This window comes from Copadichromis virginalis, linkage group LG3, assembly GCF_057382275.1.
Source record: "Copadichromis virginalis isolate Kocher_CV1m ecotype Utaka linkage group LG3, C_Virginalis_male_GT1.1, whole genome shotgun sequence".
Classification (NCBI taxonomy): Eukaryota; Metazoa; Chordata; class Actinopteri; order Cichliformes; family Cichlidae; genus Copadichromis; species Copadichromis virginalis.
The window spans coordinates 40141326-40285504 of NC_140620.1; the positions used below are offsets into that span (position 1 = coordinate 40141326).

The following is a 144179-nucleotide window of genomic DNA, read 5'->3' on the forward strand; positions in this document are numbered from 1 at the left end:
CCAGCCGAGAGATATAATCTCTCCAGCGTGTCCTGGGTCTGCCCCGGGGCCTCCTCCCGGTGGGACATGCCTGGAACACCTCACCCAGGAGGCGCCCGGGGGGCATCCTTGTCAGATGCCCGAACCACCTCAGCTGGCTCCTTTCGATGTGGAGCAGCAGCTGCTCTACTCTGAGCCCCTCCCGGATGGCCGAACTTCTCACCCTATCTCTAAGGGAGAGGCCAGCCACCCTTCGGAGGAAGCTCATTTCTGCCGCTTGTATCCGCGATCTCGTTCTTTCGGTCACTACCCACAGCTCGTGGCCATAGGTGAGGGTAGGGACGTAGATCGACCGGTAAATTGAGAGCTTCGCTTTTACACTCAGCTCCCTTTTCACCACGACGGACCGGTGCAGCGTCCGCATTACTGCAGCTGCAGCCCCAATCCGTCTGTCGATCTCCGGCTCCCTTCTCCCATCACTCGCGAACAAGACCCCGAGATACTTGAACTCCTCAACTTGGGGCAGGAACTCATCCCCGACCCGGAGTGGGCACTCCACCCTTTTCCGGCTGAGAACCATGGCCTCAGATTTGGAGGTGCTGATCCTCATTCCTGCTGCTTCACACTCAGCTGCGAACCGTTCCAGTGCGAGCTGGAGGCCCTCACCCGATGAAGCCAACAGAACCACATCATCCGCAAAAATCAGAGATGAGATTCTGAGGCCACCAAAGTGAAAGCCCTCCGCCACTTGGCTGCGCCTAGAAATCCTGTCCATAAAAATTATGAACAGAACCGGAGACAAAGGGCAGCCCTGGCGGAGCCCATCACCCACCGGGAATGAGTCCGACTTATTGCCGGCAATGCGAACCAAGCTCTTGCAACGGTTGTATAGGGATCGAATGGCCCGTAGCAAAGGCCCCATACTCCCGCAACACCTCCCACAATGCCTTCTCCAAGTCCACAAAACACATGTAGACTGGTTGGGCAAACTCCCATGCACCCTCAAGTATCCTCGAGAGGATAAAGAGCTGGTCCAGTGTTCCGCGACCAGGACGAAAACCGCATTGTTCCTCCTGTATCCGAGGTAACTCTCCTTTCCAGCACCCTGGCATAGACTTTCCCAGGGAGGCTGAGGAGTGTGATCCCCCTGTAGTTGGAACATACCCTCCGGTCCCCCTTCTTAAAGATGGGGACCACCACCCTGGTCTGCCAGTCCACAGGTACTGCCCCTGATCTCCACGCAACATTGCAGAGGCGTGTCAACCAGGACAGCCCTACAACGTCCAGAGCCTTCAGGAACTCGGGGCAGACCTCATCAACACCAGGGGCTCTGCCACCAAGGAGTTGTCTAACTGCCTCAGTGACCTCGCCCCCGGAAATTGGCGGGTCATTCCCCTCATCCCCAGACTCTGCTTCCTCCTCGGAAGACGTGTCAGTGGGATTAAGGAGGTCCTCGAAGTATTCCTTCCACCGCCTGACAATTTTCTCAGTCGACGTCAGCAGCGCTCCGCCAGCACTATACACAGTGCAGGTAGAGCACCGCTTTCCCCTCCTGAGACGCCTGACGGTTTGCCAGAATCTCTTCGAGGCAGTCCGAAAGTCTTTTTCCATGGCCTCTCCGAACTCCGAGTTTTTGCTTCAGCCACTGCCCGAGCCGCATTCCGCTTGGCCTGTCGATACCTGTCGGCTGCCTCCGGAGTCCCACAGGCTAACCAAGCCTGATAGGACTCCTTCTTCAGCCTGGTGGCTCCCTTCACCTCTGGTGTCCACCATTTGGTTCGGGGATTACCACCACGGCAGGCACCAACCACCTTGCGGCCGCAGCTCAATGCAGCAGCTTCGGCAATGGAGATGCTGAACATGGTCCATTCGGACTCAATGTCCCCAGTCTCCCTCGGAATGCTGTTGAAGCTCTGCTGGAGGTTTGCGTTAAAGATCTCGCGGACTGGGGCCTCTGCTAGACGTTCCCAGCACACCCTCACTACGCGTTTAGGTGCATCAGGTCTGTCCAGCGTCCTCCCCCGCCACCTGATCCAACTCACCACCAGGTGGTGATCAGTTGACAGCTCAGCCCCTCTCTTTACGCGAGTGTCCAGAACATATGGTCGCAGGTCTGGTGATACGATTACAAAATCGATCATCGACCTACAGCCTAGAGCGTCCTGGTGCCACGTGCACTTATGGACACTCTTATGTTCGAACAGGGTTTTCGTTATGGCCAAACTGTGATTAGCACAGAAGTCCAATAACAAAGCACCGCTCGGGTTCAGATCAGGGAGGCCGTTCCTCCCAATCACGCCCCTCCAGGTCTCGCTGTCGTTACCCACGTGAGCATTGAAGTCTCCCAGCAGGACAACAGAGTCTCCAGGTGGAGCACCTTCCAGCACCCCCCCCCCCCCAGGGACTCTAAGAAGGCTGGGTACTCAGAACTGCCACTTGGCGCATAGGGGTAACCCTATCCCGGGCAGGGTAAACTGTTCCCTCGATATTCTTTTCATAAGGGTCTTCTGAATCGCTCCCTCACCCAGGACCAATTTGCCATGGGAGACCCTACCAGGGGGCAAAAGCCCCCAGACAACATAGCCCCTGGGATCCCTGGGACACACAAACCCCTCCACCACGATAAGGTAGCGATTCAAGGAGGAGCATTAAAAACTTATAACTTCTTATTTCATATTGCAACCTTCACATGCTCTATCCAAAGCAAATTCTCTGCTAATTATATTCAGAATTCACTCAAATACCAGCATGGCCTCTTGACCTGTCCCTCGTGCACTTTCCTGCTCATTGTGTTAGATGTTTAGCTACTCCTCGTGTTCCTTTAAGAATAATGATACTTGTAATCAGAGTTGGCAAAAGTACAGACATTTTTTACTTAAGTAGAAGTACACATACTACTGTTAAAAAATGAATTCAGTAAAAACTGAAGTAGTGATACAACTTCTTTACTAAAGTAAAAGTAAAAAGGGCAGGCCCTAAAATGTACTCAAAGTAAGAAAGTAAGCAGCACGGTGGTTAGCACTGTTGCCGCACAGGAAGAAGGTCCTGAGTTCAATTCTACCATCAGGCCGGGGTCTTTCTGTGTGGAGTTTGTTCTCCCCGTGTTTGCGTGGGTTCCCTCCGGATACTCTGGCTTCCTCCCACCGTCCAAAGACATGCAACTTGTGGGGATAGGTTAATTGGATAATCCAAATTGCCACTAGGTGTGAATGTGAGTGTGAATGGTTGTGTGTACCCCGCCTCTCACCCTATGACAGCTGGGATAGGCTCCAGTGCAACCCTGAAAAGGATAAGCGGAAGTGAATGGATGGATGGTGCCAACAACCCAAAAAACCCTCAAACATGCATCTTTATGTAACAATGCAAAACTGAACACCAAATCAGTATAATCAGCAATACACAGCACTGCTAAATGACAATGAAAATTTTTCTTTCCACATTTAGCCCAAATTACTTGCATGTTCTTCATATTGATTTATCCTTTTAAGTATGTAACATATTTTAAAATGATGCAAATTTGTATAACTCTTGAGATTATCTTGAAGAAACTTCCATATTCTTATACCCTTAACTGTCAGACACATTTGCCTTTGTGTGGTCTTAGCAAACTGATGCTTAAAGTCAAACTTTGTTCTACCGTCCCCACTTCCTGAACACAATACAAACAAACTTTGTAATTTAAGAGGTAATGTATTGTTTCTTGCCTTGAACATGAATAATAATTGGAATTTCACTAAGTCTTCAAATTTCAACAATTTTGATTTTATAAACAGATTATTTGTATGTTCTCTATATTTAACATTATGAACCTTTCGTACCACTTTCTTCTGTAACAAGTATAGAGGATTTATATAAGTCGCATATGTATTCCCCAAACACTTCAGCACAATAACTGAGATAGGGGAAAATTAGTGAGAAATATAAAATATGCATTGCCTTATGATCTAATATATCTCTGACATTACCCAAAATATAAATATTTTTAACCATCTTTTTTCTAACATGTTCAATATGAGATTTTCATTTTAATTTATCATCCAATACTACCCCCCAAAAATGGAGTTCAGTAACTCTCTCAATCACAACTCCATCAATGGACAGAGTTACTTCATCCTCTTTTACCCGATTTCCAAAAATCATAAATTTTGTTATTGTCAAGTTCAAAGATAATTTGTTTACATCAAACCAATTTTTTAGTTTTTCCATTTCAGAAACCATTAATTCAGCCAATTCTTTCAATTTATCCCCAGCACAATAAAAATTTGTATCATCTGAAAACAAAATGAAATTTAACATTTTGGACACATCACAAATATCATTTATATATCAATTAAAAAGTTTTGGTCCCAAAACAGAACCTTGAGGAACCCCACATTCAATTTTCAGTCTTTCAGAGGAATTGTCTAAATAATGCACATACTGGGACCTATATTTTAGATAACTACTTAACCAGTTTAATGCAATTCCTCTCACCCTATAAGTATTAAGCTTAGAAATCAAAATAGAATGTTGCAGCATATCAAAAGCTTTTTTTTAAGTCAATAAATACCCTTATTGTATATTTATTATTGTCTGTTGCACATGAAATGCGGTCAATAGTAATCATCAATGCTAATGCCGTTGATCTGTTTTTCCGAAATCCATATTGATTTTCACTTAGTAATTGATGTTTTTCAATAAAGCTGTCAAGTCTTTCCACAAAAAGTTTTCAAGTACTTTAGAAAACTGCGACAAAAGTGACACTGGCCTATAGTTATTAAAACTATGTTTATCTCCCTTTTTATACAGAGGTATCACTTTTGCCACTTTCATTCTATCAGGAAATACGCCAGTATGGAATGAAAGATTGAAAATATAACAAAAAGGAGTAATTATACAGTCCAGTGTCTTTTTAACTATAACCATATCTAAACCATCGCAATCAGTAGATGTCTTATTTTTAGTCTTTTTTAAAATTGCTGCAATTTCTTTTTCAGTGATATCAGCTAAAAATATAGACTTAACCACTCTGCTTTCACCTTTCCAATCATCCTTTTGTTTCTAGCTTATCATGTTTTCTAACTAGGTTTGCCAAATTAGGTCCAATATTTACAAAAAAGGAATTGAATTAATTTACCACTTCATTCATGTCCTTTATAATCTTATTTTCCTTATAAAAATACTTAGGCAAATCTAAGGAAACGTTCTTATTGCCTAATATCTCTCTGAAAATATTCCAAATACCATTTATATTATTTTTCTTTTCTTGAAACAATTGTTATAGTATTCTTTCTTGGCCTTCCTTAATATTAATACTAGCCTATTTTTATAGACTTTATATTTCATTTCAGCGGTCTTTGTTCTGAGTTTTATATAATCACTATTTAGTTTGTTCTTCTTTTTGCATGCGTTTACTAGCCACTTAGTTATCCATGGTTTAAAATTAGTTTTCTTTGTCTTAAACTTAAGCAGTACCAGTGGACAATGTTTTCCATACAAGGCCAAATAAGTATTTAAAAACGCATCATATGCGACATTAACATCATTTACATAACCTTCCTTCCAATCCTCTTCTATGAAATCATGTCTAAATTTATTTATTGCATGCTCATTTCATATCCTTATACATCTATCTAATTGCTCTTCCTCCTCCTCCTTACGATTTCTCATATTGCAATCTAAGGTAAAAAAAAAAAAACAGATAAATGATCACTTACATCATTTATGATGAGGCCACTTTTAATATTATTCCCTAAACTATTAATAAAAATACGGTCAATTAATGTTGCTAATGTATCTGTTATTCTACTCGGCTTTGAAATCAGAGGGTATAATCCATTTCCAAGTAATAATTCTAAAAATTCTGATGCCATCTTGTGATTAGTCTCTTTTAGAAAATCAATATTTTAATCCCCACACAAACAGAAAGTCTTATTTCCCTTAACCCTACTTAATAAATCTTTCACTACATCTATAAATTTTTCTGTCAGTGTTCCAGGCGTTCTATATATACACGTAAAAATTATATTACTTCTTCTTTCCATTTCTAGTTCTACTGTAACAGACTCCATTAAGTTGTCAATAACCATAGACATATCTTTAAGTTGGTTACACTTCAGATCACAGTTAACAAAAATGCCACCCCTCCTGCCTTCTTATTAGATCTATTTATGTAATATAACCCATACCCATCAATATAAAAATCACAACAACTTTTCTCATATTGCCATGTTGCAGATAAAGCAATTACTTTAAACTTGCCTCTCAAACTACAAAAAAATAATTAATCGGAGCAAAATTTTTATAGAGACTTCTACAATTAAAAGGAATTAAAGAAAATATATTACTTATATCAACATTATATCTAAATTGCTCCTCCGTATAATATTCACATGTCTCATTAATTGTGTTAAGCACATTCCCTTCTGGATCAATATTGGCTTCAAAGATTTGTAATCTAAATCATCACTCATTATAAACGAGTATTCTTTAAATGACTATTATTCTCACAAACAAAAACAAAAAACAACAACAACAAAAACAATAGCAGTCGTGCATTTATCTACCAACATATAGAGAAAATCCAGTGATCTTATCACAGTCACATGTCCAAATTACAACCTCACTCTGGTCCTCTTCCATACAGTCGGCTCCAGTAGTATTATCTCTTATATATATCCAATTTCTCGAGATCCTTAATCATGATAACCTTGCTTCTTCTGGTGTTCCATTAAGCTTTATTATCACTTTACAGTTTCTCATCCAAGTTGCTTGGATTTCGTTTTCCTTCCGTAATATGTGAGCTTGTCTGACGATGTCTGCATTCTGTTTTGCTAGATGTTCATTCCAGTATACTCTGCTTCCTCTCAGTTGTCTGGACTGCCTCAGTAAGTCAGTTTTGTGTTTTCGATTTACAAATCTCACTACTATCCCTGGAGGTGCTTTAGCATTCTTTCTGGGAAGAAAGAATGCATGCTGCAATGTTGTTACAGTGCAGGGGCAGGTTTTTGCTCGCAAAAAACTCCACTATTTGCCGCTCCAGTGTTTTCAGCTCTTGTACCAGGTCTCATCACCACCAGTTTTTAAACCGATCCCAGTCTCAATGACTCTCGCATAACTCCTATGTTTGGTTTCCAGACCAGTAATGATCGCTTCCATTTCAACAGAATAAGCCACCGAGCTAAAAAAGTGGTAAAGGCTAGGGCCTATTTAAGGGGGCCAGGTAAGTTTAAGTTGGGGGGAATGCCAAAAATATACCCGGACAGTGTACCATATTGGTCCAGTATGTTAAAAAGCACCGGGAATGAGTTTAGAAGGTCAGAAATGTACAAGAGCAAGTTGTCTGCATAAGTTGTCTGGGAGAGTTTGTGGGTTACGCCGAACGTTGTAATGCCTTTAAATCTGTCCTCGGAATGCAGCCATATTGCAAGATGCTCGATAGCATTAGCGAATAAGAGTGATGTGAGAGCGCACCCTTGCCTAGTGCCCCTCTTAAGTGGAAAAGGTGAAGACAAGTTGTTGTTAGTACGAATACAGGTGGATGGCGAGGAATATAGTAATTTAACCCAGAGAATAAAGTCAACTCCCAAGCCAAACCTATCCATCACCTTATAGAGGAAGCTCCACTCGACACGGTTGAAAGCTTTCTCTGCGTCGAGAGATACCACAACCTCTGGAATTGAATTGCACAATGTATGGATAATATTCAAAAGCCGTCTTGAATTGTCATATGAGTGCCTGCCGGCCATGAAACCCATCTGACTGGAGGAGATGATTTGTGGCAGGACACGTTGTAGCCTGAGTGCGAGAATTTTAGAAAGTATTTTAAAATCAATATTTAAAAGAGAAATTGGTCTGTAACTGCTGCACAATAGGGGATCCTTGTCTTTTTTCAAGATTAAGCAGATAGTAGCTTCGGACAAAGTCTTGGGTAATTGACATTTTGAAAAGGCTTCATTATACATATCTTTCAATAATGGTGCCATAAGATCAGAATTGGCTTCATAGTATTCTGCCGAGTAGCCATCAGGGCCCGGCGATTTACCTGTATTTAAGGATTTAATGGCTTCTTGTACCTCTGCTACAGTAATTGGTCCCCGTAATTGTCACGGTCCTGGGTCTCCTGACTCAGCGTTTTTAGTTCTTTGTGATGTTTGTATTATCGTACTTGTGTGAGTTATTCTATGGTTTCTAGTTTTGATCCCTTGCCCTTCATGTCTCTCTGTGTCCCCTCTGTTCTGTGTAATTGTGTGTCTTTGCATGTTTGCGTTTCTTGTTTTCTGTCACCCTGCATTGTGCATTATGTTCTCATGGTTGGTCTTTCGTCACTCCCTCTAGTCTAGTCTCTTGTGTTCCAATCTGAGTATTTCCCTCTGTGTATTTTGGTTCTTAGACCTCTGCCTTATGGTTTATGTCTCTGTTTCTTAGTTGCTGTCTCCACTGTGTCAAGTTCGCGTCTCTGTGTGAAACTTCCTGTTTTACTTTGAAGGTCCGTGTCTTATGTGAATGCGTCCTGCTTTGCTTGTCTCGTCAGTCCTGATTTCTCCCAGCTGTGCCCTCCTTCTGTATCTCATTCCCCTCGTTACTTCCCAGTGTATTTAAACCCTGTGTTTCTCTGAGTCAGTGTCGCGTCGTCCCTCATTCTGTGTGGATCTCCCTGTGAGTTTAGTTTGTGAGTTTCCAGTTTAGTTTGCGTTGTATGTCTTTCTCCTGCCAGCGAATAAAGCTGAGTTCTTTGTGTTTAAACCTTGTGCCTGAGTCCTGCATTTTGGGTCCAACTCCTGCCTGCCGCACAGCGATTCATGACAGTAATCCCTTCGTCAGATCTCTATCTATTCTTGGAAAATGTACACTCAACAAAAATATAAACGCAACACCTTTGTTACTGCTCCCATTCCCCATGGGATGGACGTAGAGACCTAAAATTCATTCCAGATACACAATATAACCATCCCTCCCAAACAGTGGTCACAAATCAGTCCAAATGTGTGGTAGTGGGCACATCTGCTATATTGAGATAATCCATCCCACCTCACAGGTGTGCCACATCAGGATGCTGATCTGACATCATGAGTAGTGCACAGGTGTACCTCAGACTGCCCACAACAAAAGGCCACCCTGGAATGTGCAGCTTTGTCTCACAGCAAAATGCCACAGATGCCACAAGCAATGAGGGAGCGTGCAATTGGCATGCTGACAGCAGGAATGTCAACCAGATCTGTCGCCCGTGCATTGAATGTTCATTTCTCAACCATAAGCCGTCTCCACAGGCGTTTCAGAGAATATGGCAGCACATCCAACCGGCCTCACAACCGCAGACCTCGTGTAACCACACCAGCCGAGGACCTCCACATCCAGCAGGTTCACCTCCAAGATCGTCTGAGACCAGCCACCCAGACAGCTGCTGGAACAATTGGTTTGCACAACCAAACAATTTCTGCACAAACTGTCAGAAACCGTCTCAGGGACGCTCAACTGCATGCCTGTCGTCCTCATCGGGGTCTTGACCTGACTCCAGCTCGTCGCCGTAACAGACTTGTGTGGGCAAATGCTCACATTCGATGGCGTCTGGCACGTTGGAGAGGTGTGCGCTTCACGGATGAATCATGGTTCACATTGTTCAGGGCAGATGGCAGCTGAGAATGTCCCAGTTCTTGCATGGCCAGCATACTCACCGGACATGTCACCCATTGAGCATGTTCGGGATGTGCTTGACCGGCGTATACGACAGCGTGTACCAGTTCCCACGAATATCCAACAACCTCGCACAGCCATTGAAGTGGAGTGGACCAACATTCCACAGGCCACAATTGACAATCTGATAGACTCCATGCGACGATATGTTGCACTGCATGAGGCAAATGGTGGTCACACCAGATACTGACCGGTTCTGGGTCCCCAGACCCCCAATAGCGCAAAAAACTGCACATTCCAGGGTGGCCTTTTGTTATGGGCAGTCTGAGGTACACCTGTGCACTACTCATGATGTCAGATCAGCATCCTGATGTGGCACACCTGTGAGGTGGGATGGATTATCCCAATATAGCAGATGTGCCCACTACCACACATTTGGACTGATTTGTGACCACTGTTTGGGAGGGATGGTTATATTGTGTATCTGGAATGAATTTTAGGTCTCTACGTCCATCCCATGGGGAATGGGAGCAGTAACAAAGGTGTTGCGTTTATATTTTTGTTGAGTGTATATTTTGGAGAGTTTCATCTGATAGAGGAGGAGAGCTTGAAGTGTACAGATTAGAATAGAAACAAACAAATGCTTAATTAATTCCCTCTGGGTCCGATATTATGTCGCCAGCCTTAAACTTTGGAATCAGTTTGGAAGTTGCTTCGGCACAGGCTTGATAGGCCAGAAGTTTCCCTGCCTTATCACCGGATTCAAAAAAGCGTTGCTTTGTCTTAATTAATTGAACCATAGCTGTTGCGGTGCTGGTTAAATTGAGACTGGGTTGAAGTTTCACACATTCCGGTTAGAGGTTAGGATCTGGGTTTGATGCATATCTGCCATATAGATCTTTGATCTTATTCAATCAACTGGCCCTGTAAGATAGTTCTTTCCTCTTTAAATTTAAAACAAAGCCCATAAGCTGGCCTCTCATGGAGGCTTTCAACATTTCCCATAGTACACCTCTCGACACTTCAGTGGAATTATTCAATTTAAGGAAAAGTGAGAACTGTGATCTCAAAAATTTTGTATAGTCAACCCTTATCAACAGGCCAGAGTTAAATCTCCTATGTTTAATGGATCAAGATGGGGTCGCTAATACATGTATATGTATGGTGGGGATGAGAAAAAAGGAAAATGCCTTAGTAGTAGGATTCGCATGTCGCCATGGATCCACAATCCCCAGCTGAGTTTTGAAAAATTCTAGGATTTTAGCAGATTTACTCAAGGAACAGGCCTTAGCTGATTATCTATCCAGCAGAGTGTCCTGAACCAAGTTAAAGTCACCTCCAATAATAAGATGATAGTTTTCCAAATTTGGGAGTGAAGAGAAAAGTTTAGCTATAAAAGAGCACTCGTCCCAATTCGGCCCGTACACGCTAGCCAGTATTACAAGTGAGCCCTGCAAGTTTCCTGACACAAATGTGAAACGGCCATCTGGATCAGCAATAACTTTATGTTGCTCACAAAGAATATTATTACGAATAAGTATGGCTGTCCCTCTAGCCTTGTTAAATTTGGAATGATATCTATTGCCGATCCAGTTTCTCTTGAGTCGTCTCACTTCTTTGTTGCAGAGATGAATCTCTTGAAGAAAGAACACATCTCCTTTTAGCTGCTGTAAATGTGCCATAACTTTGTTAATTTTGGTTGCATTCCCCACACCCCTCACATTCCAGGCGACAATTCTAAGAACATTGATTGTGTTCAACATACCTTACTGTATTCAAACAGGTCTTTGATTTGACAAGTTGACAGTGGCGGAGGGAAGACTGGTGTCTGTACTTGAGGTAATAGACTGTGAACAGGAACGAAAGAAAAAAAGACACACCAAAAAAATAAAAAATACAGGACAATACATACGTACACATCGAATGACATAAACTGGACCTGGAAACCCCTGAAAACAAAACTTGCAAGTGTCCATTGTACAGCAGGGTGTAAACATTCCCCTGCGAAGACTTCGCCATCACAACTCTATCAAATGGCTTCCCTGCGGCGGCTAAGGTCTCACTATGAAAATATACCTTGTCATTTAGGCTGCACGATTAATCGTTAGAAAATTGCGATCTCGATTCATACTTATGTGCGATCTCATTTCCAAATGACGAGTTAAAAAAAAAAAAGAAAAAAGACGACGACGATTGTACCGCATTTTGATCCGGGACGTAATCTGCATGAAAACAAGTGCTCACTCTTCCTGCTCAACAAATGACAAGGGCGGAGCCTTATACCACGTGATACAGAAGCTGTGCTGTGTGGTGCTAAAACTCCTGCAGGCACAAAGAAATTACGGAGGCTATTACTTATCACCTGACCAAAGATATGGCTCCCATCAACACTGTGCAAAATGAGGGATTTAGGAAAATGATCAACACCCTAGACAAACGCTACACAGTGCCGTCCCGCAACTATTTTTCTATTGTTGCACTACCTGCTCTATACACGCAGTGTCGAGCAACGGTAGAGACGGAATTTCAAGCAGTACAACATTTTGCGGCAACCACAAAACGTGAGACATTTGTTGTTTTTATGTTTATTTATTGTTTTTATGTTCAGTTTCAACTGTTACGAAGTTGATGTGCAGTTAATAAGTGCAATAAATATTTATATTGGAAAAGAAAATCGTGAGAGAATCGTGATCTCAATTCTAAGCCAAAAAATCGTGATTCTCATTTTATGCAAAATCGTGCAGCCCTACTTGTCATTATTCTGCTCTAAAAATTGAGGAACTAGGATGTATCTTACTATACAAAAACACAGAAGAAAAACACAAAAAAAAGTCAGGCAGAGGTATTGTTGTCCTCCACTCATACATGGCAGGAATCAAACTGTGGGAGAGGTAATAATAATAAATGAATGTGTTTGTATAAAGTAAAACAGTATATACATATATGTGTACGTAGCAGACTAATGAACATGCCAAAGTGGCATTAGAACACACTGTAAACCCTAAAGTACAATGAGCTCAAAAGTTTTCTAATCATAGAAATCAAAAGTAGCAACCAAGTCAAAACACCTTAAAACTTGTAAGCAGATTCAACTTGTACTTAAGTTATCTTCATTAAAATAGAAAGTTATGAGTAAAATAAAACCTTCGTTTCAAAGTTATTGAGTTAAGAGACTTGATGACGTCATGGCGTACGTTCGTGAACCTGAACTACATACTCTGAAAAGTTTTCAAGATGGTGGAGGTCTGAAGGGAAGCGAAGTGAAGAAAAGTAAAGCCAGAACATATGTAAGTAAAATGAAAGTCAATGTTTTTTGTTTGTTTTATTCTTTGAGCTGCTGTCGATTGTTACCAGAGGAATGTTGCGTCCGTGTTGAGTTATTTTGGTTGAAAAACTGAAGTTTTTTGTCGACAAGTCGGCGCACATTTTGGAGCTAACTGCTCACTATTTTAATGCAAGCCTAAATTGAGACTAAAATGCCAGTGGCAGCCACATACCAGTTGTTGGGAATTATTATTGCCAGTGGTCTACTTATTTTCACCATAAGCTTTGTGATATGGTAATGGTTACGTTTTGTCAAAATATGTTTTACTTATTAACCTAATAACCACCGCTGTGTAAATATGGGCTAAGCTAGCTGTCTCGTGGTAACGTGATTTGCGGTTTTTCTTTTCGTCCGAACAGCTTGAAGTGGGATTGGAGCATTAAAGTCAATTATCGCCAAGCTCCGATGTAAATTTGTGTTATTGTATTTTAATATTGTTGTACACTGAAGAAGACAAAATACAGGTCGGCAAAATTATATATGAATCCCTCCCAGGCCAAGTAAACATTTACCTACGTTGAGCACATTTGGCTTGAATGCATAAAAAATACACACAAAAAAAAATTGTTCGCACTATTTTAATGTGATGTTTTGCAAAAGCTGTTTTTCATTCTGAATTAGGCCCTGGTTTAGAGAAAAATCTATTGTTGTAGTTTGCTTAATACTAAAAACGGTATTTGGCCGATGGTTGATTTATTGTTCATACTGTGTAGCTGGTAAAATATTTAAAAATCACTGTTTTATGTCCACTTTTTTCCTTATCAAACCATATGTTGTAAACACGTTATAGGCACAAGTTTAAAAAGCTGTAAACATGTAGGGTGACATTACCAATAAAAACTTAAAAAATTTCATAAACACATTTACCCGGCCTCGGATAAAGCGGATGAAGATGGAGATGGATGAACTTAAATGTTTTATAAAAATGCCTTTTCTTAGTTTTATAACAGCATCAGGCTGATACATTTTTTAATGTTGTTTCCAAAATTATTTTCAAAAGAGAAAGCCAAAGAAAAGGCTGACGCACTATATTGTTTAAAATTTTCACTGTACAAGTTGTACAATAAGCACTAAAAACATGTTCAAATGCATAAGTAGGGATGGGTATCGAAAACCGGTTCTTGTTGAGAACCGGTTCCCACTGTTTCAATTCCTTGGAATCGTTTGCCACTTTTATAAACGATTCCCTTATCGATTCCAGTCACCCCGAATGACGTCATCACGTTGAGTAGCGTCTTTTACCCAGTAGGAAACACGGCGCCTGAGCGGCACAAACGCTCAAAAGTTTGGTTACACTTTATGAGAAAGGATGACAACAGGGCAACGTGCAATACTTGCAAAGCAGAGATTTCATCAAAGGGAGGAAACACTACGAACATGCAAAAGCATTTGCTCAAAAAACACGCGATTGCGTTCAACGAATGTCGTGTTTTTGATCCGCTCTGGACTAGCGAAGCTCAACCCAACAGCAGCGGTAGCGTTTCCACGTCCTCTCCCGTTAATACTGCAGGTAACTAATCAATTAGCATTGCACATTATGTTAGCGCGATTTACCTTATTACAAAACTTGCTATTACTGTGCGTTGCATTTAGATAACCATGATGAGAGAGACAGAGTCTGGCTCAGATGCTGGCAGTTCTCGCTGCAGTCTACCGGTAGCGTCTCCTTTCAGGCCAGGATAGACGAATGTCACCAAGCAGTGTCTAAGTTTGTGGTCAAAGGCTTGCACCCATTTGCCACAGCAGATGCCCCCGATTTCACTTTGGTAAGTGAATGTGTTTAATTGTAGGCAGGGACATTACTGGATATTCTTGTGTAATTGCTACAGAATAATTTATGTTAAACTTTGTTATTGCTACAGGAGAATATTTATTTTATTATTTTACATATACATTTTTTTTCCTGGGGACCCTGTGACACCCCATTGAAGAGCCGTAGGCTGTGGATCTCTTAAGATCTCACTGTTGGGTTTGTAAGGCCATGTTACTCCTAAATTTCTATCTTGTTCAAAGAGAAGATATAAAACACAGTTCTAAGCTAATCGACTTTAGTGTTCTCCTTTTTTAAAAAAAAGAATCGATAAGAGAATCGATAAGGAATCGAATCGTTAAACAGAATCGAAAATGGAATCGGAATCGTTAAAGGCTTATCAATACCCATCCCTATGCATAAGCATGTAAAGTTTTGTGCAGGTGGTTATAAATAAACGTGCAATTGCAATTTTCTTTACAGAAAGACCCTGTCTTTTAAGGGTTAGACTTAGCTTGCGGTTTAATAGGTCCATTTAGAGTTTATATAATATTTAAGTTGGTAAAGTAATGACATAAAGTTCAAATAAAATAAAATATGCAAGTTTAGTGACATTAAACTTTGTAAGTTACTTAAATACTAAGTTATAGGTTGGAGGTAGTTAAATTCTTTGATTTTATTCAGGTCATATTTTTTAAGTTACAGTGAACTTATAGTTTTTAAGTAAGTTAACTTAAAAATTATTATGTAATCAGTTTCCTCATAAATTTTGAGTTCACTGAACTTATTTGGGTTTACAGTGCAATAGTATAAACAGGGGTATTGTAAAGTTAGAGTGTTTCTACTGGTCATCTTGGCAGATTATGACACCAGACAAACAATACCACCAATATAAGTCCCTACTTTGTGAAGGGTAGTGAGAAAAGTATTAAGTAGTTGTGATAAAAGTAGGATTGAAGGTGGATTTCAGTCAATGAGTCTAAGCCGATGATTTCTCTGAGTTAAATCATCAGCTAAAATTCATAGTAATCTCTGCTGCATTTGATGTAACCTAACTATCCATAAAACCACAGCCACTGTGCACCAGTGGCTGTGGTGCACACTGTTCTTTACTTTAAACCCGTCACAGTGTAGCAAACTAACCTGTTCATCCTGCAATAACCTGCAGAGGGTTTTTCATGGCACTTATAACACAGTTAGTCTACCTAGGTTTTTTTCTGCAGCATTTTTCACAATATAAAAAAAAACATAATGTCACATGTACAGACCCAATATCTGATTAAAAACATGAGGACTTGAATGTAAGTTTTAAATGCACAGTCCTTATTTTTCAATCTGCCGAAGTACCGTGACCACAACTTACAGACACCTGCAGTTGTCATCTCTTTTTATGCAACATCCTCTGGTGATTAATACATGAACAGTATCGGCTTACATGTGTTACTGTTTAGGCTGAAAGCGGTTTGAGGTTTGAAGGCTCACGGTGAAGAAATATTAACTGGACCCAAATGTGTTAAAGCAAAATTAATGAGTCTGTTTTGAAAATGTAGTTTTCTCTGGTCCCCTCACAATTGGACCAGGGGCGACATATTTAGCCACATGTTCTCCTTAAATTGCTCCAGTGTGTCTTAGTGTTGTCCATTTTGGATTGAACAGCTCTCATTTCTAGAAATCTGGCCAAATTTATTAACCCCCCCCCCCCCCCAAAAAAAAATGTGACTCTCCAGAGTTGGGATCAGGAAGCAGAACTACAGTCTTATATGCCTCTCTGCAGCTTCTCTCCTCTCATTATCACCCCAAAACTCCATCCCCCCAAAATGGAGATGAAATATAATGACAAGACTAGGACCTGGAGAGGTAGGGACACAAGGAGAAGGACACAAAGGGAACCTAATAGACAACAAAATGTAAACTGCAAAGACATGAAAAACTCAAAATGCAGAAATAACTAAACTCAAGGCTAAACTGTACAAAAGTCACATAAAACCACTAAAAACTGAAAATGCTGGGTCACAAGACACAGCACCCTGACATTAGGCAAGCTGACAAAAAGTCAGAGCTCTGTTGAGTCAACCATTCTTTTAATGTTAACTAGCAATGACTTAGTGAATTTCTTCAAAAATAAAATTTTAAACATTAGAGAAAAAACTCATAATCATCTCACAGATGTAAAATTGTGTACAGCTACTTTCAGTACCATTGATACTTATTTAGTCTTTTTTTCCAATTGATCTTTCTGAGTTAACTTCAGTAATTACTTCCTCCAGAGCAAGTTCTCACAAGAGAGCAGCTTGGTTGCTGGTAAACAGAGTTTGCATTGCACGTCAGATTTTGCCCATCCCTTTGTTCTTTAAATGTAAAGTGGTGTCGAAATTTCTGAGTAAGAATTCCAGCCCGTGCACTGCTGACTTTGTTACAACAATACAATTAGTGATGCGAAAATTGGATGATGTCACTACAGAAACTAATACAGTCCACATGGTTTTTACTGCCCTATGCATCGCCAAGAAAACGGTCCTCATGAACTGGAAAAAATAAAAATAATCTTAATTCTAGCCAATATAGAAACCATCTAATAGATCACATTAGTCTCGAGACAGCCTTTGCCACCACATTAGATCAATCCCTCTGGGCTCCTTTGATCGGCTCCATCACCTAGCGGGGGTGGGGGGTCGTGGTTTGGTCCCACCTTCGCCATTGTGGTTGATGTGGAGGTAGGGACAGGCTTAGGGCGTCTGGAGAATCCCTAGGGACGTTATCCCTGGAGGGCTTAACCCAGGGGTTGTGGTCATAACCTGGTTAGTGGCTCTGGTTGCTCTTAGAGGGTGTTCTCCTTGTGGCTGCGTGCAGCAGGGCTGGGGGAGGGTCTGTGCTGGCGGACGTAGGTTACTGGCCTGGTAGTCTGGCTGCCCCTGAGTGGATCCGGGGCAGGCGTGGGGGCTTGGGGTTCAGGGGTGCTTGCCTCCGTGCTAGGGCTCTGGCTGGGCCTTGGGGGCTTAGGTCCTTGTTGGTGTGTCACTGAGGTTGTGGGCAGGTGGGTGCACGGGGGCTCAGCCCTGGCGCAGGGGTCCTCTGGCGCATTGGCCTAACTAGGGGGCTCTTCAACTGACAGGGAGTTTGTTCCATCCTTGCAGGAGTCCACTCTGCATGCAGGTGGGGGAGAGTGTTGTGCTGGCTCCAGGTCCATTGTGTAACTAAAGCCACCAACATTAACAGTACATTTACATTAGAGCCACTTATCTAATTTCATGTTGTTGTTTTTTTTTTGTTTGTTTTTTTTTGGGGGGGGGGGGGGGGGGGGGAGTCCTAGAATTACCAAAATTAGAGAGGGGATAAGCATAATATAACACGAACCTGAAACTAGAAACTTGAAAACCTGAAAATGCGAGGTGACGGAGAGTAGAATTCCAAAGGAGTCACAGAGGAACGCGGGGGATGAGTCACAGAGGAAACAAATTTGTTCACAACTTGCTCTGTTGCTTAATCTCTTCCCCTCACTCAGGATTTTCCTTCTCACTGTGGTCAAACTGATTGGCTGTCATTGATAAATTAATGACATAAATTAAAGGTAAAATACACCAAAAACAAAATAAAAATTGTAATTAAATTATAACTGCTTACACTCATTTATGAATAATTCCCAAATATGCAAAATATAATCAGATAATTTTAACCTGGGTTACTTTCTTAAATTAAGCCATGCTTCCAATAAATTAATTGAACTGTGCATGTATGTAATTAATTGTAAATACACAAAAGTAAATATTTTAAAAAAATCATGCTGATGAAAAGAGTAGGCTATGTCAGAGTATTTTATGTACAGTGAGTCAGTCAGGATTGACAGAACTGTTAAGTTTAAATGTAACTTCCCACAAAGCACTATATCTGATGGTAATTGAACCTTTTGTCACTCATGTTTTTATTGTATTTTCTTGAACATTAACAGTGTCAAACAGGCCTGTTGTGACTCTGTATCCAAACTGGACTGAGCTATACAGCGGAGAGACAAGCACTGTCAGATGTGAGATCCATGGAGGAGACATTGAGTGGGATTTTGAGTGGGAAACAAACAGCACCATAAAACCTCCAAATCAAAGTGAATACAGGATTATTTCTGCTTCATCATATAACAGTGGAAACTATCGCTGTAAGGGCAGAATGAAAAGTACACAGAATAAAACAACAGAGTGGAGTGATTCAGTCACACTGACAGTTTCTGACAGTAAGTCATATTTCCTTTGTTGTTTGAACTGTTTGTAAAATGTGTTTCTATACATATAGACTGTCTTGATTAGGGATGGGTACCGGTATCCGGTGCCATGATGGCACCGGTTCTGACATAAACGGTAGTAACCAGACCGAAAAGCAGCGCACATTTCGGTGCTTTATTTTGGTGCTTTTTTTCTCGTTTTTTTGGATTCTAGCCAATCATTTTACGTTTCTGAGGATAGTAGGCGGGCCCAGGTACGTACGTTCTTTTAGAGTAGAGCTACAGATTAAAAATGCCCAAGGCGAAGCGGTCAAAAGTCTGGCTGTACTTCACAGCAAAATATGCAAACTCAGCAGCCTGCAACAAGTGCTTTAAGCTGATACTGTGATACTGTCAAAGGAGGTAACACCTCAAATCCGATGAAACACCTGGTGACGCATAGCGTTTTTTTTTTTTTTTTTAAAGCTGAGAAATGCGCCGTATTTGATAGCTTGCTGCGTGACCTCACACCGAGCACATCTACTGCGGGTGTGGTGCCTGTTATCTGACCCGGAGTTAGCAACATCCCCCAAGAACCCGAAGAGGAGAGTCCTGGCCCCTAGCCCTGCCAGTGTAGCAGAAATGATGACGGCAGCAGCAGCCGTTCTTCTCTGCGTGAATAGCTTAATGTTGTTCGTGTGTAATTTACGTTGAGTAGGCTAACCACGTTATTACATTAATGCACGTAAGGTGAACTAGCAAACATGATCATAGCTACATGCGGCTGTCTTCTTGTTTGATGGCAGATACTCCCTTCACCCTGGCCAAAAAGGCTAAAATGACCAAAGAAAACGTGGGGAACAGTTAAACATGAGAGGTTTTTGGACAAAGTTTGTGTTTTTTTCCATTGTTTAAGCACTGCTTCCAGCCAAGAGTGTTACCATATATGCCCCATAGCTGCAGAAAAGGCTAACATTGTTATCTTTTCACAAAAAAACTGCTGAACATGAGAGGTTTTTTGGACCAATTTTGTGTTCTCCATTCTTTAAGCACCAGTTTGAGCACCGTTTAAGCACCGGCACCGTTTCAAAAGTACCGGTTTGGCACCGGTATCGGATAAAACCTAAACGATACCCATCCCTAGTCTTGATGCATGTTCAATCATCCAGGTAAGTAAATCCCAAATGGCTGATTCTGTTCATCTCAATATAGCCTGCTGTTGAAGAAAAATCTGATAGTGATCCTGTATATGTTATGAGTATTGAAACAGTTGAGACACATTTTTTCTGAACACCGCGTCTCTGTGGCTCTTAAACCCCAAAACACACTGCGCCAAAAATTGGTCCATCCCAAGGACCGGTTCCCCCAACACAAACAGAGTAATGTAGTGTACACTGTTCTGTGCTAGGAGTATTGCCAGGATTGAGAGATCAGGTAAACCAAACAACCTCTTGCAAAACAGATGGCACAACACAGAAGAGCGAACTTGTCAGGCCAGGATTCTGTATCTCTCTATCCATCCAAAGTCTATTTACACCCACAGGCCAGTGGACAGTCCTTCAATGATGAGGATGTACACATCCTGGACAGGGAGGAATGCTGGTTTGAGCGGGGATTCAAGGAGGCCACTTATGTAAAAAGGAAAAGACCATCTCTGAATCAAGGAGGGGGCCGAAGGGTACATCTTTCACCATCTTACAATGCTGTGATTGCAGCCATTCCCCAACTCTGTGAATTACTACTACTCATGGCAATGGATCTGTCATGGTTGGCTGTGTGGCAGGCAGGCAGGAGTGGTGGACCCAAAATGCAGGACTCTTAGGAAACGAGGTTTAAACTGAAAATGCAGCTTTATTGCTGGAACAAAACTTCAACATAAAATAAAACTCACAAAAGCAAACAAAACTCTAAATTGAGATGCAGGAGGACTGGAAATCATGAACACACAGCAAGTTGAGGGTGACCAGACGTTAACGACGCGACACTGACACAAAGACACACTGGGCTTAAATACACTGAGGGAGTCATCAAGGAATTAGAGACAGAAGGGGGACACAGCTGGGAGAAATAAGACCTAACGAGACAGGGAGAGCAAAGCCGGAACACTGACATCAGACAGGAACAAGAACCTTCAAAGTAAAACAGGAAACAAAACACACTTTACTAAGACACGGACTAGACAGAGAGAGACAGACTTGACACTGACAAAGCCTACTAAATAATAATCATAATCAAAACAGTATCACTGATTAATCAAATCATAAATCATAATCTAGAAAAACACCAAAGCATGAAAAACAGAAAGCTGGGTCAACATGACCCTGAACCGTGACAGGATCAATGGTCTTTGATCAATAGGCTTTGATTAGTGGTTGCTGATGAAGAATATGAAAGAAATTGGAGTTAATTTAAGAAGGAAACAACCAAAAGACAAGGAGCAAAAGTCCAGGAAAACCGACAAACTAAACCAAATCTATCATGAGTCCCTAAAAAGTTCAGGGGGCCGACCGTGCGGACGGCAATGGCGGCGACGGGCAAACAGTTCCGGGCGACGGCGTGGGTGACGCTGAAGCTGGACCAGGCGACGGCGTGGGTGAAGCTGAAGCTGGACCAGGCGACGGCGTGGGTGAAGCTGAAGCTGGACCAGGCGACGGCGTGGGTGAAGCTGAAGCTGGACCAGGCGAGGATGAAGACTCTGAGGCTGCAGCTGGCGAGGATGAAGACTCGGAGGCTGCAGCTGGCGGCGGCGTGGAAGCCGGAGACGGAGGCGCTGCAGCAGGTGGCGGCGTGGACGAAACTGCGGATGCGGCTGCTGCTGCAGGCGTGGATGAGGCTGCTGGTTGAACAGCTGGTGGCTGGACGGGCTCCTCGGGCCCCCCAGCTGACGAGGAAGGTTGCTGGACGGGCTCCTCGGGCCCTCCAGCTGGCGAAGCAGGAGGCTGGACGGGCTCCTCGGGCCCTCCAGCGAAAACAGTCTCAGTGGGCACCGGAGCCCCTGGCAGAGACAGAACAGAACCAGCAGGTGCGGAGACCCCTGGCAGAGACAGAACAGAACCAGCAGGGACAGAGCAGGACCAGCAGGCGCACGGGCCTCTGGCAGGGACAGAGCAGGACCAGCAGGCGCACGGGCCTCTGGCAGGGACAGAGCAGGACCAGCAGGCGCACGGGCCTCTGGCAGCGTTGATGCTGACTGGGGCTGAGCAACACATAGGTTAGGCTCAGGAGGCAACAGTTGGGTGCAGTCCTCGGCTGACTCCTTAGCCTCCAGGGGTCCAGAGTTAACTGCGGGTTGAATCTCGGACTCTGGGGAGGCCCTGGAGGTAGTAAATGTCTCTAATCGGGCCAGATTTTGAGGAACGAAAACGGTCCTGTTGGGGATGTTTTTCTGCTTAACACGAGTGAGAAAAGATGGCTGCTCAGCAGGAGACTGGGTTGAGAAAGGCTGAAGTGACAGTTGTGGTGAGAACGAAATTAGTGAAGGAGCAGATGATTGAGCTATAGGTAACGGAGTAGATAACTGGGCAGCTGACTGAGCTGAGGGCAGCTGAACAGCTAGCTGGGCTGCTGAAAGAGCTAACGGTTGAAGAGGTGTTTGTAGTGAGCGTGATGCAGGGGGTGGTATAGGCTCCCCTGAGCCTCTAGGGCTCGGTTTAACTAGCTGAACGAGTTCAGAAGAAACAGTTCTGCTTAGGCTTCTCTGCTCTAAGAGAACAGGGCAGAAACAGCCCGTTAAGTCTCCCTCCCCATTCTTGGATTGCGAACCCACAGCGTCATTCATAGATTCAGCAGTACATGTCAAAACTGAATTCAAACTGTCCGGGGTTAACTCTGTATCGACAGAAAAGTTCTTAGTTGGCTCCAACAGAGGGTGCACAATCAGAGTTTTGCCCATACATTCTGATTCTTCAGCGGAAAAAGCATCAACATAATTAGTCAGGGAGTCTTTTCTTTCTACAGGGCCGGGGTGAATGTCCATGGAACAAACCGCCTTCACCTCACTACTCTTAGCCGTGAGAAGAAAACAGTTCCCATTACTATTCACAGGTGAAGCAATAGGGTTACAGTCAACATCACTCACCATTGCCTGCTGTTCTGACGAGTGATTGGGCTCCGGTTGTAGTGAGGAATGACGGCGGTGGCGCCGCTTCCTCCTGGCGGCAGGGGCTGAGGCGACAGGAGAAACTGGTGACGATGGAGAAAAGACGTCCTCGTCCTGCGACCACATCGCCGCCAAGCAGGAGGCAGGTGAATTAAGCCCTGAGCGGCAAGAAGTGGAGCTCTGTGGCCGCGGTGTGGAAACGCCTCTCCCCCGTGGCAATTGCTGCTGTGCGGCGGGCGACTCCGCGGAGAGCTCCTTATGTTGCGGCCGCTGCCGCTGTGACGGCTTCGGCGAAGAATACTGGGCGCGGGCAAAGGCTGCAAGCTCCCGAGCTTGTAGCACCTCCTGGGCTTCATGCAGCTGGTCCATGAAGCCCATGAATCCCTTTAGTGTGCGCAAATGAGGATTCCCCTCCAGGATCGCTTCGATTGGGTTAATCCCAACTGCCATAGTCTTAGCGTCCTTAGTGTGGGAAACCCGCTCGATCAGGCGGTGGATGCGGGAGAGGTCATGCTCCCGGGATGAATCCGCTGGGTCCAGGAAATAGTCGCGTCGTTCTGTCATGGTTGGCTGTGTGGCAGGCAGGCAGGAGTGGTGGACCCAAAAATGCGGGACTCTTAGGAAACGAGGTTTAAACTGAAAATGCAGCTTTATTGCTGGAACAAAACTTCAACATAAAATAAAACTCACAAAAGCAAACAAAACTCTAAACTGAGATGCAGGAGGACTGGAAATCATGAACACACAGCAAGTAGAGGATGACCAGACATTAACAACGCGACACTGACACAAAGACACACTGGGCTTAAATACACTGAGGGAGTCATCAAGGAATTAGAGACAGAAGGGGGACACAGCTGGGAGAAATAAGACCTAATGAGATAGGGAGAGCAAAGCCGGAACACTGACATCAGACAGGAACAAGAACCTTCAAAGTAAAACAGGAAACAAAACACACTTTACTAAGACACGGACTAGACAGAGAGAGACAGACTTGACACTGACAAAGCCTACTAAATAATAATCATAATCAAAACAGTATCACTGATTAATCAAATCATAAATCATAATCTAGAAAAACACCAAAGCATGAAAAACAGAAAGCTGGGTCAACATGACCCTGATCCGTGACAGGATCAATGGTCTTTGATCAATAGGCTTTGATTAGTGGTTGCTGATGAAGAATATGAAAGAAATTGGAGTTAATTTAAGAAGGATTTTTTCCCCCTCTCTCCCGCTTTCTCTCGCCTCATTTTATTCTATTTACTTATCTTTTCTCCTTGTTATTATGTGAAGTGGTATAATGCTGATTGTAAATTTGTTGTTTGGTCTGCTTTAGGACCTGGAGATAAATGTTAGTTTGTTCCTTGGTTTATGGTGCCCACTTGTAATTTAAGTTGGATCGCAGATAGGGGGCAGGGTTTAATAAGAATATTTTCTTCTTCCTGCTCCTTTTCATGCATGGTTGCAGTGCTATACTGAGAGAAAGCATGGTTTGTTTGTATGAAAGAACAAAACTGTTGAAACTGTTGAACCAAGTGTGAAATAAATAAATGAAATGCAATTTAATGAAATGACAATTTGCATATTAACGATCAAGGAACTGACCTCACAGCCCATTGTTTATTCAGTGGGCTAGTTTCGTTCATTGTGCAAATGTACTGTTTATAAGGTTGGTGAAACCTACAGTCAGCTGAGACTGAAGAAATCAATTGGATGAGTGATGAAATATTTCTCTTTGTATAAACTGAGCTCACTGCTCAGAGACTGTGCTACATGTTCACTGAGAGAAAATCTTTGTTGAACAGATGAACCCCGTCCTGTCCTCACTGTGTCTCCATCATGGCTGAGGCCTGGAACCTCAGGAACTCTGAACTGTGAGGTTGAACATCCATCTGCAGGATGGAGATTCTTCTGGTATAAAGCTGTTCCTGATCTACCAGGGAAATCCTACAGTTATGAGCCTCTACTTGATGGCAGTGGGACTGCACAGGACTCCTACATCATTCATGGACAGACAACAGGATATATGTGCAGAGCTGGAAGAGGAGACCCAGAGTATAACACTCATCTCAGTCAGCTAAAGTTTGTCTGGTCTGCAGGTCAGTTTGTTTCTCTCTGTCCTTTCATCAAGATCATGTTATGTTTCACCAAGACTTAGACCATTAAAATCCAATTTCCATGATGATCATTAACGTCATTGTACAGGGTGGACCATTTATATGGATACACCGTAATAAAATGGGAATGGTTGGTGATATTAAAGTCCTGTTTGTGGCACATTAGTATATGTGAGGGGGCGAACTCCTCAAGATGGGTGATGACCATGGTGGCCATTTAGAAGTCAGCATTCTTGGATACAACTTTTGGTTTTTCAATAGGAAGAGAGCCATGTGACACATCAAACTTATTGGTAATGTCACAAGAAAAACAATGGTGTGCTTGGTTTCAACGTAGTTTGCCCCCTCACATATACTAATGTGCCACAAACAGGACTTTAATATTACCAACCATTCCCATTTTATTACAGTGTATCCATATAAATGGCCCACCCTTTACATTAAAACTCCCCCAAATGAAGGAGTGAACTGTACATTTTCTTTTCTCTCTGTGATCAAAACAAAGTGAATTTCCTTGTTTCCTTGTAGTATTCCTTATTTTATCACATTCTATTTAATGTGATAACAAAAAACAACAACAGATATATATGAGATTTTAAATGATTTCTCTTTGAATACTTTTAATTTGATATAACTCATGTTATGTTTTGTACTAATTATTTTTACTTAGTGCACAGACAGGATTTACACAGTTAAGACTCTTTGTTTGGTGCTCAGGCAGGTGTTCAGATAAAAAAGTCAAATATAGTTAATAAAGAAACAAAGATGTCAGCAGGCAGGTTAACGGCTCTGACAAATACAAGAGAAACACTGACTACAGATGGACGCTAGAAGAAGACGTCACAAATAACATCTGCTGTTATTGTTCATTTAAAATATACTTCAAAGGTTTTTAGTTTTAGTCCTGCTGCTGCAAAATATCTCACTGTAGAAGGAATCTATGAAACAGACAATATCACAGAATTATGGCAGAAACATTACAGCAAATTACTGAAGTGTGTTTACAGTGGCTTTCTGAGATTAACAGAAGACAAAAAAGACTGAAAGAAAGTACAGTGGAACCCCGACTTACGAAATTAATTTGTTCCCGTGGGTCTTTCGTAAGTTGAAAAGTCGAACCACCCATCGCTGAACGATAGGCTATAGGCTAATTGCTAACTAGAACAACAATATGGCGTTCAAGTGAAACAGGGAAGCACAATTACGAAAGCCAAGGGGTTGTCACATGATTCGGAAGGCATTGTAGGCTCAGCCAATCAGAGCCAGCGGATTTCGTTACACGGGCACTTTGCCGTAACACGGGCAGAAATATTGCCGTTCAGTGCCTTTGTAACTTGAATCTTTCGTTAAATGGGGTATTCGTAAGTCGGGGTTCCACTGTATTTTATCTCCAGGATGTGGTACATTTGCTGTGTACTTATGTACATGCTTCTATGTGTGTCTGCGTGTTTATGTGTGCTACTGTAGTCTTTCTAAAAGTGTGGTACGCGTACCACTAGTGGTACATGGGCTTTCTCTGGTGGTACGTGGGTAATCTACAGTTTTTTTAAAAGATTAATAATATACCATTGTGGAGGTATGCAAAGACGGCACGAGAGTTCCTGAGGATCTTCTGGGAGCCGGCGTCAACCAGAAAACGTGTCCCTGAGCGTGAGACCTCTATAAAGAGTAGCCTTTCCTTATCAGCGGTCCGTAGTGGCCGCGACCGCTGGCAGGCTTCTTTCCCTTAAAGCTGCAAAGGCGGCACAGCGCTGTCACGTATTTCCATGGTGCCACCATGCCGCAATCCCAGCCACCATCAATAAGTTGGAGGCACCTGGGAGAATTGGTGGGGGCGCGGGAGATGTCGTTGGTGAGTCGGAAACTATCGCCTGGATGCCAGACCTCCTGGTAGCCAAGAGAATGTAATCCACTTCTTCTGCAAGCGTTCACGTGAGTGAAGAGGAATCCACTGTCATCCATTCCTATCAAGGAAAGTGTACTCTCCTTGAGCTCGACAGCAGTCACCCAGGTCAGAGAGAGAGAGATGTTTCTCAGCCGCTCTGCATTGGAGAGGGAGTAGCGCCGCAGCAGCAGGGCCTTGAAAGCGGTTTCCCTTGGATGGGGGAATCCCAGAGGAGGGTCATCACACGGCGTGTGGACAGTGGATCCAGCAAGGCCACCACATGATGGTATTTCGTGTCGTCGGCCAAAATGCCACAGCTCTGCTATCACTTCCAGCATTAATGAAGACAGAAAATTAAACAGCAGTGGTATTTGTAGGGTTACTGAAATTAGGCTAGCTGGTATATAATAATGTGCTTGGCTAGCTACACAGCTATGTTAGCATAATATAAAAACAGTGAAGCTGGAGGATGAATGCTAACTTTTTTTCCACTTAATGAGGGTTCCCGATGGTTAGGAACAAATGTAACTGCATGGCAGGATGATGTTAACGGACCAAACTTGAGTCAGGACAAAAACTGCAATATAAGATTAATCATTAACACACTGCTGCATGGGCTGGGCTGTAGTTACATTGTAAGGTTTTAAAAACTGAGGCTGACAGTGATCACTGACTTTTTTAGGGGCTTGTTCAGACATATATTTTATGAAGTGGTACTCATTGTGAAAAGTTTGAGAACCACTGTGCTAGTGAATGAATGTGCATGTGTGTCTGTGAGAAAAGCGAGCATATCAGCATTCTGCTGTTTGACCTGTGCTTTAATGAAGTTTGTGTGCTACTAAAACAGATGTTAATGGCTCAGAGTTTTACTGGCCGACGTACATTTTAATTGGCCTGTGGAAATGCAGAGCTTATATTTTTAAATTTGTAAAAATATAAATACAGTTAATGTAATATTTTATATTATTTAACTTTAAATCTGAAAAATAATGTTATGAAAGGCCTTGAAATAAACATGGTCTGCGACACCCCCTGCCACCATGTAGACACACCATTTGTTGCAGGTATCACTGTTGCAGAAAGTGGGAAAGATGTCGGTCAGCCTTCAGCAAGCTGACTGATTTAAATGGGAAATGAAATGGTTCTTATATCATGCTTTTCTACTCTTTCTGAGCACTCAAAGCGCTTTACACAACTTGCACATTCACTCAAGCACTTTTTTCTATGCTGTTTCTAGGTGTTTCCTATCTAACAGTTACACACTTGAATGTTAGATACGAAAATGTTGCTGTTGCTCACGTTGCTGACTGAGTGTTACAGAGTCATCAACCATTGAAGCAAATACTTCGCATTAATGATTTTTATAATTGAGTCATTCAAATTATTCCATTAATCGTTTGCTGCCTTGGTTCAAAGTAATGACTCAAAGGGCATTATGTCGCAAGAGGTGCACCAAGCCATACATGAGCTGCTACAATAAAGTGGGTTAAATCCCATTTTTCCTGAACACCTTACATATGTCAGTATTCGGCTCCTTTGCTTTCCATTTATTTTGCGTTTTTTGTGATTCATGGCTTGTTTTCAGGCTCAGTGTTGTCTGTTCTGTCAGTAATAACAGTGATCAGGGTTAAAGCTGGTAAAGTCCTGATAAATATTTTACCTTAAGAAAAGGAAAGAATTCTGCTGAAATAATAAACATGTTTATTAACTCCACTAATAACCAGCTTGGCTTTAAATCTAAACATGGCACCAATTTGTGTTTAGATTGAAGGAAACTGTAAATAAATATGAAGGGAATAACTCATAAGTATTTGTTAGTGCTGTCAAAATTAAAGCATTAACGCAAATTAATCTGCCATCGGCAACGCAATAAAGAAAGTTCTTTTGAGATTTAGAGATACCAGCTGAAACCAGGAATCCAGCCTTCTTTGAGTCCTGGGTGAGCTTGCTTGAGGGTGCTCTACCTAGGGACTGTTGTCCTACTGGGAGACTTCAACGATTTTTTAATCGTATCATCAAATCTGCGGCCATATATTCTGGAAGAGAGGGGCTGAGCTGTAAACTGATCACCACATGGTGGGGAGTTGGATCAGATGGCGGTGCGCTGGGAACACCTGGCAGAGGTCCCAGTCTGTGAGATCTTCAACTCACATCTCCAGAAGAGCTTCAACAGTGTTCCAAAGGAGACTGGGGACATTGAGTCTGGATTGCCAAAGCCGGCTCACTGAGCTGCGTCCGCAAAGTGGTTGGTGCCTGTCGTGGTGGTAACCTGGCTGAAGAAGCAGTCCTATTGAGCTTGGTTAGCCTGTGGGACTTTGTCGGTACCAATCAGCTGCCTCCAGGCCAAGTGAAACATGGCTTGGGCAATGAGTGAAGCAAAAGCTTGAGTGTGGGAGGAGTTCAGAGGGGCCATGAAAAATGACTTTTGGATTACCTCGTAGAGATTCTGGCAAACAGTCAGGTGACTCAGGAGGGGAAAGCGATTGCTCTGCCTGCACTGTGTATAGTGTGGGTGTAGTGCTGCTGACTTTGACTGGGAATATTGTTGGGCCATGGAATGAAAACTTTGAGGACCTCCTTAATCCCAAAAAGAAAGAGAAAGCAGAGTCTTTGGACATTTTAGGGCAGTGTTGTTTGACACACCTCTACAATGCAATTAATATAGGTTAAAAAGCTTATCTTGTAACCGGAAGGTTGCTGGTTAAATCCCCTGCTCTGTCTGTCTTGGTTGTTGTGTCCTTGGGCAAGACACTTCACCTACCACCTACTGGTGTTGGCCAGAGAGACCGATGGCGCAATATGGCAGCCTCGCTTCTGTCAGTCTGCCCCAGGGCAGCTGTGGCTACAACTATAGCTGCCTCCACCAGTGTATGAATGTGAGAGTGAATGAATAGTGGAATTGTAAAGCGCTTTGAGGGTCTTGAAAAGCGCTATATAAAATGCAATCCATTATTATTATTATTATTAATGTTTCGTGGAAATCAGGGACGGTACCTCTGGATTGACAGATCAGGGTGGTGGTTCCCATCTTTAAGAAGAAGAACTGGAGGGTGTTCCAACTATAGGGGGATCACACTCAGCTTCCCTGGCTTTTGTCCTGGCCATGGAACAGTGGACCAGCTCTTTATACTCTTGAAGATACTTGAGGGTGCATGGGAGTTTGCCCAACCACTCTACCTGAGGTTTGTGGACTTGGAGAAGGCATTCAACTAGAGTTGGATGTCTCGAGACCGGTCTTGGTTTATTATGCAGATGGCGCCGGTGAGGTCGGCTGCCGTCACGACCGCTCCGACCACTTTTTCTTTGTCTTTGCTTTTTAAGTTAGTTTTCAGCGTTTCTAAATCGGCAAAATCATCACCATTGGGTACATTAGGTATGACAGTGACACTCTTGTTTCTATTGGTATACAATGTACTCACAATTCGAAGTTTTTAACTCCGGATCCGAGCTGGCCGAGTGAGATCTTGAGGGAGAACAAAGGGAAGCGGCGGCCTAGAGGGAAGCGAGCCGGCGTCAGGAACAGGCTGAGAGCTCGTGCACACCGCACACCTCTGCCTAGCATCCTGCTCGCCAACGTCCAGTCACTGGAGAACAAGCTTGACGACCTCAGGGCCAGGATAAAGTTCCAGAGAGACATTCGGGACTGCAATCTCCTCTGCTTCACCGAGACATGGCTGAACCCAGCGGTGCCGGACCACGCCATCCAGCCGGCCGAGTTCTTCTCGGTTCACCGCATGGACAGGACACGGGACTCGGGGAAGTCAAGGGGAGGCGGCGTGTGTTTAATGGTGAACAACAACTGGTGCAACAGTGCGAACGTTGTTCCTCTCACACGCTCCTGCACACCAAATCTGGAACTACTGTCCATCATGTGTCGTCCCTTTTATCTACCTCGGGAATTTACATCGGTCATTATAAGTGCCGTTTATATTCCACCACAAGCGGACACGGTCACCGCCTTATGCGAGCTGCATGAGGCACTCACACAGCACCAGACACAACACCGGGACGCAGCGCCGAACTTTTATCAACACATCACCTGCCCCACCAGAGGTGAAGGGACACTGGACCACTGCTACACTACGGTCAAGGACGGCTACAAGGCACAATCCCGCCCTCCGTTTGGCAAATCTGATCACGCCGCCATCTTCCTCATGCCAAAATACAAACAAAGGCTGAAACAGGAAGTTCCGGTTCAGAGGAAGGTCGCGCGCTGGACGGATCAATCAGTGGCCGCGTTACAGGACGCACTCGATGACGCAGACTGGGGCATGTTCAGAAACAGCTCCGATGATGATGTCAACGTGTTTACGGAAGCGGTTGTGGGATTCATCGGGAAACTAGCGGATGATACCGTGGAGACAAAGACTATCACAACGTTTCCCAACCAGAAGCCGTGGGTGGATAAAACCATCCGCGACGCTCTGAGATCCCGCACCGCTGCCTACAACACGGGACTCACGATGGGGGACATGGACCCGTACAAAGCCGCGTCATATAACGTGTGGAGGGCGGTAAAAGAGGCGAAGCAGCGCTATGGGAGGAAACTAGAGTCACAACTCCAACAGAGTGACTCTAGGAGCCTGTGGTGGGGACTAAGGACAATAACGGACTATAAAGCACCAACAACCGGTATGACGAACGCGGCCGTGACTCTGGCAGACGAGCTGAACACTTTCTATGCTCGCTTCGAGGCTGCAGCTAAGGACTCCAACGATGCTAGTGCTAGCGGCGCTAACGGCTGCAGACAGGAAGATACTGCCAGCACCGGAAACGTGCTCGTCATCTCCGAGCATGAAGTAAGGAGAGCCTTCAAGAGAGTGAACACCAGGAAAGCAGCAGGACCAGACGGCATCCCAGGTCGTATCCTAAGAGACTGCGCATACCAGCTAGCTCCTGTGTTCACGGAGATATTCAACATCTCTTTATCTCAGTCGGTGATCCCCACATGCTTCAAAGAGTCCATTATTGTTCCTGTCCCGAAGAAACCCCACCCTGCTTCTCTCAATGACTATCGCCCTGTAGCCCTCACCTCAGTAGTGATGAAGTGCTTTGAACGCCTGGTCAGAGACTTCATCATTTCTTCACTACCAGACACACTGGACCCACTACAGTTCGCTTACCGTCCAAATCGTTCCACAGACGATGCCATCTCTCATCTCCTCCACACATCACTCACTCACTTGGACATTAGAAGGGGGAATTATGTTAAAATGCTCTTCATAGACTACAGCTCTGCATTTAACACCATAATTCCCTCCACACTCACCACCAAGCTGGAGCATCTGGGACTCAGCTCATCTATGTGTCAGTGGATCTCCAACTTCCTAACTGGCAGACCACAGGCAGTAAGGATGGGCGGACATGTCTCAGCCTCCACCACTCTCAGCACTGGAGCCCCCCAGGGGTGTGTTCTGAGCCCCCTGCTGTACTCTCTGTACACATATGACTGCGTGGCCACTACCAGCTCCACCACCATCATCAAGTTTGCTGACAACACCGTCGTGGTGGGCCTGATCTCTGATAACAACGAGACGGCCTACCTGAAGGAGATTAGGAATCTGGAGAACTGGTGCCAGAGGAACAACCTCCTTCTAAATGTCAGTAAGACAAAGGAGCTGATAGTGGACTTCAGCACTAAGCAGGAGAGGAACTACCAGACCCCCGTCATCAACGAGTGCCCAGTGGAGAGAGTGGACAGCTTCAAATACCTCGGAGTTCACATCACGCAGGACCTGTCATGGTCCTGTCACATCAACACTGTGGTGAAAAAGGCCCGACAGCGTCTCTACCACCTCAGACGCTTGAGAGACTTCCAACTGCCCTCCAAGGTGCTCAGGAACTTTTACTCGTGCACCATAGAGAGCATCCTGGCGGGAAACATCTTAACCTGGTTCGGGAACAGCACCATGCAGGACAGACGAGCTCTACAGAGGGTTGTGCGATCAGCTGAGCGCACCATCCACTCCGAGCTCCCTGACCTGCACTCAATCTACAGCAGGCGGTGCTGGACCAAGGCCAGGAAGATCGTGAAGGACCTCAGCCATCCCAACAACAGACTGTTCTCTCTGTTGAGGTCAGGAAAGCGATTCCGCTCCCTGAAGACCAACACAGAGAGACTGAGGAGGAGCTTCTTCCCGCAGGCGATACGGTCTCTCAATCACAATCACACCACCACACAGTACTGACCCACACATATAGTTCTTACACACACACTGGACATTCTGGACTTTGGTTTCACTTCATCACTTAAATCACTGCTGCTGTTATTGTGTATATATTTATTTATACTTCTTGTGTATTTTGTTCATACATTCTTATATAGTTCTATATTGTGTATTTTGTTGTACAGTTATTTTATTTTCAATTTAATTTATATATTTTATCTTATTCTTTCCCAGTGTGTTGTACAGTTATTTCATTTTTAACCTTAATTTATATTTTATTCCTTCCTAGTTAAATTTACCCTTTTTAATTTTTCATATTTATTTCCTATCTTATTCATAGCCTTTTCCTTTTTTGTTTTCTTTAGGTCACGAGCAGTTGTCCAAGCATTTCACTACATATCGTACTGTGTATGACTGTGTACGTGACAAATAAAATTTGAATTTGAATTTGAATTTGAGACCAGTCTCGAGACCACTTTTACGTGGTCTTGGTCTCGTCTTGGTCTCGACGGACTTTTGTCTTGGTCTCGGTCTTGGTCTCGACGGACTTTTGTCTTGGTCTTGTCTTGGTCTCGACGGACTTTTGTCTTGGTCTCGGTCTTGGTCTCGCTGTTTCGGTCTTGCGTTCTCAAATCGACATAGTGTTCGGAAGATTTGGAGTCAACCATCAGCGGAGCGGGGGGGGGGGGGGGGGGGTGGCTTACTGGGCTTAAGCCCGGGTCATTTTTTCAGAAGCATGGGGTCTTTTGGAGTGTAATTTTTTAGTTAGATGCCTGACTGACAACTGTATAAAACAAAAACAACACACGAAGCACAGAGCGCATCGTCGTAAATTCCCCCTAATTTTGGTATGATCCGAGCTCAGGCACTGGACGAGTGAGCACAGCACCCATGTGAGCGAGGGGGGAGAAGCTGCTGCCTGCGAGTTTGCTGCAGACAGAGGAGAGCTTAAGTTTGACCAGGTACCAAAGCAAATCATTCGTACTGAACTAATAATGTAAATATGACGGTGTATCACAAAAGATTGATATCAAACTGATCACTTGGTTGCGTTACTTGCTCTTCGAGTGAATCAACAAATGGATAAATAAAAAGCCGAACAGCAATGCTGATTTTTTAGAGAGTCTTAGCTTACGTACATTTCATATTTTCAGTTGTTACCCTCCACGACTAAACAAACTCTCTAAATCGGTTTCAATTGTGTACTGATGTACACAACAATGGACATAAGGAGCTTCTTTCAAAGAAAAAAACTCAGGTAGATGTTATTTTATATATTATGCTTTGGATGTTGTTTAGTATATTTCTATGCAAAACAAGAGGAATTTCAATACACAGCAGTATATTCACAGTTGAAACCAGATATTTACATACACTTTATGGAGAAAACATAAAAACTGTTTTTTACTGTTAAACATCAATTTAGAGTAAACTTTTGTTTTAGATAAATAAATGTTGAAATATCTTTTGAATTAGTTAAATGTCAGAATAAAAAGAGGGAGCTGTCTACTTTAATCACTTTCATCAAATTTAGGAGTACATATACACTAAGTTTATTGTTAATTAATAAGAAAACTCCAGACGATTTCATTCTGAGCTGAAGAAGCTTCTGATAGGTTAGTAGAGTCCATGTGAGTAAATTGGTGGCACACCTGTGGATGCATATAAGGCAAAACACAGAGCCTGTTTCTGTGACATGGGAAAATCAAGAGATGTCAATCAAAACACCAGGAAAAGAATTGTGGAGCTCCATAAGTGTGGCTCAATTTTGAATACAATTTGGTGCCATTTGCAATTAAGAAACACAGATAGTTTCTCTCTTTACTCTTAAAGTTAACAAATATGTTTTTTATATTTATCAATCTAAAAAAATAAACATTTAGTCTGATTTGATGTTACAATTAAAAAAGTGTTTGTGTTTTGATCTGAAGAGTAAATATCTGGTTTCAACTGTATATTTGATGATGTTGGTGTTTGGCTTGATTGTCATCACAAAGAGGGAGAGAGAGGAGCAGAGAGGGAGAGAGAGAATGACGACAGAACAGAGATGGAACAAGAGCAGGTGAGACACACATGTTAGTCAAATGGTTGTTTGCCAAAACTCATCAGAACATGTACCTAGTACCTAGTGTTTCTCTTTAGATACCATTTGTTACTTTTCAAATTCTATATTTATTAAGTTATGCAGGCTTGTTTGCACAACAAGGCTAAATAATTATATAAACTTTTCTCAATCTAAATATTGTACTTAATAAGTGTAGTGCAGGTCTATGATGATTTTTTTAGTGCTACTATCATCTAGTTCTGATTCTGGTTCTGTCTTGGTTAAGTTCTCAGTAGTCCTGATTTTGAACTGTTGTAGTCCTGTTTTAATTCCGGATCAGTTCTGGGTCTGGTTGAATTGGGGTTTAGTCCCTGTGTCTTGATACAGGCCCGACTTTGTTCTGCCTTGCTGCTTAATTAAAAAACTAGTTTAAGGTGTCCTGCATAGAATAGCATCTGGCTGCAGTTTAAAGACTTTTTTTGTCTTGGTCTCGTCTTGACTCGGTCTCGGTCTTGGGCTCGTCTCAACTTGTTCTTGGTCTTGGTCTTGTCTTGGTCTCGATACCCCCTGGTCTTGGTCTTGTCTTGGTCTTGGATTAGGCGGTCTTGACTACAAGTCTACATTCAACGGTGTCATTCGGAGTGTCCTGTAGGAGGTGCCTCTGGAGATTGGGCTGTCTGGCCCATTGCTACGGCCCATTCGATCCTTCTTCGATTCATCTGTTTTTTTTGTAAAAAATAAGGATTTGTTTATATATTTTATTCTTTTTATGTTTAATATTTGATTTATGTGATTTTCTTTTTTTCCCCTTTTAATTCTGGACCCGTGAGTCTAATATAAGATACCTTTATTATTAGTCCCGCGAGTGGGAAATTTCATGTTAAGGCTGCCGACCATTGCCTGGCCAGCGCCATCTTACCCTTCCCGCCATACATACATTACACAAAAACATCACATGGGGAAGACAGGTCAGAGAGGTATAACAATGGAAAATGCACAACATGAGGAAAGACAAGGAGAAAAAAATAACTCCCCCCAGACTGAGCTCCAACAGGGAGATCAGTTTGAGAACAGAAAAAAACACCTCTGCACATAGCACATGAAAAAACTCTTAATACACCAAACAAACACATGACAAGCAACAGGGATGGGTAAAGGGTGAGAGACAGCCAGTGTAGACAGTGCATCCGGGCCTGCAGCCTGTGCGCTGGTCTCCTTGATCCACCGTCAGCATCGGAAGGGAATAAGCGTCGGAGGCGTTTGGAGGGAAAGGGGGGATGTCTGTGTGTGTGTGTGTGTGTGTCCAGAGTTCAGCTGAGACAGTGTCCTTCGCCCTGCCGGGCTAAGTAAACAGTCTTCCAGCCAACCCAGGTGGCCTTGCGTAGGACAGGAAGGACAGTGAAAGCACAGTCTGTTATCAGGGTGTTTTTGTTCAGCTCCAGCCATGAGACCACAGCTGGTGCCGAAGTGGTAGCTGCATGAAGTGATGGTGGTTTTTACTTTAGTGTGAACAACTCATATGAATTTCAAAGCTGTTCTAACAGTCCACACTGATCTCTCAATCTCCCGTTGGAGAGCCGTGAGCTTCTCCATGATGTTATCAAACTTACGCTCCGTGATGTTGTCATTCTTGTGCTCAAAGAGCAGATTCTGAGAACTCACGACAGCAGTGAGCTTCTCCAAGATGTAATCCAATTTGCCCTCAGAGGTCTTATTCTGAGTGTTCACGGCAGCCACAAGCTTCTCCAAGATCTTATGCTGCACTCAACGAGCCCATTTTGCGAACTCACGCCTCGTCCCATCATTTCAATCCCAGCGGGCAGCCTTGTGGGGGTTTGAACAGCCGGTTCCACTTTCTTAATTCTCTGATAAGCCATGGCCAAGCCAGCTCAGATCAGCAAGAACCCTGTTATCATGGTTCCGAATAGGTAGATATCTTCAGTGTCTTCGATCGACAGTCCCGCCAGGCACACGATCCTCCAGTTATGCCACCCGTCCATCGTGTATCCAGCAGGGAAAGTACCTCCAGGACACTCAGGCTCACCCGAGCCCAGACTTCTTGTTGAGAAAAGGGTGTCAATTGCATTCAGGGACCAGTTGATCAAATCCATAATTCCTCTTTTAGGTTTTAGAGAACAGACTGTGAGAGTGTTCCAGGGAAAGTAATACAAAAATCCACAAGACTAGACAAGGACACAAGAGGATAAGCAGGGAAGATAAGGGAGAGGAGGAGAGGAGAAACCTTCGTCAAGAGCCAAAAGAGATGATAAGGCTTATGTTCAAGCCAAAAAAACTGCAGTTTGACCAAATATACACTATCTCACTCATTGAATTAGTAGCTGATGTTGAGAAGAAAACAAACAACTATTTTCACTGTGATATTGTGAATCCTTTTTTTTTTTTTTTTTTTTTGCCTGTCCCGTTTGGCTCTTTTGCCATCAGAATTGTTGTCTAAAGGCAAAGAAAGATGCCCAACGGATATTGTGAATCCTAACATCTGTGAGCTTTGTCTTTTCACTGCATGTTGTTTCCAGATGTTCATTCAGCAGCGTCTCTCACAGTGAGTCCTGACAGAGTGCAACACTTCACCTCTGACTCTGTCTCACTGACCTGTGAGGGAAACTTCACTGAGTGGAGAGTGATAAAGTTCTCTGAGGACGGCCGACTGTACTCTGTCTGTAGGAGAATGACTGGATCCACATGTAACATCCACACATCAAAGTCAGATACTGGAGTGTACTGGTGTGAGTCTGGATCAGGAAAGTTCAGCAGTGCAGTCAACATCACTGTACAGAGTATGTTATTATACATTTACTTCTTGGGTCTGAATGATTTAGACGTCACATGAACATTTGTCCCAGCTTTGCTGTATGTGAAGTAATTCTATGTGGCAAAACAAACAAAAATGAGGATTTCAGACACTTAGAACCAAACTGCAAAATATATATATATATATATTTTTTTGTCCCGTTTGGATCGTTAGCCATCAGAATTGTTGTCTTAAGGCCAAGAAAGATGCCAAGCGGATTTCTTTTACCAAGTGGATCATCATGGCCTTACCATATTGGTCCATTTGATTGACCTTTATTATAATTATGTATTTATTTTATTTTCGATTGCTACAAACGGGACAGACATGACTGGGGGATAGGACAGGGAGAAAGAATGAAAGAAAGAGAAGGAGAGAAAGAAAACCAGAGGGGAGAAGAGCCGGTGAGAAAGGGGGGAAGAAAGAAAGAAAAACAAACAAAACACCTGGATCACCTGTATGGAGAAAAAAAACAGAAGAGAAAGCAAACAAAAAAAGAGCAACATAATAAATACAGCACCATCACAATAAACTAGCTAGCAGTAGATAACAGTAGATACTAAATATTAAACGATATTGTGCAGCACGCAAGATAGACAGTGCACAATGTGCTTTGAGGCAGCAGCCAAGAAAGGTGTAGTCCGCGTCTGTGAACACCCGTGTGTACACCTGTGTGCACACCTGTGTGGATCAGCATGCTTGTATTCCAAAGGTTTCTCCATGTAATGATCTGCTAGGGAGTGTGGGGAGCCATAGCCCCGTCTTCCAGGGCATGAAGCAGGTATGGAGGAGATCCAGGCCCCAGATATCCAGAGGCCCCAGAGTACGAGGAATTGAGGAGGACCACCAAAAGGGGGAGAACCGTGCCACCCTCCTGGGAAGAGCTGAGTAGAGCCCCAAACGAGAGGTCACCCAGCAGCTACGGAGCAGAGGCCAGAGGGGGTTGCAGTGGCGTGTCCGCGGGCTCTGCCGGCAGCCAGCTGTGCCAGAGAGGACCGAGCTTCAGGCCCAGAGACCAGAGGCCTGAGGGCACCCCACCCCCTGGAAGGGTCCCAAGTGCCAGGCCCCGCCAATCGGCCACCAGGAGTGAGCCGGTACATACATGAGCCCCCAGCCCCAGTCAACAAGGACCAACAACACACCAACGTCTGAGGGCATCAGCCACCGGCAGGGAGTGTGGTGAGGGGAGATAGGCCTCCGTACTTTGGAGGGCCTGAGATGTTCCCAGAGTGGTCGAGTCTAAGACCCAACCTGACATATAGACACAGATGAACAGGCGCACGCGGACACAAACGTGCATTCCTACCCCCATATGCACAACCAAATACTCGGCACTCAACCAACGTGTAGACAGACACAAATAGACACTGCACAGACAGTCACACTCCCCAAACATACTCTATATCTCAGGTCCAGGTACCCCCGCCCCCAGAGGGGCAAGCCGCACCTAGACCCAGGACATGTAACCCTTCTCTCTGGGGTGGAGGCAAGCGGACCACCTCCTTATCTGCAGTAGCAGGGAGGCCCCGCATCCCAGACCCCAGTCTGACGGCCAGCACCTCCTCCCAGCCCCCCAGCCCTGACGGCTAACACAACCGGGGTGAGTGAAGACCCCAAACCTCCCTACACCCACTCATATGTAGTGTTGCTGTGTGCTGTTCTAAAGTGCATTTAAAACTCAGGAGAGCATGGTTCCTGCTTCCTCTCAGAGGGCAGCACGGCTCCTCCCGAAAACCCTTAGTGTCTAAATGCATTTAAAATTAAGGGTAGGGCACCAGCGCCAGAGGTGGGTTGGAATACGCCGACCATCCTCTGGATGCTGTAAAATGTGCCCACCCCCAAGGCCCTATATGTACGTGTTACGTGAGAGTGTGAGTAATGTGGATGTCTAGGTTGCAGAATAAAATTGAGGCACAGGCGGCCAGAAAGGGACAGAGGGGGAGTGCCTCCCCTGCACCCTGGTGACATACCTGCACCCCAAGCCCTGCGCGTGTGGGTGGGTGTGGTAGAGCGGGAATAGGGAGGCAGCTGAGGATTGGGAGGGAAGAAAGGGAGGGGCAAGCGGCCCCTCCCTGGGGCCAGCTCCCCCGCTGACCCCAGTAGGCACCCCCACACTCTGGAACCCACCAGGGCAAGGGGGCCCAGGCCCATCCGGATCGGGGACCGCAGCAGCAGCACCGCCCAGCCCCACAGAGTCCGGGGCAGCCCACCTGACTCCACCACAGAGAAAACTGCACCCACCCCATCATCCAATCATCTCCAAACTACACAAGGCAATAGACACCCAGGTTGAGTTCATTCTCCACCTCTCCTATATCTCGCCCCCCACCTGCAGAGTGAGCTCCTGTAGAGAGGAGACCACCTGCAAAGATATAACAACCTCCCCACCAGTTAGAGAGCCCCCTAGTTTGGCCGATGCACCAGAGGTCCCCTGCACTGGGGCTGAGCCCCCCTGCACCCACCCGCCCACAGCTCCGGCGACACAACAGCCAGAACCCAAGCCCCCAAGGTCCAGCCAGCACCCCAGACCGGGGGCGGAACACCACCAGACCCCCAAGCCTCCACGCCCATCCCGGACCCACCCAGGGGCAGCCAAAATATTTTTGATTGTTTGTCTCATTTCAGTCAATCGTTTCATAATCCTGTTTGTCAGAATTTGCAGACAAAGTTTTTTATATGTTCTCCTTTGTAGTCAAACCACGTAAAAGCTCAATGTGTCTGTCATCAAAGTGTTATTCCTAAAGATAATTATGTTAAAACGTGCAGTTGTATCAGAGGTTGTGCTGTGTGTGAGTTCTCTTCAGTGAAGAGCCAGTCAGGAAGTTCAGAGCAGCAGAACATTCTTTATCTTACTTGCACTGTGCACAGCTCCATGAAATACTCTGCCCCACCTCTCCTCCTGCAGCTTTGCTCGATCGATGCCTCAGTACTACAGTAGTCAAGTATAAACATCGTAACATCGTGATCACAGCCTCAGTTAAAACATTTTAAATAGATTGCGGCATTATAATTATAAAGATCTGCACAATCTGTTCCTATTAATGTATGTTCACTTTTCTACAAGTGTGCACCAGCTGATGTGACTGAAACAATTGTGTGTGATTGTTTCACAGATGATGGTAATGGTCCTATCCTGGTGAGTCCTGTTCATCCTGTGACTGAGGGAGCTTCTGTTAATCTGAGCTGCAGTTTGAAAACACAAAAAATACTTTCCAATGTGTTTTTCTATCACAATGACAAACTTATTCAAAATGATACCCGAGGGGAGCTGAAAATCTCTGCAGTGTCAAAGTCTGATGAAGGTTTCTACAAGTGTCAGTACTCAGGAAGAGAGTCAGCACAGAGCTGGATGTCAGTTAAAGGTGAGCAGGATCAAAACATTTGATGTGTTTTTTTAAATGAGTTTTTTGATTAAGAAGGAACATTAGATTACCTGTTTAAGGCTTGATTTATTTTGGATCTATTTTGTGAGAACCTTTATAAAATCATGTGGTAAAATATAAAATAGAATTATACTTTATTAATATTTTATTACTGTTTGTCATTCGTCTAACTGTGTCAGGAGCTGACAGCTCTTCATCATCTCCTGTGTGGTTGATTGTTGGACTGGTTTGTGGAGTCTCTCTCATTATTATTCTCCTCCTCTTGTTGTATCGCTGCAGACAGTCCAAGTGTAAGAGCCTCTTCTTTTCATGCTGTATTAGAGAGTTTATTTACTACATACACTTTAATTATTCACACATATACTTCTGATCTCATGACACAAAATGTGTCATGGTCCTGGGTCTGTGACCCAGTTAGTTGAATTGTTTATTAATTATTTCCCTGATGTTATTACCGTCTGTGTTTTAGTCTTGGTATTTCTAGATCTCTTTGCCCCTCATGTTATTCTGTGTTCCATGTCTAGTCATCCCTGCCTGTGTGTGTTCCCTCTGTTCCACTGTAGTCAGGTCTCTGTGTAAGTCCCGCATCTCTGACTCTATGTCTTTGCCTGTGTGTTGAGTTTCCTGTTTTATTGTTATTGTTTATCTTATGTTAGTGTGTCTGGTTTTGCTTCCCCTTGTCTCGTCAGCTCTGATTTCTCCCAGCTGTGTTTCTCTCCTGTCTCCTATTCCCTGATTACTCGACTGTGTATATAAGCCCTGTGTTTCCTTTTGCTTATTGCTGGTCTGTTTGTGTTGTCTCCCCGCGTTTCCTCCCCATGTCATCGCCCTGACTTTCTCCCTCCGTGTCTTCAGGTCTGATTTGTTATTTTTCCCAGTTTATAGTTTCCTTAGTTTCTGTGTACACCATCCATGCTCTTATTGTATCCTGCCCTCCCCATGAATGAAGGCCATTCTCATCAAATTCAGTGCCTGCGTTTGGGTCTTTACCATAACCCCTGCCGTCGCAGCTGTGACAAAATGTCAGTGGAACAATTTATACATCACAAACATATGAAATAACATTTGTCTCTTTCACAGATTCCTGCTTCACCAGGTTGGTAAAATACTTTTTATTATTATTTTAAACAAACATCAGTTACTTTTGAGTTTATTGTCTTTATTTTATGTTTTAGGTCGATCCAGTCTGAGAGTCACAGTCCGGGCTCCTCCACAAATCATGAAGTCACCCAGAATGAAACTCATGTGTACGGCTCGCTTCAACGGGGTCAGCATTTAAACTGATCTTTATTATCATTATTAATATTGACTTTTATTAAACCTTCATTAACACAAAAATTACTTAGGTCCAGTTTGTATTCAGCAGTTTTTCAATGAACAATTAACCCTTTAAAACCGGTCGGAGTGGGCACGCTCCATTGTGTGAATGTGTGTGTGAATGGGTGGATGACTGGATGTGTAAAGCGCTTTGGGGACCTTAGGGATTAGTAAAACGCTATACAAATACAGGCCATTTACCATTTTGCGTAACTATTTTTAAATCTCTGTAGAACTGGAACCATGTAAGGTAGCGCAATAATTTTTTTTGCATATGAAACCGCGGAAGTTGTACTTACATGTTATGCCATTCGCTTGTCCTAGGTCACGGTTTCCTTCCACATAAAGCTTTGCAAAAATTGCATAAAAAGCTCTTGCAGCTAAAAAAACATTATATTCCAGAAACACGCGTTGTCGATCCGATCAGCTGTTCGCAACACTTCCTATGTTGGAATAGACATCAGCGCGAACTGTCGTATGTCCGCTATTACCTGGCCGAAACCGGAAGTGATGTCATTTTTGCGGAAAATGTAGTTTTTTACCTTCAGGGCCTTATAAGCCTATACTGGTGTTTTTAAAAGTCATATTTGGCGTTATGCTTTTGTGTATCGTTTCCTGGATGCTTAGAACTTTTGCAAATTTGCATTATAATATTTATTTTCGTTTTTCCTGCAGTATATAAAAATCGGTGTATCTCAAAAATAAAACTATGAAGACACACAAAATAAATTTCCTGTGATTGGAAACTATATTTAGCAACTTTTTTGTATTTACAGTTTTGAGCAATCAACCTCTTAAATTTCACTAAAACGATTTTCCATTATTTTGTAGTTTAGTGCACTTTTTTGCAATTTATGTAGTTTCTTTGGACTTAATGCATACATTTTATTAAAATTTGGGCTAGAATGGTTGTATTGATGTATAGCAACTTGAAATTCTCCCAAAAATGGCACTACAGCATGTAAAAATATAATATAAGCTCTGGCGGACTTGGTTCTATGGTAGGTCTTAAAGGGTTAAAAGATTTTACAGTCCTGGTTTTTACTCACACAGTCTTTCTGTCTTTGCTCTGATCTTTAGTGTAACTGCAATAAAATGATTAATGTGACTCTGACAAATTTTCTTTAGGTACTGCTGACGTCTACGAATCAATCAAACAAGTGAAAACCTCTAATGGTAAAGTATAAAAACATATAAAAACATAGAACAGTTAGAGATGAAACTTGTTTTTGATTTCATGAAACTAATATTTGTGATGTGTTTTTACAAATTAAACTGTAAATAAAAATATGAACATTTCAGGAGCTGATAAATACAATTGAGTTTTTCTCTTATTGAATTTAAAGATAAGATAACCTTTAATAGTCCCACACGTGGGAAATTTGTTAGATCTTAGAACAAACAGCGATTACACAAAATTTAATGCTAAAAAAGTTGTTCAAAATTTTATATTAAAGTATTAATTCCTTTTTTTTTTGCGGATTGGTGTGATCATCTTAACAGGGGAGTATCATAAACCAGAGGGAAGTGCTTTTTACATTAATGTGCAGATGTGAGCTGAAGGTACAGTCAGTTTTCATTCAGTGTTTGTACTGAAATGTGTCATTTCATTATGTTGCAGGTAATTATAGGTCAACATGGAGTTTAGTTATTCACTTACCAAGCTTAGCTACTACATACTACCACTACACACACAGTTGAATTTTAAACACAGAATGATATTGTATCATATTATTCATCTATATGTGAGAAATGAAACAGTTTGTTTTTACTCTGAAGTTCTTGCCATCATTTGCCATCAAGTTTTCTTACAGCTTTTATATACCTGAGGTATATTTGTTTAATGTGAAATGCAGAAACCCACTATATTGTATAAAAACAGACATATATGTAAATGTATTATTTTACTTTCGCCATCTTTATTCAATCGCCGCATATAGTGTATCCAGTGAGATGGCAAAACAGTTCGTACATTATAAATCATTTTAATATTGCATATTCTGTACATATATTTCCACTGTGACAGTGTTGCCACTACTTCCTTTTAAAATTCTGACCACATGCATACATAAGCACTTGTTTTACTTTATTTATTATTTTCTATGCTCAGAGTTAGGTTTATTCTTTATTTTAGCTAGTAGTTTATTTGGTTGTGTGAAGGGAAAAGTACGAATTTCATTGCTCTGTGTAACCACTTGTGTTTTGTAGTATGTATGATAATAAACGTCTTGAATCTTGAGGTGAAGGCAGTGAAAAACAAAACAAAACAAAATTTAAAAAAAGAAAGATTTTTAAATGAAAGTAAAACCAGATGATTTCCTCCTCCACACAGGTACAGAGTCTGTCTGCAACCTCTAAACAAAGCCTGTAATGTACAGATAACTTCACAGTCTCTGTAAAGACTCAAGCTCACAAAGCAGAACTTCCCTTTACATTGAGGGCAGACGATGCTCTTACAATAAAGTTTATTGGTCTACAACATGAAGCCACAGGTGGGACAGGCATGAGGGGCAGCCAGTGACCCCCCAACACATCCTTAAAGCTAATATCGAGCAGGTTAACATTTAAGCACCCAGCATTTCCTCAGTCACCTGAGCTCAGAGCTGGATTCTTCATTCCCTCAAACATAAATATAAACCCTTCTTTTCTCACCACAGAACATCTACAGCTGTAACTGTGTTAAGAAGTGATACATAAAAAATTGGTTTAATATTAATTCATGTTGTGTATATAAAACAGATTCAAATACCAAATGTATGCATTTATATTTGTGGCTTAATGTTGAACATCTGATTTTCACACCAAGCATTCCATTAAGTTGGAGCCCTTGATGTTGAGAGATAGCAAGGGCTAAATGTATATTGCTCATTTGAGTGCTTGGGCTTCTAATTATTAAAAGAAACGCTGAATCATTTTTAGAAGGTAAAATGCCTGTGTTCGTTTGGTGCGTCCTCCTATGGGGACAGGCTGACGGTCTGTAAGACCCAGTAACTGACCAAAGGAGGCCATTTGATTTAGCACTGACTTGATCACAGGATTTGATAGGAATAAAATGATTAAATAAAGCTGGTTTTTATGATTTTTATATACACATTGTGATGTACTCATTTAAGAGTTGGCACTCCTTGTTTTGAGGGTCAAAAGCTTCATTTAACACTTACTGAATTGAATTATCGTGATTGACATGTAGACTGCAGAGGGTTTTTTGCGACATGCTTGCACATTATACCAGTTAACAGTCAGGGTGATATATTCTGGGCCAAGGGAGTCCAAACAGAATGTCTCAAACTTAGATAATAAACAAAATCAGCAGGATAATATTGATAATCAAGGCTAGGCAGGGAGTGTGTTGTCTCTGTTATTCCAAGAAAGGAGCAGATTCGAGGCGCAGTTGGATGTGAATGGAGGGAGGAGAAGATCCGGCAGGGAGACAGCAGGACTGCCGCGTCACTTCCGGAAGAAGATAGTCATAATAAAATGTGTTATTGTTGTGGTATAAAACTGTATGGCCTGACTTGTGACTTTGTGTGAACACAGACAGCTAATTTCACATGGAGGTCAAGCACTGTAAACTTTCAACTGCTTTCAACTTTCAACTGCTGAAGCAAATTAAATCATTTTAACGGCAGACATTCTCCTGTACTTCCTTAAGAAAAAACTGAACACGTCATCAGTAATTGAGTTTTTGTATGTTTTCCATCCTCCGTCTTCCACTTTTACTGATTTGCTTTATGTCAAAATGTCTGATTTGTAACTCTCAACAACCTGACATTAATGCTTTTATTAAACTCACCAAACAATTTTTAATCTGCACTCTAGTTGCAGCTTATTCTACCTCACTTTACATTCAGATCACACTTATAAGTAGTGGTTACTTGACTGTCTCACCTATTAATCCACAATTATCAAATTTTATAGTTTTAACAGCTTGTTGATAGTTTTAGTCATTAGTATTTTTGTCTGTGGTGCCTTCAGAAATCTATCAATTATGTTTAGCTTTAGTCATTTTAAAACAAGTTTAACATTTCAGCCATAGTTTCAGTGAACTATTACAACTTTGTTCTCCACTTTTAACCCTTAGAAACCTATTATATTAATTTTTTTTTGACTGTTTCTATTTCTATTGTTTATCTATCATTTGAAACCTGATCAGCTGCTTAAATTAAACCGTGATTTCTGTTCTCAGATCAGTTTAATATCTCCCTGTACTTCCTGTACGGCAGAAGCATATGGTACTTGCGAATAAAATGACCGGCTCTCCTGTTGCTGTCTCAGGTTGCCTGTATCAAGTATACAAAATAGATGATGATTGAACTTAATAATTAATAATAAGACTTGAGAGTAGAGGACCCGAGTGCAGACAGAGGCAAGGAGACAAAACTGGACTTAACGAAAAGTGAGTGTTTATTTAGGGGAAAACAAACAAACATGAAACATGACAGGTAGACGCACGAGCCAGGGAGACTTAGTACAGGGGGAGAAGACAAAAGGAACTAAGAAACAAAGGACTAAACAGCAACCTAGAAATTAACTAGTTGAGCTAAACTGAAACTAGAACACAAATGAATACAAAAAGATACATTAAAACTCAAATACTGGGTCACGCGACCCAGTACCGTGACACAGAGTTAAGAGAAAAACGCACATAAATATAATGCTTTACAGTGTAACATATAAAAACTGTTTGTAATGACAAAAACTGATCTGACATCAAGCAGATGTTTTGCCAAATGTCATTTCCTTTTCTTTGTTTAAGTGTTTAACAGAGCTATTTTTTATAATCAAAGTATTTTTTATTGAAAAAGGTTTTTGTTCAATCACAAACAACAAATTAAACATACAAGCAGTAGAGCATACTACTTAAAAAACTGAAACCCACCCTCCCATCTGCCAGAATTAAAGGAAAGAAAGGGGGGAAAAGGAAAGGGGGGGGGGGTGTATTGTAGAAGCTGGACGTGGATCTTTTGAGGCTTTGAGGCAACACACGTCTCCTAGCTAACAGAGTTCAAAAGGCTATCGTTTTCAGCTTATGTTTGTTCAGGTGCATACCCTGCGGGACGGTACCGAATAGACCAGCAAAGGGATATGGATCAAATGGCTCTCCTAAAATTTTTGACAAAGTAGAGAAAACTAATTGCCAAAACTGATGAAGCATTGGACATGCCCAAAACATGTAGAAGGGTGGCTGGAGCCTGCTTACATTTGTCACAGGTAGGATCCAGATCTGATCTAAATCTAGACAGTTTAGTCTTTGACCAGTGTCCTGAAATTTCAATATTTAAATCTTTTTCCCACTTTAATTTTAGATGATTGAAAGTGGTTGAGCTGTGTTGGATTAGTTTGTTATAGATGTTACCAATAATTTGTTTCTGATCAGATGCAACTTTAAAAATATCATCTAGCAGAGAGACCGGTGGACAAGAGGGAAAGCAATCAGTATGTGAGGATACAAAGTATCTAAAACCTGTTTAACAGAAGCTCAAAAGAGGCAAATTTGTTGCTTATGTAAAGGTCTTGCATTGACAGAATACAATTTTTACACCAGACCTGAAAGCCTCCGCCTGATAAGGAGGGGGCAAACATATGGTTTTAAATAACTGGTGCAAAGAGAGAAAGACTATGTAGCCTGAAAGTTTTCCTAAACTGATTCCAAATACGAATTGAGTTTATCACAACTGGATTAGAAGTATAGTGAGAGACTGGCCTGACTGAAGGGATCTCAGCGCACAGCAGTGCTCGCAGAGACACCTGTCCAGAGGATTAGCTCTCCAGGAGGAGCCAGCTTGGGACCACCAAATGATCAGTGTCATGCATCCAGTGGAGCAGTACCCTGATATTGGCTGACCAATAATAAAACACAAGGTTAGGCCTGTGGGCGTGGCCTTTGCAGGATGCTCTTTCTTATACGTGGGTTCTTCTTGTTCCAAATGAATGATGATGTTAACTTGTCTAGAGAGCTGAAGAAATGTTTGGTCAGATGACTGTGGTGTCATTTTATTCTTGTTATCAAACCTCAGTTTGTGTAAAGAGGAACTGGAAGTTACATCCAATTATAAGTGACATGTTTAATACAATGAAGAAACGTGGTTTGTTGCAATGCTTTGCGTATTTACTAAGTATGAATTCAAATTTTAAAGTTACTATGGCAACATGAGCAAAAATCCAAAAATACAATTTTTAGGGAATAATTATTATAATACAATTAGATACACAGCAAAACTATAAGAAGGATCTATTTGAGCTTGTGCAAATGATTTTGTGTTTTTAATAAATAATTACAATTCACAGTAAACATGAAAACAATGAATAAGTGTTGATAATGTTTTAGAGTTCATTCACTCATATATAGGGACACCATAATAGCTTCTGACATATCAGTCTATACATAGTTAAACAGTTTGGCTGAACTTCTGTCAAATCATAGAGTGTATTATTCTTATTTATTTATTTATGTTGACTAAAAGGTGTAAGTTGGGTCATCACAAGTTCTTAATCTGGAAGAATTTGTGATGACCGACAGGTTAGTCTCCTGTGTTTGGGTCTCAACCAAACCTAAAACCAGAATTTAACCACAAGGTGAAAACATTCACAGATCTATGCTGAGGTCAGAGGAGCCTTTTCACTATAGTACTGCATGATGATGTTTCAGCTAACAGTCAAATAAAATCTACATGTTTTTATGCAGCATGAAAGAAGAATTTCAACATAATTCCTCTGATAAACAATCAAAATTAAAACAAATTCATTTAAAAGACTGAAATATTAAAATACAGCCTGCAAAGCAAAAAGGGTGTTTTGGTACATCCACTCCCAGTGACTCCCAGTCTGCTGCAAGAGGAATATTGTAGTGTGATAATGATACACAGGACGCTGCAAAAACATGTCAGAGTTTAAAAAATGAAAAATTGACCTGGTAAAATATGTTTACTTCAAGCAACAGAACACGTTTGTATATTATGGAGAAAGGAAACAACACAACACGAGAATCAAACATCTATGTTTGCAATGGACAGGAAATTAAACATGTCGCACAACTGCTGTGGTCAAAGCTACAGGCACTGTTTGAGTTTTGTGGAAAGGGGAAGGAAGCACAGAGACACCAATCAGAAGAAGAAACTGTAGAATAAACTACTGTCTTATTGGTACTATACACAACTCCTTTTTCTGTGTGTCTTATTTCTGCAAAGCAAAACTGTTTGATTATCTGAGGATCAGAGTGCAGCAGGGCTGGATGTCACGATGAGGCACTCTTTGCTCTGCATGATGGGCTTTTTCTGTAAGTACACTTCTGACCTCGTTTGAATGGCAGCGATTAATGCAAATGTTTCTGATCTGTGAGAATTACAGTGTGTCACTGCTTTAACCTGTTTACCTGAGAGCTGGAATAAAGCGGACTTGTTTTTTTAAATTGAATGTTGGATGCTGCTTTTTGGATCATTTGTAGTTACACATTGTGTTAAAATTATTTTAGTTATATTGTTTAGTTTGACAAGTACGAGCACAGAAATTTGATGATTACGGTTCATCTTTAAAAAAAAGCTTTAATTTATATTGATTTTGATTTCGTCAGTTGTATAATGTCTGATGAAGTTCTATTCATTATTTTAGTGCTCAGTACAGTCATCTGTGGAATTGCTGAAGGTAAGAAATATTTTCGTCTTCATATATCATTTGAAACTTTACACTTTTGTGGATGGTTTTCACCTGTCTTTCATGTTCAGTTATGCTTAGTCCCCCTTTTCCTTATCAGTGTATTTCTTTTGTTCTCCCTTTTTTGTGGGCTGATCAGCTGTTAGAGCTCCCTTTTATTTCTGTAATTTTGTCTCCTGCATTGGGCTTACACCTCTTCAGATATTTGTACAGTGACACAAATTTACACGTCTATGGGCTCTACTGGAAAAAGGACAAAAAATCCATTTCATCCCTGTCATTTGGTGTTTCCATGATAGTGACTTTTTGTGTTCGTATTTCAATCTGTGTATAATCAATAAGTCATTTTTATTTATTGTGATGAAATTAGTTTCTTAAATTGGCAAAATTAAATTGTGTTTTATAATTGTTATTTTTTTTACAATGACAAAAAAGAAAAATTTAAATCTTGACTAGATGTGTAAATTAATCTGTAAGCATGCATAATGTCTGAACAGTCTTAAAATTTTGCTTAAAGCATTGAAAATACAGGCAAGTAATCAAATTGCAACTCACCAGCTTTTCAGCTGTCTGTCTATTTACACCTGACTTTTGCTGCACTTCTGCTGTGGCAGATTTGCAAATGTGTGTGGAGCTGTACTTAAGTAAAGGGTTCATTAGCCCTGACCTCAGGCTCACAGGCTTTCTTTCACACTCACAACCTACCACCAGGTTGTGTATTACTCAGTCGCTTAAATGGCATTAATAAGACGATAGTGATAGTTGGGCTCACCTGGTCATTCTCAGGTATTCACCTAGTTTTGAAGTCAATGTTGCAGAAGAAGGGGAGTAATAAACCTGCAGCTGGAATATGTGTGTGACAGATGTGGTGGGTTTGCAGACTTTTTTTGTCCAGAGGCTGTGATCACTATTTCTGATGGAGGCATCTACAAGACTTACTTAACAAACCATGCTTTGTTTTATTTTTGCTCTAAACCCAAGAGCATTAAACTCGCGGCCACATGAGAGTAGAAAGAATAATCATAGCAGCAGTTATACACTGTTCATCTTTAAACTGCAACTACTGTCTTGCTTATTATCTAATAAAACCTATGCTAGAAATACTTTTAACTGACCTTTTCCTCTATTTGTCACCTACAGAAACAACATTTAATTAAAGAGTAGATGTTTTGATTATTCCACTGATTATTCCATAGATTTACAAACACAGGACTTAACCCAAAATAAGAAACACACAGAAATGTCTACTGCAAACTGAGATTACAAACCCAAAAGAAATAAACCAAAAAACAATAGCTAACCTTCCAAGACTGACCACAAGAGGAGAAAACAGTTTGAAAATAAATGGCAGCTCAATGCTGCTTACGTCTTCAAGACGCAGATCAAACGTTAAAAGTTACAACATAACACTTATGCAAGTGGTTGGGCAAATTTTCCTCTGTAAGTGGAAAGCCATCTTGGCTCTTTATACTGAGGTCCTCTGGCTCGAGCCAGTCACAGCCAGGCACTTACACAGTCCAGTTAATGTGTGTTATTATTATTATTATTATTGTTATTATTATTATTAGTAGTAGTAGTAGTAGTAGTATCATTATCATTATATGCACTCTGTGTCTCGCTACCTTATCGTAGCGGAGGTTTGTGTGTCCCTGGAAAACCAGGGAATACCTGTTGCTGAGGGTGGTGCACTGAGCTGTGGCTGAAAGGTGGTTGATGCCTATTGTGGTGGTAACCTCCGAACCAGCTGGTGGACAGCAAAAGTGAAGGGAGCCATCAGGGTGAAGGAGGAGTCCTATCGGGCTTGGTTAGCCTGTGGGACCTGAGCCTGTTGGAGGCAGCTGATTGGTAGTGGCAGGCAAAGAAAAACATGGCTTGGGCAGTGGCTGAAGGAAAAACCTGGGTGTGGGAGGAGTTCAAAGAAGACAAGGAAAAAAACATTTGGACTTTCTGGATTCTGGCAATTCCACACACATCGGCCTCCCTGGGAAACTGTATACAGTGGGGCAAAAAAGTATTTAGTCAGCCACCGATTGTGCAAGTTCCCCCGCCAAAATGATGACAGAGGTCAGTAATTTGCACCAGAGGTACACGTCAACTGTGAGAGACAGAATGTGAAGAAAAAATCCATGAATCCACATGGTAGGATTTGTAAAGAATTTCTTCGTAAATCAGGGTGGCAAATAAGTATTTGGTCAATAACAAAAATACAACTCAATACTTTGTAACATAACCTTTGTTTGCAATAACAGAGGTCAAACGTTTACTATAGGTCTTTACCAGGTTTGCACACACAGTAGCTGGTATTTTGGCCCATTCCTCCATGCAGATCTTCTCGAGAGCAGTGATGTTTTGGGGCTGTCGCCGAGCAACACGGACTTTCAACTCCCGCCACAGATTTTCTATGGGGTTGAGGTCTGGAGACTGGCTAGGCCACTCCAGGACTTTCAAATGCTTCTTACGGAGCCACTCCTTTGTTGCCCGGGCGGTGTGTTTTGGATCATTGTCATGTTGGAAGACCCAGCCTTGTTTCATCTTCAAAGTTCTCACTGATGGAAGGAGGTTTTGGCTCAAAATCTCACGATACATGGCCCCATTCATTCTGTCCTTAACACGGATCAGTCGTCCTGTCCCCTTGGCAGAAAAACAGCCCCATAGCATGATGTTTCCACCCCCATGCTTCACAGTAGGTATGGTGTTCTTGGGATGCAACTCAGTATTCTTCTTCCTCCAAACACGACGAGTTGAGTTTATACCAAAAAGTTCTACTTTGGTTTCATCTGACCACATGACATTCTCCCAATCCTCTGCTGTATCATCCATGTGCTCTCTGGCAAACTTCAGACGGGCCTGGACATGCACTGGCTTCAGCAGCGGAACACGTCTGGCACTGCGGGATTTGATTCCCTGCCGTTGTAGTGTGTTACTGATGGTGACCTTTGTTACTTTGGTCCCAGCTCTCTGCAGGTCATTCACCAGGTCCCCCCGTGTGGTTCTGGGATCTTTGCTCACCGTTCTCATGATCATTTTGACCCCACGGGATGAGATCTTGCGTGGAGCCCCAGATCGTTTGAGATTATCAGTGGTCTTGTATGTCTTCCATTTTCTGATGATTGCTCCCACAGTTGATTTTTTTCACACCAAGCTGCTTGCCTATTGTAGATTCACTCTTCCCAGTCTGGTGCAGGTCTACAATACTTTTCCTGGTGTCCTTCGAGAGCTCTTTGGTCTTGGCCATGGCGGAGTTTGGAGTCTGACTGTTTGAGGCTGTGAACAGGTGTCTTTTATACAGATGATGAGTTCAAACAGGTGCCATTCATACAGGTAACGAGTGGGGGACAGAAAAGCTTCTTACAGAAGACGTTACAGGTCTGTGAGAGCCAGAGATTTTCCATGTTTGAGGTGACCAAATACTTATTTTCCACCCTGATTTACGAATAAATTCTTTACAAATCCTACCATGTGAATTCATGGATTTTTTTTTTCACATTCTGTCTCTCACAGTTGACGTGTACCTCTGGTGCAAATTACTGACCTCTGTCATCATTTTGGCGGGGGAACTTGCACAATCGGTGGCTGACTAAATACTTTTTTGCCCCACTGTACATCAAAGCCCAAACTGAGTAGTGACAAGAAAGCTATTCCAATAGGGGGCAGTGTGAACCTGACCTGTTCAATGAACCCTTCGTAATCTGGATCGAAATTTTTCTGGAAAAGATACAAATCTCATGAAACTGTGACTTCACTGAATGCGGTTTTCTACTCAAATGGACAAATCTGTGTTTCACAGGAGGGACTCTACAGTTGCAGGGGAGGAAGAGGAGAACTAATTCAATACACAGAGTGGAGTGTGTCAATCAAGATTGACAAAAATGGTGAGTTTAAATGTAACTTCCCACAAAGCACTACGTCTGATGGTAATTGAACCTTTTGTCTTTCATGTATTTTTATTGTACTTTCTTGAACATTAACAGTCTCAAACAGGCCTGTTGTGAGTCTGCATTATTCTTTGTATAAACTGAGCTCACTGTTCAGAGACTGTACTACATGTTCACTGAGAGAAAATCTTTGTTGAACAGATGAACCCCGTCCTGTCCTCACTGTGTCTCCATCATGGCTGAGTCCTGGAGCCTCAGTAACTCTGAACTGTGAGGTTGAACATCCGTCTGCAGGATGGAGCTTCTACTGGTATAAAGCTGGTAAAGTCCTGATAATTATATGTTTTTAACTTGGTCAGTATAATATGAAAAGTTTTAGAAAGAATTCTGCAGAAATATTAAACATTTTTATTAAGAGCTATGATAATGTCAGAGAGTGTTTGAAGATGACCAGATGATGAATGTATAGTATAGTACGACTCATACAGCAGTTATAAATACACAAGATCAGATCTTCATAATGAAAAGCATTTTTACAATCTGTTCTTATTATTGTTTGTCAACTTTTTCTAAGAGAGTGCACCAGCTGATGTGACTGAAACAATTGTGTGTGATTGTGTCACAGATGATGGTAATGGTCCTATCCTGGTGAGTCCTGTTCATCCTGTTACTGAGGGAGCTTCTGTTAGTCTGAGCTGCAGTTTGAGAACACAGAAAATTGTCACAGAACATGGAGTGTTCAGGTAACAGGACCCCAAAGCAGACTCAGCACACCGCAGCTCAGAACTATGTACACGTTTTTATTGAACTGAAGAATCTTTTAACAACGTTAAGGAAACGAAAAACTAAGGCTCATGCCACGGGGGGAAACGAGGAGCGTGGAGCCCAGGAGCACCGTAATCGGGACCGTGGGGAAACTGCAACAGAGAGGGGAGACACAGTTAACAGCAGGCAGACTGTCAAGAAATGAAGAGCTAGACTTCATAAGTAGCCGAGGCTTACAGGTAGAGCAGGACCATGGAGCTTGGAGGGGAGAGGTGCCCATGAAGGGAATCCTAGGGAGGGAGGCAGTAAGGCAGGATGACAGGCAGGCCACAGGCTTCCACGCCGAATGCTGGTCACACTGGGAGGAGACTTACAGACTGGCGAGGAGAAGCCGTCAGAGCTGGCTGAAGTAGTCCTCCGGTGATTGCCTCAGATGAGACGCAGGTGATTTGGAGGCAGCCCAGCCCGAAGGTGTGGCCACCGCAGCCTCCCACGGCTCCCTGGATGCCGAGCCACGGGCCGTGACAAAAATACTTTCCAATGTGTTTTTCTATCACAATGACAAACTTATTCAAAATGATCCCGAGGGGAGCTGAAGATCTCTGCAGTGTCAAAGTCTGATGAAGGTTTCTACAAGTGTCAGTACTCAGGAAGAGAGTCAGCACAGAGCTGGATGTCAGTTAAAGGTGAGCAGGATCAAAACATTTGATAGAGTTTTATAAATGAGTTTTATGATTAAGAAGGAACATTAGATTGCCTGTTTAACCCTTTAAGACCTACCATAGAACCAAGTCCGCCAGAGCTTATATTATATTTTTACATGCTGTGGAGCCATTTTTGGGAGCATTTCAAGTTGATGTACATCAATACAACCATTATAGCCCAGATTTTAATAATATGTATTCATTAAGTGCATAGTAATTACATAAATTGCAAAAAAGTGCAATAAACTACAAAAAAATTGAAAATCGCTTTTGATTTTTTAACATATATTTGTAGTTAGAGAAATTTAAGAGGCTTATCCCTCAAAACTGTAAATACAAAAAAGTTGCACAAAATAGTTTCCCACCACAGGAAATTTATTTTGAGTGTCTTCATAGTTTTATTTTTGAAATACACCAATTTTTATACACTGCAGGAAAAACGAAAATAAATATTATACTGCAAATTTGCAAAAAAGCAGCATATGCATCAAAATAAACTATTTCCAGCAGTGCAATATGAGTCCTAAGCATCCCAGAAACAACACAGAAAGTCATAAAGTCAAAGATAACTTTTAAAAAGAGCAGTATAGGCCCTGAGGCCCTGATCGCAAAAAAGACTACATTTCCGCGAAAATGACGTCACTTCCGGTTTCGGCCAGGTAATGGCGGAAATGCAAAAGTTCGCGCTGACATCTATTCCAACGTAGGAAGTGTTTTGAACAGCTGATCGGACCGGCAAAGCGTGTTTCTGGAATATTATGTTTTTGTTCCTGCAAGCGCTTTTTATGCAGTTTTTGCAAAGCTTTATGTGGAAGGAAACCGTGACCTAGGACAAGCTGATGGCACAATATGTAAGTACAACTCCTCCGGTTTCATATGCAAAAAAAATTTTTGCGCTAGCTTACGTGGTTGCAGTGCTACCGGGATTTAAAAATAGTTACGCATAACAGAGCGTTCCCGCTCCGATCGGCTCTAAAGGGTTAAGGCTTGATCTATTTTGGATCTATTTTGTGAGAACCTTTAAAAATCATGTTGTAAAATATAAAATATAAATATACTTTATTAATACTTTATTGTTGTTTGTCATTCGTCTAACTGTGTAAGGAGCTGACAGCTCTTCATCTCCTGTGTGGTTGATGGTTGGACTGGTTTGTGGAGTCTCTCTCATTATTATTCTCCTGCTCTTGTTGTATCGCTGCAGACAGTCCAAGTGTAAGAGCCTCTTCTTTTCATGCTGTATTAGAGAGTTTATTTACTACATACACTTTAATTATTCACACATATACATGTATTCTGATCTCATGACACAAAATATCAGTGGAACAATTTATACATGACAAACATGTGTAATAACATTTGTCTCTTTCACAGATTCCTGCTTCACCAGGTTGGTAAAATACTTTTTATTATTATTTTAAACAAACATCAGTTACTTTTGAGTTTATTGTGTTTATTTCATGTTTTAGGTCGATCCAGTCTGAGAGTCACAGTCCGGGCTCCTCCACAAATCATGGAGTCAACCAGAATGAAACTCATGTGTACGGCTCTCTTCAACATGGTCAGCATTGAAAAACAGTCTTTATTATCATTATTAATATTGACTTTTATTAAACCTCCATTAACACAATACATTTCTCAGGTTCAGTTTGTGTTCAGCAGTTTTTCAAAGAACATTTAAAGATCTTACAGTCCTGGTTTTGACTCACACAGTGTTTCTGTTTTTACTCTGATCTTTAGTGTAACTGTAATAAAATGATTAATGTGACCCTGGCTTGTTTTTTTTTCTTTAGGTACTGCTGACGTCTATGAGTCAGTCACACAAGTGACAAACAGAAATGGTACAGTATATGTGCTGAAAAGCACAGAGCAGTTAGAGATTAAACTTATTTTTGATTTAATTAAACAAATTCCATGTTTTTACAATCCTGTAAATAAATTATGAACATTTCAGGAGCAGATGAATATGAAAATGTCACCTCCTCTTTAAATGACTTTAAAGCTCTTAAAACAAAGAGTGAGTCCAGAAAAACCAAGGAGCTTAAAAATAAAACAAACATCCTTCAAAAACATGTTTTTTTCCCTTTGTGGATGAATTTGATCACCTCACAGGGCAACACGACACACCAGAGGAGAGCGCTGTTTACTACAATGAAGATGGGATGCAGGTACAGTCACAACAGTCCCATGCAGTGTTTGGTTTGTTAGATCTCCACCTCACAGAAACACATAATGTACAGAGACACTGGATACAAAGTCTGAGCTTCCTGGATGCTTTTATCACCTGCTGGCTGACTAACAGCTACTTTGTAACCAGTTTTACACATAAAGCTTTTTCTCCAGCTCCACACTCAGCTCTGTATCACCTGCTCTGAAAAGAAGAAAATACATTTCATTTCATTTTCACGTTTTTGCACAAAAAAAATCTTTACAATACAGAACACACAACAAATGATACCATGTGTATATCAGAGACCACATGTTTAAATCAGTGAAAGTAAATCAGGATGATTTCCTCCTCCACACAGGTACAGAGGTGCGTCTGAGGGTCGCACCTCCTAAACAGTCAATAAGGTACAGTTAATGTCACACTCTTTGTAAAGACTCAAACACACAGAACAGAACTTCACTTTACATCGAGGACAGACGATGTTTTCATAATAAACTTCATTGTTCTCCAACAGGAAGCCACAGATGGGACAGGCACGAGGGGCAGCCAGTGACCCCATTAAACTGATGTTTTACTGTCCTTATTTTGCTTGAGTTATTGGTTCTGTTATTAGTAACCTTACATAAACTAATGTGAGTCTTTTGACTGAAACTAACCAACCAACCCAGTGATGTCATGCTCTGTACTGACAGAAGATGGCGATACATGTGTTTTTATACCTTTAAGATCTTATTTCTTAAATCCAGCTTCACAGACAGAGTTACATTTGTGTCAATTTTAATGCTGAACATTTTTTTTTTTTTTTTTTTTTTTAATATTTTGCATGTTTGCCATCCTCCATCTTCCAGTTTTACTGATTTGGTTCATGTAAACATTTCTGATGGTTTCATGTTCATCAAAATATTTTAATCTGCTCAGTTGTTGACAATCACTTGTTTTCTGTTCTGTTGCCAAACTGTCTGTCAGTTTCATATAGACATTAATTTGCTCTTGTTCAGTTGCCAAGTTGCTGCTCAGTTGCTTTAAATCAAAGTTCATCTCAGTTCATCTCCTCTGTTGAGTTTCCAAACTGTCTTTTAGAATAATTTATTCTCAGTTTTCTGATCAGACTTTTTCTCAGACGTCTGATTTTCTCCTCTTCTGTTCAGAGTCACTCATCTTCTGCTCAGTTGTCTAAAGTCAAGAATGTCTCTCTGTCCTTTGTTGTCTATATTCTTTTTTCTTCTGTCCAGATGTCAAACTCCTTTAATTTCTGAGACCTTCTTCTTTGTTTACTGATCAAACTCCTCCTCAGATTCTTACATTGCTCCTTTTAGTTTTTATCTTGCTACTGTTTGCTGAGAAAAACTTTCTATGCTTGTTTGAACAAGCATTCACTCTCTAAGAAAAAAGAGCTGTAAAATTATTAAAAGACCGTTTTGGTAGTGAGCTGGATTAGATCCTAGAAACGTGTGGCTGCAACACTTTAAATATGCATTAAAACACACTCCACTCTTTACTATTTTATCTAACATGTGGAAAAAGAATAATGTGCTTTTCGATTCATAACAACAGTTTTTCACTGCTTGACTTTGATTTTGTTTAAATTCTTTTGCCTAAAAAAATAAATTCGATAAATTCACCCACATAGCAAGCAGGTCTGGCCCGGATCTGGTATCAAACCGCCACTGCTGGCTGACTTCTGGCATGATAAGACGTATGTCATCCAGATATGGGCCAGGCCTGGCATAGATGACACTGTCTATGTGATGGCATGCCATATCTGGCTCGATTGTGGTTTGGTTTATGTGGCCCAGGCTCATAGAAAACAGGTCTTTCATGGATCCGGCATCAAGCTGGCACTTCTGACTGGTGTCATGGAAGGGTGCATGTCAACCAGATGTGGGCCAGGTCTGGCAGTGATGGCAATATTTATGTTGCTATTTTCCTATTTTAGTTAGAAGACCCAAATGCCATGTTGCAATATTATACTGCTGTGGTAGCCAATGTTTCAAATGTAGGTTTGACAGGTTTGTGAGTGTACACTTTATCCAAGACAAAGAAGTGGTTTACTCATCTTTGCTAGTTGGTGGCTGTAGCTCAGAAGGTAGAGCAGGTCATCTACTGATTGGAAGGTTAATGGTTTGATTCCTGGCTTCTCCAGTCTGCATGTCAAGAGTGTGAATATGTATGCATGTAGTTAGGAAGCACTCAGTCTAGACAAAGTGTGTGATTGGGGGAATGTGTCACAGTCTGGCTGGGGCAGACTGTATGTGTTTGCAAAAGAGGACTCAAACGCAGACCAAAAACTGAACGTGGCGTGGACTTAACAAAAAACAAGCCGTTTATTGAGGCTAGCAAAAAGGGTACAAACAAAAGGGCATAGGTGAAACTAAACAATAACCTAAACTGGGTGAACTAAAACTAAACATGAAAAAACCTTAAACATGGTGAACTGACATAGATACCTGAAGTTGTGACATGGATGAGCAGACGGCCTGACAAAGAATGACTGAAAGCACACGGACTAAATACACACAGGAGGATAATGAGGGAAGTGGGAACACATGGAGAAACAGCTGACACACATGAACATAACGACGTCACAGTGGAAGATTAAAACTAAACACGATGAACACAGGAACACCAGACCTCTTCAAAATAAAACAGGAAACATAAGATGCAGACATGACAACCTGAACTTGAAAACGTAAGACACAGACATGAAACACATGAAGGGGAAGGGAGACTTGACATGGGCGGAAGACACAAGGGGAATCTAATAACAAAGAACTAGAACAACCTAGGCATGATAAAAAATGAACTTAGAAAACCTGAAGGGCTTAAACATAAACTAAAACTCAAAACGCTGGGTCAAAAGACCCAGGATCGTGACAGAATGTGGCATGCTGTATAGAGCACTTTGAGTAATCCGGGAGAGTAGAAAAGAGCTGTATAAGAATCAGTCCATTCACTGTCTGAACAGAGTTTTGTCATGTTACTTTTGCACTATTATGTTCCGGCACATGTTGTTATTACATGGCTTGATTAAGGTACATATTAGGCTGACATCTGGGGCCAGAGTTGAAACTGTTCTGGGCCAGCAGTGTGTCTATAACTGGACCGTGGCTGCACACAACTTCCACGTGGCCCACATACTGCAGAAAGAATGACGGCCCTTTGGTGGCCCAGATCAGGTTTGCTAGATGTAATCCACACATGGGCCAGCACAGGACCACCAGTGTGTCTGCAACTGGCCTTGTGCTGGCCCATGTGTGGGCCACATCTGGCAAACCTGATCTGGGCCACCAAAGGGCCGTCATTCTTTGCGGTATGTGGGCCATGTGTAAGCACATTGTGTGGGCCAGATCCGGGCCATACCAATTTTGCTATGTGGGCAGTTTATTGTTAAGTAAAACTATAAGAAATAAAATCCTTGTTGTTTAACAGAGCTGACATTTTTGTTATTTAGTGTTTGCTCTAAACACACTTATAGGCAGCATCCTGCAGGAACCACATCAATCTTTTTTCAAATTTTACTTTTCTTTTTACCAAAAAAATGTTTTTGTGAAATTTCTTACTTCCCCGACATAGATATTTATCTAGCCTGATTTTGTTTCTGGCCTAAATAAAAACGAAGTAAAGTCATAGAGGAAGTGGTTAAAAAAATAAAATAATCAAATATGTGTTAACAAATCTCCCAATCTTATCTTGTGTTTTGACTTTTTGCACCAATTAAGCCTTCGAAACAATCCTCATCTTAAATCTTGAAGCTTTTAGGTTCAATAATTTAGAAATAATCTTACTGCTGATGCTGCACACGTCAGTGCACTTAAAACATTTCCACTGGATCGCTTTTGTCTCACTGGATTAAAAAAATGAAGAAATTATCTGTGATTGTTTGTATGAGTGAGCATATCACTTCAGCATTATACAATATGCCGATCACAACACTGATATCATAAACATGCTGTCGTTGTTTAATATGTTTGTCTGAAACAGGTCTCTCTTGTAAATGAGACATTGAGTCTTAATGGGACGACTGTACTTGTATAAAGGTCAAATAAAATAAAATGCTAAAACAAGAATTATTGGATAAGAAGTTTGTGCTTCTAGCTATTTTTCCACCTCAGGGTGTGGAGCCTTAAGCACAGACAGCAGGGACACACAGAGTCAGACAGAAAGAGAAGAGCCACGGTGGATCCTCTGGCCTCTTCTTACAGGGGCCAGTAACTCCTCCTGCTGCTGGGTAACTTCCCACTTGTTCTCCAGCCAAACACAGCAGGAGCAGGGTCACACTAATTATTAGATCCTACAACCGGCACCTTGAGGCGACTGTTGTTGTATAAAATTGAATTAAATTGAAAAGATAAATATAAAGTGTATATAGGAACACATGTTATTCATAAATCCACAACATTTGCCATGCTAAAAGGATTAGTAAACGACAAACCTGCACTGTTAGTATTTGTCCACATGATGTCAGCATCTGCAGCCATGAAAGTTTAAATGTTCTTTTCAGTCCTTCAGGCTCAGAGCTGATTTGTGTCAAACTGACTGTAATGCAGAGTGGTTCAAAATGATTACATTGTCATAACATTGCTTTGCTGTTAATCTCTGTACAAGAAAGATGAAACAATAAGTCAACTAGTACTTCATTAGCAATGCTACACCTGCTGCATGGCCACAAGTACCTCCCACGGACACTCCCACCATTCCCAGTATCACTGAACCTCAGAAATTCCAAACACTACATTATGCTGCTGATTCTTTACTTTGTTGTTGTTTGAGTGAGTATACAAAGGCTTACAGACTAACCTATACACCAATATCTACTGTACAATTCTATGTTGAGGTGATGTGTAAGATCATCTGTTACTAACTTTCATTCCCTGACTGATTTTAAATGAGGCAGAGAGACATCATCAGAGAGAGAGAGAGAGAGAGAGAGAGAGAGAGCTCCAATACTGCAGGAAAGGAAATGAGAGAGAGATAGTACATCCAACAAGAGCATTGAATGTGAAGGACATGTGGTGGTCTGATGAACATGGTAACACAGGAGGACATGGAGATGAAGCTGGAGACAAAAAAAAGATGGAGATGAGGTTGTAGCAAAGAAACCTTCCTACCAGCAGTGTTCAAGGATGAAATGAATAGAATAGAATAGAATAGAATTCAACTTTATTGTCATTGCACATGCACAGGTACAGGGCAACGAAATGCAGTTTGCATCCATCCAGAAGTGCTTTAGTGATATAGATATATTACAATATATATTAGCAATAGTATAGATATGTAAGTATATTACAGAAATGGGTCTATTATGGTATGTTATAATGTACACGGTATGAAGTATGTTGTGAATATTCTATAACTAAGTATGTACAGGCTGTAGTGAGTACAAGCTATGAACAGGCTATGAACAGGATATAAATATGAAAAACTATACAGAATATGAAATGAAATAACTTTACAGAAATCTGAGATATACAGCTATACAGAAATGGGAACTATGCAAGTTGTAAACAGTTGTAGGATTAAAGATTATTGAATGTACAGAATGATTATTTACACAGAGCTATACAGTAGTGCAGTTAAGATAAGTGAGGGTGTAGATAGTTTCTACAGAGGCTATATAAAGTGCTAGTGGTTGTGAGTGGTGGAGGAATGTGGAGGAACAAAGAAAAAGCATACAGCTGGATTGATAGCAACAATGCAATGTTGGGTTGTAAAACTTGTGCAGAGGTGTCTGGCCTCGCTGTATTTAAACCACAGGGCTGTGTTTGTCAGTGGCCGCTTTATAAAGTTACCATTCAGGTGAGAAGCAGAAAGAGCAGCTGTGATCGCTGAGACAGAAAATAATAGAGCACAAACAGTCATGTGTAAATGGACTGATTCTTATAAAGCTTTTCTACTCTCCTGGAGCACTCAAAGCACTAATGGGCTTCATGTGCACATTAGTGCTCAACTAATTGTTTACAAATCCAAAGAGGAGAAAGTAGAAAGAACATGTGACAAAATGAACACGGCTACTTACAAACACAGTGACTGTCCTCAGACAGCGCACACAACTGTCAAGTAATTCAGTTCAATTCAGTTTAACTGTCTGTTGCTATAATTTGGTGCTATATAAATAAAAGTTGACACTTTTTATTATAAGGTGCTAAATCATAACCACAGTCGCCTCCAGGGGCTTTATACTGTAAGGACTGTACAACAATACAGAGAAACACTCCAAATCAGACGGCTATGAGTGAGCAGTTGGTGACAGTGAGAATGAAAAACTCCTTTTTAACAGGAAGAAACTTTTGACAGAACCAGGCTCAGAGAGGGGCGGTCATCTGCCACCTGCTGGGGTAACACTGTGGAAAAGAACCAGAAATGAATAATAACTGAGCAGCTTGACCTCACAGATCATTCGGTTGCTTTTGAAGACGATGACTTACTGTAAGTGTGATTCTGGGTCAGGAGTCTGCTGTGGCACAGAGACCCTCTGAAGCAGGGTGGGCAATTCATTTTCCTGAGGGGCCACATGAGAAACTGGGCCTGTTGTGGAGGGCCGCATCAATAAACTGAACTCAATCCTGCTCAGTACTAATTTGATCTCTGTATAAACTGGTACTGGTAAGAGTGGAGGTTACAATTAGGCAACGAAAATGTGAAACAGACAGAGTTAGAAAAAAAGCCCTTCACAGCTTTTTGATATTACGCTGATTGTTTGTCTTGTTTTGTCTCTGCAATAATTCAGTTTAATAAAGTGTTTTGAAATGAACTGAGTCACTGGTGAATTTTGAAGAGTTTTTTTTTCTGTGTCTGTGACTCTTTTACTGCTTTACTTGGCAGCACTTTTTATGCAGCTCTGCCATCATGTGTCAGAATACAGAGAGAACAGTCAAGGTCAACAACTTAAACACTTTTAGAGCTGCTGAGCACCAAAGCTTGTTTTTGACCTGTTTACACTCTGAAGCCGTCTCACTGAAGACTTTGCAAACAGAAAATATTGTTTATGTTTTGATAAATTAAAACTTTTTAAACCCTAAAAAATTGTTTTTACTATATTCAACTCTACAAAGATGTACTGTGATATTTTTATTCAACAAGTAAGATCATGCAGTGATAATACGTGATAATTAATATGATCAAACTACAAACATGGCATTACAGAATAACATCTTTGTTCTTCTAAGCAGCCACATTGCCTACATGTGTGTCAAAGGCTGTTGTTGGTATATAAATATAGTCGTGATCCTGGGTTTGCACCCAGCGTTTTGTGTTTGGACTTTATAGTTTTGGGTTATTTAATATTCAGAGGTCGTGATTCTGCCCTGTGTAGTCGTTATCCCTCTGTTTATGTTCTTAGGTCGTCTTAGTTTTTTTACCTAGTGTGTGTGTGTGTGTGTGTCACAAAACATACTTGATCATGAGAGTGAGAAACAGCAACAATGCACCCCAGGAGCTTGATCCAGGAGACCAAAAAACCACGTGTCCACCCCAGCAGAAAGGCCGGTAGGCTGGAAGTGAACGGCTGTCAAACTGGACAGTCTTCTAGCCTTCGTTCAAGTCCGCACTTAATTCTGCATTTTTCCAGTCGCTAGCACTGCTTTGAAAAGGACTCAGAAATGTTGCTCAGTACATTTTTAATTCTCTAGGAGCTTGACTTTATCGTCGTCGCCGGCATGTTTTGTACCTTAGGCTCGTCAGAGACAATGATATCCAGGTAAAATAATTGTCTTTAATCTACATGCATTTAGGAATTACTTAGCATTTTTCATAATTTCAGTGACTGAATGATTGCTGGTCATTCATACACATTCACTGTATATAGCAACCCACCCGTGATACTGAGTCTAAATCCACTTACCTCAGTTTGGACCCCCTAGGCAGGGTGTTAAGTTCGTTACAGCCTAGATACCACAAATGGTTCTGGTATAGACAGGAATCAGGGAAACTATCAGTAAACCTTTGCCTGCAAGTTAGACTTAACCAGTAGTAAAAGAATCAACCCCAGACAACTCTTTAACACAAACCAAACGTTTACTGGAGGTAAGGGCCGGAAAAAGTAACGTACAACACACCCTTTTCTTAACTCAACTCAAATGATATCCAGCTCCATAAACGAATGAAACATGCCGTGTAAATGAAATAATTCCCTTTGAAATTATGTTAAACAACACAAATTATGTTATCACCTCTTGGTAAGTGACTTACTAATATACACTCGAAAATATGCTATATAAATCCACTAGATACACAATATTTACACATGGGCCCCACACACACTCACATTCACACTTGTTGCAGGCCTGTTTGCTGCTCACGGCGGACGATGGAGAAAAATCCTCTTCTCCCCAGTAAGAGCACGAAAGTCCAACTTACAGTTCAGTTGCTCGGTAGGTTGCCGTTCACCAGTCCCAAACTAAATCCACTCTCCGCTCTACTTGCGGACCCGATGCTGTCTCTGCTACAGCGCGTTAGCCAGTCACTGTCCAGCTCTCCGACAGTCCATAGCGGCTGCCTCCGTGGCGCAGCCAAGCAGTCCGGGCTAGCCTTTAGCCTCGGCGGTTGTAGCTGGAAACACAGTTTTTCATGGTGGTGCGACCGTTGAAACAAAAAGTCACTTCACCCACACTCTGTTGCGAAGCTCTCCCACGGTTAGCTTTCTAGTCATACACACATACACCCACAACGTAGCAATTATGCATAAGTACAAAAAGAGAGGGAGAATTCAACACCACATTATTTTAACAATTCAGTCTATCAGGGGGCTTGTGCTGCCTCTTTGACCTTCTCAGTCCTGCTGCTGGGTTCTCCAGGCTAGGAGCCTGCTGAGCTCCTGTGGCCGGGTTCGGCTCAGGTGACTTAGATTGCTCCACCAGCCCTTCTGGTGATACTGAAGAACCAATCCCGATCTCAGGGGCTGCTGACACGACTTCCCCTTCGGGTGAACCAGTCTGAGGCCCCACAATGTCCACAGTCCTGTCTCCACCATGTGCGTGCGAACCACTCTGAGCCCTCTTCTCAGCTCCATCCGTGCGGGCTCTCACATGATCCTTGTGCCTGCGAACTTGTCTGCCATCCAACAACTCCACCACAAAAGATACTGGCCCTGAACTGTGGTGAATGACACCAGGCAGCCACCGTGAGCCACCCGTAAAGTTTTTGATATACACACAGTCTCCCTGCTTGAAAACACAGCCTCTGGCATGTAGATCATGTCTCACCTTCTGCCCACCTTGTGACTGGGTGACTCTGGCTCCCACATCTGGGCGAAGAAGGTCCAGATGAGATCTGGGCTTCCTCCCCATCAGCAACTCCGCTGGGGACAAGCTTGTGGTTGTATGAGGCGTGATGCGATACTGAAACAGGAAACGGCAGAGCCTCTTTTCTATGGAAAGACCTGGCATTTTTTTTTGACCGTCTTTCAGTGTCTCCACGGCGCGCTCCGCTAAGCCATTGGAGGCAGGGTGGTAGGGTGCTGTGCGGATATGTCGGATCCCATTTCTCTCCATAAATTCTTGGAAGAGCTCTCATTGAAATTTGGCCTTCCAAAAAGTCACTTTTTTCGCTATTTACAAATCCGGAGTTTTGTGAAGGAGAAATCCTCTCAGTTCCCATCTAGACCTTCTTATCATGACTTTGATAACCTTCTATTGCCTCCGCCCTCATTACAGGGCCTGATCTCCTGTTTGTATGGGAGAATATGTTCCTTTGGCAACTCTTCAATCTTGGCTATTAAATTGGCATGGGAGCAGGATCTGGGGTGTGTGATTCAGGATGACTTTTGGGATAAAATTCTTTACCGGGTCCATGGCTCCTCATTCTGTGCCAAACATGGGCTGATTCAATGTAAGATTCTGCACCGTGTACATTGGACTAAGGCCAGACTAGCTCAAATATACCCCAATCTTAGCCCTGACTGCGACCGTTGTCATCAAACACCTGCCTCTTTAATGCATATGTTTTGGTCATGTTCATCCCTCAAACAATACTGGATTAATATTTTCTTGATTTTATCTAAGATCATCCAGCTAACCCTCCAACCTGTGCCCTTAACTGCTTTGTTTGGGGTTCTTCCTGATTCAGTTGCCTTGCCGATGCCTCAAGCGGATCTGGTCACATTTCTCACCTTATTGGCAAGACGCAGAATATTGCTGTGTTGGAAGTCCCCTTCTGCCCCATCCTGGGAAATCTGGATCAGAGACGTTCTGCATTTTAGCAAACTCGAAAAGATTAAATTCACCCTGCGCGGGTCTACGGCCAAATTTTTTAAGACCTGGCAACCCTTTTTTGATCATGTTCAGACTTTGCGGTCTCGCAATGCTCCCAATTAGCCAGCTCAGACTCTATCATATTTTATTTTTTCTTATCTTATGTTCAAGTAAGAGGCCTAAGTTTAAGTATATGGATTCTATTGTGCCTGCGTTCTATGATGGTATTTATTTAACTACTTTATACATATTTCTTTTCTCTAACAGAATTGATTTATCCCTATAACTAAGCTGACCATTTATCATGTGTGGGTTTTTTTTTTTTTTTTTTTTTGTTGTTTTGTTTGTTTGTGTGTTTTGGTTCTTATGTGTCTGTGTGGAGCTGGGGGTTTTGGATACTCTCCACATCTCCCTTGTACACTCAGGAACTGTTGTCTTGTACCCTAGGGTTTGTTACTAGTATTATTAGATTGGATTTTTTCCTTTTTCTGTTTGTACACCCACTGGTACTGCTATAATTATGAGGTGGGAGTGTATGTCTTATATTGCTTTATGTTCTTTAAAAAGAAAATGGCATATTGTTCAAATGCAAAAACTTTAATAAAAATATCGGAGGAAAAAAAAAATTCTTGGAAGAGCCCACTTGTGAATGTGGGCCCATTGTCCGTGACCACTGCCTCAGGTAATCCATGTGTTGCAAAGATTCTCCGGAGTGTGTCTGTGACGACTGGGGCTGTGATGGTCGGCATTATGTGGGCATCCAGCCATTTTGAATGCGCATCCACCAACACCAGGAACATGTGGCCCAAAAAGGGGCCGGCAAAATCTAGATGAAGCCTGGACCATGGACGGCCAGGCCACTCCCATGGGTGGAGTGGGGCAGGTGGCGGCATTTTTTGGTTTGACTGACATTGAGAACAGGCTTTTACCTTGTCTTCCAAGGCACTGTCCATTCCCGGCCACCACACGAATGACCTTGCCAGACTTTTCATTCGAGAAATCCCTGGATGAGCCTCATGCAACACTTCAATGATCTGTGACCGACCTGGAGGTGGAACAATGACTCGGGAACCCCACAGGATGCAGCCATCTTGAACACTGAGCTCCTGCTGACGCTTGGCATACGGTTTGAGCTGATCCTGCTCCACTGTTGTTGGCCAGCCCTGCAACAGCCACTGTTTAACCTGAGATAACTCTGGATCCCGTTCAGTCCATGCTTTGATGTTTTTAGCACAGACCGGAGAGTTCGCCAACCTGTCCAGCAAAAACACAGTTTCTGGGGGCAAGTTCGACTGGTTGGGGACCTCCGGGAGGGGGAGGCGGCTGAAAGCATCTGCATTCGCATTTTCAGGTCCTGCCTTATAAACAATGCGATACTGGTATGCCGACAGTGTTAATGCCCAGCGCTGAACCCGGGCTGAAGCCATGGGTGGGATGCCTTTTGTTTCACTAAAGAGACTCAGGAGGGGCTTATGGTCTGTAACAACAGTAAATGGGCGGCCATACAGGTACTGATGAAATCGTTTCACAGCAAAAACTATTGCTAAGCCTTCCTTCTCAAGCTGTGAATAGCCCTTTTCTGCTGCTGTGAGCGTGCGTGACGCATATCCGACCGGTTTCTCTTCCCCCTCTTCCATGCGATGGGAAAGAACAGCTCCTATGCCATACGAGGAGGCATCACAGGACAGGACCACCTCCTTCTCCGGATCAAAATGCACCAGGAGCGGTGCCGATTGTAACAGTTCTTTTACCTGTCTGAAGGCCTTCTCCTGTGCTTGGGACCACCTCCACTGACTGTCTTTGTGCAGTAGCCCATACAGGGAAGCAAGCATGCTGGAGAGGTCAGGCAAAAACTTCCCATAATAGTTCACTAAGCCCAAGAATGATCTTAGTTCAGCTACATTCTTTGGACTCGGGGCTTCTTTTACTGCTCTCACTTTCTCTTCCAGTGGGGACAGGCCCTGTGCAGAGATGCGATGACCCAGGTATGTCACGCTAGGGGCTTGGAAAACACACTTACTGCGCTTCAAACGCAACCCAGCTTCTGAAAGCTTCTTCAACACCTGCTTAAGGTTACGCAGATGCTCCTCTTCTGTTTTACCTGTAACTAAAATGTCATCCAAGTAAACAGCAACACCAGGAATGTTTTGCAAAAGATTGTCCATGGTGCGCTGAAAGATAGCTGGACTGGATGCAACGCCAAACACCAGGCGGTTGTACTTGAACAGCCCCTTGTGTGTGTTTATTGTCACATATTTTTTTGATTCCTGATCCAGCAGCAACTGCTGGTAAGCATGACTCATATCCAACTTTGTGAATGTCCGACCACCCGCCAGTGTGGCAAACAGGTCATCCACTCGAGGCAGAGGGTAGGCGTCGAGCTGAGAGGCTTGGTTCACTGTCAGTTTGTAATCACCGCATATACGCACCCCTCCGTCCTCTTTCAACACTGGTACAATCGGGGCTGCCCAGTCCGAGAACTCTATTGGCTCAATGACCCCTATCTGTTGTAGTCTCTCCAACTCTGCTTCCACCTTGGCCTTCATGGCGTATGGTACAGTGCATGGTTTGAAAAAGTGTGGCCGGGCCAAAGGGTCCACACACAGCTTCACAGTGGTGCCCCGGAGAGTGCCCAATTCATTCTTGAACACATCTGCATACTTTCCCAGTAACTCTGCTATTACCGTTACATACCTGATTTCCCTCCAGTTCAGGCGGATTTTCTGCAGAAGGTCACGACCCAGCAGACTAGGCCCCTCCCCTTTCACCACCAGTAGTGTTGCTGCCGCTTCTTGACCCTGATATGCTGCATGCACCTCTATAGCACCAAGCAGGGGAATGCATTCACCCGTGTACTGTCTCAGGCTTATCTCAGTCGCTTGGAGAGCTGGTGCCCCGCCCGAGTGCCACAAGCTGTGGTAGGTGGCTTGGCTGATCACCGAAGCTGAAGCCCCTGTATCCACCTCCATTTGTAGCTCCTTCCCATTTACCTGGATAGTGGCATAGATGGGCTCCGCACAGCACTTATTAAAGCCAACCAGATTAAACATGTTGAAAACACACTCATCCTCCTCAGGCGCCATGCCCTGCAGGTGATGCGTGTTTAGTTTGTGTTTTGTCTTCCATTCCTTCTTTGATTTCTCCTTAGTGCCCCTGCATTTCTTGGCTAAGTGCCCCTTTTTCTTGCAGTTATGGCAGGTACTGTCTTTGAAAACACAGTCCTTGGCAAAGTGTGCTCCCCCACACCGGTAACACTCCAAAAGCTCCCTCGGTTTGCCCCTCACACTCCGAGATACATGATGCACCTCGGTTGAGTGCATATTGTTGTTAGCTTTCCGAATGTCTTTAGTGTTATTAGCTGCCGTTTCTATTGCCTGAGCAATTTCCAAAGCTTTCTTAAAGTCCAGTGTGGGCTCCCCCAACAACCGACGCTGCATGCCATCATCATTTATACCACACACCAACCTGTCACGGAGCATGTCATCCAGCACACTTCCAAACTCACAGTGCTCTGATAGCTGTCTCAGCTCCGTCACATACGCCGCCACCGAAACTCCCGGCTTGCGTGAATGAGTGTGGAATTTGAACCGCTGAACAATCACGGAGGGTTTCGGGCAGTGATGATTTTGCACCAACGTCACCAGTTCTTTGAAACCGAAGTCCCCGGGTTTCCGAGGCGTCGTCAGGTTACGTATCAACTTGTAGGTCCTCGCTCCACACGCACTGAGAAGAACTGACCTTTTTTTTTCTTCGTCCGAAATGTCGTTTGCCAAGAAAAAGTGTTCCAGCCTCTCGACATATTCAATCCAGTCGCCGTCTCCCTCGGCGAACTCCGTGAGCGATCCGATCGTCGCCATAGATGTGAAGCGGTAGTCCGACTGCAAAATCCGTAGCAAAAACTCAAAACTGTCCGCGTTCGGCTTTTATCCTCGTCGCCAAAAAGGTGTTATAACCTCAGGATAAAAATGCTCGGAAACTCAAGTGCCAGTTTTAGGACGTTTACTGACCACTTTTAGAAACAACCACAGCTAGTCGTACACATACAGGAAACTGTCCCACACATAACATTCCGGCAGGGAGAACCCTGAAAAACCTCTGAAGGTTCCGGGGTGCAACGCCCCCAAACATACATTAACAACAACACTGTCTATAACAGTTACGATGCACCATTTTCTCCACCCCCAGTCCCTTCTCAGGTTTCACTCTGTATACTGGTAGACAGGGCATTTTGTCAAGCACAACATAGGGTGCAGTTCTCCACTTATTCTTCAACTTGTGCTTTCCAGTGACACCAAAATTCTTTAGCAATACCCGGTCTCCTGGTGCCAAGGTCTGTTCTTTCACATGCTTGTCATGTGCTTTCTTGTTTCTCTGATGACTTTTGTCAGCAGCCTCTGTCGCTAGGCGGTAAGCTTGTTGCAAATCATCTTTCAACTTAGCTATGTACTGGTGATGTGTCAGACTGCTGTGTGTCTGGTCGTTGGTTCCGAAACAGATGTTCACAGGCAGCCGGGCCTCCATGCCAAACATAAGCAGGTAGGGTGAGTACCCAGTTGCTTCATTCTGCGTACAATTCAGCGCCTGTATCACCTACGACAACTGAGGAAGTTCAGGGTCTCTCCAAAAATCCTCAGGATTTTCTATACAGGCGCTGTGGAGAGCATCCTCACACAGAACATGACATCGTGGTTCGGGAACAGCTGTGTGAAGGACCAAAAAGCTCTCCAGAGAGTGATCCGTACAGCAGAACGCTGCTGCAGGATTGCTCTCCCCCCGCTTCAGGACACCTACACCAGGAGATGCCGGACTAGAGCAGCGCAGATACTGAAGGACCCGTCCCATCCTGGCAACAAACTGTTCCAACTTCTGCAATCTGGTAGAAGGTTCCGCATCTTCCGGGCAAGGACAGAGAGACTCAAGAGGAGCTTCTATCCCCAAGCCATCCGTGCCCTAAACACACACACCCGCCCTCTCACATCATCTATAATTGACTGAGACAGGACTCTCTTCCAGACACTCTAAACCAAGGCACAATGTACATTTCAAATTCCTTTAATTTTAAATATGTTTATATTGTCTATCCTGTAAAATAGTCAGATGTCTATTCATGTTAATGTACAGAATTCACCTGCTTGCTGCTACTACTGCACATTCACCCAGTGTATATACTATATGTATGTATGTATATATATATATATATATATATATATATATATATATATATATATATATATATATATATATATATATATATATATATATTGTTCTTCCTCTACACCCCCCCCCCCCCGCCCCCCCCCCCCAATTTTTGCACATGTCGAGGAGCGTGTCAGGCTACATTTCACTGTGTGTTATACTTGTATAACTATGCATGTGACAAATAAAGAACCTTGAACCTTGAACCTTGAATAATTGTACGCGTGTACCAAATGACTGATGGACTGATTCCACGCCTGTTCCTTCTTGGGATCCAAGGTTCCCAGCATGGAAAGTAACGTCCGGTTAAATCTCTCTGGCTGTGGATCTCCCTGGGGATGATAAGGCGTTGTCCGGGATTTCCGGATTCCCAACACTCTCAGAAGGTCGTGGATCAGAATCAGAATCAGAATCAGAATCGTGTTTATTGGCCAAGTATATGTGCAGACACATACAGGGAATTTGGTTCCGGTAGATGGTGGCTCTCAAGCACAGCAATGTAAATCTCACACACACACACACACACACACACACACACACACACACACACACACACACACACACACACACACACACACACACACACGTGTCTATATATACACATTACACATACATACACAAAGCTGTGTAAACCAACTATAAATAACAAATCTAAACTTATATACATAAAATACAGAAATGAATGAGGTGGAATGAATACTATAAAATGTACATAAGGTGCAGTTGCAGTCTGGCAGTGGGAGCAGTGTGACAGGTCAACTGTTAAGAAGGGAGATGGCGAGGGGAAAGAAACTGTTCCTGTGTCGGGTGGTCCTGGTCTGCAGGCTTCTGTACCGTCTGCCAGAGGGCAGCAGATCAAAAAGTCTGTGTGCAGGGTGTGAGGGATCTGCGATGATTTTCCCTGCCCGTTTCCTGGTTCTTGAGAGGTACAGATCCTGGATGGAGGGCAGGGGGGTGGATCAGCTTACTCTCGAAATCACGTCCCTGGTCGGAATGTATCCGGGCCGGAAGTCCATAATGCCCAAAGTACCGCTTACAGAGAATCTTGGCTACTGTGGAGGCTTTTTGGTCTTTAGCTGGAAAAGCTTGTGGATATCTGGTAAACTGATCAGTCACAACCAGAACGTTAGCATATCCCTGAGAGTCTGGCTCTAGGGATAGAAAATCGATACACACGAGATCTAGTGGCCCACTACTGGTGATCTGGTTCAATGGTGCAGCTCGTTGTGTAGGTGCTTTACGTGCAACACATCTCCCACAGTTCCTGATGTACTGCTCAACTTCTGCACTCATCCTAGGCCAGTAGAATCGGTCTCGTATGAGCTCCACAGTCTTGTCCATCCCCAGGTGACCTGACTCATCATGAAGCGATCTAAGCACCATGGCAACATGCTCTCGGGGTAGTACAAGCTGATGTATTTCCTTTCCAGGTTGTCTCTGTACTTTCCTGTAGAGTACTCCATCAGTGATTGCCAACTTGTTTGCCTCTCTTTGAAGCAACATGGCTTCTGCATTGGAGTCTTTGTCGAAAGTAAAGGGAATCGCTCCATTCATGGATTTCTTTACAGGAGCGATCACTGGATCATTGTCTTGTGCTTTGATAAGCTCGGCTTTGCTTATCTGGGTCAAACACCCATAGTCAAGATGAGTGGGGAAAACAAAACACTCTGGGAGTGCCTCAGGGGAAACCCCTAAAGATTCAGCAAAGCTGACTGCCCCTACTCCTGCTGACTTTCTACAGGAGATCTGCTTACACAGAGCTTTGACACTGTCCAAGGGCAGAGTTTGCCAATCAGTGTCCTCTGTTGGTAAGGGGTCAGCATCAATGTTGCTGCTTCCAGGTCTGTACTGGAGAGTGAAGTCGTATGTGGCAAGAGCAGCTAACCACCGATGCCCGGTGGCATTGAGCTTGGCTGTGGTGAGGATATATGTGAGGGGATTGTTATCCGTCCTCACAGTGAACTGTGCTCCTTACAGGTAGTCATGAAACTTGTCAACTACAGCCCACTTCAACGCCAAAAACTCAAGCTAGTGCACGGGGTAGTTTTTCTCTGATGAGCTAAGCTTCCGGCTAGCAAATGCAATTGGTCGCAGCCCTTCTGGGTGTTATTGGTTGAGCACAGCACCCAACCCCTGAAGGCTAGCATCAATGTGCAACACATAAGGCTTGGTTGGGTCTGCGAATGCCAGAACAGGTGCATTTGTAAGAGAATGTATAATATTCTGGAAAGCTTCTGTACATGCAGCATCCCACCTGTCTCCAAATGGTTCATTTACCCGATGGTAGGTCTTTTCTGGGACTCTGACAGCTCTCTTTCCTTTCTGGGTTGGTGGGTAACCTATACATAGTTCGGTTAACGGCTTGACAATGATGGAGTAGTCCTTTATGAAGCGACGATAATACCCACAGAACCCTAGGAAAGACTGCAGTGATGGGAGATCGGTGGGTTGCTTCCAGCGAGCTACCGCCTCAACTTTGCTTGGGTCAGTGGCAATCCCTTTCTCTGACACTATGTGTCCAACATATGTCACCTGTGGCCTGCAGAACTGACATTTGTCAATGGACAATTTTAGGCCAGTCTCTTCCAGTCTGTCAAGAACTTTGATTAGTCTCTGCTCATGTTCTTCCAAAGTTCTTCCGAACACGATCAAATCATCAAGGTACACTATGACCTCAATCATGTGCATGTCTCCCACTGCTTTCTCTTTGAAAGGTCGCGGGAGCTCCTGTTATCCCCTGGGGCATCCTCTCAAATTGAAAGAATCCCAAAGGACATATGAAAGCGGTCTTCTCCTTGTCCTCTTCTGCCATGGGAATTTGGTAGTATCCACTACGCAAATCCTTTTTTTTTTTTTTTTTTTTTTTTTTTTACCAAATGACATCAGAAACAGCAGTATGCGACATTACGTGATGGCAGAGCTTCAGTTCATCCTTTGTCATTTTTTTTTTTTTTTTTTAATAAATAGGACAGGGGGAATGAATGAGAGAGAGAGGGGGAGAGAAAGAAAGAAAACCAAAGGGGAGAAGAGACGGTGAGAAGGGGGGGGAAGAGAGAGAAAAAAAAAAACTCCTGGGTCACCTGTATGGAGAAAAAAAAACAAACAAACAAACAAAAACAAACAGAGGAGACAGCAAACAACAAAGAGCAACATAATAATAGAGAAAACAAAGCACCATCACAATAAACTAGCTAGTCATAGATATCAGTATTTACTAAGTAATAAACGATATTGTGCAGCACGCAAGATAGACAGCGCACAGTGTGCTTTGAGGCAGCAGCCAAGAAAGCTTTAGTCCGCGTCTGTGAATACCCATGTGTGCATACCTGTGTGGATCAGCATGCTTGCATTCCAAAGGTTTCTCCATGTAATGATCTGCTAGGGAGTGTGGGGGGGCCACAGCCCCGTCCTCCAGGGTGTGAAGCGGGTATGGAGGAGATCAAAACTCCAGACATCCAGAGGCCCCCAGAACACAAGAGACCATGGAAGACCAACAGAGGGGCAGCCGCGCCACTGTCCCAGTAAGAGCTGAGGAGAGTCCCAGATGAGGGCTCACTCAGCAGCCGCGGAGCAGAAGCCAGGGGGAGTTGCAGTGACGCGCCCGTGAGCTCCGCCGGCCCCCAGCTGTGCCTGAGTGACCGAGCCCTAGGCCGAGAGGCCGGGGGCACCCCACCTCCAAAGGGGCCCGAGCGAGCCCCAGGCCCCAGGCCCCGACAAGCGGCCGCCAAGGAGTGAGCCGGTGTGTACCCGGACGCCCACCCCCAGACACAAAGAACCACCAACACACCGACACCTGAGGGAGTCCGCCACCGGCAGGGGAAGTGGTGGTGGGTGGAGATAGGCCTCCAAACCTTGGAGGGCCTGAGGTGTCCCCAGAGAGGTGGCGTCTGATACCCAACCTGACATATAGACACAGACATACAGGCACACACAGACACAAACATCCATTCCCACCCTCATGCTCTCATATGCACTCACTCCACACTCAACCAACGTGGAGACAGACATAAAGAGACGCTGTACACACAATCACACTCCCCAAGCGTACTCTACAAACCGGGTCTAGGTACCCTTGCCCCTGGAGGGGGGAATTGCACCCAGACCCAGGTGGTGTTACCCTTTTCCCTGCGGTGGGGAGAGGCAGACCACCCCGACTCCGCAGCAGCAGGGAGGCCCCACACCCCAGACCGCAGTCGGACGGCCAACTCCTCCTACTAGCCCTCCCGCTCCAGCAGGCCGCAGAGAATGGGGGTGGGAGAAGACTCCAAACCTCCCTCCACCCGCTCATTGTAGTGTTGATGCATATGTGTTCTAAGGTGCAATTAAAACCCAGGAGGGCATGGAGCTACCTGCCAAGGAGCAGCAGGTAAGCGCATAGTCCCTCCTGCTAACCCTCAATGACTAAGTGTATTTAAAATTGAGAGGTGGGCAACGACGCCAGGGGTGAGGTGTACACCCTGATGGTGATTTGGACTCCGTGATTGTGCCCACCCCCAAGATCCTATATGTATGTGTAATGAGAGTGTGAATAATGTGAATGTCTAAGTTGTGGGATAAAATTGAGGCAGAGGCAGCCAGAAGGGGACGGGGGGGGGGGGGGGGGTAGCCTCCTCTGCACCCTGGTGACATACCCCCACTCCAAGGCCCTGCATGTGTGGGTGGTTGTGGAGGAGCGGGAAGAGGGAGGCAGCTGGAGATGGGGAGGGAAGGAAGGGAGGGGCAGGTAACCCCTCCCTGGGGCCAGCTCCCCCGCTGACCCCAGTAGGCACTCCCACCCTCCGCGACCCGCCAGGGAAGGGGGGCCCAGGCCCATCAGACCGGGGCCCAGTGCAGTAGCGCCCCCCGGCTCCACAGAGCCCTGGACAGTCCACCCAACCCCACCACAGAGAAAACTGCACCCACCCCACCAACCACACATCTTCCAGACTACATAAGACGGTAAACGCCCAGGCTGAGATCTTCCTCCACCTCTCCTGTATCTCCCCCTCCTGCAGAGAGTTCCTGAGAGAAGAAAGCTCCTGCAAGATGTGACCATCCCCCCCACCAGTTGAAGAGCCCCCCAGGCGGCTCGATGCACCGGCGGCACCCTGCTCCAGGGCCGGGCCCCCATGCACCCACCCACCCACAACCCCGGCAACACACCAACCAGGACCCGAGCCCCCGAGGCCCGGCCCGGGCCCCAGCCCAGAGACGGAGCGCCCCCAGAACCTCACGCCCATCCCGGACCCACCCAGGGGCAGCCAGGTTGCCAGGTCAGTAACCCGCGTCCGTCAGCACAGACCCTCCCCTAGCCCCGCTGCACGCAGCCGCGAGGAAACAGTCACCTGAGAGCCAACAGAGCCCTCAACCGGACGTGACCGCTACCCCGGGTTGAGCCCCCCAAGGAAGATGCCTCCGGGGAACCCCCCGACGCCCTAAGCCTGTCCCTACCCCCTCACCAATCACAACAGTGAAGGCGGGACCAAACTATGACCCCCCACCCCCACTAGGTGATGGAGCTGATAAAAGGGGCCCAGAGCAATTGATCTAATGTGGTGGCAGAGGCTGTGTCAAGACTAATGTAATCTAATAGATAATTTCTATATTGGTTAGAATTAAGATTATTTTTATTTTTCCAGTTCATGAGGACTGTTTTCTTGGCTATGCATAGGGCAGTGAAGATCATATGGGCTATATTCTTTTCTGAAGTGACATTATCTAAGCTGCCCAACAAACACACTAAGGGGGAGGTTGGAATGTTACATTTCAGACATTTTGATAAGTCTTCACATATCTCGCGCCAAAACTTTTGCACTGGTGGACAGAACCAAAGAGCGTGGATGTAATTGTCTGGTGTATTGCCTTGACAGTGTGAGCAGTTGTTGGAAGATGTAAAGCCCATCTTGAACATCCGATGACCTGTATAGTGCACTCTATGAAGTATTTTGTATTGTATTAATTGCAGACTGGGATTTTTAATTAATTTAAAAGTTTTTAAGCAAATCTGAGACCAGAAGTTTTGGTCTAGGTTGACTGATAAATCTGCTTCCCACTTTGCAGTAGGAAGGGATATTGATTCATCTAATTTAGAAAGTGTTCTGTATATTTTAGATAATAATTTGGGGGATTTAAGAGTAAGAAAATGTGCCGCACTTAGTGGTGTTTGTAATTCAACTTGACTGAGGTTAAATTTCTTTTTTACTATGGATTTAATTTGTTGATATTCTAAAAACCTTGTCTTGTTGATCCCATATTGTTCAACTAGTCTGTCAAATGGAATAAATTCTGTTCCCTCTAATATATGTTCTAAGTATTTAATTCCTTTACAACTCCATTCTGGGAAATTAATTATTATTGTTTTGTAATATGTCAGGGTTATTCCAGATAGGTGTACGTTTGCATGGGATTAATGAAGACTCCGTTATTTTTAGAAACTCCCACCATGCTGTTAGAGAAAAGCTGATGTTGATACTTTTAAAGCATTCATGTCTTTTGATGTTTGAGCTAATAAATGGTAGGTCTGAAATCTCTAGATCCTTGCACTACGCAAATCCAAGACAGAGAACCACCTGCTGCCAGACAAACAGTCCAACGCCTCGTCAATGCGAGGAACTGTGTATTGGTCAGGGACAGTTCTGCGATTCAGGGTCCGATAGTCCACACACATGCGCAACCGCCCCGTTTTCTTTCATGCCAAGACAATGGGGGAAGCATAGGGACTCCTTGATTATTTTATTATCCCCGCTGCCAAAAGTCCTTGCAGGTGGCGGCGTAAGTCATCCAGATCAGCTGGGGCAACACGGTGGGACCGCTCTCGGAAGGGGGTATGGTCAGCTAGACTGATGTGATGATGCACTCCTTTAGCCAAACCCACATCCCATTCCTCCGTCGAAAAAACTTTGCCTCTCTCTGCAAGTTTCTGACTAAGCCTCTGTTTCCATTCAGCTGGTATAGGAGAGTCCCCAAAATTAAACAGAGATGGGTCAAGCTTAGTAGAAGCTTTTGTGTTTGGGCCTGGGACATCAGTCACTATATCAGCTACATGCAGGTGTGCAACCACAGTGCCCATGGGAATGGCAGTGTCTTTTAGTGACTGGTTGCGCATGAGCACCAGAAACTTGTCCCTATCAAGCATCTTGGAGAACAGTACGGTTGGCTGTACAAGCACACTTGGGGGAAAGGCATGTGAAGCTGCCCGTTCTGTGATGAGGATGCTGTCTCCAATAGTGTGGATGTCCATGAGAATTACGAGTATCTACTCCCAAATCCCCATCCGGGCTACATGTATTATATAAAATATGTAAACTAAATCTCTTTGAAACTTATAGAAGAACATTTTCTATTTCAATTTATTTTCTGTTATTCATTTGATCCTGTAACTTGTTTGTGTGCATAGATGGGCTGTAAAAATGTGACAAAGCTGAAAACAGGATTAGTTCTGAGTTCAAAGCGCTGATGAGCTTTCTGTGCTTTTAAGATGAGCTTAAAAAAATGATTGCAGGCTACATTGTGGAAGAGATGCTACCGCTGCGTACTGAGTCTCCGTCTTTAAAAAAAAAAAAAAATTTAAAGAGTTTAATTTCTATTGTTTGTCCACTCAAGGTTTATAGGGATTTTAAGAAGTATTTAGTTAAATTACTTATTTAGTAATTAAGTTACTTTTCTGACACAGTAATTACATAAGTATTTTAAATACAATATTGACTAAGAAATTAGTAATTAATTACTTTTTTAAAGTAACTTACCCAACACTGGTCATATGTTAATGCAGTGGTCTCCAAACTTTTTTTTTGCTAGGCCCCTCTTTGTTTTACAAGAAAAATGTTCGCACCCCTCCCCCCCTCCGCGTGCGCGCACACGCACAAACACATCCTCCAACAACACACACCCATATTTTGCTCCATTGCGGTTTATTTCACACCTTAAACATTTAGTAAGCATTTTTAGGTGTCCTCCTATAAATATAAGTAATCTGCAATAAATTACAGGTAGTGAGAAATTAGGACAGGAGGCCTAACGGAAGGCATCTGTTCTATCACCTCATCCATGAGGGCAAACCAAACCTAAGTAGCAGCAGTGGGCTTCCCACTGACTCCCTCTCCTCACCCTGGATACTTGCAATCTTAAAGTCAGAGGAAAATAAAAATGACAGTAGACAAATAAAAACAACACAACAACTCTTAGTAATTGTGCATTTATTAACTTGTGTTCTCAAGAATTATCTTCTTGATAACAACAACATACTTTTGTACTTTTTCCAGTTATCCCATTTCTTCTAGCCTGCATGGGGGTGACTTTCCCCTGCAGGCCCATCTTCTCCAGAATATTCCTGATCACACACAAAAAATAAGAGAAGAGAGAAAAACCATGGCAAGTATGTTAATGCCTAAAGTTTTCACAACAGAACACAAGAGGAATACCGCCTGGACATCACTGGTTCTGTACAGTATGAGGGTTAATAAAACTGTACTCATATGAATATGGTGTGCAAATTGAATTATTCTTGTACCTCCATGCCACAGTGGCCGAATTCTTCACCCCAGTGAAGAGGTGATCGTTTTCTCCTCTCATTTTAAGAAATTAAGCCATTTGGTCTTTGTTCCCTAAAACATATCAAACTGAAATCCTGAAATCCAAAATGAATCCTGGGATATGGTGGGCCACGAACGATACAGCCAACACATCCTTCAAATCTGGGGAAATGAAGGACGCATTTGCCGCCGCATTTGGAGGACTCTTCAAATTTGGACAGCCTTCGTCGCGTCACTGTGACGTAATTGCCTACAAATGCAGCCATCGACGAATGCTACCCCTGAATTTGGACACAGCCTGTGTCTCAATGTGCGTTGTGCACACTTCCTGTTTTACTTTCATAGTCACTTGTGCTTTGTGCATCATGTTCAGTTTAAATTGTTTCCAGCTGTGCTTCCAAGTGTCTCCTCTTAGCTACGATTCCCTCCTGTGGTTTGTTCCCTTTTTTGTTCTTGTGTGTATTTATGCCTGCATCTCTCTCTGTCCTGCATCGCGGTCTCCCTCATCGTCCGGCTGTGTGTTCTGCTTGCCGTTTAGTTTCAAATAATTTTTTTTTGTAGTTTTGCATTTTTTTGTATTCCAGCAATACAGCTGGGTTTAAGTTAACCTTTTCTAAGAGTCTGCATTTTGGGTCAAATCCTCATTCCTTCCCTCTTCACACCGCCAATAGAATAGCCCTTTATTCTCATTGTACATGTACAATGAAATTAAGGATACTCTATATTCTGCCACATTTTATTTTTAATCTATTGAAAGGCCTAATTTTTATCTGTGCCATGCAGGAAAGTGGAAATGCAGCATGTTTCAGACAGCAGTCTTTTGTGTAGCTGATATCTTGTTTTACGTCAGCATATATAAGGAAGGAGCTTTTTAATCAAGTGCTTTCTTGCCCTTTTTGACTTTAATGAGGAGCTGGTTTTACTAAATTAACATGCAGTAAGATTTGAAACTACAGTGACTGAGACCACAATTATTTGCACAAAGTATTTACTGGTGTTTTAAACTCGGACCTTTAGATCAGACCATGACAGGAAGGATCACTTTTTAAAGAGACGTGGCTGATGGAAAATATTGTGTTAACATTTTTGAAACCGCAAGTTTCCAAATAGCTGCAAGTCTATCTGCACCATCTCTGCACTTAAACAAACATCAATGACCTCATGTATGTGTGTGTGTGTGTGAGATAAAACATACGTGATCATGAGGGTGCAAAACCACAACAGAGAGTCAAATGGTGGGACTCTCCACCATTTGACCTTAGAACTGAAGAAGCTTCTTGGATGAGAGGTGAAACGTCTTCAAGCAACTTAAACAAGTCCAGACGCTTTTCTTTGCAAGCTCCTTAGACTACGATGACCTGGATGACTGAGAACCTTCACAGATACACAACAGAGAAAACAGAGAAAGATCCAGGAGACCCAAAAACAAACACGTGTCCACACCAGCAGAAGCAACAAGGAGCCAAAAAGAAAGATCACCTAAAAACCAACTGGCAGCTGATCCTGTCAGAGGTTGGCCATCCCAGTACGAGCTGAGGACAGAGCCCCAGGGCTCTGGGCACATGCACAAACCTGCATCAACCCACCGTTCTAAAACCCTTCACCCTGTGTCAGTATTTCTGTGAAGTATGAATGAAAGTTTGCACGCAGCTGCAGGCTTATCTGCACTTAAAAACCCTCAGTGATCTCATGTTTTTCTCCATCAGCCCACAGAATGAATCTCAATGTCTCCTGAAAACACTTTGGCTCTGTGCTATGTGATTATGTCTTATTCTTGTTATCAAACCTCAGGATGTGTAAAGAGGAACTGGAAGTTTGGTCATGGCCAAATTGAAACATTTAACACAATGAAGCAACATGGGGTTTGTTTCAGTGCTTTGTGTATTTACTCAATATGCATTCAAGTTTAGAGTTACTATGGCAACATGAGTAAAAATATAAAAATAAATGATTTAAGGAATAATTACTAAAATGCCATTAGATACACAACAATAACATCCTGACATCTCTCCTCTGTTTTTGACCTTCGGCAAATGATTTTTAGTTTTTAATAAATAATTACAATCCACAGTAAAACTGAAAATAATGAATAAGTGTTGATAATGTTCACTCGTATGGACACCAGAGTGATATGTCTTCTGACACATAGCTAAACAGTTTGACTGAACTTCTGTTGAATCATACAGGATGTTATTCTCATTTATGTTGTAAGTTGAAACTTTTGTGACCTTGATAGAGACCATATGGAAGATTTTGTGATGACCCAGAGTCTCTGGTTCCAGTGATCAGTTATCTGTAACTCAGTTTTCTTCATTTGTTACTATTGAGGCCTGAAATGATCAGCTTCAGTAAGCTTTAGTAAAGGTCACCTCGTCTGCATGTGACTCTGGAGAGAGTTACATAGTCTTTGTTGGTAACATGTAACATTCACTTTGATGTGCCAATAGAAGATACATTTATTTGTTGTCTTTGTTAATTTAATTTGTGAAACATACAGGTCTTTAGTTTCAGTTCAACCACACAGTGAGTCATTTACTCTGTTTGGGTATCAGCCAAACATAGAATTTAACCACAAGGTGAAAACATTCACAGATCTGAGGTCAAAGGTCATTTTTATTATAGTACTGCATGATGATGTTTCAGCTAAGAGTCAGATAAAATCTCTAGATGTTTTTATGCAGCATGAAAGAAGAATTTCCACATAATTCCTCCGATAAAGAATCAAAATATAAAAAAATCATTAAAAAGACTTAGATATAAAAATACAGGCTGCAAAACAGAAAAGGGGTTTTGGTACATTCACTTCCAGTGTGCAGGAAGAGTAACATTGCAGCATGATAATGATCCAGGGGACGTTGCGAAAACATGTCAGAGTAAAAAAAGACCCGGTAAGATATGACTTAAAGCGATGGAAAACATGTCACAAAACTGCTGCGGTCAGAGCTACAGGAGCTGTTTGAGCTTTGTGTCCAAAAGGGAAGGAAGCACAGAGACACCAATCAGAAGAAGAACCTGTAGAAAAACTCTGTCACACCCAAACAAAACACAACTTCTCTTTTTTTCTGCAAAGTAAAACTGTTTGTGATTATCTGAGGATCAGAGTGCAGCAGGCTGGATGTGACGATGGGGCACTCTTTGCTCTGCATGATGGGCTTTTTCTGTAAGTACACGTCTGACATTGTTTGAAAGGCACCAATAATTAAAATGTTTCTGATCTCTGAGAATTAGTGAGTCACTGTTTAGAGCTTGTTTAGCAAACAGGAGAAATTTGGTGATTATTGTTCATCCCTAAATTTACAATAATCAATAATCAGTATAAAGTCTTGAAAAGGTATAATATCTGATGAGTTTTTATTCATTATTTTAGTGCTCAGTACAGTCATCTGTGGAAACGCTGAAGGTAAGAAACACTGTTTTTACTCCAGTTCATATATGTAGCTGTTATCTCCTACAATGCTCGAAATCAGGGGTGTCAAACCTATGGTCCACGGGCCACATTCGGCCCTCGATACAATTATTTCCGGCCTGCGAGCCAGTTATTAATGTACCCTCGGTATGTGGGAACTGAATCTTCAGCCCTGCTAAGAATCCGTGTTTTGATGGTCACACCATGTGACCAATCTCATGCAAAGACAGGCTGGGATCATACCATTATGTGAAAGAAAGAAGGGGGGCAGATGTTCTGAAGACAGCAAGTGTAGTGGTACAGGCCAAACCATTTCAACAACTACCAAACAGGTAAAACAGCAAATGATTAAAGTGCAGGTAAACAGAAATGTTTCTATTTTTCAGCATCTACCATAGAAATACAGTATAGATATAATAATGATGAGCTACCAGAAGTTTCTTTCTATTTTTACACATTTGTTTCTTACAATTTAAGTCAAAGGGTGGTGCCGACAGGTTTCTCTCTTTCTCACAGCAGCTTTTTCTTCATCATGTAGAAAAACAGTTAAATACTGTAAATCATTTCTTACACTGATGGTGTCAGGGTGGTGGCTCATTGGCTCCCTTTTCTGTTCCCGTGTTTCATTCCATGTCTCCTCTCTGTGGTGAGTCTGTTTTGTCACCCATGTTTGTCTCTCACCCCTCCATGTGCCTTATTCGATGTTTGTATCTCTCTGCCCTCTCTCTCTCGCCCTCTCCCTCAACCCCTTGTGTCTTAGTCGTTTTACTGTGTTTCATCTTCATCGTCATCCTGTCTTCCCCTGTTCCTGTCCTTGTGTCTCTGCTATTGCCTCCCTGTTTGTTTATCACTGTTGTTGTCAAGTCCGTGTGTCTCAGGTGTAGGTCTCAGTGTTTCCTGTTTTACTTTGACAGTGTCCCATCCTGTGTTCAGTTTTGCTTCCTGTATTGTGTCATTATGTTTATTTCCCCCAGCTGTCTTCTCCGTGTGTTTACTCATCACCATCTTGTATATTTATGGAGTCAGTTGTCAGTCGTTTTTATATGGTGTTATTTTTGTGCCACTATTCTGACCGCACGTAAAAAAAAAATTTGCAGGTGCAAGTGTGGCATTTTGAGGAGAAATTTATTTTGAGTGAAAAAAATTCATTGCTGTGTGCAAAAAATGTATCTCAGTGTTTGCTATTATCCACACACACACACAACAGCAGCCCCTCTCGCTCAGTTTTTGCACTTGCACTTTGCACTTAAGAGTGTGCTGCCTTCATACAGACTAATTCTCTTTTCATGGATGTTTATCTGAACAGTTTACAGCACAGATTTACAAGAAGATGATGATTTGTGTGAGTAGTGCAGTGTATCTCACTGATATTGGCATGTGTGCTGCTTACCTCAGTGTACGCTTTTGTATTAACTCTTGGAGTTCTCAAAATCCTTGTACAAAGCTACATGGATAAAAATGAAAGGAAATACCAGATACTCCGGCTTCCTCCCACAGTCTAAAGACATGCACTTAGTGGGGTTAAGTGAATTGATTATTTTAAATATGTGTAAGTGTGAATGTTTGTCTGTGTCTCTGTCTTAGCCCTGCAACAGACTGGCGACTTGTCCAGGGTGTACCCTGCCTCTCGCTCTATGATAGCTGGGATAGTCTATAGCCTCCTGCGACCCTGATAACAATAAGCGGAAGAGAATGGACAAGAGTTTAAAGTGGGATTCAGCGTGTGGAAAACCCTAAAATCAGTTTTTAATGGCTCAGGCTATTTTCTATTGAGAGCTCCAGTAGATTTTCTTAATGTATGAGCTGTGATCAGCTGTCTTGCTGCTCTTTACAGATTTATCCACCTGAATTCAGTCTGATGTAAGCAGACGTTTCATGAGTTGTCCTCGTCTCTACACTCACAGTACACTGTTTATACTGACTTTATATTGGACTGTCACTGTGCACCAGTCACACACTAGTCTTTCCTTTAAATCCATCACAGTACAGCAAACTAACCTGTTTATCCTGCACTAATCTGTAGAGGATTTTCATGCAGCCTTAAATAACACAGTGATTCTACCTCAGTTTGTTTTGCAGCATGCTTCACACTATAAAAAAACATAATGTCAACATAAATACTCAAGTAAAGTACAGATAGCTTACGTACAGTAACAAAGTATTTGTACTTCGTTACTTCCCACCTCTGGAAATAAGTAAATTGTGTGATATTTGACTGTAAAACTGAGGTTGTTTACATGATATTGTGTGTTTATGCGTTGATGTTCAGTGTCACAGTTTAGATTTTTGCACACCTGGTTGTTTTCAGTCACTCTGCTGGTAGAGTCTAAATATCATTTAATCTGTTTGGTAAAAACTAAAATTTTTATTGTTGATTTTTAGTCAAATTTTTACCAGGACGCAAAAATATAATTACAATTAACAAGAGCAATAAAACCAGGATCGTTTTGTAATGATATATTTTTATTTGATCAGGTCCTCCTGAGCCCACCGTGACCCTCCAACCATCCACGACTCAGATATACAGAGGTGAGAAAGTCACTGTCAGATATAAGATTCAGGGATACAAGTTAAATGCATCTCCTCCCTTATTTTATTTGTATTGCACAATTCATCCAAAAACAGAACAAAATACTAACAAAAGTAGTGTAAAACAATAATAAATGATTGTCCTCATTTTAGGAGAGACTGGTCTGCTATGTTAGCCTTTCCCAAACTGCTCGTATGTTTACTCATAGCAGCAGTTTTTTCACTTCGTTTATCTTTAAATCTCCAGCTCTGAATCCACCACTGGAGGTTTAACAGCATTGTTAGCAAACAACAGCTAACTGACAACGAATGTATGATATGTTCATAAATGTATAAAACATTTAAAAAGTATAAAAACAACTTTTATTGTTGATTTTTTAAGTCAAATTATCAGTCTGCTAATGCTATGTTTTATTTGATCAGCTCCTAAGCCCACTGTGACCCTGCAGCCACCCTGGACTCAGATATACAGCGGTGAGACAGTCACTGTCAGATGTGACATTCAGGGAGGTGAAGGAGCTCAGTGGACGTATGAATGGAGACCAGCTAAGGTAAACACACCTCCAACATCCAATGAATACAGAATCAGCAGCGCTGCTGAGTCTGACAGTGGCAGATACAGCTGTCGGGGCAAAAGAAACTCTTCCAGGACAGAGTGGAGTGACATCACCACATTGAAAGTAACAGGTAAGTTGGACATATTTCACACATTTTAATTTACACTGCATAATGTTTCATCCAAAGACACAACAAAATACTGTCTTTCAATTATACTGTTTTTTAGATTCATATCACAAGTACTTGCAGTGAAACACTTGGAAGGAAAAAAGATTTCCACATGTGGATTTATTGCTGCAGTTCCATCAGTTCTTTTGTTTTTAGCATTTTTACATTAATTTCTCTTCAGGTTTGACCTAAAAATACAATATAATTGTATCAGAGACTGGTCTGCTTTGTAAGCCTTTCTCACAACAGGTTTTACTTGGATTCTTTCCACTGATTGATGTTAATGAATACATTTATAAATGAATGAAAAACTAATGGTTTATAGCACTCTGACATGTTTCCTCAGTACGACACGCCCAAACACACACACAAGGGGAGAGCTTTTAGATCCTGTGCTCACTTTTTATCTCTGTTGTTTACACACACACACACACACACACACACACACACACACACACACACACACACACACACACACACACACACACACACACACACACTTCCCTCCATTCTGCTCCACTCTGACTCTCAGTCTCAGTCTGACTCCCCTCCTCCAGACCCCAGCAGCTACTAAAATAAGGGAAAAGGTCATTAGTGCGGCTGGGATCAGCTGTTTCTGCCACCCACTCCTGACTCTGTCCCCTGAACCTGCAGCTGAGCCCCAAACCACACCCACCACAGGTGTTCACGAGTGTCACAATACCTCAGAAGAACCTGTAATGTAGAACAGGTCCATATGTGGATCATTTGTTTACAGTTCAGTTCATGGAAATCACTGAGAGGTACCTTGATCTGCTGCTGATGAAGTTTTTAGTAAACTTTGTTGAGCCCATGTGCTTGATGTTTTAAACTGTTTCCTGTCACATGTTTACATTCCTGATTATTAAAAAAAGTCTAGTGCTAAATCCACTGGTTCAGAAAAGTTTGGACTTGGATTGTAAAATTACATGTGACCCTGGCATGTTGAGTTCTCTTAATGACTGTCTTTGTGAGGCTCAGACTGAATATCAGCCAATGTCCTCATATCACAAAAGAAATGCAGTCATGCATTTATGTCTGTTAGTAATAATTAATACAACAAAACTTTTTTATTGCTGATTTTCAACTCATATTGTCTACAGCATGCAAAATTATGATTACCATTAACAAGAGCAATAAAAACTGGGACAACTTTAATAATGATTTTATATTTAAGTTTGTTAATGATATTTTTTTAACAGCTCCTCCTAAGCCCACTGTGACCCTGCAGCCATCCAAGACTCAGATACACAGCGGTGTGATATACAGAGGTGAGACAGTCACTGTCAGATGTGAGATTCAGGGAGGTGAAGGAGCTCAGTGGACGTATGAATGGAGACCAGCTAAGGTAAACACACCTCCAACTTCCAGTGAATACAGAATCAGCAGCGCTGCTGAGTCTGACAGTGGAGGATACAGCTGCCGGGGCAGAAGAAACTTTTCCTGGACAGAGTGGAGTGACAGCACCTCATTGAGAGTAACAGGTAAGTTGGACACATTTCACTCATTTTAATTCCCAAAACACAACAAAATACTTTAAACAGTACTGCAGTTTTTTTTTTTTTTTAGTTTAGCATCCAAAGTCATGTAAAACAGTTTTTCCTTTATAAAAATATTCAGTCGTCATTCAGAGTTAAACATCCGGAAAAGAAAAAAAATGTGTTTGTAACATGAAAAAAATAAATGCAATTGTCATTGTCCCAGCTGCCTTGTGTCTGTGGCTGCAAACGCAGAGTTTCCATCACTGTTTCAAAACTGAATGTGAGCTAATGTCTTTCAGCTAAACTCAGGAGAAACTTTAAATGTTGCCATTGAATCTCCTCAGCTGAACACACGCTGAACACACGCTGAACACACGCTGAACACACGCTGAACACACGCTGAACACATGCTGCCATCAGCTGCTTCTCTGCTGGAAAATCTCAAGACAATAACAAAAATATTTCTGGATTAATTGCAACATAAGTTATGAATCATTTTACAACATTTAAAGACAGGAAACCATTTTACATGCTTTGATTTTTCACACCTAAATCACTGAAACAGTCTCAGCAAACAATCAGATGAATGACTGCAGACAAACTCAAACACATCACATCACATCGAATCACATGGGATTACACCTGTCCCACTGTTACACTGGCTCCCAGCATGTTTTCAAACTGATTTCAGGATTTAATTATTTGCTTTTAAGGTGCTTCATGGCCTGGAGTCTGACATGGAGTCAGTCACTTCCTTTTAATTCGTTTAAGTAATATTTTCATGAGACAAATTTTCCAGTTTTACTCAACATGTTAATGTTCTTTGAACTCTGTTGCTGTTTTTCTACATTTGTCACTTTTATTTATTTATTCTTCTGCTCCTATAAAGAGTTGTGAAATTTTGAGTTTGAAAAGTCTTGTATAAAGTTGTCATTACTGTCACGTCCTGTCTTTGGGGACTAGTCTGTTCTTCTGTTTCTCTTTCTGACAGCAGGATTACTTGGAGAGATGGAAATAGAAAAATAGAAGAACTTCAGTTTTGTTGTGTCTACTTTAAGACTTTGAGATTAAGGATCGGTCTTGACAGAGTAACCTCTTCAAGAGCCTAACTAATCCTGGGATTTAAAAAAAGTCTCTCCTCATCCTGTTTCTAGATTTAATCTAAAGTGTTTTCTTGTTTATCCACACTGATTTGTTTACACACCTCAAAGATCGCATCTTTGTGAAAGTAAATCAGACTTAAGACAACTCATTAAAAAAACAGTAACTTTTTGTAAATAATAAATTTATTTATAAAGAATATAAATAAAAGATAACTGTACAAAGTAAATACTTGTACATTTTACTAAAAATGTTGTCTTACAGTTTGAAAGCTATAAATAGTTTTATTGTGACTTTGTTTTGATGTTGAGTCTTCAAACTGTTTGTCTGTGAATCAGCTGTTTTGCAGTGACTCTACTCTTATGTTATAAACAGCAGAGTTTTTCTGTGTCTCTTTTCCTAACTGGATCATTCTTATGTGAACAGTTCCCACTAAGCCCACTGTGACCCTGCAGCCACCCTGGACTCAGATATACAGCGGTGAGACAGTCACTGTCAGATGTGAGATTCAGGGAGGTGAAGGAGCTAAGTGGACGTATGAATGGAGACGAGGCCAGTCAAACATACCTGAAACATCCAATGAATACAGAATCAGCAGCGCTGCTGAGTCTGACAGTGGAGGATACAGCTGCCGGGGCAGAAGGGACTATATGTTAACAGAGTGGAGTGATACCATCACACTGACTGTATCATGTAAGTTGGAGATCTGTTTTATCAACATTAATAAGAATCTGTTGTTCTTGCAGCTTTGTAGCTGTTTCATTTGTGCTGCTCAGTAACATATTTTGAAAAGCAGCTTTTTATTCACAGTGAAGAGAACAAAACATATCAGAGTAACGTCTCTGCTGTGCAGCTCTAATACATGAGGTGCAGAACAAATGCTGAACCTGCTTCAGCTGCTCCACCACATCCACTAAGAACAACAGTTACATCCAATATTTTCTCTTCTGTATTTGTGTTATTTTTATTTTTATTACTCCCTGTTGCACCAACATATGATGCAGTTACTTCAGTTGTTTTTAGCATGTTGTCTATTGTTGAAATGATCTTAGAGGTTTCAGGTTTTAGTTAAAGAGTCTGGTCTCATGACAAACACACACTGGATCTTTTTCACTTAATGAACTCTGAACTTCAGACGACAATATGGCCTCATTTTGTTTGACGCTGGTCTGTGCTGGTATGTTATTAATTTAGGCTAATGATATTTAATGAGTATAGAAATTACTCATAATCATCTCACAGACAAAACATTATGTGCAGCTACTTTCAGTACCATTGATATTTATTTAGAGTTTTTTCTCTAATTGATCTTTCTGAGTTAGCTTCAGTAATTACTTCCTCCAAACCATCGATGTGTCTTTTAAAACCCATTCTGACACATCTGTGCACATCGACAGGAAATGTCAGCTTCCACAGCAAAACAATATAAAACACACTTACTAGGTCTCATCTTAGCTATCAGAGGTTTTAACAGCAGATTTAGTAAAGAACACAAGGACATAGCATGCTAAGTACAATCAGATCATATTAACCTGGGTTACTTTCTCATTACAGATGAATTAACTAAGTCATGCTTCAAATTAATGAGAGTAAACGAACTATGCATTTATTAATTAATTTTAAATACACTGAAGTAAATTTAAAAAAAAATTGCTGTGCAGATCAAAACAGTATTTCAGTATTTTGTGTCACACACTTTGTTATAGCTTCACCAATAAAGTTTTGTGATATTTGATCATTCACATGTTTCCATCTTTAAATTGTTCTGATTCAGTCATTTTTACTTTTATGTTCTTGTTCTAAACTGAACTGCAGCCAAACCAAAGGCTGAACTGAGAGCTGATAACACAGCTGTTCCAGTAGGGGGCAGTGTGACCCTGACCTGCTCTGTGAGCCCATCATCATCATCATCATCATCATCATCATCATCTGGATGGAAATACTACTGGTACAGAGATGGGAAATCTTCTGAACCTGCGAGAAATGAACAAATCAGTGTCTCAGAGGGAGGACTCTACTGGTGCAGAGGAGGAAGAGGAGAACCAGTTTACTACACAGAGGACAGTCAGCCAGTTTGGATTGACACAACTGGTGAGTTCAAACTTGAACTTACCACAAAGCACTACATCTGATGGTAATTGTACCTTTTGTCATTCACGTGTTTTTATTGTACTTTCTTGAACATTAACAGTCTCAATCAGACCTGTTGTGACTCTGCATCCAAACTGGTCTGAGATATACAGAGGAGAGACGATCACTGTCAGATGTGAGATCCATGGAGGAGACACTGAGTGGAATTATGAGTGGAAAACAAACAGCATCATAAAACCTCCAAATCTAAATGAATACAGGATTAGATCTGCTTCATCATTCAACAGTGGAAACTATCGCTGTAAGGGCAGAATGAAAAGTTCACAGCGTAAAACAACAGAGTGGAGTGATTCAGTCACACTGACAGTTTCTGACAGTAAGTCATATTTGCTTTAACCCTTGTGTGGTGTTCGTATTTTTGTTACTCAGCCAGTGTTCATGGGTCTGGTGGACCCGCTAGAGTTTTGGCTTTCCAAATTAACACTATCAAACAATTTTATGTTAAATTACTCAACAGATGTTTACTTCATCCCAATTACAAGACATATGAACAGCAAACATGGTTAATTTTTTCCCTTTACCTTTGTTAGATCACATTTATGAATTAATGTGCTTCTCGTTTTTCTTTTATATAAAATGTTATAAATAAATCAGTTATAATCAAGTGGAGTGAGTGGAAAGACACAACACATTTACACGTGAAAAAATAATTAATTGTTTAATTTTTCTTTTGAAAAAAACTGAACACGGGTCTCACAGACCCGAACACCATACAAGGGTTAAGCTGTTTGAACACTTTGTAAAATGTGTTTCTGTTCATATAGACTGAGATTATTATTCTTTGTATAAACTGAGCTCACTGTTCAGAGACTGTACTACATGTTCACTGAGAGAAAATCTTTGTTGAACAGATGAACCCCGTCCTGTCCTCACTGTGTCTCCATCATGGCTGAGTCCTGGAGCCTCAGTAACTCTGAACTGTGAGGTTGAACATCCGTCTGCAGGATGGAGCTTCTACTGGTATAAAGCTGTTCCTGATCTATCAGAGAAATCCTCCAGTTATGAGCTGCTACCTGATGGCAGTGGGACTGCACAGGACTCCTACATCATTCATGGACAGACACACACAGCAGGATATGTGTGCAGAGCTGGAAGAGGAGACCCAGAGTATCACACTGATCACAGTCAACCAAAGTTTGTCTGGTCTGCAGGTCAGTTTGTTTCTCTCTAATAAGTTGTGTCATCACTTTAATTCACCATTATTTTTCTTGCAGCGGCATGCTGACATTGAAATCTGATGTCCAATTACAATTAAATTGCATTAAATGATTTTTATTTAAGTTTCCTCATAAGCATTAAATTGAATCTCATCCTTTCTCACTACATTCAAGTAAACTGAGCTTCAGTCAGACACTTCTGTTGTTATTCAAATTCCTCCTTGTTTGTTTCTCACCGAGTTAAACAAGAATGAATTTTGTCTCCGGCTCTTTTTAATCTTCATGGTGATGATTAGAAAGTCTGTAAAGCTGGCAGGACTCCTGTGAAGCACATTATGTACACAGATGATCTCGTGGTCTTTAGTCCTCATGTTGTTGTGCTTTTGCTGTGAAAAATGATATCAGACATGATGCCTGTAAAAGTGCTGTCGTGATTTGTAGAAGCAAAGAGAACAAACATTTAAGATCTGCTGATGTTAAACTGTCTGATAATGATCTGACTGTTTGTAGTAAGGTCACAAATGTCAGACATCTTATTACATGACTGATGGTGAAGATATTTGCTTGTGAAACAACAAACATGCACGCTGTGGACAAACTGTAGGAAAGCAGGTTTACAGAAACTTCTAATGTAGCTTCTAATGATGCTGTGAGATTATTACTGAGAGACCCAGATGGTTCAGTGAAATCTTTCCAGCTACAGGAGTCACAACATTTAAATCTGTATCAACAAATCTCATTCATAGATTTATTTGCAGTTATGGTGGGTTTAGCAAGAACAATTTTTTTCACTGTGATCTTTTGAATCCTAACATCTGTGAGCTTTGTCTCTTCACTGCATGTTGTTTCCAGATGTTCATTCAGCAGCGTCTCTCACAGTGAGTCCTGACAGAGTGCAACACTTCACCTCTGACTCTGTCTCACTGACCTGTGAGGGAAACTTCACTGAGTGGAGAGTGATAAAGTTCTCTGAGGACGGCCGACTCTCTGACTGTAGGAGAATGACTGGATCCACATGTGACATCAACACATCAAAGTCAGATACTGGAGTGTACTGGTGTGAGTCTGGATCAGGAGAGTTCAGCAGTGCAGTCAACATCACTGTACAGAGTATGTTATTATACATTTACTTCTTGGATCTGAATGATTTAGACGTCACATGAACATTTGTCTCAGCTTTGCTCTATGTGAAGTAATTCTATGTGGCAAAACAAACAACAATGATCATTTTCAGACAGGCACCAAAGCATCAAAATATTCATGATTGTTGGTCTCATTTCACTCGATCTTTTTATAATCAAGTTTGTCAAAATTTGCAGACAATATTTTATATATTCTCCCTTTCAGAATAAAGGAATAGGGAAACACGTCATGTAAAATAAAACAAACATACAAACATTTACAATTTCAACTTTAACCATTAAATAATTTCATAGTTTGACTCCTGGAGGGAGGATGAAGGGAGCATCCCAACTATATTTCCAGTCCTCTTAATCAAATTTTGAATTTGGGATCTGAGTTTGACAGAAAGTTTGCCAAAACATGTAGTGATACCATAATAGATAACAGAGTCAACAATCTCCATATAGAATAGTAACATGATGCATTTATTTACTCCATGGACCCTCGGCCTTCTAACAAAAATGCAAGTGCTGCCAACACGAAGTGTTGATGGTCCACATGATGAACCTACTGTAACTGAACATCTAAGCACTGAAATGTTGTCACTTGTTCAAACGTCTCTCCAGTCATTAAAACCAGGCTCTCAGAAAATCTCTCTGAAGCCAGGTCTGCATGTAGATCATGAGACACGACTCACAGCTTTTTCTAAAAGTTTTGCACCAGCTGATGTGACTGAAACAATTGTGTGTGATTGTTTCACAGATGATGGTAATGGTCCTATCCTGGTGAGTCCTGTTCATCCTGTGACTGAGGGAGCTTCTGTTAATCTGAGCTGCAGTTTGAGAACACAAAAAATACCTTCCAATGTGTTTTTCTATCACAATGACAAACTTATTCAAAATGATACCCGAGGGGAGCTGAAGATCTCTGCAGTGTCAAAGTCTGATGAAGGTTTCTACAAGTGTCAGTACTCAGGAAGAGAGTCAGCACAGAGCTGGATGTCAGTTAAAGGTGAGCAGGATCAACACGTGATGGATTTTAATGGATTTCATGCTTGAGAAGGAACATTAGATTGTCTGTTTAATGCTTGAAGTCACCTGGATCTATTTTGTCAGAACTTTTATAAAATTATTATGTAATATCTCTATATTGTCAGGTTTAATATCGTTGTGATTCAGGACTCAAGTGAAAACAGCAGAGGATGTAATAAGTGAAGGTTTTTTTACTCGAACAAAGGATAAATAAGTTAAAACAACAGATTGTGAGCTTTGACTCAGTCAACAAGAACAAAACATAAATGAACCTAAACTTAATGAGCGAGTCCTACAAAAACATCTTAACTGAGGTGAGAGAGACAGGCCAGAGGAGCGGACATAACAGCGTGAGGGCGGCAGATCTGTGGGAGAGGAGAGAGCAGTTAGGGCAGGAAATCTGAGGGAATGTGACAAGACAGAGAGTGTTCATAAAGTGGCTGCAACAATGCCTTACTTGGAGTCCAGACTAGCTGGGTTTAGTGGATGAAGGCAGAGGTCTGTGGAAACTGCTGAACGATGGGCAGGCAGGCAAATGAGGAAGAGGCTCCGAGGGGGGCAGCGGTGGTGGTGAATAGGGGGGTAATGATCCAAGGTGGCAGGCGTCTGACTGGAGGTGAATGATGGCATGAAAACGAATCTTGAAGCAGGAAGAAACTGAAACAAGGGGAAAATCTGTTAGCATACAAACCTTATTTTCCTAGAAAGGATCCCAGCAGACCTGCCTGGTTACCTCACTGACGAGCTGCAGTCATGTTAACTATCCATTAACATTTGGCTTACAGCCACTGAGGTCTTCAAGGTCAACTTTATGACTAAAAAAAAATCCTTATAACACAGAAACTATGATTCTTACAAAGGTGCTGTGTATTGTCAACATATAGAAAGTACTGTATAAAGATTTAAGATATCATGTTAGGTTTGACCTCTGACCTCACTTTTACATTTCACATCTGCCCTTGTTGTCATGTTGAAAAAATCTGCCTTTGGACTTATTTTTACTGAACTACAAACTTCTCACAGTACAAATAAAACAAAATAAATACACAGAAAATACAATATTGTTTCCTTAAAAGTAAATGCTGTCAACAGAGTGAGCTGCCTTAGCAGAGATTTGTGCTCTCAGAGTTCTTCTTTTACACTTTATTAATAATTAATTATTGTTTGTTGTCACAGTAACTGTGTCAGGAGCTGACAGCTCTTCACCTCCTGTGTGGTTGATGGTTGGACTGGTTTGTGGAGTCTCTCTCATTATTATTCTCCTGCTCTTGTTGTATCGCTGCAGACAGTCCAAGTGTAAGAGCCTCTTCTTTTCATGCTGTATTAGAGAGTTTATTTACTACATACACTTTAATTATTCACACATATACATGTATTCTGATCTCATGACACAAAATATCAGTGGAACAATTTATACATGACAAACATCTGTAATAACATTTGTCTCTTTCACAGATTCCTGTTTCACCAGGTTGGTAAAATACTTTTTATTATTATTTTAAACAAACATCAGTTACTTTTAAGTTTATTGTGTTTATTTCCTGTTTTAGGTCGATCCAGTCTGAGAGTCACAGTCCGGGCTCCTCCACAAATCATGGAGTCAACCTGAATGAAACTCATGAGTACGACTCTCTTCAACATGGTCAGTATTTAAACCATTTAAATAATATTATCATTATTAATATTGACTTTTCATTCAGTCTTCATTAACTCAAACAGTTTCAAACAGGTTCAGTTTGTGTTCAGCAGTTTTTCAAAGGATCTTTATCAAAATCCAGTTAGACAAAAATCCAAACAGCCAAATGCCACATGAACATAAAATCAGAAACAAACACGAGTTTACAACCTGAGTGTATCTTTACTGAAAGAATCCACAGAGATGTTGTTTCCAACACGTTCTCACTCTCTAAGCGTAATATTTCATGCTAGGTGACAAATCATCAACATTTTACGCTTTTGGGTACCCAACACGTTCCTAAATGACAACATTGGAAAAATAAGAAAACATGAGAACCGTTTGGACGCAATGTACACATGTTTGTTCATTTTCTTAAAATTGCTTTGGAAAACACTATTTCACTTTATTAAAGTGCTGGTTAACGTTAGGGATAAGGTTAGGTTTAGGGCTGGAATACATGGCTGGAATGTCTATTACCGCGGGACCGTCATTGCACAGGAATTCATCCATAACCCGGCGCCTACCATAAGAACGTGGATATGGCAAGCCATCGCGATATTTGGCCAGGGTGGCTTGCCATACAAGGAAGGTCACCTTTCACAATCCTCAGGAACGCTGCGTGACAAAACATTGGTATGCTACGCCCCGGGAGTGAGAACAGCTGTTGTTTAATATCATAACAACACAAACAATAACAACATTATGGGTTAATGGTTTGAAAATATCTCATAGTTCTGGTTTTGACTTAAAGAGGAATATTTAATCTCTTTTAGGTTTTTATTAAAATGATTCATGTGACCCTGGCTCGTCTTTTAATTAGGAACCAATAACCTCTATGAATATGTTATGCACGTGGAAGACTACAGAAATGGTGCAGTATATGTGCAGAAAAGCACAGAGCAGTCAGAGATGAAACTTGCTTTTGATTTAATGAAACTAATTCCATATGACATGTTTACATTCCTGTAACTAAAATATGAACATTTCAGGATCAGATCAACATCAAGATGTCACATACTCTCTTATTGACCTTAAAAACCTTCAAAAGAACAGTAAGTAAATAAAACACATGCAGTTTAAAAATAATAAATTTAAATATAATGTAAAAATACAAAAAATAAAGATTAAAAAAAAATTATTTTCTTGTGTCAAATACTCTGATCATCTTCACAGGGAAGCATCATGAACCAGAGCAGAGTGCTGTTTACTCTGAGGTGAAGACGGGAGCTGCAGGTACAGACACAACAGTCTCATTCAGTGTTTCTACTGAAATGTGTCATTTCATTATGTTGCAGCTAATTATAGGTCAACATGGAGTTTAGTTATTCACTTATCAAGCTTACCTACTACACACTACCACTATACATCAGCAGAGTTAATCTGCAGTCATTTAGGTTTATGGTGGGTTAGTCATTAAGTCAGGTGTATTTGTTTAGCATGATACTGTGTTGTTGTGTTGTCATCATTCAAAGCACTTAAACACAGGGTGGGTGATGCAGAGTATAAATGAGTATATGAGTTCATTTTGTAGTTTGCTGCAGATGAGTAACATCAGCAACATTGGAAGAAAGAACTGTGGAGTTCACGGTCAAAAGTTTCAGTTGCTCAATCGCTGTGGACTTATGAACTGAAATTATCTTTTTTTTTATGTCAACACTATATCTGAAATCAGTGATAGCACTGAGTAGATTAGTTGCATTAGGATAACAGTCAGGTGATTGAATTACATGATTATTATTGATTAAGATTTTTGTTTTGCTAATTTCCTTAAATAAAATATCCTTTGTTCAAAAGTCTAAATTGTTAACTTTTTGTGTAACAGTAAAGGAAACCTTGTGAAGTATTACATCTCATCATTGGCTCTTACATGCTGCTCTTAGCACTTAAAGTAGTCTGTTCTGTACTTGGCAGCTAAAGTAATAATCTAGTGAAACTACAAAGAGCGAGAATCATTAAGGGGAGCGTAGCATTAATGCTGTTAATGGCTGCAGCTGACAAATCTGCAGTTTAAATCCACCTCTACGTCCAACAGCTCTGTGTCATATATCTGCTGATCAAATGTATCCTGAGCTCTGACTTCTCTGGTCTTAAAATCTTCTTTCCACTCACAGGAAAATCAAGTCCTGCAGCTGATGCAGCAGTTTATTCTGAAGTCACATTAGGAAGCTTTCCTGGTAATTATGCTGCCATGCAGGATGAGTTATTCTTCAAGTTATTAAATGGCGAACATCCTGAAACTTGGACATTTGTGTTCTTTGTGTGTTTGTCTTACAGGTCAGTGAGGAGAGCTGCAGCAGCAAAAAGGAGCATTTTATGAATCCACTGTTGCTCCTCTGCTGCTCAAATATCAGACGCGCTCACTTTTTAGTGTTTATGAAGATGATATTGAATAATAATATGATATAGACTTATTACTTTCGCTTAGCATAACACACACAAGGGTGTGTCCTGTTTCAGATCCAGGCTCTTTATATTCAGCTGATATTTTTTTTTAATATTCACTGTTGAACTTTTGTATAAAACTTTGAATGTATCCTGTTCCAACAGCAGTGAGAAAAAAGTTTGAAGCCTGTGATTTTTGTAGCTGATAGCAACGACTTAAAGTCAGCAGAGTTTCTTAGGAAGTGCTGGTGTGGACACCAACAAATACTTTTACTATTTGAGTTTAAAAATCTACATCATGTAAAAAGGAATTATCAACCCATGTTCTTCCACTTATTAATTCAGAATCACAGGAGCCTCTCCCAGCTGTAACACACTGGGACAGTTCACCATTGTGTCACATGACTAACTCACAGAGACACACAAACATTCAGGCTCACAGTCACACCTACGACCACTAGAATCACAAGTTAACCGAACATGCAGGTCTCTGGACTGTGGGATGGAGCTGGAGTACCTGGAGAGGGGCCATGCAGACACGTGGAAAACCCATTCAATTATTATATTCTGCAGTTTTCCTCTTACTGTTTGCATGAAATTTTATTAAAGCAATTTAACAGGAGTAAAACAAAAGCAGATTCAAAAATAATCATCACAAAATAATCATCAAATCACATCAGTTATATATATCCAACATAATAGTCCAATTCCTTCTGAAAATTATAATCCAGATGGTACAGATGAGCAGAGAGCGGCAAATAACACAGATCCAATTTGTAAGTCCACAGTTCTCTTGCCAACTTTTATCACATATTCAGCCATGATTTTAGTAAAGTAGCTGCTGAAGTCTCCTATAACCTGTTTCACTTCACCCAAGATCCTGTTCCAGTGGAGTTCTGTTGCACAAGGTGCTTTTGATAAGATGATGCAGCTCTTTGCAAGATAATGATATATTTAAAAAAAAATAAAATAACATAAGAGTTTTTAAAGAAGAAAATGGTGAAAATTATGACTTGGCGAAATATGTCCGCTTGAAGAAACAGAACAACTTTGCACATCTATAGATAAAGATAACAACACAACACAAGAAACAAGCTGTTGTTTTTGAAAAGGACAGGAAATATAAACATTCAGTCAAAACCACAGGAGCTGTTTGAGGTTGGTGTAAGGAAGGACACAGACAGGCCAATCAGAACATGTGTTATAAAAATGGATTTTTATATCTATATTAAACAGTGCTTCTCTTTCTTCTGCATTTCGTATTTCTGTGAAGTAAAGATATTTGATTGTGGTAGAATGACAAGGGCATGCTACATGGATGTAAACATGGCATCAAACTGAGATAACCGACCCAAATAAACCGTCATGTATGTTGTAGAGAGGACGACCAAAAACACAGAAGGAAGACTGGCACAAAACTAAGGAGAGGCAGCGACTAAATATACACAGAAGGATGATTAGAGGAGTGGAGACAACTCAAGAAAATGAGACAGGGCTGAAGCCAATCGCCAATTGATGAGGCAAAGGAGGTAACACTTAACACCTAAAGCCCCGGAGAGCAGCCATTTGGGGAAGTTGTTTATTTTGGAGTCATACCAACCAAACCCAAGCAGCCTTCCAGACATATTTTGCATCCCTGTTATGTCTCTATGTCATCTATATTTGGTCATGCAGTATAGGATTGAGACTTGATGATCTTTTGGTTTTGCACTGCACGAATAAAGTGTTGCTTAAGAAGAGTTGAAGGTCATCAAAAAATGTTACTACATGCACCCAGATGCAGGCCACTTTAGATTTATTAGATTTATACTAAATATATTTAGTGTTTTATAGATTTGTCTTATTTTTATTATTATTATATTACTTAACCAGTTTTAGATCGGAGCACCAGGACCGCCAGCTCTGACTGGTACCTGATCCACAGACCACTCAACAATATGGACCCCATGGGTTAAGGTTCAGCCACCAACTGTACTACCCAGCCTGACTCCAGAGTAGGACCCAATTAACCATGCCCCAGGCGTGGTATGCTGGACCTGTGATTTATTATGCTGCATAGAGGTTGCCTGAATCACTTTGTCTGGCCCCTCACCCAGGATCTGCACGGGTGACCCTACCACGGGCAGATTGCTCCTGACAACTTAGTTCCCAGGATCACTGGAGCGCACAAACACCTCAACCTTCATAAGGTGGCGGTTCGAGATCTGTTGTGATGAAGAGAGAGTTGAGCGGAATTTACCGTCAGTCTACATTCCTACCCTTACCCATGGTCACAAGCTGTGGGTAGTGACCGAAAGAATAAGGTTGTGGATACAAGCAGCAGAAATACGATTCCTTGTTGGGCTCTCCTTTAGAGATCGAGTGAGGAACCCCATCTCTGGGGTGAGGAGCTTGGTCATTCGAGAGGGAGCTTTAATGTCTCTCCTCAACATTAAAAGGAGCTGGTTGGGGTGTTTCGGGCATCTGACTGTGCCCCTTGGATGACTCCCAGGGAATATATTCTGGGAATGTCCTACCAGGAGAAAGCCCCAGGGCAGACCCAGGACCTTGATGAGCTGGAAGAGGTGACCAGGATGAGGGAAGTCTGGGCTTCTCTGCTCAAGCTGCTGCCTCTGCAACCTGAACCTGTGCAAGGTTTAGAAAATGGATGGAAGGATGTACTGTCTTAAATTTTTAAGTCATTGACTCATAATGTTTACTTAAGTACAAGTCATTGTTCTTATCAACAAAATATCCATTCATTTACAACACAATGGCTGCTCATTTAACATTTCTTTGCTGGAAATTGGAACCCGTTCTTCACACACCATGATATGATATTAGTTGATATGACTAGTAATATAACTAGCAAAAAGTGTACACTTTTAGATTATATGATGACTACAGGTAAATCCTGAGTTTGAGCCACAGAGAAGCTACTTTTTTTAGCCAGGCAAACACACAAGAATGAATTCTGATTTAGTGTTGTACCACAACAATAAAATGCCTTTGCTGGAAATGGTAAGGTCTGAGAACAGTTCATTAAATGTGATTTACTCACAGGAATTACAGCTGTTTCTAGAAAGCATGCCGATTTCCTTTTTCAGTTCTCAGCCACTGGAAATACTTTATTTTCACAGCTTGTTATTTCACACGTCAGACAGCCTCTTATTCGTTTTTCACATGCTCCAATGAGAAGCAAAAACTCGAGGGTGAGTTAATAAGAATCCGACAAGCTAAACATGGCAGCCCTTTGTTATTTACAAAGAAAAAAAGTGTCATGTATCGGTGTGTGGCAGGCAGGAAATAGGACCCAAACGCAAACTCACGGGAAAACAGAACTGAACTCAAAATGCTGACAGGTAGTGATGGCCCGCTTGAAGCTGAAGCTCCGGTGCGTGTGTCAAAAAAATGAACACACTGCTTCAGAAGCACTGTGTCGAAGCTTGATTCGTTTGGCCAGAGTCACGTGATCAGTGACGTCCGAAGCTTCATTTAGAACCTAACTGCTTCGGTGTCTCATTCAATGCTTTATAAGGAAGCGAATCATTCGCCGGATTTGTGGATTGTTTTGATGGTGACGGATAGCGAACCACTGATCATTCCACTGAGAGATTTGGAGCCAGCGAGGAATAGAGGTGGTTCTGTTGTGTGGGAGAATTTTGAGTTGATTTTGGTCAATGGGGTGGGTTTCCAGCTTTGTGTTCTGGCCGTTTGCTTTTGTTTTGTGCGTGTTTATTATATCTGAAAACGGGAAAAGGGTAAAATGTCAAAAATCTGCTTCCATAATATAAATATCATTAAATAACTTTAGAAAAACTTCCACTTGACTCTTTACATGTAATGTTGTAAAAATATATATTTTATTGTTTAATTAATCTGAAAATGTTAGTCTGCCAAATGTGCAGCAATTGAATTTATTTATTCTCTTTATCTGATAGTTTGTGGGGCCCAGGTAGACTGTATAACTGCATCTCTACCAGTTTCTCTGCACTCCAGCCTCCTCTGGGCCATGTGAAGGGATTTTCCTTAAGGCAGGAGAAATTATCTCCACAAAAAGGAACAGGTTCAGTCATCGCACACTAGGAACCCCATCTTCTTATGAACCTTTTACTTGTAAGACTTTATCCAGTTTCTCATATTGCAACTGGATATTTTTGTCCAATTTTGTCCAAAAATTGTGAAATTATCGATTGGCTTCCACAGATTTATTTTTTGTCCAATCTTGTTCTTTTTGTCCAATCTTGTTCTTTTTGTCCAATCTTGTTCTTTTTGTCCAATCTTGTTAGAAATGGCTGCTCTCTGGGGCTTTAAGTGTTTTAAGGCAACACACAAACTTCCAAAATAAATCAGGAAATGTGAAAACTAAACGGGGAAAATGCAGACACATGGAGGACCTACATAGGAATGAGTTATACAGTTTTCTTCAGAGAATGAATGAAGTCTCAATTCTCCAAATCTATGAATTTAATTATTATATTTCTGCCAAACTGAGATGGATCTAGTGGCTTTGCTTGGGATACAGAAGAACTTATTGAATTTTGTTGTGGCTACACACTCCTTTTAAAATTGTGAAATTATCGATTGGCTTCCATAGAGAATGCTCTTTCCAAGAGCCCATCTACTTATTGGAGGGAAAAAAAAATATTAAAGTAGCATAGTAAGTCAGTGGATCCTGCTGCAGTCTCTTTTCATGTTGCTTCTAGATTTAAGAAAAAAAGCTTTTTGTTCTTATTAAATTCTTCATTGTTTGTGCTAATTTTGCTTGACAGTTCCACTCGTATATCTCTTAAACTGAGATTTTTCATTATTCATTTGACAATTCTGGAAAGCCATGACTGCCCCTCTTAAGCTGAAGTTCTGTTGATTTACTACTCACATGTGACTCTCCAAGCTGGCAATTATAGCTTGATTTAAGTCCTCATCATCTGAATCTCCATAAAGAGACGCCACGACAGTTAAATATGAAGACTGATCTTCATCATTAACACTCATGGCAGGGTTAACATGCAGCCTTCCTCACAGATGGTACTTCCATCACTTCCTTGTTTTGCTCTTCGTCTTTTACCAGCACTCCTGTCAATACAGTTGGTTTCAGTGCCATCTTCTTCATCACCAGGGTCGTCACCTTTAATTTGACTGCTAAACCTTGTAGGAATAGTTTTTCAGCAGTATGTGAGAAGTTTTCAGTAATGTGACTTCAACACTATTCTTTTATAAAGTAATTTCACTAAAACCTTCCTCGTTGTTGAGGTGATCATAGAGGAAAATGAAAAACCAAACATGATGCATGATGAAACAGAAAATGATGGGAAAGTGTTGAAATTTAAAACAGTGAAAAATATTCCAAGTGACAACACATAACATATATATTAATATCTGAGACCACATATTTAAATACACTGAAGACAACACTCTGATAATGTGAACATTGCTTCCTCCTCCACACACGCACTGAGGTCTTTCTGCTGCACCTTCTAAGTGTGAGCACATCTATGAGAGTATAAATACGAGGGTTTAAGTATTGTAGAGTCAAATGTGAGGTCATCTTTCTGACAGCTAAACATTGGCCACAGTTAAAACAGTGTTGTGGGATTATGAGTGGAAGCAAACAGCATCAGAAAACCTCCAAATCTAAATGAATACAGGATTAGATCTGCTTCATCATCCAACAGTGGAAACTATCGCTGTAAGGGCAGAATGAAAAGTTCACAGCATGAAACAACAGAGTGGAGTGATTCAGTCACACTGACAGTTTCTGACAGTAAGTCATGTTTGCTTTAAGCTGTTTGAACACTTTGTAAAATGTGTTTCTGTTCATATAGACTGAGATTATTATTCTTTGTATAAACTGAGCTCACTGTTCAGAGACTGTACTACATGTTCACTGAGAGAAAATCTTTGTTGAACAGATAAACCCCATCCTGTCCTCACTGTGTCTCCATCATGGCTGAGTCCTGGAGCCTCAGTAACTCTGAACTGTGAGGTTGAACATTCGTCTGCAGGATGGAGCTTCTACTGGTATAAAGCTGTTCCTGATCTATCAGAGAAATCCTCCAGTTATGAGCTGCTACCTGATGGCAGTGGGACTGCACAGGACTCCTACATCATTCATGGACAGACACACACAGCAGGATATGTGTGCAGAGTTGGAAGAGGAGACCCAGAGTATCACACTGATCACAGTCAACCAAAGTTTGTCTGGTCTGCAGGTCAGTTTGTTTCTCTCTGTCCTTTCAATGAGCTCATGTTAGCTCATCATTTTTATTCACCAGGATTTAGACCATTAAAATCTCATTTCCATGACAACCATTTATCTCTATATAAATGAAAACTCCCAAAAGAAGAACTGAACTGAATGTTTTCCTTTCTCTCTGTGATCAAACCAAACTGAATTTATTTTCCTTTTCTTATTTTTCAGTTTTATTAAATGTGATAACATGAAAAACAAAAAGACCTCTATGAGGTTTTAAATGTTTTCTCTTTGAATACTTTTACTTTGATATTTAAACTCATGTTTCTGTTTGTACTGATTATTTTTACTTAGTGCACAGACAGGATTTACACAGTTAAGACTCTTTGTTTAGTGCTCAGGTAGGTGTTCAGATAAAAAAGTCAAATATAGTTAATAAAGAAACAAAGATGTCAGCAGGCAGGTTAACAGCTCTGACAAATACAAGACAAACACTGACTACAGATGGACGCTAGAAGAAGACGTCACAAATAACAGCTGCTGTTATTGTTCATTTAAAATATACTTCAAAGGTTTTTAGTTTTGGTCCTGCTGCTGCAAAATATCTCACTGTAGAAGGAATCTGTGAAACAGACAATATCACAGAATTATGACAGAAACATTACAGCAAATGACTGAAGTGTGTTCAGAGTGATCTGTATCAGGTGGATGATGCTGAGAGTGATGACTCAAAGCTCATGATGTCACATGACCTGTACCAAGCTCTACATGAGCTGCCAGCAGATAAAGCATGTGGGTTAGATCATCTTAAACATGTCAGTATTCGGCTCCTTTGTTTTCCACTGATTTGACTGTCTGTGTGATTCAGGGCTTGTTGTCAGACTCAGTGTTGTCTGTTCTATTAGTGCTGATCATGTCACGGGTTGCTCTGAGGATCCACTCGCAGGACTCTGGAGTGTGTTGTAACAGAGACAGTTTATTCACAAATATCTTCACCAAGTGTATTTACAGGCAGTGCGAGGACAGTGCTATATACAAGATGTCCGAGGACGGGTTCCAGGGCTCCAGGGAAAACAAGGGGATCACACACACGCTCACGCCAACCTCTCTCCGCTAGTGACCAGCCACCTCATACACGCTCCACACGGGGAAACATGGGGACGGGTCCGGGGAATCTAGAACAGAGAGACAAGTGTTACTTTCTGAGGCGGAAGTGTGGGAAACTAGGGCTCGACGTGTACTGACAGGAGTCTTCACAACAATCCAGCGTTGAACAGCTGATCTCCTCCTTCTGATATACCAGCTGGTCTGATGAGGCCCAGGTGTGCATGATCCGGGAGGGCGTGGGCCGAGGGCGTGAACCCGCCATGAGTTCCGCCCCGGCAAAACAGGGGAGGGGGAGAGAGATTGCTGATCAGTGCCTTGCCGACCCCGCAGGTCGTGACAGATCAGGGTTAAAGCTAAAGTCCCGTGAATGATTTGCCTTTAACCTGAGCCAGTATGATTTGGAAACTTGTAGAAAGAATTCTGCTGACAGATTAAGCTCCAACGCCCCAGCTTAAAAGTTATGTAACCCATGATGTCACGCTTTTTATGCAAATATCACCATGTGTAATATCCACAGAAAATCTAATCTAAATGCTCAAATAAGCCATTTCTACAACCACCGAACACAGCAAAAATGCGTGATGATTCAAAGAGCAGTTACATAAATGCCAAACAAACAAAACCGATCCAAAAATTCTCCAGACTCCATGTAATGATATAAACAAAGGCTAATTAGCTTCTGCAGCTTTTTGCTGCACACTTAGTTTCACCACGCGCCAACCAAGATTCACTGAACCAGCTGCATAAGAAGACCGCAAAAACGCTTCTGTTAGTCTGAGTCAAAGAGGGGATCAAAAATCATGAGAATCCTGGTTTACTGGTGTGCCATTCTAAAGTAAAATGGGGTGATAGCAGTCCTAACATCTGTGAGCTTTGTCTCTTCACTGCATGTTGTTTCCAGATGTTCATTCAGCAGCGTCTCTCACAGTGAGTCCTGACAGAGTGCAACACTTCACCTCTGACTCTGTCTCACTGACCTGTGAGGGAAACTTCACTGAGTGGAGAGTGAGGAAGTTCTCTGAGGACGGCCGACTCTCTGACTGTAGGAGAATGACTGGATCCACATGTAACATCAACACATCAAAGTCAGATACTGGAGTGTACTGGTGTGAGTCTGGATCAGGAGAGTTCAGCAGTGCAGTCAACATCACTGTACAGAGTATGTTATTATACATTTACTTCTTGGATCTGAATCATTTAGACGTCACATGAACATTTGTCTCAGCTTTGCTGTATGTGAAGTAATTCTATGTGGCAAAACAAACAAAACTGAGAATTTCAGATGATTTTAGGCTCCAAAGCTTCAAACAATATTCTTGGTTTTTGTTCTCTAATTAAATGAGTATTTTATATTTTCTCCATCAGAATGAAACTCTAAAAAGCTCAACATCTCTGTCATCACATTAGATAAACTTTTATTGTCTCCATTCAGAGTAACTTAGGGAAACACATCATGCAAAAAACAAACAAAAATGCAAACACTCACCCACAATTTCACCCATAATGATTCAGCAATTGTACTGATAATAATTTGACTCCTGCAGGGAAGACTAAACACTGAAATGTTGTCACTTGTTCAAACTTCTCTCCAGTCATTGAAACCAGGCTGAGATCTCCAATAGATCTTTCATCAAAGATCGTTATAAATATGATGATTATTTTTCTTTATATTTAACACAAAGGTGTGTTTCTTATACCACTGCACAATCCCTTCTGATTTCCACAATTTTTTTTTATATAATATGAAAAGAACAGGAGATCTCACACAGCCCTGTGAGACTCTTGTTCTTATAAATTGTATGTGTGAACGAGTAGAACTGACTTTAACTTCCTTTTTTAATGAAAATAGCCAAACAACCATCTGATTATATAGGGATCCACTTTCATGTTATTTAACAGTGTATAAGTGTTTGTGGTATTAAACACTGATCTTAGATCATAAATAACAATCGTGCATAAGCTGAGGGGTTTTCTAAATGCTTTAAGATCAAGTGAGTTAAAGTAATTATATTCAAATTGTACTTCACTTCACAAGTGCTCAACCATTCAAAGGATTTCATTACTACTGATGTTACTGCTGCACGTCTGTGATCATTATTATGCTGATTGCAGCCTTTTTCTATATAGTGAGGATGAAGCTGATATCAACAGGACTCCAAGCTGGAGTCAGCTCATCAGCAAATGTAACAGCATCAGGCCCACAGGCCTTCTTGGTATTTAGGTTTTTAAATGCAGTTATTTTTATTTCATTCTATTCACAACCCTTAGATCAGTTACTAAGTGAGTCTCTGTTAGATCACATTATGAGCTTGCAAAATAAAAGGATCAGCCATTCTACTTTATTTACTACATGCATTTCTTTTTTCCTACCTGTCGATCATCTGTTTCACAGAGTCTCTTCTGTGAAAATCTCCCTGAAGCTTACATGTCAGCGTTTCCTAAAAGTGTGCAGCAGCTGATGTGACTGAAACAATTGTGTGTGATTGTTTCACAGATGATGTTTCTATCCTGGTGAGTCCTGTTCATCCTGTGACTGAGGGAGCTTCTGTTAGTCTGAGCTGCAGTTTGAGAACACAAAAAATACTTTCCAATGTGTTTTTCTATCACAATGACAAACTTATTCAAAATGATCCCCGAGGGGAGCTGAAGATCTCTGCAGTGTCAAAGTCTGATGAAGGTTTCTACAAGTGTCAGTACTCAGGAAGAGAGTCAGCACAGAGCTGGATGTCAGTTAAAGGTGAGCAGGATCAAAACATTTGATGGATTTTTGTAAAAATGATTTTCATGCTTGAGAAGAAACATTAGATTGTCTGTTTAAAGGCTCGAAGTCACCTGGATCTATTTTGTGAGAACTGAAATATGCAGTATAATAATAAGTATTATACTTTATTATTACTTAATTATTATTAGTCATTTCAGCAGCTGTGTCAGGAACTCGAAGCTCTTCATCTCCTGTGTGGTTGATGGTTGGACTGGTTTGTGGAGTCTCTCTCATTATTATTCTCCTGCTCTTGTTGTATCGCTGCAGACAGTCCAAGTGTAAGAGCCTCTTCTTTTCATGCTGTATTAGAGAGTTTATTTACTACATACACTTTAATTATTCACACATATACATGTATTCTGATCTCATGACACAAAATATCAGTGGAACAATTTATACATGACAAACATGTGTAATAACATTTGTCTCTTTCACAGATTCCTGCTTCACCAGGTTGGTAAAATACTTTTTATTATTATTTTAAACAAACATCAGTTACTTTTGAGTTTATTGTGTTTATTTCATGTTTTAGGTCGATCCAGTCTGAGAGTCACAGTCCGGGCTCCTCCACAAATCATGGAGTCAACCAGAATGAAACTCATGTGTACGACTCTCTTCAACATGGTCAGCATTGAAAAACAGTCTTTATTATCATTATTAATATTGACTTTTATTAAACCTCCATTAACACAAACATTTCTCAGGTTCAGTTTGCGTTCAGCAGTTTTTCAAAGAACATTTAAAGATCTTACAGTCCTGGTTTTGACTCACACAGAGTTTCTGTTTCTGCTCTGATCTTTAGTGTAACTGTAATAAAATGATTAATGTGAGCCTGGCTTGTTTTTTTCTTTAGGTACTGCTGACATCTATGAATCAGTCACACAAGTGACAAACAGAAATGGTCAGTATATGTGCTGGAAAGCACAGAGCAGTTAGAGATGAAACTTATATTTGATTTAATGAAATTAATTCCATGTTTTTACAATCCTGTAAATAAAATTATGAACATTTCAGGAGCAGATGAATATGAAAACTTCGCCTCCTCTCTTATTGAGTTTAAAGATCTTAGAAGAAAGAGTGAGTACATAAAACGCGTGCAGTTTAAAAATAAAACAAACATCCTTTAAAAACGTATTTTTTTTTCATTTGTGGATGAATTTGATCATCTTCACAGGCCAACACGACACACCAGAGGAGAGTGCTGTTTACTACAATGAAGATGGGATGCAGGTACAGTCACAACAGTCCCATGCAGTGTTTGGTTTGTTAGATCTCCACCTCACAGAAACATATAATGTACAGAGACACTGGATACAAAGTCTGAGCTTCCTGGATGCTTTTATCACCTGCTGGCTGACTAACAGCTACTTTGTAACCAGTTTTACACATAAAGCTTTTTCTCCAGCTCCACACTCAGCTCTGTATCACCTGCTCTGAAAAGAAGAAAATACATTTCATTTCATTTTCACATTTTTGCACAAAAAGAAATCTTTACAATACAGAACACACAACAAATGATACCATGTGTATATCAGAGACCACATGTTTAAATCAATGAAAGTAAATCAGGATGATTTCCTCCTCCACACAGGTACAGAGGTGTGTCTGAGGGTCGCACCTCTTAAACAGTCAATAAGGTACAGTTAACGTTACACTCTCTGTAAAGACTCAAACACACAGAACAGAACTTCACTTTACATCGAGGGCAGGCAATGTTTTTATAATAAACTTTATTGTTCTCCAACAGGAAGCCACAGATGGGACAGGCACGAGGTGCAGCCAGTGACCCCATTAAACTGATGTTTTACTGTCCTAATTTTGCTCGAGTTATTGGTTCTGTTATTAGTTACCTAACACAACCTAATGTGAGTCTTTTGACTGAAACTAACCAAGTGACCTGCTGGAGTCTTGTCTTGTTGGCTTTATTGTCAGTTTTTGAGAGCTGGGCTCCATGATGTAAATTAACCTTTATACATGTAGTGTTTCATGTCCCCTCTAATGCTGAACACCTGATGTGACATTTTCACACAACAATACTTCTGCTCAGTATTGATTTTTCTTTTGCATGTTTGCCATCCTCCATCTTCCACTTTTACTGATTTGGTTCATGTAACATTTCTGATGGTTTCATGTTCATCAAAATATTCTAATCTGCAGTTTCAAGTCTTAGAGATTACACTCACTTTACATTCACAGACTTGAAGTTGAAGTTGTTGCTGTTCTTGGGAGACATTTCTCTTTTGTTCTGGTATCAAACTGCCTCGTGTTTGCTGAGTTTCAAGCGCTTTCTGTTCACCTGTCAAACTATTGCTCATGTTTCCAGAGCAGCTTTTCTTCTGCTCAGATTAAAAATTTACAGTCATTTCTGTTTTGTCGATTTGCCAAATTGTTGCTCAGTTGTTGAGAATCACTTGTTTTCTGTTCTGTTGCCAAACTGTCTGTCAGTTTCATATAGACATTAATTTGCTCTTGTTCAGTTGCCAAGTTGCTGCTCAGTTGCTTTGAATCGAAGTTCATCTCAGTTCACAGGCTGCATTGCAGTTAAATAAAATATTTCTCTTCTGTTGAGTTTCTAAACTGTCTTTCAGAATAATTTATTCTCAGTTTTCTGCTCAAACTTTGTCTCAGACATCTGATTTTCTCCTCTTCTGTTCAGATTCAATCATCTTCTGCTCAGTTGTCTAAAGTCAAGACTGTGTCATGGTTCCTGGGTGGTTCACCTGGTGTTTTCAGTTCATGTTCAGTTTATGTTCCACATTCATGTTTCCCGCTTCACCGTGCCAGCCCTCTGTCTCAGTGTCATTAGCTCTACTTCCTGTTTCATTATGTTCAGCTGTGTTCTCACCGGTCCCTAATCATCATCATTAGCCAGTGTACTTAAGTCCTCAGTTTCATCCTGGTCTTTGTCGTGTCATTGATGTTAATGTTGTCTACTCTGCACGTGTGTTCAGTTAAGCCAGTCATTTCAGTTCAGCCAGTCATCTTATGTTTGGCTCATCTGCTCATCATAATAAACACCAGCCTTCACCTCCCTGTGAGTCCAGCGTTTGGGTCCTCCTTTCCTCGCATCCACACTCGACACCCCTGACAGAATGACACGACCCTGCGTTGTGGACCCAGCGGACTCTGACCTCTTCGAGCGGCAGCAGGCAGCGCTCTTTCACTGGACGGAGGTGCTTTTCTACTCTCCTGGAGCACTCAAAGCACTAATGGGCTTCATGTGCACATTAGTGCTCAACAAATTGTTTAAAATCCAAAGCGGAGAAAGTAGAAAGAACATGTGACAAAATGAACACGGCTACTTACAAACACAGTGACTGTCCTCAGACAGCGCACACAACTGTCAAGTAATTCAGTTCAATTCAGTTTAACTGTCTGTTGCTGTAATTTGGTGCTATATAAATAAAAGTTGACAATTTTTATTATAAGGTGCCAAATCATAACCACAGTCGCCTCCAGGGGCTTTATATTGTAAGGACTGTACAACAATACAGAGAAACACTCCAAATCAGACGACTATGAGTGAGCAGTTGGTGACAGTGAGAATGAAAAACTCCTTTTTAACAGGAAGAAACTTTTGACAGAACCAGGCTCAGAGAGGGGCGGTCATCTACCACCTGCTGGGTAACACTGTGGAAAAGAACCAGAAATGAATAATAACTGAGCAGCTTGACCTCACAGATCATTCGGTTGCTTTTGAAGACGATGACTTACTGTAAGTGTGATTCTGGGTCAGGAGTCTGCTGTGGCACAGAGACCCTCTGAAGCAGGGTGGGCAATTCATTTTCCTGAGGGGCCACATGAGAAACTGGGCCTGTTGTGGAGGGCCGCATCAATAAACTGAACTCAATCCTGCTGAGTACTAATTTGATCTCTGTATAAACTGGTACTGGTAAGAGTGGACGTAACAATTAGGCAACGAAAATGTGAAACAGACAGAGTTAGAAAAAAAGCCCCTCACAGCTTTTTGTTATTACGCTGATTGTTTGTCTTGTTTTGTCTCTGCAATAATTCAGTTTAATAAAGTGTTTTGAAATGAACTGAGTCACTGAGTCACTGGTGAATTTTGAAGAGCTTTTTCTGTGTCTGTGACTCTTTTACTGCTTTTTTACTTGGCAGCACTTTTTTATGCGGCTCTGCCATCATGTGTCAGAATACAGAGAGAAGAGTCAAAGTCAACAACTTAAACACTTTTAGAGCTGCTGAGCACCAAAGCTTGTTTTTGACCTGTTTACGCTCTGAAGCTGTCTCACTGAAGACTATGCAAAAGGAAAATATTGTTTATGTTTTGATAAATTAAAACTCTTTAAACCCTAAAAAATTGTTTTTACTATATTCAACTATACACAAATGTACAGTGATATTTTTATTCAACAAGTAAGATCATGCAGTGATAATATGAGATCAAACTACAAACATGGCATTACAGAATATCATCTTTGTTCCTCTAAGCAGCCACATTGCCTACATGTGTGTCAAAGGCTGTTGTTGATATATAAATATAGTCGTGATCCTGGGTTTGAACCCAGCGTTTTGGGTTTGGACTTTATAGTTTTGGGTTATTTAATATTCAGAGGTCATGATTCTGCCCTGTAGAGTTGTTATCCCTCTGTTTATGTTCTTAGGTCAGCCACCCTTCAGTTATCCCATTTCTTCTAGCCTGCATGGGGGTGACTTTCCCCTGCAGGCCCATCTTCTCCAGAATTTGTCCTGATCACACACAAAAAATAAGAGAAGAGAGAAAAACCATGGCAAGTATGTTAATCCCTAAAGTTTTCACAGCAGAATACAAGAGGAATACTGTCTGGACATCACCGGTTCTGTACAGTATGAGGGTTAATAAAACCGTACTCATATGAATATGATGTGCAAATTGATTTATTCTTAAAATTTATTATTAAAACATATCAAACTGAAATCCTGAAATCCAAAATGAATCCTGGGATATGTTGGGCCACGAACGATACAGCCAACACATCCTTCAAATCTGTGGAAATGAAGGACGCATTTGTCATCACATTTGAAGCACTCTTCAAATTTGGACAGCCTTCGTCGCGTCGCTGTGACGTAATTGCCTACAAATGCAGCCATCGACGAATGCTACCCCTGAATTTGGACACAGCCTGTGTCTCTATGTGCGTTTTGCACACTTCCTGTTTTACTTTGATAGTCACTTGTGCTTTGTGCATCATGTTCAGTTTAAATTGTGTCCAGATGTGCTTCCTTAGCTCCTCTTAGCTACGATTCCCTCCTGTGGTTTGTTCCCTTGTTTGTTCTTGTGTGTATTTATGCCTGCATCTCTCTCTGTCCTGCATCGCGGTCTCCCTCATCGTACAGCTGTGTGTTCTGCCTGCCGTTTAGTTTCAAATAATTTTTTTTGTAGTTTTGCATTTTTTTGTATTCCAGCAATACAGCTGGGTTTAAGTTAACCTTTTCTAAGAGTCTGCATTTTGGGTCAAATCCTCATTCCTTCCCTCTTCACACCGCCAATAGAATAGCCCTTTATTCTCATTGTACATGTACAATGAAATTAAGGATATTTAGATCAGACCATGGACCTTTAGATCAGACCATGACAGGAAGGATCACTTTTTAAAGAGACGTGGCTGATGGAAAATATTGTGTTAACATTTTTGAAACCGCAAGTTCGCAAATAGCTGCAAGTCTATCTGCACCATCTCTGCACTTAAACAAACATCAATGACCTCATGTGTGTGTGTGTGTGTGTGTGTGTGTGTGTGTGTGTGTGTGTGTGTGTGTGTGTGTGTGTGAGATAAAACATACGTGATCATGAGGGTGCAAAACCACAACAGAGAGTCAAATGGTGGGACTCTCCACCATTTGACCTTAGAACTGAAGAAGCTTCTCGGATGAGAGGTGAAACGTCTTCAAGTAACATGTAACATTCACTTTGATGTGCCAATAGAAGATACATTTATTTGTTGTCTTTGTTAATTTAATTTGTGAAACATACAGGTCTTTAGTTTCAGTTCAACCACACAGTGAGTCATTTACTCTGTTTGGGTGTCAGCCAAACATAGAATTTAACCACAAGGTGAAAACATTCACAGATCTGAGGTCAAAGGTCATTTTTATTATAGCACTGCATGATGATGTTTCAGCTAAGAGTCAGATAAAATCTCTAGATGTTTTTATGCAGCATGAAAGAAGAATTTCCACATAATTCCTCCGATAAAGAATCAAAATATAAAAAAATCATTAAAAAGACTTAGATATAAAAATACAGGCTGCAAAACAGAAAAGGGGTTTTGGTACATTCACTTCCAGTGACTCCCAGTGTGCAGGAAGAGTAACATTGCAGTATGATAATGATCCAGGGGACGTTGCGACAACATGTCAGAGTAAAAAAAGACCTGGTAAGATATGACTTAAAGTGATGGAAAACGTCACAAAACTGCTGCAGTCAAAGCTACAGGAGCTGTTTGAGCTTTGTGTCCAAAAGGGAAGGAAGCACAGAGAGACCAATCAGAAGAAGAACCTGTAGAAAAACTCTGTCACACCCAAACAAAACACAACTTCTCTTTTTTTCTGCAAAGTAAAACTGTTTGTGATTATCTGAGGATCAGAGTGCAGCAGGCTGGATGTGACGATGGGGCACTCTTTGCTCTGCATGATGGGCTTTTTCTGTAAGTACACGTCTGACATTGTTTGAACGGCAGCGATTAATGAAAATGTTTCTGATCTCTGAGAATTAGTGAGTCACTGTTTAGAGCTTGTTTAGCAAACAGGAGAAATTTGGTGATTATTGTTCATCCCTAAATTTACAATAATCAATAATCAGAGTAAAGCCTTTAAAAAAAACTTTACTCTGAGGTATAATATCTGATGAGTTTTTATTCATTATTTTAGTGCTCAGTACAGTCATCTGTGGAAACGCTGAAGGTAAGAAACACTGTTTTTACTCCAGTTCATATATGTAGCTGTTATCTCCTACAATGCTCGAAATCAGGGGTGTCAAACCTACGGTCCACAGGCCACATTCGGCCTGCGAGCCAGTTATTAATGGACCCTCGGTATGTGGGAGCTGAATCTTCAGACCAGGGGTCCGTTTTTCGTACCTCGCTAAGTAAGTTAGCTGGATTTGATTGTTGATGATTTCGCGTGATCCTGGATCGTTCGGTTCCCCGAAGCTCATCCGGGACTTGCTGTCATAGCAACAGAGCCGTAAGCGTAAACCTGCTCGGGAGCAGGTTTACTTTATGTAAACAGGATTAGATCGCGGCCATGCAGGTATGTCCGCGTCATTTATACGAAAACAACAGCGATATTCCACCACTGTTTCACCATAAATAAATAACATCAATGTAACTAAAGATAATGCAGCACTTGATCCTTTTATTGATTTCATACAGATACATACAGGTCATTTCCTAAAAAAGGGAAATGTACTATTAACATTCTATTACATGTATGTGATTATTACAGATGTAATTCATATTTTAGAGTACCGTAGTAATTGTAAATTACTTCGTGTAATCAAGATGAGAGACCACGGCTATAAAAGCGAAGGTGGATTTGGGAAGTCTGTCGCAGCCATGTCCTGTCCGTTTACGCGAGCCACCCATTGTGGAAGGTGCAAGATTGATAAGGAGAGTTTTCAGAATTCAGCGTATATTGCGGGACAGACAGGATCCTTTAGCTCAGCGCGACAGTGTGCTCATTGAGAGATATCTATTTTCCCGTGAGGGTATTATTTACTTAACCAACTTGTTGACGAGGGGGTGCAGGACCACCACCTGTCTTTTTTTGCTCTGCCCTTTTCTTGGTTGCTGTTATGAACAAACAAACAGATTATTTCAGGGTCTCTTTTCAAGAGAATAAAAGCAATATAAGTGATAAATATTACCATTCTGTAGAATATTCTTATATTTCACTTTTACTTGTTCCCATGTTCTAGTGGGTCCTGTTGTGGCTCTAATGTGAAAGAGGATATAATGTAATATAATATAATATAATATAATATAATATAATATAATATTGGATAATATAGTGTGATATGATAAATCTACCCTACCGCCTACTGGTGTTGGCCAGAGGGGCCGATGGCGCGATATGGCAGCCTGGCTTCAGTCAGTCTGCCGCAGGGCAGCTGTGGCTACAACCGTAGCTGCCTCCACCAGTGTGTGAATTTGAGAGTGACTGAATAGTGGCATTGTCATGCGCTTTGGGTGCCTTGAAAAGCGCTATATAAATCCAATCCATTATTATTATTATTATTAAATTACTTACGAGTTTAATTTGTCAGCAACTTTCTGCCAGCCCTCTCTCCTTGCTTTTGCAGCCTTTGCAGTGTTCCCTTGCGTTCTGATTGAACTCTGAAACTCCTGAAATCCCTCACTCAAGAGTAGGGCTGGGTATCGTCACTGATTTCTAGAATCGATTCAATTCCGATTCACAAGGTCCCAAATCGATTCGATCCACGATTCGATTTAATTCGATTCGATTTAAATCTGGGAAATTTTGACAGTCAGAAGTATAATTCAGATCAGAACATTTACATATTTTTGTATCTATAAAAAGGAAGCTGACACTCGCAAGACTTTATCCAAGGTGTGAGCATCACAGCAGATGCCTTTGTGTCAAAGTAGCTGAAGATAAAACACAGAAAAACATGTAGGTGATTTTCCTGGCCTGGGATTTTATAAAAATATTCTGCAGTACATCAAAAACGAAAGAAAACCATTAATTAATGAACATTACCTCTGACGTTACAGCGGTTTTATTAGACACACGGCTAAGCATTTTGCATTTTGAATAATTTTAAAAAGTTTAAATTTGTTCAGTATTGAACAGCAGAAATGAGGTTTTCTTTTCGGAAGAATGTAAAAGGGAAAAAAACAGCGGCCGACAGCCTGTAAGCAACAGTAGACTTGTGCGTAACAAGCAAGCGAATAATGAAGAAAGCGAAACTGTTCGAGAGAGAGAGGGGGGGGGGGGAGGGAGAGAGAGAGAGCTGCGCATCGCAATGGAAGCAAAACAGTAAAAGAGTGAATTCATGACGATGTTTATGTGAAGCGTTTGGATCTTCTTTTGCTGCTGGTTCGGTCAATATTGTTTGGAGAGAGATCAAACTAACAGCCTTAGAATCAGCGCATAAAGGGCGTGAACACAAAGCGCGGACCCGGATCAGCGAGCTGTCGGCTTTCAGCCCCGACTGTGAGAAAGGCGACATCTAACTGATCCTGATCCGCGGGTCACGCCCTGTGTTTAAGTCTATGTGCAGAATCCCTGTACCTGCTCTCATTTACTGTTTGGTGGTTCTTGAAATTTTGTGAGATGTCACCAGAGATTCTGGCATTTCGGACAAAATAAATTTATATTAAAAAATCGATTCAGGATTTTAATGAATCGATTTTACGTTATCCAAGCCAGAATCGATTTTAATCGATGAATCGATTATAAAAACCCACCCCTACTCAAGAGTTCTTGCTCTGCTGCCGAAAAATACCGAGCGCGCTCCTTCGACATTTTCGCCGACCAATCAAAGGGTTGCCGTCAATGTTTCTACTATCGATGCGTAGCCCCTGTTGGGCCACCCAGTGATCTCACATTACTTCATCCAGCTGTACTAATCGTCAACAACAGGTGTGTTCGGGGAACCGGAATAGCGAGCTCACAGTTAGCGCGATGATTTGATCTTGGATGTAGTAAGCGAGGTACGAAGAACGGACCCCTGCTAAGAATCCGTGCTTCGATGGGCGCACCATATGGCCAATCGCATGCAAAGACAGGCTGGGATCATACCATTATGTGAAAGAAAGAAGGGGGGCAGATGTTCTGAAGACAGCAAGTGTAGTGGTACAGGCCAAACCATTTCAACAACTACCAAACAGGTAAAACAGCAAATGATTAAAGTGCAGGTAAACAGAAATGTTTCTATTTTTCAGCATCTACTATAGAAATACAGTATAGATATAATAATGATGAGCTACCAGAAGTTTCTTTCTATTTTTACACATTTGTTTCTTACAATTTAAGTCAAAGGGTGGTGCCGACAGGTTTCTCTCTTTCTCACAGCAGCTTTTTCTTCATCATGTAGAAAAACAGTTAAATACTGTAAATCATTTCTTACACTGATGGTGTCAGGGTGGTGGCTCATTGGCTCCCTTTTCTGTTCCCGTGTTTCATTCCATGTCTCCTCTCTGTGGTGAGTCTGTTTTGTCACCCATGTTTGTCTCTCACCCCTCCATGTGCCTTATTCGATGTTTGTATCTCTCTGCCCTCTCTCTCTCGCCCTCTCCCTCACCCCCTTGTGTCTTAGTCGTTATACTGTGTTTCATCTTCATCGTCATCCTCTCTTCACCTGTTCCTGTCCTTGTGTCTCTGCTATTGCCTCCCTGTTTGTTTATCACTGTTGTTGTCAAGTCCGTGTGTCTCAGGTGTAGGTCTCAGTCTTTCCTGTTTTACTTTGACAGTGTCCCATCCTGTGTTCAGTTTTGCTTCCTGTATTGTGTCATTATGTTTATTCCCCCAGCTGTCTTCTCCGTGTGTTTCCTCATCACCATCTTGTATATTTATGGAGTCAGTTGTCAGTCGGTTTTATATGGCGTTATTTTTGTGCCACTATTCTGACCGCACGTAAAAAAAAAATTTGCAAGTGTTGCATTTTGAGGAGAAATTTATTTTGAGTGAAGAAAATTCGTTGCTGCGTGCAAAAAATGTATCTCAGTGTTTGCTATTATCCACACACACACACAATAGCAGCCCCTCTCGCTCAGTTTTTGCACTTGCACTTTGCACTTAAGAGTGTGCTGCCTTCATACAGACTAATTCTCTTTTCATGGATGTTTATCTGAACAGTTTACAGTACAGATTTACAAGAAGATGATGATTTGTGTGAGTAGTGCAGTGTATCTCACTGATATTGGCATGTGTGCTGCTTACCTCAGTGTACGCTTTTGTATTAACTCTTGGAGTTCTCAAAATCCTTGTACAAAGCTACATGGATAAAAATGATGGGAGTGTGAATGTTTGTCTGTGTCTCTGTCTTAGCCCTGCAACAGACTGGCGACCTGTCCAGGGTGTACCCTGCCTCTCGCTCTATGATAGCTGGGATAGTCTATAGCCTCCTGCGACCCTGATAACGATAAGCGGAAGAGAATGGACACGAGTTTAAAGTGGGATTCAGCGTGTGGAAAACCCTAAAATCAGTTTTTAATGGCTCAGGCTATTTTCTATTGAGAGCTCCAGTAGATTTTCTTAATGTATGAGCTGTGATCAGCTGTCTTGCTGCTCTTTACAGATTTATCCACCTGAATTCAGTCTGATGTAAGCAGACGTTTCATGAGTTGTCCTCGTCTCTACACTCACAGTACACTGTTTATACTGACTTTATATTGGACTGTCACTGTGCACCAGTCACACACTAGTCTTTCCTTTAAATCCATCACAGTACAGCAAACTAACCTGTTTATCCTGCACTAATCTGTAGAGGATTTTCATGCAGCCTTAAATAACACAGTGATTCTACCTCAGTTTGTTTTGCAGCATGCTTCACACTATGAAAAACACAATGTCAACATAAATACTCAAGTAAAGTACAGATAGCTTATGTACAGTAACAAAGTATTTGTACTTCGTTACTTCCCACCTCTGGAAATAAGTAAATTGTGTGATATTTGACTGTAAAACTGAAGTTGTTTACATGATATTGTGTGTTTATGCGTTGATGTTCAGTGTCACAGTTTAGATTTGTGCACACCTGGTTGTTTTCAGTCACTCTGCTGGTAGAGTCTAAATATCATTTAATCTGTTTGGTAAAAACTAAACTTTTTATTGTTGATTTTTAGTCAAATTTTTACCAGGACACAAAAATATAATTACAATTAACAAGAGCAATAAAACCAGGATAGATTTTTAATGATAATGATATATTTTTATTTGAACAGCTCCTCCTGAGCCCACCGTGACCCTCCAACCATCCACGACTCAGATACACAGAGGTGAGAAAGTCACTGTCAGATATAAGATTCAGGGATACAAGTTAAACGCATCTCCTCACTTATTTTATTTGTATTACACAATTCATCCAAAAACATACAAAATACTAACAAAAGCAGTGTAAAACAATAATAAATGATTGTCCTCATTTTAGGAGAGACTGGTCTGCTATGTTAGCCTTTCCCAAACTGCTCGTATGTTTACTCATAGCAGCAGTTTTTTCACTTCGTTTATCTTTAAATCTCCAGCTCTGAATCCACCACTGGAGGTTTAACAGCATTGTTAGCAAACAACAGCTAACTGACAACGAATGTATGATATGTTCATAAATGTATAAAACATTTAAAAAGTATAAAAACAACTTTTATTGTTGATTTTTTAAGTCAAATTATCAGTCTACTCATGCTATGTTTTATTTGATCAGCTCCTCCTAAGCCCACTGTGACCCTGCAGCCATCCTGGACTCAGATATACAGCGGTGAGACAGTCACTGTCAGATGTGACATTCAGGGAGGTGAAGGAGCTCAGTGGACGTATGAATGGAGACCAGCTAAGTTTTAGTTTAGTATCCAAAGTCATGTAAAACAGTTTTTCCTTTATTAAAATATTCAGTCGTCATTCAGAGTTAAACATCCGGAAAAGAAAAAAAATGTGTTTGTAACATGAAAAAAATAAATGCAATTGTCATTGTCCCAGCTGCCTTGTGTCCGTGGCTGCAAACGCAGAGTTTTCATCACTGTTTCAAAACTGAATGTGAGCTAATGTCTTTCAGCTAAACTCAGGAGAAACTTTAAATGTTGCCATTGAATCTCCTCAGCTGAACACACGCTGAACACACGCTGAACACATGCTGGACACACGCTGAACACATGCTGAACACACGCTGAACACACGCTGAACACACGCTGAACACATGCTGGACACATGCTGGACACACGCTGAACACACGCTGAACACATGCTGGACACACGCTGAACACATGCTGGACACATGCTGGGCACACGCTGAACACACGCTGAACACACGCTGAACACATGCTGGACACATGCTGGACACACGCTGAACACATGCTGAACACACGCTGGACACACGCTGAACACATGCTGGACACATGCTGAACACATGCTGAACACATGCTGAACACACGCTGAACACACGCTGAACACACGCTGAACACATGCTGGACACATGCTGGACACACGCTGAACACATGCTGAACACACGCTGGACACACGCTGAACACATGCTGGACACATGCTGGACACACGCTGAACACACGCTGAACACATGCTGGACACATGCTGGACACACGCTGAACACACGCTGAACACATGCTGGACACATGCTGGACACACGCTGAACACACGCTGAACACACGCTGAACACATGCTGGACACATGCTGGACACACGCTGAACACATGCTGAACACACGCTGGACACACGCTGAACACATGCTGGACACATGCTGGACACACGCTGAACACACGCTGAACACATGCTGGACACACGCTGAACACACGCTGAACACACGCTGAACACATGCTGCCATCAGCTGCTTCTCTGCTGGAAAATCTCAAGACAATAACAAAAATATTTCTGGATTAATTGCAACATAAGTTATGAATCATTTTACAACATTTAAAAACAGGAAACCATTTTACATGCTTTGATTTTTCACACCCAAATCACTGAAACAGTCTCAGCAAACAATCAGATGAATGACTGCAGACAAACTCAAACACATCACATCACATCGAATCACATGGGATTACACCTGTCCCACTGTTACACTGGCTCCCAGCATGTTTTCAAACTGATTTCAGGATTTAATTATTTGCTTTTAAGGTGCTTCATGGCCTTGAGTCTGACATGGAGTCAGTCACTTCCTTTTAATTCGTTTAAGTAATATTTTCATGAGACAAATTTTCCAGTTTTACTCGACATGTTAATGTTCTTTGAACTGTGTTGCTGTTTTTCTACATTTGTCACTTTTGTTTATTTATTCTTCTGCTCCTATAAAGAGTTGTGAAATTTTGAGTTTGAAAAGTCTTGTATAAAGTTGTCATTACTGTCACGTCCTGTCTTTGGGGACTAGTCTGTTCTTTTGTTTCTCTTTCTGACAGCAGGATTACTTGGAGAGATGGAAATAGAAAAATAGAAAAACTTCAGTTTTGTTGTGTCTACTTTAAGACTTTGAGATTAAGGATCGGTCTTGACAGAGTAACTTCTTCAAGAGCCTAACTAATCCTGGGATTTAAAAAAAGTCTCTCCTCATCCTGTTTCTAGATTTAATCTAAAGTGTTTTCTTGTTTATCCACACTGATTTGTTTACACACCTCAAAGATCGCATCTTTGTGAAAGTAAATCAGACTTAAGACAACTCATTAAAAAAACAGTAACTTTTTGTAAATAATAAATTTATTTATAAAGAATATAAATAAAAGATAACTGTACAAAGTAAATACTTGTACATTTTACAAAAAATGTTGTGTTACAGTTTGAAAGCTATAAATAGTTTTATTGTGACTTTGTTTTGATGTTGAGTCTTCAAACTGTTTGTCTGTGAATCAGCTGTTTTGCAGTGACTCTACTCTTATGTTATAAACAGCAGAGTTTTTATGTTTCTCTTTTCCTAACTGGATCATTCTTATGTGAACAGTTCCCAGTAAGCCCACTGTGACCCTGCAGCCATCCTGGACTCAGATATACAGCGGTGAGACAGTCACTGTCAGATGTGAGATTCAGGGAGGTGAAGGAGCTAAGTGGACGTATGAATGGAGACGAGGCCAGTCAAACATACCTGAAACATCCAATGAATACAGAATCAGCAGCGCTGCTGAGTCTGACAGTGGAGGATACAGCTGCCGGGGCACAAGGACCTATATGTTAACAGAGTGGAGTGATACCATCACACTGACTGTATCATGTAAGTTGGAGATCTGTTTTATCAACATTAGTAAGAATCTGTTGTTCTTGCAGCTTTGTAGCTGTTTCATTTGTGCTGCTCAGTAACATATTTTGAAAAGCAGCTTTTTATTCACAGTGAAGAGAACAAAACATATCAGAGTAACTTCTCTGCTGTGCAGCTCTAATACATGAGGTGCAGAACAAATGCTGAACCTGCTTCAGCTGCTCCACCACATCCACTAAGAACAACAGTTACATCCAATATTTTCTCTTCTGTATTTGTGTTATTTTTATTTTTATTACTCCCTGTTGCACCAACATATGATGCAGTTCCTTCAGTTGTTTTTAGCATGTTGTCTATTGTTGAAATGATCTTAGAGGTTTCAGGTTTTAGTTAAAGAGTCTGGTCTCATGACAAACACACACTGGATCTTTTTCACTTAATGAACCTCGCCTCTGTCAGTGCACCCCAGGGTGGCTGTGGGTACAATGTAGCTTGCCATTACCAGTGTGTGAATGTGTGTGTGGATGGGTGGGTGACTGAATGTGTAAAGCGCTTTGGGGTCCTTAGGGTCTAGTAAAGCGCTATACAAATACAGGCCATTTCATGAACTCTGAACTGCAGACGACAATATGGCCTCATTTTATTGGATGCTGGTCTGTGCTGGTATGTTATTAATTTAGAGTAATTACATTTAATGAGTATAGAAATTACTCATAATCATCTCACAGACAAAACATTATGTGCAGCTACTTTCAGTATCATTGATATTTATTTAGAGTTTTTTCTCTAATTGATCTTTCTGAGTTAGCTTCAGTAATTACTTCCTCCAAACCATCGATGTGTCTTTTAAAACCCATTCTGACACATCTGTGCACATCGACAGGAAATGTCAGCTTCCACAGCAAAACAATATAAAACACACTTACTAGGTCTCATCTTAGCTATCAGAGGTTTTAACAGCAGATTTAGTAAAGAACACAAGGACATAGCATGCTAAGTACAATCAGATCATATTAACCTGGGTTACTTTCTCATTACAGATGAATTAACTAAGTCATGCTTCAAATTAATGAGAGTAAACGAACTATGCATTTATTAATTAATTTTAAATACACTGAAGTAAATTTAAAAAAAATTTGCTGTGCAGATCAAAACAGTATTTCAGAGTATTTTGTGTCACACACTTTGTTATAGCTTCACCAATAAAGTTTTGTGATATTTGATCATTCACATGTTTCCATCTTTAAATTGTTCTGATTCAGTCATTTTTACTTTTATGTTCTTGTTCTAAACTGAACTGCAGCGAAACCAAAGGCTGAACTGAGAGCTGATAACACAGCTGTTCCAGTAGGGGGCAGTGTGACCCTGACCTGCTCTGTGAGCCCATCATCATCATCATCATCATCATCATCATCATCATCATCATCATCATCATCATCATCTTCTGGATGGAAATACTACTGGTACAGAGATGGGAAATCTTCTGAACCTGCGAGAAATGAACAAATCAGTGTCTCAGAGGGAGGACTCTACTGGTGCAGAGGAGGAAGAGGAGAACCAGTTTACTACACAGAGGACAGTGAGTCAGTCTGGATTGACACAACTGGTGAGCTCAAACTTGAACTTACCACAAAGCACTACATCTGATGGTAATTGTACCTTTTGTCATTCACGTGTTTTTATTGTACTTTCTTGAACATTAACAGTCTCAATCAGACCTGTTGTGACTCTGCATCCAAACTGGTCTGAGATATACAGAGGAGAGACGATCACTGTCAGATGTGAGATCCATGGAGGAGACACTGAGTGGGATTATGAGTGGGAAGCAAACAGCATCAGAAAACCTCCAAATCAAAATGAATACAGGATTATTTCTGCTTCATCATTGAACAGTGGAAACTATCGCTGTAAGGGCAGAATGAAAAGTTCACAGCATGAAACAACAGAGTGGAGTGATTCAGTCACACTGACAGTTTCTGACAGTAAGTCATATTTGCTTTAAGCTGTTTGAACACTTTGTAAAATGTGTTTCTGTTCATAGACTGAGATTATTATTCTTTGTATAAACTGAGCTCACTGTTCAGAGACTGTACTACATGTTCACTGAGAGAAAATCTTTGTTGAACAGATGAACCCCGTCCTGTCCTCACTGTGTCTCCATCATGGCTGAGTCCTGGAGCCTCAGTAACTCTGAACTGTGAGGTTGAACATCCGTCTGCAGGATGGAGCTTCTACTGGTATAAAGCTGTTCCTGATCTGAAAATATTCAACTATAAATCCTCCAGTTATGAGCTGCTACCTGATGGCAGTGGGACTGCACAGGACTCCTACATCATTCATGGACAGACACACACAGCAGGATATGTGTGCAGAGCTGGAAGAGGAGACCCAGAGTATCACACTGATCACAGTCAACCAAAGTTTGTCTGGTCTGCAGGTCAGTTTGTTTCTCTCTAATAAATTGTGTCATCACTTTAATTCACCATTATTTTTCTTGCAGCGGCATGCTGACATTGAAATCTGATGTCCAATTACAATTAAATTGCATTAAACGATTATACTTAAGTTTCCTCAGAAGCATTAAAGTGAATCTCATCCTTTCTCACTACATTCAAGTAAACTGAGCTTCAGTCAAACACTTCTGTTGTTATTCAAATTCCTCCTTGTTTGTTTCTCACCGAGTTAAACAAGGAGGAATTTTGTCTCCAGGTCTTTTTAAATTCATGTTGATGATTAGAAAGTCTGTAAAGCTGTCAGCACTCCTGTGAAGCACATTATGTACACAGATGATCTCGTGGTCTCAAGCAGCTCCTTCCCAGCTTCTTCTTCTTTTGCTGTGAAAAATGATATCAGACATGATGCCTGTAAAAGTGCTGTCGTGATTTGTAGAAGCAAAGACAACAAACATTTAAGATCTGCTGATGTTAAACTGTCTGATAATGATCTGACTGTTTGTAGTAAGGTCACAAATGTCAGACATCTTATTACATGACTGATGGTGAAGATATTTGCTTGTGAAACAACAAACATGCACGCTGTGGACAAACTGTAGGAAAGCAGGTTTACAGAAACTTCTAATGTAGCTTCTAATGATGCTGTGAGATTATTACTGAGAGACCCAGATGGTTCAGTGAAATCTTTCCAGCTACAGGAGTCACAACATTTAAATCTGTATTAACAAATCTCATTCATAGATTTATTTGCAGTTATGGTGGGTTTAGCAAGAACAATTTTTTTCACTGTGATCTTTTGAATCCTAACATCTGTGAGCTTTGTCTCTTCACTGCATGTTGTTTCCAGATGTTCATTCAGCAGCGTCTCTCACAGTGAGTCCTGACAGAGTGCAACACTTCACCTCTGACTCTGTCTCACTGACCTGTGAGGGAAACTTCACTGAGTGGAGAGTGAGGAAGTTCTCTGAGGACGGTCGACTCTCTGACTGTAGGAGAATGACTGGATCCACATGTGACATCAACACATCAAAGTCAGATACTGCAGTGTACTGGTGTGAGTCTGGATCAGGAGAGTTCAGCAGTGCAGTCAACATCACTGTACAGAGTATGTTATTATACATTTACTTCTTGGATCTGAATGATTTAGACGTCACATGAACATTTGTCCCAGCTGTGCTCTATGTGAAGTAATTCTATGTGGCAAAACAAACAACAATGATCAATGATCATTTTCAGACAGGCACCAAAGCATCAAAATATTCTTGATTGTTGGTCTCATTTCACTCGATCTTTCTATAATCAAGTTTGTCAAAATTTGCAGACAATATTTTATATATTCTCCCTTTCAGAATAAAGGAATAGGGAAACACGTCATGTAAAATAAAACAAAAAAAGTAAACATTTACAATTTCAACTTTAACCATTAAATAATTTCATAGTTTGACTCCTGCAGGGAGGATGAAGGGAGCATCCCAACTATATTTCCAGTCCTCTTAATCAAATTTTGAATTTGGGATCTGAGTTTGACAGAAAGTTTGCCAAAACATGTAGTGATACCATAATAGATAACAGAGTCAACAATCTCCATATAGAATAGTAACATGATGCATTTATTTACTCCATGGACCCTCGGCCTTCTAACAAAAATGCAAGTGCTGAATGATCCACATGATGAACCAACTGTAACTGAACATTTCAATCCTTAAATGTTGTCACTTGTTCAAACGTCTCTCCAGTCATTAAAACCAGGCTCTCAGAAAATCTCTCTGAAGTCAGCTCTGCATGTAGATCATGAGACACGACTCACAGCTTTTTCTAAAAGTGTGCACCAGCTGATGTGACTGAAACAATTGTGTGTGATTGTTTCACAGATGATGATGTTCCTATCCTGGTGAGTCCTGTTCATCCTGTGACTGAGGGAGCTTCTGTTAATCTGAGCTGCATTTTGAAAACACAAAAAATACTTTCCAATGTGTTTTTCTATCACAATGACAAACTTATTCAAAATGATACCCGAGGGGAGCTGAAGATCTCTGCAGTGTCAAAGTCTGATGAAGGTTTCTACAAGTGTCAGTACTCAGGAAGAGAGTCAGCACAGAGCTGGATGTCAGTTAAAGGTGAGCAGGATCAACATGTGATGGATTTTAATGGATTTCATGCTTGAGAAGGAACATTAGATTGTCTGTTTAAAGGCTCGAAGTCACCTGGATCTATTTTGTCAGAACTATTATAAAATTATTATGTAATATCTCTATATTGTCAGGTTTAATATCGTTGTGATTCAGGACTCAAGTGAAAACAGCAGAGGATGTAATAAGTGAAGGTTTTTTTACTCAAACAAAGGATAAATAATTTAACACAACAGATTGCAAACTTTGACTTGGTCAACAAGAACAAAACATAAATGAACCTAAACTTAAGGAGTGAGTCCTACAAAAACATCTTAACTGAGGTGAGAGAGACAGGCCAGAGGAGCGGACATAACAGCGTGAGGGCGGCAGATCTGTGGGAGAGGAGAGAGCAGTTAGGGCAGGAATTCTGAGGGAATGTGACAAGACAGAGAGTGTTCATAAAGTGGCTGCAACTATGCCTTACTTGGAGTCCAGACTATGTGGGAGTAAAGGATAAAGCAGAGGCCCAAGGAAACTGCTGAACGATGGGCAGGCAGGCAAGTGAGGAAGAGGCTCCGAGGGGGCAGCAGTGGTGGTGAATAGGGGGGTAATGATCCAAGGTGGCAGGAGTCTGACTGGAGGTGAATGATGGCATGAAAACGAATCTTGAAGCAGGAAGAAACTGAAACAAGGGGAAAGTCTGTTAGCATACAAACCTTATTTTCCTAGAAAGGATCCCAGCAGACCTGCCTGGTTACCTCACTGACGAGCTGCAGTCATGTTAACTATCCATTAACATTTGGCTTACAGCCACTGAGGTCTTCAAGGTCAACTTAATGACTAAAAAGAAATCCTTATAACATAGAAACTATGATTCTTACAAAGGTGTTGTGTCTTCTCAACATATAGAAAATACTGTATAAAGATTTAAAATATCATGTTACGTTTGACCTCTGACCTCACTTTTACATTTCACATCTGCCCTTGTTGTCATGTTGAAAAAATCTGCCTTTGGACTTATTTTCACTGAACTAAAAACTTCTCACAGTACAAATAAAACAAAATAAATACACTGAAAATACAATATTGTTTCCTTAAAAGTAAATGCTGTCAACAGAGTGAGCTGCCTTAGCAGAGATTTGTGCTCTCAGAGTTCTTCTTTTACACTTTATTAATAATTAATTATTGTTTGTTGTTACAGTAACTGTGTCTGGAGCTGACAGCTCTTCATTTCCTCCTGTGTGGTTGATGGTTGGACTGGTTTGTGGAGTCTCTCTCATTATTATTCTCCTGCTCTTGTTGTATCGCTGCAGACAGTCCAAGTGTAAGAGCCTCTTCTTTTCATGCTGTATTAGAGAGTTTATTTACTACATACACTTTAATTATTCACACATATACATGTATTCTGATCTCATGACACAAAATATCAGTGGAACAATTTATACATGACAAACATGTGTAATAACATTTGTCTCTTTCACAGATTCCTGTTTCACCAGGTTGGTAAAATACTTTTTATTATTATTTTAAACAAACATCAGTTACTTTTGAGTTTATTGTGTTTATTTCCTGTTTTAGGTCGATCCAGTCTGAGAGTCACAGTCCGGGCTCCTCCACAAATCATGGAGTCAACCAGAATGAAACTCATGAGTACGACTCTCTTCAACATGGTCAGTATTTAAACCATTTAAATAATATTATCATTATTAATATTGACTTTTCATTCAGTCTTCATTAACTCAAACAGTTTCAAACAGGTTCAGTTTGTGTTCAGCAGTTTTTCAAAGGATCTTTATCAAAATCCAGTTGGACAAAAATCCAAACAGCCAAATGCCACATGAACATAAAATCAGAAACAAACACGAGTTTACAACCTGAATGTATCTTTACTGAAAGAATCCACAGAGATGTTGTTTCCAACACGTTCTCACTCCCTAAGCGTAGTATTTTACGCTAGGTGACAAATCATCAACATTTTACGCTTTTGGGTACCCAACACGTTCCTAAATGACAACATTGGAAAAATAAGAAAACATGAGAACCGTTTGGACGCAATGTACACATGTTTGTTCATTTTCTTAAAATTGCTTTGGAAAACACTATTTCACTTTATTAAAGTGCTGGTTAACGTTAGGGATAAGGTTAGGTTTAGGGCTGGAATACATGGCTGGAATGTCTATTACCGCGGGACCGTCATTGCACAGGAATTCATCCATAACCCGGCGCCTACCATAAGAACGTGGATATGGCAAGCCATCGCGATATTTGGCCAGGATGGCTTGCCATACAAGGAAGGTCACCTTTCACAATCCTCAGGAACGCTGCGTGACAAAACATTGGTATGCTACGCCCCGGGAGTGAGAACAGCTGTTGTTTAATATCATAACAACACAAACAATAACAACATTATGGGTTAATGGTTTGAAAATATCTCATAGTTCTGGTTTTGACTTAAAGAGGAATATTTAATCTCTTTTAGGTTTTTATTAAAATGATTCATGTGACCCTGGCTCGTCTTTTTTTTTAGGAACCAATAACCTCTCTGAATATGTTATGCACGTGGAAGACAACAGAAATGGTGCAGTATATGTGCAGAAAAGCACAGAGCAGTCAGAGATGAAACTTGCTTTTGATTTAATGAAACTAATTCCATATGACATGTTTACAATCCTGTAACTAAAATATGAACATTTCAGGATCAGATCAACATCAAGATGTCACATACTCTCTTATTGACCTTAAAAACCTTCAAAAGAAGAGTAAGTAAATAAAACACATGCAGTTTAAAAACAATAAATGTAAATGTAATGTAAAAATACAATAAATAAAAAATGTTAAAAAAATTAACAGTTAATTTTTTTCACATGTTGAATAATCTGATCATCTTCGCAGGGAAGCATCATGAACCAGAGCAGAGTGCTGTTTACTCTGAGGTGAAGACGGGAGCTGCAGGTACAGTCACAACAGTCTCATTCAGTGTTTGTACTGAAATGTGTCATTTCATTATGTTGCAGCTAATTATAGGTCAACATGGAGTTTAGTTATTCACTTATCAAGCTTACCTACTACACACTACCACTATACATCAGCAGAGTTAATCTGCAGTCATTTAGGTTTATGGTGGGTTAGTCATTAAGTCAGGTGTATTTGTTTAGCATGATACTGTGTTGTTGTGTTGTCATCATTCAAAGCACTTAAACACAGGGTGGGTGATGCAGAGTATAAATGAGTATATGAGTTCATTTTGTAGTTTGCTGCAGATGAGTAACATCAGCAACATTGGAAGAAAGAACTGTGGAGTTCACGGTCAAAAGTTTCAGTTGCTCAATCGCTGTGGACTTATGAACTGAAATTATCTTTTTTTTTATGTCAACACTATATCTGAAATCAGTGATAGCACTGAGTAGATTAGTTGCATTAGGATAACAGTCAGGTGATTGAATTACATGATTATTATTGATTAAGATTTTTGTTTTGCTAATTTCCTTAAATAAAATATCCTTTGTTCAAAAGTCTAAATTGTTAACTTTTTGTGTAACAGTAAAGGAAACCTTGTGAAGTATTACATCTCATCATTGGCTCTTACATGCTGCTCTTAGCACTTAAAGTAGTCTGTTCTGTACTTGGCAGCTAAAGTAATAATCTAGTGAAACTACAAAGAGCGAGAATCATTAAGGGGAGCGTAGCATTAATGCTGTTAATGGCTGCAGCTGACAAATCTGCAGTTTAAATCCACCTCTACGTCCAACAGCTCTGTGTCATATATCTGCTGATCAAATGTATCCTGAGCTCTGACTTCTCTGGTCTTAAAATCTTCTTTCCACTCACAGGAAAATCAAGTCCTGCAGCTGATGCAGCAGTTTATTCTGAAGTCACATTAGGAAGCTTTCCTGGTAATTATGCTGCCATGCAGGATGAGTTATTCTTCAAGTTATTAAATGGCGAACATCCTGAAACTTGGACATTTGTGTTCTTTGTGTGTTTGTCGTACAGGTCAGTGAGGAGAGCTGCAGCAGCAAAAAGGAGCATTTTATGAATCCACTGTTGCTCCTCTGCTGCTCAAATATCAGACGCGCTCACTTTTTAGTGTTTATGAAGATGATATTGAATAATAATATGATATAGACTTATTACTTTCGCTTAGCATAACACACACAAGGGTGTGTCCTGTTTCAGATCCAGGCTCTTTATATTCAGCTGATATTTTTTTTTAATATTCACTGTTGAACTTTTGTATAAAACTTTGAATGTATCCTGTTCCAACAGCAGTGAGAAAAAAGTTTGAAGCCTGTGATTTTTGTAGCTGATAGCAACGACTTAAAGTCAGCAGAGTTTCTTAGGAAGTGCTGGTGTGGACACCAACAAATACTTTTACTATTTGAGTTTAAAAATCTACATCATGTAAAAAGGAATTATCAACCCATGTTCTTCCACTTATTAATTCAGAATCACAGGAGCCTCTCCCAGCTGTAACACACTGGGACAGTTCACCATTGTGTCACATGACTAACTCACAGAGACACACAAACATTCAGGCTCACAGTCACACCTACGACCACTAGAATCACAAGTTAACCTAACATGCAGGTCTCTGGACTGTGGGATGGAGCTGGAGTACCTGGAGAGGGGCCATGCAGACACGTGGAAAACCCATTCAATTATTATATTCTGCAGTTTTCCTCTTACTGTTTGCATGAAATTTTATTAAAGCAATTTAACAGGAGTAAAACAAAAGCAGATTCAAAAATAATCATCACAAAATAATCATCAAATCACATCAGTTATATATATCCAACATAATAGTCCAATTCCTTCTGAAAATTATAATCCACATGGTACAGATGAGCAGAGAGCGGCAAATAACACAGATCCAATTTGTAAGTCCACAGTTCTCTTGCCAACTTTTATCACATATTCAGCCATGATTTTAGTAAAGTAGCTGCTGAAGTCTCCTATAACCTGTTTCACTTCACCCAAGATCCTGTTCCAGTGGAGTTCTGTTGCACAAGGTGCTTTTGATAAGATGATGCAGCTCTTTGCAAGATAATGATATATTTTAAAAAAAATAAAATAACATAAGAGTTTTTAAAGAAGAAAATGGTGAAAATTATGACTTGGCGAAATATGTCCGCTTGAAGAAACAGAACAACTTTGCACATCTATAGATAAAGATAACAACACAACACAAGAAACAAGCTGTTATTTTTGAAAAGGACAGGAAATATAAACATTCAGTCAAAACCACAGGAGCTGTTTGAGGTTGGTGTAAGGAAGGACACAGACAGGCCAATCAGAACATGTGTTATAAAAATGGATTTTTATATCTATATTAAACAGTGCTTCTCTTTCTTCTGCATTTCGTATTTCTGTGAAGTAAAGTTATTTGATTGTGGTAGAATGTCAAGGGCATGCTACATGGATGTAAACATGGCATCAAACTGAGATAACCGACCCAAATAAACCGTCATGTATGTTGTAGAGAGGACGACCAAAAACACAGAAGGAAGACTGGCACAAAACTAAGGAGAGGCAGCGACTAAATATACACAGAAGGATGATTAGAGGAGTGGAGACAACTCAAGAAAATGAGACGGGGCTGAAGCCAATCGCCAATTGATGAGGCAAAGGAGGTAACAGTTAAGGCAACAAAATAAAATAAAGCAGGAAATGTGAAAACTAAACAGGGAAAATGCAGACACATGGAGGACCTACATACGAATTAGTTGATGCAATAGGATAAAAGACTGAGGGTAGAATTAAAGTCCAAACATAACAGAGTTATACAGTTTTCTTCAGAGAATGAATGAAGTCTCAATTCTCCAAATCTATGAATTTAATTATTATATTTCTGCCAAACTGAGATGGATCTAGTGGCTTTTCTTGGGATACAGAAGAACTTATTGAATTTTTTTTGTGGCTACACGCTCCTTTAAAATTGTGAAATTATTGATTGGCCTCCACAGAGAATGCTCTTTCCAAGTGCCCATCTACTTATCGGAGGGAAAAAAAAAATTAAAGTAGCATAGTAAGTCAGTGGATCCTGCTGCAGTCTCTTTTCATGTTGCTTCTAGATTTAAGAAAAAAAAACAACTTTTTATTCTTATTAAATTTTTCAATCTGTTTGTGCTAATTTTGCTTGACAGTTCCACTCGTATATCTCTTAAAGTGAGATTTTTCATTATTCATTTGACAATTCCATGACTGCCCCTCTTAAGCTGAAGTTCTGTTGATTTGCTACTCACATGTGACTCTCCAAGCTGGCAATTATAGCTTGATTTAAATCCTCATCATCTGAATCTCCATAAAGAGACGCCACGACAGTTAAATATGAAGACTAATCTTCATCATTAACACTCATGGCAGGGTTAACATGCAGCCTTCCTCACAGATGGTACTTCCATCACTTCCTTGTTTTGCTCTTCGTCTTTTACCAGCACTCCTGTCAATACAGTTGGTTTCAGTGCAGTCTTTTCTCTGTATGTTTTACTTTATAAATTGATTTATTGGGAGCAACACATATGTTAACAGAAAGAGGATTTTGCTGAAGCACACGGATCATTAAAGTCACAGCTTGCTGTCTTTATCAATATGTTTATTGCCTTGCTTGTGTTTGGACACAACCATTGACAGTCTGATATAATGAGTATCTTTCTTTGGAGTTTTGGAGGGCTTGTCTATGTTACTGCTTCACAGAACAGCTTCATCAAAATATAGTGATTGTCACAATGGCCAGCAGGGGTCACTGTGGAGAACACCTCGATAAACCTACAGCACAAATGCTCCAAATATTGTTTCACAGAGCACTTTTTACCCCGCACTGCCATCATGTGTCAGAATATACAGAAAACAGTCAAAGTCAGTGCTTCTGAATTATTTTCTGTGACACCCTTATTAGGAAAAAGAAAACATTTTGCGCTCCCCCCACTCTTCCCCACGACTATAAATAATATCGTTTGGCTATAAAATTGTTCCTGTAAGTACAATTGTAACATTGTATCCTTATTGACATTAAAGAAAAAAGAAAATTATAGATCAACTTCAGCGCTACATACGCTTCGCCATATTTCCTCGTCTTAACTTTCGGGAGACTTTTGTTTGTCTCTTATCTCGACTCTCTCTGCACCTTTGTTTTCATTCGCTTCCGCTTATCCTTTCCAGGGTCGCGGAGGGTGCTGGAGCCTATCCCAGCTGTCATAGGGCGAGAGGCGGGGTACACCCTGGACAGGTCGCCAGTCTGTCGCAGGGCTAACACATAGAGACACAGACAACCAGTTGCACTCGCATTCACTCACAGATTCACACCTATGGGCAATTTAGATTGACCAATTAACTTATCCCCACTAACTGCATGTCTTTGGACGATGGAAGGAAGCCGGAGTACCTGGAGGAAACCCACGCAAACACGGGGAGAACATGGAAACTCCACACAGAAAGACCCCGGCCTGATGGTGGAATTGAACTCAGGACCTTCTTGCTGTGCGGCAACAGTGCTAAACACCGTGCCGCCTTTGTTTTCGTCCCTTTTAATTATTTGCAATGGTTTGTATGCTGCACTTCATATTTCCTGCTCTGTGCTGTGTGTGCGCATGCTTGGTACTGTAGTGGATGTGGACTTACACTTTATTGTAGTATAGCAGAAAAGCATGTTCTCCAGAAGGTAGCAACATGCTAAAGCATACTTTGTCCTTTTTGACTCTGATGAGGATCAAATTTGACAAAATTAACATGTGAGTAACTATGCTGTCCTCACTAAAGTTTGTTGCAAGCAACGTAATTTCAGCTATACAGCTAGCTTAACATTCTTTATTCCCAGCACTTCATCCTCCAAGAAACAGGCCGATATTGTGGACTTTAATGCTTTGGACCCGGTCGGAGCAGGCACGCTCCGTTTTGCGTAACTATTTTTAAATCCCGGTAGAACTGAAACCACATAAGCTAGCGCAATAATTTTCTTTGCATATGAAACCGGAGGAGTTGTACTTACATCTTATGCCATCAGCTTGTCCTAGGTCACGGTTTCCTTCCACATATAGCTTTGCAAAAATTGCATAAAAAGCACTTGCAGCAACAAAAACATAATATTTGCCGGTCCGATCAGCTGTTTGTAACACTTCCTACGTTGGAATAGACATCAGCGCGAACTATCGCAAGTCCTGCCCGAAACCGGAAGTGACGTCGTTTTTGCGGAAATGTAGTTTTTACCTTCAGGGCCTGACAGCCTATACTTGTCAGGGGTTGTGTGTGGAGGCGTGGAAGAGATGACCCACACGCAGGACTCACGGTGTAGAAATGATGAGGATTTATTGGAGCGGGTGAATGAACAAAACAGGAACGGAAGAACTGACTAGCTGACTGAAAGACTGAGTGGCTGGCTGAATAACTGAGCACTAACAGGAATGACAACATAACATCAATGACACGACAAGGGCTGAAGGGAAGAGAGGGCTTAAATACATGACTAACAATGACAACGATTGGAGACAGGTGAGTGAACAGCTGAACATAATGAACTAATGATAAATGGGAAGAGGACTGAACATAATGCACACAGACCAAGGCTAACACAATAAAACAGGAAGTGGAACAGGCAGTAGATAAACAGTGAACGTGAACTGAAAATACTCGGTCAACGATCCAGAAACCCTGACAATACTGGTGTTTTTAAAAGTCATGTTTGACTTTATGACTTTCTGAATAGTTTCTGGGATGCTTAGAACTCAAATTGCACTGCTGGAAATAGTTTATTTTGATGCATATGATTTTTTTTGCAAATTTGCATTAAAATAATTATTTTCGTTTTTCCTGCAGTATATAAAAATTGGTGTATTTCAAAAATGAAACTATGAAGACACTCAAAATAAATTTCCTGTGGTGGGAAACTATTTTGTGCAACTTTTTTGTATTTACAGTTTTGAGGGATAAGCCTCTTAAATTTCTCTAACTAGAAATATATGTTAAAAAAACAAAAACGATTTTTTTTGTAGTTTATTGCATTTTTTTTGCAATTTATGTAATTACTATGCACTTAATGCATATTATTAAAATTTGGGCTATAATGGTTGCATTGACGTATAGCAACTTGAAATGCTCCCAAAAATTGCACTACAGCATATAAAAATATAATAGGAACCCCAGGATTGCAGAAATTGCCATCAGATTACAATTTTTTCACTGCAGCAAAAGAGCACACCAGTGATGTGCGAATAATGAACAAACCTTTCAATACTCGAGAATCACTTTACTGACTCGTGAATCATGATTCACAAGTCCAACTGACTCATTCACTGACTCATCCCTGTTACTGTTAGCAAACTAATTTCACTAGTAGAAATATATCTAGCTTATCATTAAAATTGTGGGAAAAAACAACAGCCAGTTTCTTAACAAAAACATTTCTGCTCTGGGATGGAAGAAAAACCCATGAGTAGAAAGCTCACATCAAGACAATAGCTCAAAAGTTCACAGTAGCATCGCTCTGCTAACGTGCTAACAGCACATTTTAGTTACTCACCCCTTCCCTTCATGGGAGCTAATGTCCTGTGCTGAATCGTAGCACGAACGAATCACTTAGGCTGTATCCCAATTCAGGGTCTGTAGCCTTAAAGTACACATTTCAAGGCCGATTACGTCACAGCGGCGCGCCGAAGGCTGTCCCAATTCAAAGGCTGCTCGAAATGCGGCCCTCAAATGCGTCCTTCATTTCCCTGAATTTTAAGGCTGTGGCAGTGTAGACTTCATGGCCCAACATATCCCAGAATGCATAGCGCGGCGGTGGGTGTGGATAATTTTGCCGAAAAAAAACGGCGGATGAGGGGCGGCCGAAGAGTAAACTTTAAGTAAGTACTGAATATTATGTCACTTATTTATGTGCAAATGTTTAATAACGAAGAACATTAAAACATTACTGTTGGCCACATGTCGGCAAAGTTATGTGACATTAGTGACGTTTGTACTAACTTGGTTTTAAGGCCTTTACTTTAAAATATACGCCGTTCAATAGCTGACCTTAATCTTACAGAGAATGATCAAAGCTCATGTAGAAACAAATAAACAAATGAACAAAAGATTTTCTCCTTCATTTCTGTCAAACAAAGCTGTCTGACACGTTTCCAGCTGTTAGTATCATGGTTGCTAGGCAACCTGGGCAGGGCAACGGAGGCTAGACCGTCCCATTTCACAAGCCTCGCACTTCCGGCCTTAGCGGTCTTTGAGTACGTGGCCCTTGAGGATCGTTGAGGCTGCGTACTTTAAGGCTGCAGACCCTGAATTGGGATACAGCCTTAGGACTAGGGATGGGTATCATTTAGGTTTTATCCGATACCGGTGCCAAACCGGTACTTTTGAAACGGTGCCGGTGCTTAAACGGTGCTTAAAGAATGGAGAACACAAAATTGGTCCAAAAACCTCTCATGTTCAGCTGTTTCCCTCTTTTTCTTTGGTCATTTTAGCCTTTTTGGCCAGGGTGAAGGGAGTATCTGCCATCAAACAAGAAGACAGCCGCATGTAGCTATGATGATGTTTGCTAGTTCACCTTACATGCATTAATGTAATAACATGATTAGCCTACTCAACGTAAATTGCCATCATCATCCGTCATCATTTCTGCTACACTGGCAGGGCTAGGAGCCAGGACTCTCCTCTTCGTGTTTTTGGGGGATGTTGCTCCAGGTCCGATAACAGGCAACCCACCCGCAGTAGATGTGCACGGTGTGAGGTCTTGCAGCAAGCTATCAAATACGGCGCATTTCTCGGCTTTTAAAAAAAATGCTATGCGTCGCCAGCTGTTTAATCGGATTTGAGGTGTTACCTCCTTTGACAGTATCACAGTATCAGCTTAAAGCACTTGTTGCAGGCTGCTGAGTTTGCATATTTTGCTGTGAAGTACAGCCAGACTTTTGACCGCTTCGCCTTGGGCATTTTTAATCTGGAGCTCTGCTCTAAAAGAACGTACGTACCTGGACCCGCCTACTATCCTCGGAAACGTAAAATGATTGGCTAGAATCTAAAGTGTATCACAGCTCAGGAAAAAAAAAGCACTGAAATAAAGCACCTAAATGTGCGCTGCTTTTCGGTCTGGTTACTACCGTTTGTGTCAGAACCGGTGCCATCATGGCACCGGACACCGGTACCCATCCCTACTTAGGACTCACTCACAGCTTCTTCTTCTACTTCTTGGTTGGCAACTGACATTAAGGTGCATTACTGCCCCCTGGCTCACAGCTCAGTGGATGCTCACGCTACAGTCAGTCTACACTTTGTTTGTTTTGCAAAGATAATAAGCAGGCTAAAGGAAAAAATATATGAACTCAGTTCCACCACCATTAAAAAAACTACAGTGTCTGACTCGCATTCTGCTGTTGCAATAATGTAAGTAAAATAATCATAAATTTGCTATTTCACTAAATTATTTAGATGAGAATATATATTTGACACATTTAAGGAAAATACTAATAAAATAAAATAAATAAAATAAAACAAATGTTCCCTTTAGAAATCTTATTTTTTGTGCTCTTTTTTCCTCTATAAAATAGTTGTTTTTCATTGTTAATCACTCATCTTAGAAGTAGGATTTATATGTAAAGAGAAACAAATTAAATTTGAGTGAATATGTAAATTTCTTGCACTCTCTGGGCAACTGACTCAGTGAGTCAAATGACTCAAAAAACTCGATTCATTTTGGTGAGTGACTCATTCAAACTCGATTCAGTAAAAAGAATCGAATTTACCATCACCAGCGCACACTACTTTTGTATGAGCTATTTGTTTGTATAACTGCAAGTAAACACACAGCTACAAGCTTATCTGGATTTGTAGTGTGATAGTGTCAGAGCTGACAAGCAGGGAGGTGCAGACTAGGAAGAAGAAAGGAGAGGAGATAAAGAATAAAGACACAGAGATAGAGAAATGAGGTGGAAATACAAGAAAAGATTTAAAAAAAAAGAAAAAAAGAACAAAGCTGAAGTAAAGCATGATGGGTCACCACCTGCTGCATGTGTAACAAAATACAGTCCAAAAACAAACAACCCCCTTGAAAGAGAGTAGAAGGAAGAAGGGGCTCCCCAGACAGAGCACCCAGACGGGCCATTGGAGTCCAAACACCTTCTTTATTCTGTTCCTCAATAAATCATGTTCATTCTTTCTAACAATGTGTCCTTATTGAAATTAAAGTCAGCTTTGTTTGGTACTCTGAGTCCTGCTCTGCATGTGGGTCTACTTTTTGAACTGACTCTGAGCAGAATCACATAATTCTGCTGGTAACATATAGTGTTCAACACAAACATCATTAATACAGTGTTTATATCATTATTTCACATCATCTGTTTGTATCCTTTTATAGTGTTTACATGTAGTCAGATGGCAAGATGTCAAAGCAACACAAAGAATTCAGAATAAATGAGTTTGTGCTTAGTTTTAAATAGCAACAGATAATAAATGTAACTATGAATTTATTTGCTGTCTTTGTTACTTTACTTTGTGAACCATGAAGGTCTTTAGTCTCACTTCAGCCACACACTGAGTCGTTTCCTGTGTTTGGGTCTCCACCAAACTTAAAACCAGAATTTAACCACAAGTTGTGAACATTCACAGATCAAAGGAGCCTTTTCACTGCATGATAACATTTGTGCTAACTGTGAAATACATCTACATGTTTGCATACAGAGACTCATAAACAAAGAAAAAAACAAATGAATTAAAAAGACTTCATAGAAAATAAAAGCAGAAAAGGATGCTTTCATATTTCTACTCGCAGTGACTCCCAGTCTGCCAGAAAAGCAATAATGCAGTGTGACAATGATCCACAGGAAACTGCAAAAATCACAGAAGAGCTTTAAAGAAGAAAATGGCAAACAAATAAATAAATATGACAACAGAACAGCTTTGTATGTTACAGAGAAAGATGTCAACAAAAGAAACAAACTTCTATGTTTGCAGTGGACAGGAAATGTAAACCTGTCACCTAACTGCTGTGGTCAAAGCTAAAGGAGCTGTTTGAGTTTTGTGTAAAAGGGAAGGAAGCACAGAGAGACCAATCAGATGAAGAAACTGCAGAAAAACTCTTGTTGTATCTAAACTAAACAAAACTTCTTTTTTCTTCATCTTCTTTGTTCAAAGTAAAACTCTTTGTGCAGCAGGCTGGATGTGACGATGGGGCAATCTTTGCTCTGCACGATGGGCTTTTTCTGTAAGTACACGTCTGACATTGTTTGAATGGCACTGACTCATTAACAGAAGCTTTACTTTATATTTATTTGGATTTAATCAGTTGTATAATGTCTACTGAGCTTTTATTTATTTATCATTTTAGTGCTCAGTACTGTCATCTATGGAAATGCTGAAGGTAAGAAATGCTGTTTTTCTTGCAGTTCGCATATGCAGCTGTTATTACTGACCATTCAAACAGATCACAGTACTGAGTCTTATTTAGAGCTACAGCTATTGATTATTTTAGTAATCAAGTGTTGTATTGATTTTCAACTGATTAATCAAGTAAATGGATAAGAAATACTTACTATACTATAATAATTTGTATGAATAAATATTCAAAAGGTACATTATATTGCCAAATGTCACTCAGCCATCCAAATCATTGAATTCTCAGTGAGACCTGCGGCTCGTCCATGGCCACAGGTGTATAAAATCAAGCATGTAGGCATGCAGGCTGCTTCTACAAACATCTTTGAAAGAATGAGTCGCTCTCAGGAGCTCAGTGAATTCCAGCGTGGCACTGTGATATGATGCCACCTGTGTCCAATTTTGTCACTACTAAATATTTCACAGTCAGTTGTTAGTGGTATTATAGCAAAGTAGAAGTGATTGGGAACGACAGCAACGCATGAAGTGGTAGGTTAAGTAAAACCACACAGAGGGGTTAGTGGATACTGATACGTGCAGCGGTCTCCAACTTTCTACTGAGTCAATCACTACAGACCTCCAAACTTTATGTGGCCTTCAGATTAGCTCAAGAAGAGAACGTACAGAACTTCATGAATGGGTTTCCATGGTTAAGCAGCTCCAAGTCTTGAGCACGCTTCATCTGAACTCTAGAGCAGTGGAGATGTGTTCTCTGGAGTAACGAATCACACTTCTCTATCTGGCAATCTGATAATGAGTGTGGTTTTGGCAGCTTCCAGGGTAACAGCACTTGTCTCACTGCACTGTGCCAAGTGCAAAGTTAGGTGGAGGGGG

At 41.2% G+C, this 144179-nt stretch overlaps 4 protein-coding genes and 3 long non-coding RNA genes across 7 annotated transcripts; all 7 read left to right on the forward strand.

The window, feature by feature from the left end:
* The first annotated feature begins 12776 nt into the window (after positions 1–12776).
* LOC146714734 (Fc receptor-like protein 5) lies at positions 12777–97876 on the forward strand. Its single transcript, XM_085440362.1, has 11 exons — positions 12777–12861; positions 18613–18888; positions 88092–88355; positions 89615–89896; positions 91421–91687; positions 92810–93085; positions 93186–93461; positions 93997–94296; positions 95155–95412; positions 96187–96435; positions 97632–97876. Exons 1-11 carry the CDS (start codon positions 12777–12779, stop codon positions 97874–97876), a joined length of 2778 nt encoding a protein of 925 aa, XP_085296488.1.
* On the forward strand, positions 37842–42641 carry LOC146714735 (low affinity immunoglobulin gamma Fc region receptor II-like). Its single transcript, XM_085452625.1, has 4 exons — positions 37842–37965; positions 41093–41341; positions 41542–41652; positions 42538–42641. Exons 1-4 carry the CDS (start codon positions 37857–37859, stop codon positions 42639–42641), a joined length of 573 nt encoding a protein of 190 aa, XP_085308751.1. The 5' UTR covers positions 37842–37856.
* Positions 97877–98009: 133 nt separating the features above from the next.
* Positions 98010–101777, forward strand: LOC146714736 (uncharacterized). The gene is made up of 5 exons (XR_014918847.1): positions 98010–98097; positions 99123–99185; positions 99307–99366; positions 100245–100307; positions 100408–101777. It is a non-coding gene; the product is annotated as an uncharacterized LOC146714736 (long non-coding RNA).
* A 6878-nt stretch (positions 101778–108655) lies between these two features.
* LOC146714737 (low affinity immunoglobulin gamma Fc region receptor III-like) lies at positions 108656–110724 on the forward strand (the record flags this gene model as incomplete). The annotated part of the gene is made up of 3 exons (XM_085451097.1): positions 108656–108953; positions 110289–110531; positions 110705–110724. Coding segments are annotated over exons 1-3 (534 nt in total), but the record flags the coding sequence as incomplete, so codon positions are not given.
* A 683-nt stretch (positions 110725–111407) lies between these two features.
* On the forward strand, positions 111408–112447 carry LOC146714738 (uncharacterized). Its single transcript, XR_014918846.1, has 5 exons — positions 111408–111456; positions 111570–111632; positions 111730–111785; positions 112147–112192; positions 112303–112447. It is a non-coding gene; the product is annotated as an uncharacterized LOC146714738 (long non-coding RNA).
* A 14829-nt stretch (positions 112448–127276) lies between these two features.
* On the forward strand, positions 127277–131487 carry LOC146714739 (low affinity immunoglobulin gamma Fc region receptor II-like). Its single transcript, XM_085451096.1, has 5 exons — positions 127277–127410; positions 127557–127865; positions 128729–128986; positions 129753–129998; positions 131194–131487. The coding sequence occupies exons 1-5, from the start codon at positions 127347–127349 to the stop codon at positions 131439–131441; spliced, it is 1125 nt and encodes a 374-aa protein (XP_085307222.1). The 5' UTR covers positions 127277–127346; the 3' UTR covers positions 131442–131487.
* An 88-nt stretch (positions 131488–131575) lies between these two features.
* Positions 131576–135355, forward strand: LOC146714740 (uncharacterized). Its single transcript, XR_014918845.1, has 6 exons — positions 131576–131662; positions 132520–132570; positions 132689–132751; positions 132885–132944; positions 133823–133885; positions 133986–135355. It is a non-coding gene; the product is annotated as an uncharacterized LOC146714740 (long non-coding RNA).
* The last annotated feature ends 8824 nt before the right edge of the window (positions 135356–144179 follow it).

Bases quoted from the DNA above. Each gene is read 5' to 3' on its own strand.
- LOC146714734 (XM_085440362.1), top strand. From the start codon at position 12,777: ATGGCGTACGTTCGTGAACCTGAACTACATACTCTGAAAAGTTTTCAA. The intron at 89,897-91,420 runs GTAAGTTGGACA...TTATGTGAACAG, and splicing joins CACCTCATTGAGAGTAACAG to TTCCCACTAAGCCCACTGTG. The intron at 93,086-93,185 runs GTGAGTTCAAAC...GAACATTAACAG, and splicing joins AGTTTGGATTGACACAACTG to TCTCAATCAGACCTGTTGTG.
- LOC146714735 (XM_085452625.1), top strand. From the start codon at position 37,857: ATGACTGGATCCACATGTAACATCCACACATCAAAGTCAGATACTGGA. The intron at 41,342-41,541 runs GTGAGCAGGATC...TAACTGTGTCAG, and splicing joins GAGCTGGATGTCAGTTAAAG to GAGCTGACAGCTCTTCATCA. The intron at 41,653-42,537 runs GTAAGAGCCTCT...TTTATGTTTTAG, and splicing joins TCGCTGCAGACAGTCCAAGT to GTCGATCCAGTCTGAGAGTC.
- LOC146714739 (XM_085451096.1), top strand. From the start codon at position 127,347: ATGAAAAGTTCACAGCATGAAACAACAGAGTGGAGTGATTCAGTCACA. The intron at 127,866-128,728 runs GTCAGTTTGTTT...TGTTGTTTCCAG, and splicing joins AAAGTTTGTCTGGTCTGCAG to ATGTTCATTCAGCAGCGTCT. The intron at 128,987-129,752 runs GTATGTTATTAT...ATTGTTTCACAG, and splicing joins AGTCAACATCACTGTACAGA to ATGATGATGTTCCTATCCTG.